Raw genomic sequence first — 144,179 nt, 5'->3', positions numbered from 1 at the left:
GACCAGGTGGCAAAGCAAGGACCTTCTCCGAGGTCTGATCAGAAAATGTCCGGCTTTAAAGGCAAACTCAGGCAGTTTCCCACCAGTACTTTTGATTGGCTCCTCTTGATACAGGGGAGGAGAGAAGGCAGGGAAAGGCTGCAGGTAAGCATAGGCATGCCTGGGCATGTTCTGGGCCACAGGTATGACTCATATGCTTAATTAGTTGGCCACTTCAGGTCTTGCATTTCTGGGCAGCGCCTCCCACACCGAGCCCGGGTCTGAACAAAGGAACCAAACAAAGAAGCAAGAAGCCCCCTCCCTAGGCAGAGCAATGGCTCCAGTTAGTCTGTTCAAGCCATTCCTATGAATAGGGCTGTGACTTTAGTTAGCACCATGGCCGGGACGGGCGGCCACACAGGACAAACAGAAAGGAGAGGGGGAAAAGGAATGCAGCAGGGGGACAGCTGTAACAGACAGGAAGGATTTGAAGTCTGGAGCCCACAGACCTGACACATTGGGAGGATCGAAAGACAATAAAAAGAAACTACAGTACCATCTCTCTTCTTGTTCAGGGGATGAACCCTGATGGTCCCATGGAATGAACCCCGACCACGCAATGAGGATGGTTCTGGAATCCTGGACAGAACCGATGAAACCGGAACACTGGAACACAGGACGTGATGATCAACAGGTAAGTGGCTTGTCCTCTTCTTTCTTCCATCTCCTATGCGTTGTCCTGAGTGGTAGTACGCGGACTTGCTGATGGAAATGGAAATGGGTGCATGCAGTGTATGACACAGAGGTAACCTGGTATCATACACTACAATCCTGGCCTAGCTAGGATTCCTTTCAAAGGCTGGCAATGAGGGAGACACTGACTGTCACTAGGTTGGACAGCCCTGAGCAGGACTGAGGCTGCCACCTAAATAGTCTGCAGTTGGTAGGCAGATTATTAGGTCACATGATCCTAACTGCCTTTTCCTGCTCTAATTTGAAAAAGGCAGGGGATGAGGGGTGGGAAGCTCTCCGTGAAGGAGGGGGCCTAAAATGGAGTCCTAGTTGTTGTTTTGTAAAACAAGATGGAGAACCATGCCAATTAAGATTTTCCCTCAACAGTGCCTCCTCAGGAACTGCATTTCAGCTCTGTTAAATGAATGTATATTCAATATATGTGGCTTATAATCTAAAGCCAAAGGGCCTGGTTCCGCTCTCAATTATACCACTGAATTCAGGAGTAACTCCAGTCCATTAAGTCAATGGAGTTGCCAGTATAAAACAAGTGAAAGTGGGAGAAGAATCAGGCGCAAAATTTGGAGGTTTTTGCTAAGTAATACAGCAACTACATTTATCATCTTCATCATCATTAATTATCAGCTGTCCTAGTTATGCAGATCTAAGATCACGTAAGAGTCACTCTAACTGCTACCCAGGTAGCTGGATGAGTGAGTTTTCTGCTGCTCTTCTAAGACAGTAGGGCAAACCAACCATTGAGTTTCATATTCACTGTGGTCCCTCTAATAATTTCATCAGTTTTCTAGTGTCAATCTGAGCTCATCTTCCATCCACTGCAAATGCAGCAATTAAATCAGTTGCTTTTAGTTTATTTGTGCAATACTGTTAAATCAGTTTGCGTGACAATTTTAAAAAAGGGAATCGATGTGCCTGGTGCTACACGGGTGTCGAGTCTTTCAAAGCTTTTCCCCCTCACTCGCCTTGTTCCATGCTCACAAAGATAATTGATTTGGAAGTATAAGGGGTAACAGATTTACTGAGTCACCCCTCAGGACTGAAGAGATGGCTGGGAGACCTCTCCCAGGACAGAAAGGAACTGTCCGCCTGCGCTCACTTCAGGATATTTGAAGGTGTAAAAGAGACAAAGGGATTTTCTACAGAACTTTCTGCAACTTAGAGTGCTCCTCTCAGCTTTTGAATTTTACTTCTGCAGGTTTCAGATCTCACAGCCCACAATGTGGCAGATACAGGCCACAACTACCTGGTTATATTTCAAACTGGCATGCAGAAGTTCATTGACTCACCACCAAGAAATGGTTCTGAAACTTGAATAGACAGACCCACGTTTTGTAAAACTTGAGATGTTCCAAGTTCACTATCAAAGCCAGTCTCCCTCCTTTTCCTCTAAGGATATCCCCCAGGCAGACAGGGTTGCTGGAACTATGGGTGTTGGGGTGTGCGACAGCACCCCTTGCTTGAAGCAGTTTCCATCATGTACAGGGTTTACAGTTTTGTTCAATGGCTTTTAGCACTTCCACTATAAAAATTGTTCCAACACCACTGCAGGCAGTTTTCAAAAGAAGATCTATACTATTGCCATATATATGGGAAAATGCATAAAAGGATCTGGAAAGCACTATAAGAAGAATTCATGTTCTTTATTTTGCCCAAATGATATAAAATCAAAAAAGTGCTCTCTAGCCACCATATCATGGAGAAGACAGATATGCAGCCATGGGCAGCCCTCATGAAACACTATCCCTACAGAGGCCCTATTTTAGGCTGAAGGAAGTTTGGCTGACCTGGAGTCATTTTCTAAAGATAGATTCCACTACATCATGAGCTATAAAGTCCCTACTCCACAAGAAGGAAATGTTTCCTACAAAGGAATGTTCATCTGCTCAATTCAGGGCTCAGTTATTAAACCTGTAGGCTATCATATTTTAGTTCACAATCAGGAATGAATTTAATTCTTTCTGTGAATTAGGAGGCAGCTCCTTAGCTGACGTAAATTGTCACAACTCCATTGAAATCAGAGATATGACAATATACATCAACTGAGGATCTGCCTCTAGGTTTCAGTGTCTTGTGTCCATGATTCTGCTCAGCTTAATAAGATTAGAATTTGACTGGAAGACTATGGAGAGAGTCCTTGGATGAGTGGAACTCTAGATTTTATTTCTTTTAGGCAAAAAAATTAGGGGGGAGAAGGGAAGAGGGTCAAGATGGAAGTGGCATGAAAATTTCTGAAATTTCATTTTTGCCAATCTTCTTGAATGTTAGAAGAAAGCAGCAGAGACGCTTATCTGGGCACCTTCTTTATATCCAAGATTTAGCCACCATCTCTTGGAAGTCAGAATGTAATATTGAGGCCACTGAAAGCAAGTCAAATGATTTGTATTATTGGATTACAAGTCACTGTGAAATGGAAAAAAAAAATCTTAAACCACAGGATAATTTATGCAGTAATTGCCACGTAATGAGCGAGTTCAACAGCAGATAATTACATGGAAAGTACTTAAATGATAACTATGTACTTTAAAAAATTGTTGCAAAATTGGGTTCATAATTAAATTATAATTATAGCAAACTCTAGACATTGATCATTCGCAGAGAAATTTGTATGTTTTCTTTTCAGTGTTTTGTAGCTTATTCTTTCGGTGTGATTCATCTTCTTTTTCATATTCACTGTGTTCCTTTTTTATTGCATGAAGGATGTTACCCTTTTACATTAGCTTGCATATTACTAATTATAGAAAATATTTTCAATTAAATACTAAAGTTCCTGTTGAAATAAGGTTCATGAACATGTAAATTCTTAACCATGTATATTTTGTAGGCACTGGGGAGGAAATCTGATAATTTAAAGTATGTGAAACAGCAATAATAAGCTATGATTGGTAAAGCTTGGGACTAGCGCCTCAGCTGATGTAAATTGGCATAGGTCTGTTGGTGTGACACTGATTTTTACATCAGCTCAGTTACAGTAGGTACAGTGCATAGATTAATTAATCAATCATTCAGTGATGGTCTGCATAATAATGGTAACCAATGTATACAATGTACCTGATTTTTCTTTGCCGCCAAATCTCAGTGTTTTTAAACCTGTACAGGCAGTTGAACTTTGGCTGAAGGACTGAAGTCACATTTGGTGTCAGCAAGATGATTTCAGCAGTTGAAAAGAGGTTAATCTTTATAGATAAATCTTTGTAAAAAACAATCAGGGTTCTACTATTCTTTACACGTCAGTTGTATCTTTATATGAAATAAGGTTCTTTAAGGAATGGCATCAAGCCAAGCTGCCTCAGGAGAAGATCAGGGAGAGATTGTGCCTCAGGGAGAAAGATAGGATGCAGTGTTCACTATCCCATGGGGAAGTATATTCCCCCACAGGCACACAGAGGGAGCAGTCCTGGACTCCCTCAGGCACAAGGAGTGTAATTGTGGCTGACCCCTGCCTGGGGTGAGCAACAAAGCAGTCTTCTTGTGTTCTCCAAAACTCCTGCAAAAGGACCATTCAAGATCTGGTGCTAATTAAGTTATTCAGCTAGACCTGTAAATAAACATACTTTCCAATGAGCCTGTTCACTAATTTTTGAGTGCCTGACTTAAGATGTCTGATTTTCAGAGTTGCTGAGCACCTGCAGTGACTTCAGTTGGATCTGTGAGTGCTCAACAATCCTGCTATCATACCCTAGATTTCTCAGGTTTGGCCACCCAAAGTCAAGGCACCAAAAGTGAGTAGACCCCTTTTGAAAATGTTGGCCTCATCATTTTACAGGTAAGTAAAATAGGGAAAAGTGACAGACTAGGTCACACGATGATTCAATGATACAGCATGGAATGGATCCCAGATGTTCTGGTCACTAGGCCACATTCTGTTTCCCTCTTACAAGGAAATTTATGTTTTGGATATAGAAGAACTATGGGGATCTTCCCATCTTGGATTAATTCACTGATGAAATAGTGAATAGACGAGAGCTATGGGATCTGCTGGCTACTCGTATGGCATTTATCCCTCTTTTGACTGAGCCTGTTACTACTATTGTTAAACGGAAGCAAGTAAGGAACAGCCACTATTTTTTAAATTGATGCTGCTGTAAAAGAAAAGAGGTTAATGCTCTCACTTAAGTGAGAGAGCTTGATCTTTGCAGGTTTCAAGGAGGAAACACTTTTTAATTACCAGTGCAAAAGATCAAACTTGATTTCTTTGAGCTCTGTTCTGCTAATAAGAGATCCTTTTAAGGAGCTAGTATTTGGTCAGTTTGCATGGGTGGTGAGGAATTTTGAAAAGGAATCTGTAGACCCACCAGTAGCAAAGAAGAAATTAAAAGTCCACAAAGCAGAGTTAGGGCCAAATCCTCATCTGGTACAAATAAATGTAACTCTGCTGGAATAGATCAATTAATACCATTTGAGGGTCTGGCCTTCAGAATTTAAGCAACAAGAGATGAAGCACAATACATTGCAAGACTCAGAAGGTCTGATTTGGTTTCACTTACAGCAATTGTATATAGGTGTGGCTCACTTGGCTTTTGTGAGGTTACTCTTGGCCTTCACCAGTATAAATGAGAGAAGAGGAAAACAAACCCAAGGCAAAGATTTTTTTCAAGAAATGCCATCTCTTAGTGAGTCACTCCCCATTACTTTAAATATATATCTACACAGAGATGTCTGGTAAACTGCAGTTCTCACAAAAATTAACTGTCCTTAACTTCTCCAGCAAAAGCTCAAATAAAGATGCAGTAAAGATACACATCTCCTGCTCAGTAACACATCCACAAACCCTCTCCCACTGACAAAGGAGGACCTTTATCCAGGGTTGCAGAGACCCCCCCCAGGCATTTGCTTATGACAATATTCACTTCCCACTCACAGGGATTCCATCCTCTCCTCTTAAATATGAACCCTGGACCAAATCTCCCTGTGATGTTTCACCCGATATTCTTTATGAAAATATACTTATGATGTACTTTATGCAAGATGGGTCTTGTAAGATATCATTGGAAAGGTTATAATTTACTGAATGCGATTATCCAGTTTGTATGCCTGTATCATTTCTGTATCTGAAGTTAGGAATATTGACTATGTATCTGGATTTCAACTATGCTACTTTGGGTGACGCCCACTGCTAACACTTCAGGTACAACAATGGAAAAGCCAGACAGGGCTGATGGCCCATCAGCAAGAACAATGGACTGTGAAAAGGCTTGGCCTTCCTGCAGTCACTCCATACTACAACTGACTCATGGACCCTGTGATATTACAGAGTCAGATGGTCTTGTCACCTGATACTAAACATTACCTGCGACTTCTTGTAACTTTCTACTGTAAGGGTCAGGGGGTCAAGTTTGGGAAACAAAGGATTCCCACCTTATGTAAATCCTATTTAAGGGTGGGGATGAAGGCAAATTGGACTCCTCATCTCCAAGACCTATCTGCCCAAGAAAAAAAGACTGCTAAAGCCACCTGAAGGGAAGGCAAGGGGGGAGTTCAGACTGAGACAGGGGTCCAGTCTGAAAAGGAATATAACTGGAACTCTGAACCACAGAAACTTTGCAACCTGCCTAAAATTAAATTTAGGGTGAGAATTTATATTTTGTAACCTGTTTCTTACATATATTGAGCTTAGCTTGCATATTTGGCTTTATTTGGTCAGTAATCTGCTTTGTTCTGTCTGTTATCTCTTATATTCACTTAAAATCCACCTTTGGTAGTTAATAAACTTATTTCTTGTTTATAATAAAACTCAGTTTATGCAATTTCTAACTGGGGGGCAAGAAGTGTGCATATCTCTCTTCACATTGAGGAAGAGGGTGGATTTTTATGAGCTTGCACTGTGCAGATTTTTCTATACAGCGCAAGACAATATTATTTTGGATTATCTCCCTAAAAGAGGTGTGCACGTGAGTGCTGGGGGAGGCCTCTCACACAGAGCTGACTTCAGTCTGTGTCTGCAGCGGGGTGTGGCCCTACCTGTGAGTGTGTGTTGCAAGAGGCCAGAGAGCCTAATTCAGCAAAGCAGGGAGAGGGAGCCCAGGCTGATTGAGCAGGGGCATCCCAGAAGGGGGGTCCAAATTGTCATACTCCCACTGAGGACAAGGACATTGATCCACCTCCAACTAATTGGTCCTCAATCACAGGCACATCCATGCCTTACTACATGACATTTCGTTCTACCCACAGATACACTACATGTGGGATAGAGAACTTGTCTGAGACTCCTCCCCATATATAACCCAAAGCAGTTCAATAGGCAAGCCCAAATCCTAGGGCTAGCCCTACATTTATATTTGCTTGTGTTTCCTTATGGAGAAGTTTTGTAGATATTTAAATGAGTGGGAAATTTAGTACAGTCTTTTACCGTATTTTTAAACATGTCGTCATGATGGTGACACACCAAACAAATCTGCCAACCAAAGAGATAAAGAGCCTGTTTAGTTAAAGGCATTTTTTCTTACATTTTCACATTCACATATATTCCTGCATTTACATGTAGTTATGATGATTCTATACACAACTGTTTTTTTTCTGCACCAGTGTGGCAATTGCATGCACAACATTCAGTGCTTATTTTAACACACAAGCGTTCATATAAATCTCAGGTCTCTGTCAATTTGTAGCTGGCTCAGATGCCATCATGTCTGCTTTAAAAAGTATACAAGAGCAAGACTTGTGCTAAACTTAAAACATCTCTCTCAAATTACATTCCTTCTATAGTCCTCACCACTTTTATTTAGGGTGAATGAGCCCCAACCCTAGAGCTATACTCAACATAAATCAAATCCATCACATTAATGTCAATGGGAGTTATTTATGCCCATAGAGAGAAGAATACCCCTTCAGAGGTCTTCTCATGCACAGAGAAATCTTAAATTATTATTTTTAATGCTTTGATTGAATGACACATCTCATTTGTGTCATCAGAACCCTTTCCTCTTGCCTCTTCTTTCAAACTATACGAATCTGTCAATATTTGCTTTAGGAAAAGTCACGTGGAAAGCAGTGTGGCTTTGGGAGTATATGTGGGTTTTCTGACCAAGTACAATGCTTCAGCAATGTCACAAGGGAAAACAGCTTCTTGCTGTGAAAATAACACAACACAAAAACGTCTCCTGTTACAGGTATTATTTTGGCATGGGCCATAATTCTGCTACTGGCTGGGGTTATGAGCAAAATGGCGACACTTCCATTCTTCACTGAGTTGATTCAGAAAAAGATTTGCTTTTTCATAAAAAGAGTGGACAATATGGTCCCTTGGTTAGAGGATGAGGAGGAGAATGGCAGTCAGGCTCTCACAATGACTTGCTGCTTGACATTAGACAACTCATTCAATCTGTGTTTGTCTTCTCATCTGAAGAAAGGGGATGAACCCACCTGAAAATGTTGAGGCCCTTTCTTGCTCATTCAGTGCTACTGGTAGTTCTTGTAGCTCCTGACACAGTGTTCAGGGAATGCAAGGAGCTATGTTATTGGTACAGAAAAAATAAGTTCCTTATGCTCTTTCCAACCTGCCTACTATGTATCTAGCCAAGGGCATAATTTAACTTTAAACAGGTATTTGTACAGATTACTACAGGCCTAATCCGTTCCTGCATTGTATGGGGTTATTGGAGGGAAAGAGGTTTGCTTTGAGTCATTCTGCCCCAAACCAGTGAAATAGCTCGAAGAGCCAGATTTAAACATTAGATGCAGATAGGTGCTGTGGCAAAGTTCCTCCTCTACCTTGGTGGGTCCTGCGCTTATTGGCGGATTTGCTCACCTCAGTGATCTTCCCCTCTGGTGGAACCACAGTCTGGGTCAACTCTTCCTGTGTCTGATCAGGAGTTGGGAGGTTTGGGGGGAACCCAGGCCCACCCTCTACTCTGGGTTCCAGCCCAGGGCCCTGTGGATTGCAGCTGTCTATAGTGCCTCCTGTAACAGCTGCATGACAGCTACAACTCCCTGGGCTACTTCCCCATGGCCTCCTCCAAATACCTTCTTTAGCCTCACCACGAGACCTTCCTCCTGGTGTCTGATAATGCTTGCATTCCTCAGTCCTCCAGCAGCACACCCTCTCAGCTCCTTGCGCCTCTTATTCCCAGCTCCTCACACGCACACCTCACTGACTAACTGGGAGGCTTTTAACTAGTTCCAGCCAGCCTTTGATTGGCTTCAGGTGTCCCAATCAATGTAGCTATCTCCACTGCCTTCTAGAAGGATCTTAATTGGCCCCAGGTGTCTTGATTAACCTGGAGCAACTGCCATTTGGTTACCATGGTACCAAGGATTTGTTTAACCTGGGGCTAACATACCGGTTCCTCACTACTGTAGCCATCTGGCCTTGCCCCATCACAGTGCCTAGTAGGATTTAAGTGCCTGCGCAGGTTAGCACTAAATTCCCATTAATATCACGCTCACTCAATGCTAGCACTGTTCCAGTTCAAACTCTCTTCCTCATGCATCTTCATACATTTGGCCTACTACATGGAATATTGCTCCAAACTAAATATAATTATATAATAGACCTAATAAACTAATATAATTAATATTTGCCTTCCCCATCACATGTACGTGGTATCTTTATAGCAATGATGCTTAGTGATCCAAGAGTACAGTCAGCACTTTCTTCTACTTTGCGAAATCTAGGCAGTCCCGGTTCCTTTGTGCAAACCCCAACTAGCTGTTGGCATCCAGGTTCTTCTATCCAGCCTTGAAAGCGAATCATATTAGCTGCCACTCTGTGAAAATCCTAGTGACAGTACTATTTTCATTCTCTCAGATAAGAAAAATGTGACCCTGATGGATATTGTCCACTTCCTCCATACAAACAGGGTAGGGTAGCTCTGCTGTCGAGACCAAAACACGAGGTTTAGTTATCCATTATCCATGATTTTTAAACATAAACAGCTTTTGTTTCACAGTCTCTCATGAAAGAGAATAGACATAATGAAATAAATCAGTATGGCAGCAGAGCGGCCTTCCGTTAAACCTTTTATTTGCATCATTGTGATATGAATCTCTATCTCTTTGCTCTGATAAATATTTCACTCTCACCCTCCCTCCTACTCTCGTTTCCATTAGCACTATCCCAAATCCCTCACATTGTATTACAGGCTTGTTTTATTTATAATTAAGCAGTGGTGCAGACATATATATTGTTGCATTTGATAAATATTCTCAACTCCCTCAGTAAGTTGGGGATTCTAAACAGAGTGCATTAAGGTTAATTACCTAATAATTTACATCACAAAATGCATCCGCAGACACTTTGATTTTCACTAATTGTGGCATTGAACAAAGTAAACAAGAGTTTGCTCATATTCCAGTAGCGTGAATCTGTCAAAAGGAAGCTTTATAGGAATTTGTGATGTCCTTTCTTCGTCCTTGAGTGCAGTTGCACATGAACAGGCTTCTGTAGGGCATGCACTAAAGTACTGGAATCTCACCATATTGGTTTTATAATGATTTTTTTTCTTAATACAATTCAGATGTCAAATATAGACCAACCAAATGTTATTGCATTTTAGTATATCAAAAATGTTATGCTACAAAAGCAATACTAATGAGGTTTGAGGATAATTCCCAGGGTCTCAGATCTAAGTGGAAGGACATACAACAAAGGAGCTGAATGGAAAGCATTCTGAATGGCAGGATCTTGCTTACTGTTCTGTTAATCTGAGACATCATAACAGAGCATGAGACACATCTCCAGCTAGTGTAAATCATTGTAGCTCCATTGACTTCATCAAAATGTTCAATACACTAAAAGTTACAAGAGAAATGCTTAATGCTGGTAATATATATGCGTCACTCAACTGGTAACTCCACTCATCATAGTTTGGTTTATATAACTAATTCTTTCTATCAAATAGAGGCTGAAGAGCCCAAACCTGCAGCCTTTGCTTCCATGAGTCCCAGTGAAGGCAAAGTAATTTACTCAGAGGGCCAAAGGATTCAGGTCAAGCCCTAAGGATTCAATGTACTAGCAATCACAATGGTCTGAATTTTCCAAGGAAAGCAAAATGGGTGTGGCTTTTGCACCTGCAAAAGCATTAATTTGTAGGCATAAACATGCATTTGCACATGCACCCTGGATAACTGCACACACAACGCCTTTTTTTTTTTTTTACATCTATGTCTTGCATGGACAAATGCCTGTTTGATGGCACAACAGGTGCGTATGCAACTACAAAGGTGCACCCACTGCTTTTTTCCTTTAACATCCCAGCCTTTAATGTAGATGGGTCATATGTCTAGTAATCAGTCACTGGGAGATATGCTATTGACTTCAGTGGGGCCAGGATTTCATTTTTAGTTTCTAAGTCCAGCTCTAACACTGTCTTGTTGTGTGATCTTGGTGGAAGCATTTATCTTTTCATTGCCTCAGATTTCATATCTGTTAAAATGGGGCTGAGTCTTATCTTACCGACATATCAGGAAAGTTGTGAGGATTAAGCAAGCAATTGTTGTGAAACGCTTTGATGGACAGTGATAAAAAAAATTGTGCTATTAGGCTGAGATTTCTCAGATGCCTAAGGGATTTGGGTACCTGATTCCCTTTTAAATGGTATACAGTATTAAAAAGACATAGAAATTATAACTCATTTGCAACTGGAACTAAGAGCAGAATTAAGAAAAATCTTAAGTCCCTTTTATAGTTTTGCTTCTGTGTGTAAAAAATCCCATATTACAGTTTTCTCAATGTTCATATAAGCACAAAGGAGTTTTTCGCCGGAAATTATACATTGTTTGTTTTGAGATGCAATTAGGAAAAAAAAATTATGGGTTATAGAGGAAATGGCTCTGAAAATCCAGAATATCAGCTCTTTGTTTCTTTGGATGTCAAACTCAGAATGCACCATAATCATTAACTGTTAAAACCATTATATTACTGTACATCTTAAAAAAAACACCAAGTAAAATGGAATAGAAGATGAGAGTAGAGAAAAAGGTGAAAGTATTAGTAAGTATATATGCCATTAGATACGAAGAACAGCACAACTGTTCACTCTACTACAGAAAAAGTATTTTTCCACTGGCCAAGCTTTATCATAACGGAAACGAGATGATTTCAGGTAGGCTTCAATGGAATACTATGATAGAAGCCCACCCAAAACCACGCCCCATGGGCACAGCAGCAACTCACCAGCCAGTACCCAGGCACTTTTGAAAATCCCACTGTCTCTCAACTTCTTTAAGCGCTTAAATACCTTTAAATATTTAACCCAACGTGACTCATTGAAGGCCACAAGACAGTGAAGGTCACAAGAGAGTGTAAAGTAGGTCTCCAGACTACAACTGGGCAACGTTTTTTCAACCAAAATTTTTTTGGCAAAAAAAAGCAGATTATTTTTCAGAAGGAAAAAAAAAAAAACTTTTTAAAAATTCTGAAAAAATCAAAACATTTTGCAAACAAAACATTTCAATGTTTCCATTCAAAATTGTACTTTATTTTGACATTTCTTTTAATAATAATATTTAAAAAAAAAAATCTTTAACAGTGCTTGAAATCACAATGAAATGTTTTGTGTTGGGTTTAAGAAAATGTTTCCTTCAACTCAAAATGATTTTTTTCAACTTTTTCTTTTGCTGAAAATTTGCTGAAGAATATTTTCAGGATGACACAAAATTAAATTTTGATTAACTTTTTTTTAATTACCAGTGAACCAAAAAAGCTGTTCAATCAGGGCTGTTCCTGATTCCTATACCATATCCTCTTTACCATATGGCTGCCATTTAAACAATCTCAGTATATATTAACTGTCTTACATATAAATTAAACAGCCTTATTTCAAAGACACAGATTGCATTCAGGCCCTGACATAAAGCCTCAAGACCCCTCTATGAGTTACAAATGGAAAAATATTAATCTTTCCTCATTGGATAAGTGGGGACTTTAAGTTTACCCTCTAGATATGGTATTATCAAATGCATGCTAGAGATATAGAGAATACATTACATTAAAGGAAAACTCTTTGTACCAAGGAAGCCGCTATAATCTAAAAACTAGGAAATTTAGTTGTACTGAATATGGAACTGTTTTACAATAACGTTAATAAATATATTAATGTATAAATTATTTTATAACCAAGGATGATAGTTGAAGAAAAGATTATGTGTTAAACAGATACACTTGTTTAGAGAGAGGGAGTGAAATTGATATGTTGAATAACACGGAAAGATGAAATTAAAATCATCCCCAAACCATGTAGGCTTTTCTTTAACTATGTATGTATGCCTGTTCTTCTCTTATACCCATATGATTAGCATTGAAAAAGAGAGATCTTTGTAGAAGAATTTATTTCCACCTCTATGAAGGCCTTTTGTTCACTTCTTTATTTAAACATATTGGACCGGATTCAGGTCAGGTATACATTGATTAACTGACCCATTAAGCCAGCATTCAAGGAAGTAGCAATTCACAGGTTCTGTTCTGCCTGGTATCATTTTTTGGAATACTACTGCTCATGACAGACTTCCTGCTGCTTCTTTACTTAACTTCTCTACTGAATGGCACAGTAAATAATTCATCTATATCAGAGGTGGGCAAACTACCATCCTGCCCGGCCCCTGAGCGCCTGCCCTGGGAGGCTAGCCCCCGGCCCCTCACCTGCTGTCTCCCCTCCCCCACAGCCTCAGATCGCTCACTCCGCCGCCAGTTCAATGCTGTGAGCAGTGGGGCTGTGAGCTCCTGGGGCAGTGCAGCTGCAGAGCCTGGCCTGACCCAGTGCTCTGAGCTGTGAGGTGGTGGCATCGGCGGCATGGTCCGGCTCCAGCAGGGCAGCGCCACTGTAGCACCGCTAGCCACCAGTGATCCAGACAGCGCAGTAAGGGGGCATGGAGCAGGGGGAGTTGGATAGAGGTCAGGGGAGTTTGGCGTGGTGGTCGGGGGCAAGGGTGTGGATAGGGGTCCAGAGGGGAACAGGGGGTTGAATGGGAGCAGAAGTCCGGGGGGATCAGTCAGAAAGGAGGGAGGGTTGGATGGGGCAGCAGGGGACAGTCAGGGGCAAGGTTCCGGGGGCAGTCAGGGGACAGGGAGAAGGGGTGGTTGGATGAGGCAGGGGTCCCGGGGGGGCTGTCAGGGATGAGAGGAGGGGTTGGATGGGGTGGCGGGGTCCAGGGGCGGTCAGGGAACAGGGAGCGAGGGTGTATGGATGGGGCAGGAGTCCCAGGGGGACCGTCAGGGAACAGGGTGAGTTGGATGGGACAGCAGTCCCGGGGAGGGGGGCAGATAGGAGGTGGGGGTCGGGCCTCGACCCCCTCCCCTAACCGGACCTCCATACAATTTACGAAACCCGATGCAGCCCTCGGGCCAAAAAGTTTGCCCGCCCCTGATCTATATTGATATGTATCTATAGATGACGTGAGTTTCCCAACATTCATCAGTGACACAATACATAGGAGTGATGTATATTATTTACAGACTCCTGTGAACATACTACATTAGTTTTTGGAGTAACTGTGGGCTATCTATATTGGAAACAATGGTAACCCACTGACTGTGCACTACTTACTACCCAGGCCACACTATCTCCAACAGAAATATTCAATAATTCATGTCACCATGGTAAATATCTATACCTTATCCTTCAGAAAGTTGATATTCTGGCTTCACCATTTGACTACTATTATTTTTGATTTAGATCTTCTCTGGCATTTTCCAAAATAGTTTTTCTTTACTAAATTCATTGCTTTATATTCCCTCTATGTATATTCTTAATTCTCCTTGGAGGAAAATCACCCCTCCACAGATTGCTGCATTTGCCTTGTACTAGCACTTAAATTCCTTTTAATCCTTTCCTCTGAATAGGGATGAATTTCACTCAGTTACCAGATGTTTTATATCTAACTTTTTGTGACATTGACTATAATAACAGTCTGACAATCCATTAAAATACAAGAAGTTAAGGGAAATGTAGGTTATTATTCTCTAGGGTTAGATAAAACAATTCACACATTTTTGATAAACCTACAGATTTGAAATCAGTTATTTGAGGTGTAAATTGAAAGTGAAAGCATTAATGGCATTGAAGAATTCCTCTCCAGCTTCCCAGAGTTCTTTGACAATGGTTATATAGGACATAGGCAGTGAAAGATCTACCCTGCACCAGGTATGCCACCCTGTGTCTAAACGAAAGACAAAAACACAGGCACCTGCTTGTAAAAGGATGCTACAACCAGAGATGAGTGAACAGTCTTTCCTTTTTCCCATGAGAAAATTTTTTCATTCCACGTTCATTTTGAAATTTTTCATGAAAAAATTTGAATGAAAATTTTTCACTTTCACAGCAAATTTAAAAAAAACCCATGAAACAGTAATTTTAGTTTCAATTTTTGTTTGTTTCAACTTTAATAAAAAATTTGATTTCATTACAATTTTTGAAATCTAAAAAAATTAGTTTTGCCTTCAAATTTTGGATTTTTGCAGGGGACAGAGGTACCTCCTGTCTATCCCTGTTTTACTTTTTCGGGGGGGGGGAAGAATATAAACAAGTAAAATAAAATGGGAAAACCCCACTTTTTCAGACTTTTTTACCACCGGAAAAAGTTAGGGGAAAAGAAAAAATTTTCATATACTTTCCAGTTAAAAAAAGTAGAGGAGGCTGTAAATCATCAAGAAAGTGTTTCCCCCTACTTTATCAGACTTCCCCTCCCCCCCAACTTTTTCCAAAATGTTGAGAAGAGAAAGTGTATTTTTCACATTTCTCAACTTTCCCAAACCACCTTCTTCCAGTAGAAAAAGGGAGGTAAAGTGAAAAAAGGAGAAAATAAGCGGGAACAAACCCAGAACAAAAAATTGAAAACGAGATTTAGAAATAAAAGAAAATAGTGCAATTTGAAACGAAACAAAAAAAGTTATTTCATTTCAAAATTTTCTGTTGAATAATTGAAAATTTTCATTTAAAATGACATTTCAATCAAAATGACATTTTTTGTCAAACCCTCATTTTTCAGTAGAAAAAAAATCAGCCAGCTGTAGTCACTACTCACTTCCCCCTACAAGCAAGAGTAGAAAATGTGAGGACTTGTGTTCTCTGAGTCATGAGATGTCCCTTCCTTGGACAATGGTGCTTTATGCTAACCTTACAGTTCAATCTCTCCCATAGTAAGTTAGTGGAAAAGCTGGTTATAGCATTCATGAGTGGGTGCCGGGCATTTCTGAGTTCTCATACCAGCTCCGATATTAACTTTTTGTGGCTAAACTTACCACTTTACCTTTTGTATCTCATTTTTCTCCATCTTTAAAATGGAGATAGTGCTTATGTAGCTACTTCCTTCAGAGGGGTGTTATGAATATGAATTAATCAAAGCATATACAGCATTTCGCAGATAAAACTCATAGATGTGCTAAGTAGTAGTATTACGGGTTAGTTTTCCAGTACTGAGCACTAAGCATTAGACCACACTCTTCCCACCATACATATGCAGACACGCAACATGAGCCGGATTCCATAACCCTACTCAATTGAGCAATACTTCTTTACCAACTAAACTCAGTATTACTACTTTCATAAAAGTTCCTCAAAGGTGTGAGAATCAGGTCCTAAATATGTACATACAATATTGGACCTGTACAATTATGCTTTAATTAAAAGAAAGATCATTACAAAAAAATAATCTAGAATATGTATACATTTGACATTGCAAACTGATTAACCCTTTCTTTTAACACATACTAGAGTTTTCACTATTAAAAAGCAAAAAGCATTTAATTTATGAAGAGACACAAGGTGGGTGAGGTAATATCTTTCATGGGAACAAATTCTGTTCATGGAAAGGACATGCTTTCGAGCTTCACAGAGTTCTTCAGGACTGGAGAAGAAAGCCAGTGTAACCAAGCTAAATACAAGGTGGGACAGATTATTAAGCAGAAGGGGTTCACATATGTTGTCGGCGATTACTTGAAGTGAAATAGAACAGTATTGTTAAACCAAGGGTGATTTATTAAAGAAGAGACCTTAACAAACCAGGCAGCGTGGAGTTGAACTGTGCAGTCTTTATATTTAAAGGGAAATCAATGTAATTGATTAAACAAAATAAAAGCTGCTCCCAAAGAACCTATTACTAAATCTGGCCGTTGAAATAACACTGTTTTTAAATCAAACTGATAAAAATCAGTAAGAGTTTCATATGGCTAAACATGATAACTAAAATGTACAATGGAAAACAGAATTATGCATTTTATGAAGAAAACATATGCCACTAGTTTGAAAGAGCTTCTTATGCTCCTGCTTTTTTCTCATGTAAACATCATCTCTGCAGTGAGCAATTTGCTGGGGGCCTTTATTTAACTGTAACATTTTAATGGATTTTTTTTTCTTTTTCCGGAGGATACATGCAGCAGTCAATCAAATTATCATCAAAGCCCTATGCACAATAAAAATATCTGGCTTAGAATGGTTTTTGATGGCACAGCACACATATTTAGTTTTGTACACCTTTATAGTGCAGTCCTGAGCTTCCATCCCTTAATACTTCAACCTAACACCTTGTATATTGGAAAAAATTTAGTAATGCCAGGAAAGAGCTAAAAGGCTATTTTTCAATTTTAGTAGCACCATTCTAGCCTGGCACTGAATTTCAGTTTTAATAGTTTTATCAGTCTTACAAAGGCTGACATTAGATAATTAAACTGGCATCCAGATCTCTAATGTAAATGTACAATAGAATACTTGAAGGCATGGAATGAAATAAATTATGCCCTAGCCTGATGTAAAACAATTTTTTTTTTATAACACGCAGAGTTTCTGCTGCATAGATTTGTTTCAGGAGATTGTCTTTTTAAGAATACCATCATTTAAAAAAAAATCAAAGTAATTGTCAAAGACACTATTAATTTTACATTTTTTTTCTCTGGTAGTCATGATAAACAAGCTGTTTTTAATGTTTTCATACCTGCTAATAAACTCTTTGGGATTTTCAAGCAGAATTAATTGTGGAATTTAAAGAAAGGATTTTAAAATTGAAAATATGGGTTTTGCCACTTGTTGTTATAGCTAAACTCTATGTGGCTTATGTCATAATTAAACTCAGGGGTAACATTTTCAATACATTATTAAGATTTTCATTAAACCTCATGTAGGGAAATATGTACAACAAAAGCTAACACTTCAATAAAAATTATTACGTATTTCATGATTATGCTACAGTAAAACTCAGATAGCTATCTCAGTATGTTTCCTTTACATTTGCCAAAAGAGCTGATTAAATGAAATTTTAAATGAAATGTAAGGGCTCTACACTTTGTGAAAGAATAACAAAAGATACCTGCATTTATTAGACAGTCAAAGCAATGTATTTTTGCTCCTGATTTATAAAACAATTAAATGAAATTAGACAGTTGCAAGGCCAGAGTTGGTTCTGGCCCGATATACAACACTGAATGGGGGGCTGGGGAGATATTCCTCAAGTTGTCATAGGAGACTTTGCTTGTTAATGAATCACTCCTAAGAATCTCAAAGAAGAGTGAAATAGCATAATGTGAAGAAGTTGTTACATTATATTGACCTGTCTCTGCTTCGACAGATGTGAATGCTGCTGCCGCTTCTGCTCCGCAACATACAATAAGATGCATTTTACTAAAGTCTGGAAAAGCTGCTCACTGATAATAGAGGACTAGATCCTGAAGTTCTTACTCAATTATTTATTCTGTTTCTTACTCAGGCAACACTCCCATTGACTTCAGTAATCACTGAGTCAAAGTGAAGTAAGGACTTTGAGATTTGGTCCAGTATGTGGAGGCGTTCTTAAGTAGATAATTAGACTGTCACCAGTCAGTGCTTTTTGATCCATGACTTGGAGATGTCTACTGATTTTGATTCCAATAAGCTTTTCAGCCACATTCCTAGGCTGGTCTTATTAATAAAAAGTTCTCAGCTACTGATCCTGCATATTTCTTCTTTCAGTTTTAATTCATTATTTCTATCCCTTTAAGTCAGTGTTCACATAGTTTTTGTATTAGTATAACTATGTCTGTTAACGGTGTGTTATTTTTATTGTATAATTATATCAGTACATCCCCTAGTGAGGCCACAGTTATATGATAGTATAATGGTGCCTTATGGTAGTTGAATTTAGTACCCTTCCCAGATGGGAGAAGTTATACCACTATAAAGCACTTTTATACCTGTATAACTGTAGCCCCATCAGGAAGGTTGTACAACTTGTGTATGTAGCACTATCTAAGTGCTAAGACGTAGCACTTAGATAGCTGGGAATTGGCTAGCTTCTATCTGCTTGGTACAGGCTCGTTATTAGGGCCCAGGTCCTCAAAGGCATCTAATTCCCATTGAAATAAATTCAATGAAATCATTTCAGTGGGAGTTGCATACCTAAATACCTTTAAAGAGTTAGGCCGAGAGCCCCATTAACTAGGGCTCCGTTGCTTAAAGTTAAGCCTATGCTTAAAGTGCTTTCCTGAATCAGGGTCTATTTTTTGGCCACTGAAGCCACTATCACAGGGAGCAAAGAAGGAGGAATGACTAAATTGGACTATTGCCTGGAGTGAGTCACCAATATCTCACTTCTTCTTGCCAGGACCTCACCTGACTTGCCTTCCCACGTGTCTTGCCTAATCTCTCTGTTAGTCCCAGCCCATCCCTCAGGCTGAGAACCAGCAGGTGGGAGGCCTTAGTGTTTGTGGTTTATACGGTATAGTTTGATGTCTTATTCAGTTACCCGTTTGGGACACTGACTGTATTTTCAGTAGCACACTGAGCATGGAGGAAAGTGGAAATTATAAATACAATTATTGGGACAAAATTTCTAGATGCGGTGCACACACAACTCAGTTTGGCTTTTTATTTTGATACTTATCATTTCAGGAAACTCACTGAACAACACTCTGTTCTCAAGAGCCATCAAACTATCTCAACTTTATGTTCCTATTAGTTAGCACTGTGGATTTCCTATGCCCGGAACCCCATCCAGGGTGTGTAGAGTGTGGTTTCTGATCCCTATAAGGCAATCACTGTGAGAATAATAGAGCTTTCTTTGCTATCATCTCATACGGACCATAAGTGTCTTCCCCAATACCCACTGTAGAGGTGGCCTTTTACTAGCAAACAGGTTGCATAAGCCAAACTTTCTTCTCTGTATCCTTGTTTGCAAAACCCATGCATTTGATTTTCACTGGCACTGCCAGTAGTGAACCATTGGTTCTACAGGCCTTACCCATGCAGAAATGATATTTACCCAAATAGCAGAAATGGCGTGGGAAAATATCCATATTTTAGAGGTGGACCAAGGAGGAAGGGTTCAGATCCAGATAAGGTATAGGCTGGGGGTCAAGAATAAAACAGAGATAAAGTTCAGGTATAGATCTGATTGCACTAAATTCTCACATCCTTGTGAAATTTCAGGTCCATATCGTGGAAGATTTGGGGCTGAAATCTACTGAGAATAACGCATAAGATTTCAGCCACAACAAAAAGAAATCCAAAATCCAAAAAATCAGCAATTTAGGACTTTGTGAATCAGTCTCATTATTTGCAAATATAGCTTGTGTTTGAAAGTGATCAAAAACTATCACATACAAATAATTGCTGGTCTCTGGAGCACAGGCAAAATATCTGACTTTAATATCCAGGTGCTTTGAAATTGCTCACCCAAGCTACATGCTTTTCTTTCTGTTCCCTGATTACTGCTGCTTAAAATAACAATCGCTCAGATAGGCACAGAATAAACAATGTCCAGGGCAATAAGTGATAGATGAACATTGGAACATGCAAAACACACTAAGCTTTCTCCATGTGTCACTAACTAGGATAGCTAAAGGATTGTCTAAAGCTCCAGGATGAAGACTGTGGTTGACAAGTACACTCCTCTGGCACAGTGGAGTAAAGCTCATCTGTGCGGGAGACAGAACTTTCCCTGGGGATGGTCCGAGCCTGAGGAATGAACTCCCCCAAGAACAGCCTATCACAAACCTCACCATTTTCAGCTCTAAGTGCAAGGCACATTTCTTTGACCTAGCTCTCTGTAACATAACATTACAACAGGTATATTTATATATATTTTTTAAAATAAGCCATGCTACCAAAACAAGTCACTCCACTGTCCATGCTTCTCCCTCTCGGGAAAGGATGAGAGCTCAGATAATACATGACAGATATGTAGTCATATTGCTTAATGCATTATTGGGAGACACTCAAACATTACAATGTGAGTTGGTGTTAGACCCTAAATAGAACAGAATAGAATATTTTCCTAAGGGCTTGACTACATAAACATTTAGTTTGCAGCAAGCGGGGGTATGAATCTACCCGACACTAGCCATGTTTCAAAGAAGACTAGATCAAAACTTGTTAACGAACTGTTAATGAATGTCAGCAGGGTCCACATGGACATTTAGTCTATGGCAGGCTAGTGCGGGGTAGGGTCATACCCCAGCTTGCTGCAAACTAATTGTCTGTGTAGACAAGCCTTAAGTCTCCTACTCCTGCATTAATATGTGACAAAGAGAGGCCTAGTACATTTAGGGCAGGAAGTGGGGGCTATGTATTAGTGGCTCAAATACATATATTTGTTGTCAAATACCCTATTCAACTGAAGTCTCTCAGAGCTTTGCAAAGTTGCAAATACTAACAGGTTTGAATGCGTCCCAGTATTTATGAAATGCCCATGATTTTTTTCCCAGTAGCTGACCATCTTTAAAAATAATCCCATTCTAATTTTGATATCACTTGTATCAAAGCCACAGGGATGAATTTGGATACTGTGAATTGAATCCAACTCTTCCATCACCTGAAATGGGAAATTCAAAATTCTTTCTCTCATCACTGTAACACAGAATGCTTTCAAGTGGAAGTTTTCTATTTTGAGAGAGAATATTGTATTTTAAGAATCTGCATGTCATTTAGATCATCTTTTGAGTGGATCTGTTCTGGACAGACTATTATAATAAAGCATAAGGTTTCTTGTTAGTGCATCTCTAGGTCACTGCAGAAAAAGGTTAGCAAAGGCACATTTTCCCTTATTCATACATTTATTTGTCTTTATTTCAGCGCTCAGCCCTGTAACTCAGCATGATCAGCCAGTCCAGCTCCTCTGATACACAAAAACCCTGAGGTCTGCAAATTCAGTAACCAAGGTGATGCTGAGACCACCTCCTTATTGTAGTCCCAACTAAGCAACTGTTGGTTTTCCATAGTCCCCCTCACACTGCCGGTTTTTGAAGCCAACAGTTATTCAGCATTGTGCTGACGGGGATGCTTTTGTAGTGAAGTAGAATATTGCACACTGATTCTAAAGTATATAATCTCAGGACCTCAGTATATACAGAATGCATTCAAATATATTTATTTATTGGCATTTCTATAGCCGATGGCACCAAAATAATGAGAATAGGATGAGGGTAAAATATGCATAACTCTACGGTAGAAGGCTCTCATATTTTTATAAAGATAGTGGAAAGACAGCAAGACTGGGAGCTAGGAATTTCTCCAGCCTAATCCTGGCTTTGATACTGAATCATTCTGTGACCTTAGGTGAGGCGTTTAACCTCTGTTCCTCAATTTCTCCAACTTCCAGAAGAAGCATAATACTTACCTGTCTCATAGGGCTGCTGTGGGACTTAACATTTTTACACTTCTGTTGAATACATAAAGCAATATAGAAATGGTTAAGTATTATTATTATTACTACCACTGTTACACAGTGGAGATTTGGATTCAAAGTCTGGTTTAGGTCATAAATTAAAATTACTCAAGATGTCTCACTCTGGTCTTGATTTTTCATATCATAAAATAATAAGAATACACTAATGATCACAGAATTTCTAAAATCTGAATAATAATCCAAACCTCCCATGCCAAATTCCACAAATGACACTGATGCTTTGATCTGGACACACAGGTGAATGAACAGACAGCGGGATGGATTTAAGTAGCAGACCACAATTTTATTAATTTAACACTGAAGAAGGGCACTATATGCTCATACACACACACACACACACACACACGACCAATGTGAGGAATAACTCAAGTTAGGTCCTCCCTGGCCTATCCCTAGGACTCAGATCATTTCTGAGTCCTCACCCCTTTGGGGAGATCTCAGTCCATAAAGATTTCAGGTCTCACTTTCTCCTATAGACACAAAGTCCACCAACAAAATCCCAGATCTCTTTTAACTGTGGGAGTTGACCCTTTTAGTCTTTTTCTCCACTGGACACTGGCTGCAGGTTATGACAAGCTAAACAGTCTTACTGTTCCTAATATATATATTACACTTTCATATCCAATTCCATTCAACCTGACTGTGCCTCCATGATGCTAATCCCAAACAGGTGATCAATCAGAAAAACATAGCTCCTACACTACAATGAAGGAGAGAGTGGGCAGGGCACCTAAAGTGGGTAAGAGGCTTTTGAAAAGCTGGGGCAAAGTTTAAATAGACTAGGGGGGAAGGAGGGCAAGGGAGAGAACCAATCAGCCCATCTGCTCCCCCCCAGCCCAACCGAAGGCGGTAGAAGACCCAAGAAGGAGGATAGGCCAGGTCCTGCCTCATCAAGCATGTGCTTTTGCCTTCTCATTCCCTTCCCAGCACGGTCTCTCATCCACACTGGTCTGATCACAACACCTCTCATTGATGGCGAGATACGAGGTAGAAGCTCCTTTCTTTTCTCCCTCCCTCAGCTGCATTCAGTGAATACTGGGCACTTTGGATTGAGCCCATCGACTTTACTTGAATTATTCCTTATTTACAATGGGGAAGCGAAAGGAAAGTCGGGCTGTGTCAGATAAAGGCCATGTTGCAGGAGAAAGATCTGCTGAAATTTGTTTCTATAAATGTAATAGCCTGACCTAAATGAAAAGTCATCCTTAATTGTCTCTATTGTACTACTCTAACTATATTTTGTTCATTATAATACATTGAGGCCAATGCTCTAGCAACTCCTCACAACATACCGTAAATTAATTATTATTTTACAGAACAGTTCTTGGCATCATTGCAAACAGCCGTTCTATAACAGCATCTAGCATTGCATTTAGAAAGCTAAACTGGTTCTCCTTATCTGGTAGGAAAGAATTAGCATCTAGTCACCAAGATGCATAAATACATGAATAATCCAGCTCCTAAATATTTCAAAGCTAAATACCAGCCACTAACCTCAATTCGTGGAGACCACATCAAATAGAATGCCAACGGGAAGTTGTATATTCCAAGTGCCAGTATGCATTTTGACAAAACATCCTTAATATACTGAAGTACAGGATATTTTGTAACTCATTCACTGCCAATATTCCTCTATCAGCCACTACCTTGATTGTTCAAAGGAGAATTAAATCCTATGGACTACATGGATAGCAGAAAACAGTTATACTCTTCCCTGCCACCCCTTCCCCACACCCCAAAGGGCAATAAGACCCTATAAAAGTAGTGTCAAGATGTGCTTTTATCTGCATTATAATAACACTATGCCCATTCCATATGTAATAAGACATCATCTTCATGGGGGAACATAAATGTAGGGACCAGTTTCTGGTGAATATCATGTTCATGAACATATGCATTTCCCTTATCCTCAAAGCCATACCCCTTTACATTCCCAGAGGATCTGTAGCATGCTCTCCCTCCCTGCCCCCAATATCTTTTTTTGCAGGAGGTTGAATTCAAATGCCCAACTTGCATCCTGCATGCCTGTTCATGGCTTCTGGTTTTCTGCCATGCACATATGCCATGATGACTTTGTTCCTCTTGCTATATATGACAAATCCAGGAATGTACTAACTTGGCCAACATACCACGGACCTGGTTCTGCTTTTAGTTACTTTTTTTACACCTGTGAAGTTCTGTAGATGCCAGTCAATTTATTCCTGCAACACACTGGGTTTTGTGGGACTGGAGTCAAGCTCACAGTGCACAATGTAGCTATGTTTTCATAAGTATTAGCTATAAAGGCAATGGTTGCAGCAGGGAAGTAGATGTCACGCAACCTAGATTCTGTGCCCATTTCTGATACTGACTCACTGTGTGACTTGGGGCAAATCAATTCGCTTTTCTATGGCTCAATTTCCTCTTCTTTAAAACAGAGATCACTCCTTCTGCCTTCTGCACAGTGTTTTGAGATGTTTCAGCTGGGAAGAGCATTAAGCATAGTGCTGTTATTGTCATGTCTCAATTAGGGAGATTCTCGTTTCTTTAGAACCTGTTCACACGTTTGAACTATTTATGCAGGAAGAAATCAGAGGGTCAAAACACCCACTTTCCTTCTGCTAAAAGGAATCCTTTCTTTTCCATGTTTTTTTCTGACCAAGTGTATGTAAAATGCTACTTTTGCTCTGAAACACTAGTTACTTTGCTTTAACAGTCCATTTCCCAGTGCTTTGTCAGAGCAACACTTTTATTCCTGGCCTCAAGTACACTACATAAATAAAGCAGGTAAGATTTTCTTTTAGGGAGTGGCACATCTGGTGGTGGTGTCCTATGGCATGGCAACACATTGCTTAGCTCAGCGAAGGCGCATGTGTTGGTGCTGCGGCAGGGTTGCGGGGTCTCTGTAGGGTGACCAGACAGCAAGTATGAAAAATCGGGACAGGGTGTGGGGGGTAATAGGAGCCTATATAAGAAAAAGACCCCAAAATCAGGACTGTCCCTATAAAATCGGGACATCTGGTCACCCTAGGTCTCTGTGTGAGGAGCATGTTAGAAAATCTGGCAAGAACTAATGTTAAGGAAATTCCCCATTTGTGTAGGGAGTATCTAATGCAGAGCTAGCGATGTTGCTACATCCAATCAAACAAAAAAACCCACCCACACGAGCACAGACATAGTCCTGGAGAGAATATTCTAAAGGCTAGTTTCTAGACAGGCTTGTGGTGGGATTTTCAGAAACGCTTCAGTGATTTAGCACCCACTGAAAGTCAATTGGACATGTGCTTTTGATAATCCCACTTTTGGTCTTCCCTAAGTGTGGGTCTTTGAACAGAGGAAGAAGGAATAATTGTCTTCACAGAATTCCTGCTGGGGATTCCACTACTTCAACACCTCCCTTTTCACAATCCCTAGAACAGGGAAGTGACTGGAGATGGGAAAGGGAATGGCCAAAGGGCAATACTCTCCTCGGGAACCATCCCCCAACTAACACATATGGTAGGCTGCCATTGCACAGAATTAAAGTTGAAAAGCAGACACAAAGGGACAAGTTCTGTCTTACAACAGGATCACGTTTACTTCAAAAAATGTATTGCATTGTAGCTAAAGCAGTGTAAATGTGCATACAGATTTTGGATTAAAGCAGGCTGAATGTATTCTGCACATCGTGTTTCCTGGAAAGAAGGTGTGGTTTGAATACCTACTCCCTGACCATATGTGCACCTTCAGTACAGAGCTGTGGAGCTGGTACAATGAATAACATAGCCTATGCTCATATATAAAGGTTTCAGTTGGTCATCAGTAGGGTCAGGAAGGGATTGCCCCCACCCAGTGAATTCTAAGAGGGTTTTTAATCTCCTTCCTTTGAAGCATCAGCGTTGGCCACAGGTGGAGCTGGGACATTGGGTGGGGTGAGCCAGGGCACCAATCATTCTCTCTCTTCATTTCAGGTGCTTGAGTGGCTGGTTCTTGGTCACATGCTCAGGCTCTAACTGATCACCTTGTGTGGGGTTGGGAAGGTCTGATTGGCAGGTTCTTCTTCTGCAGCATGTGGGTGCAGGTCACTTGCCAGGATTATCTGTATATATCTCATTTAATTATTTCCCTGCCATTGTGGGGCCTCGGGGACCGGTGCACCTCCGTTCCTCTTATTCACTGCCTGTGGCCCATAATTGTCTAGTGTCCTCCGGGTCTCGTTTACTTTGATCTCATTTCAATTGTTGGGTGTAGTGTGTGGGTGCTGGGTGGCAGTGGTGACCTGGAACAGGCGACAAACTAGATGATTGAATGGTCCCTTCTGGCCTCAAACTCCATGACACTGTTGGGAACAGTGCATTGCTAAAAAGGAAATGTGAGGCGTGCTGCTGTGCTCACACCTGCTCACTCATGTTGTGAATTTTGGTCCAAGGTGGAAGAAGTAGAGCAAGTGAAATGACATTACCCAGTCAATTGAATATACATAGCTGCATTTTCAGAATTAGCACAACTCCTTTAAACGTGGCCACACACAGTTCATGAGCTAGGGAACTCCATGTATTTCGAAGAAGCAAGGACTGGGGTACAAATATTTCTACAGATCTTTTTGCACAAGTTTTTCTTCTGTTTCTTCTGTATACGCAAGCGTGTGCAGTGAGCCAGGAGTCTGCCTGACTTACAAAGGCTCCTACAATCTGGGAGAAGCCATTCATCTTCAAGGAATGCTCTCAATTTACCACAGCGAGTGATATGATGCTTATTGAAATTAAAATACCAAATTAATTTCAAAGGCTATGGCCAAGTCCTGCAAGGCCTTGCTTATGGGGGTAGTCCCATTTAAATCAATAACAGTCTATAGCACCACAGCCCCAGTCCAGCAAAACAAGTAAGCACATGCCTGGCTTTAAAGCAAGAAATCAGCCCCCATTAAAGTCAGTGGAACTATTCCAGGGGTGGGCAAACTTTTTGGCCTCAGGGCCACATTGGGGTTGTGAAACGGTATGGAGGACAGGGTAGGGAAGGCTGTGCCTCCCCAAACAACGTGCCCCCCCACCCCCATCTGCCCTCTCCCACTTCCCGCCTCCTGACAACCCCCCTCAGCACCCCCGACCCATCCAACCCTCCTGCTCCTTGTCCCCGACCACCCCCTCCTGGGACCACACCCCCCCAGGACCCTACCCCCTATCCAACCTCCCTGTTCCTTGTCCCCTGACTGCCCCGACCCCTATCCACAGCCCTGTCCCTTGACATGCCCCCCAGGACTCCCACTCCTATCCAACCACCCCCTGCTCCCTGTCCCCTGACTGGCCCCTGGGACCCCCTGCCCCTAATCCAACCCCCCAACTCCTCATCCCCTTACCATGCCACTCAGAGCACCAGGACTGGCAGCCACACCACCCGGCCAGAGCCAGACACACCGCCGCGCAGTCTAGAGCACCGGGGCAGGCCGGTTGCGCTTGCAGCTGCGCTGCCCGGCAGGAGCTCGCAGCCCCGCCACCCAGAGCGCTGGCGGCATGGCAAGCTGAGGCTGCGAGGGAGGGGGGATACTAGGGGAGGGGCTGGGGGATAGTCTCCCCGGCCAGGAGCTCAATGGCCAGGCAGGACGGTCCCGTGGGCCGGATGTGGCCCGCAGGCTGTAGTTTGCCTACCTCTGAACTATTCCTAAATTCAAAGATCTACAGATATACAAAGTGTTTCTGCTGGATCTGGGCCTACTTACGTGTGCAAGGCTTACTTGTGTACGATACTGCAAGATCTGACCCATAATTTTAACTAGTTATGAGTTTTTACATTTCTTTACTTTCTTCCACTCATACTCAAGAGATTATCATACACATAGGAATTCCTCCAGTAGGCTTGTTTGCCTTGCAGAACCCAAATACCATAAATAATGTTTATTCTTTTCAAGTTAATTTAAGTTGGAGTTGGTATACCATCAGTTCAAATCTCTCTCTCAAACTGAATTAATCTTTATTCAGCTTTAAAGTGTGCTAAATTGTTAAGATATTCTAAAACGCCTCTTCCCTAACCTTCTGAGTGAAATACTACATTTATTCAATAAAGCAGTCTGGATTTACTAGACCAGTAGTGGTAAGCACTTTTTACTTTCCTCAAGATAAATTAGAGTTGACTGTATACTTTTTTTTTGCTACAACTGCACAAGTTTACAAGTCACAATTGAATTACCAAACCGAGGAAAAGAAAGATTATTCCTGGGGGTTCTGGGCAGGTTGCAGACTTGTTTTCTTTTTTAAGAAGGGTTTAAAGAATTAGCAATAAATGTTATCAACTGCAGCTAGAAAATGATGCTGACTTATTACTTTGTGTGGGCCCTAAGGGAGGGTCATGAAAAGCAAATTCTTTTGCTGAGCTTTCCAAAAGAAAGCAGAAAAAAATATAACAATGACTGTGAACATCTTAAACTCAGATTTATTATATAGTGAAAAAGATCAAGCTTATAGAAGTCTGTGGCTTGACCCAAGAATTACATAACTCTCCAATGCTTAAATGGTTAGTGATTTTTTTTAAGCATCATGCTTTCATTTTCACTAACAACAAGGTGAGGACTTTTCTATTGACAATCCTTCATAACACTTGAAAGCACCAGCTCTTCCTCCTTCCACTGGAACCATTGTAATTAAAATATACTAGGACGGTGCCCAACTTTATTTTAAACACATTGGGTTAAGTTCTCCACTGATCTGGGATTTTCTGAGGAGAAATACCTTAAAGATTGTGACACTCTGGTGAGGGAATATTGGATTTACACACACGTATATTTTCTGTGCTCTAGTGGCAGGCCTACAACGGGGAAATAACTTCTCAATGGCAATTTTCCTTTAGCTCAAGTGGTAGAAACCTGTGCTTCATGAAATAAAGATCTTGAGTTTTATCCCCTAATTCAAATACGTGTGGTAAAACTTGAGACTGTAGCTCATAAAAACAAATCAATTAACATTCCCACTGCCAAGCTTAACCTTTTTTCCTCTTGTCTGGTTCCTTGATTCTAGCCAGGCTGTCTAAGACTCCACCCAACCTCTAATGCCCTTATACTTATTGCCTGGCCTTTTATGATTCATGATCACTCCCTTGTGCCCTCCCAAAGTTCTTGACCTTTTTATTTTTCCCTAAAAGCTAATAATCTAATAATCAGAAAACAGAGCACAAATACTTGTTTGAGTTGTTTACTTAAGAATTAGAAGTAAATAGTAGAGCTGGTCAAAAACATTTTGATGAAGCTTTATTGCATCAAAGCCTAAATGTTTCATAGAAATGTATAAGTTTCTATTACAATGTTGTCAGCAAGGTTTCTCAGGTCCAGGATGAAATCTGAAAGACTGAGACCTAGCCCAGGACAGGCAATAGCGTGGTGGTTAGGAGACTCACTTAGATTCAGGAAACGGAGATTGACGACCCTGCTCCAAATCAGGGGCTTGAATCTGAGTCTCCTACATCCTAAGTGAGCAACCCAAACTCTACCGTATTGCATATTATATGGTTATACTCTCTCATGTTTTTTCATGAACATTTTTCAAAAGGTGTCTTTTTCATTCAGCATCAGAATGAAAACAAAATTTCAAAATCTCTCCGCCCAAAAAATATTGTAAACCAGAATTGTTTTCTGGACAGGCCTAGTAAACAGGTTCTGCTCACTTTGAGTCTCTTAGAATATGTACATGATAAAATTCCTTATATCAGGCTGGGTATTTTTAACAAAACACCCAACCTCTGAACTAGGTCGGGTTGCTATCTTGAATGATATCACTACAAGAAACCCCATTTTACAAAAGCTGGGGGGGGTTCAGTCAAACGGACACTGACATCACTACTAGAAGTGCACAGCCTTTTGCACATAGTTGTTCTAGTAGATGCAAATGCACGATAATGAGTGGTGTTCAGTATAACCTGGATAAATCAGGGACTTGGATCACAGATGGCCGGGAAGTCGGACATCTTAATCGCAACACACACACTGTTTCTAAGATTATCACTCAATCAAAGTTATATGGCTTCAACTATCTCTCGGTGACCTAAAGGAAAACATCTTCCATACTCATTCAGTTAAGTAATTCTTTTACAAAAAATACATGACAGCTGAATCATGCCCAATGAATCACTTTTTACAACAATCTAAACCTAGACTATCTTACATAAGCTATATTGAAGTTGAGACAACTAAGATACATGATCTTGGAGTTATCTTCTTCAGGAGCCTTTATTATTTTTGTCCACAAAAACAGAAATGCATGATGCCATTATAGAGTTTATTTCTCTTATACAAATCTTCCTGTTTTCTAGGTAATCATTCTTCCAGTCTTTTAGTTATTTGGGTCACAGTTTTGCTTTCTAGAAATGAACCAGAGCTTCTTTCCCCCAAGGAAATATACTGTAAATTAGGGGGTGTTCCTGAAGCCGTGAAATAAGGTTTTTAAAAAGGTGTTTTCTTTTGCATCATTGACTATAAATCTCTGTCACATCAATAGCTGACAATCTTTGGCACTGACAATAAAGACTGGAATACCCACTCTGTGTTACTAAATTTATGTCTATCGCCAACAGAAGATCCGACCTTCATGGTTCTGAGTAGCCTCAAAGTCCAGTTATTTATGAAATGTTCAGCACTGGAGCAGTTTTGTGGGCACTTCCAATATTTAAAACAAACAACTGTGGAACAACATAACATCAGCTAAGTGAACTGCCTATAGAATAATAATGCACATGGCGGTAATTGCTGCACTAAACCCAGCCTATCGGTCAGTATTTCAAACCAGCTCCACTCCTCAACCCACCTGCTCCCCAGATGTCTGAGAAAATGATTTAAGATAATGCTTCCTATTATAGCAGAAAATGCTCTGTGCGACTGTATATACTGCAAAAATAATGAAGTCCCAGTAATGTGAGCCCTTATTACCGCACTCTGCTTCTAGTTCCAGAAACTCACTCCATCTAAATCAGCGCAGCTCCATTGACTGGGACACAGCCAGAACAGTGAACCCTTGCTGAGATTTGTCCCTTTGTTCTTTGCTAAAAAGTGTGGAGAGATCATTTGAAATTATTATTTATTTGTGTAACATTAGCATCTAGAGACCCCGAATCCTGGCCCCTGTGCTGGGCACTGTATAAACACTTAGTAAGATACAGTCCCGTCTGAAAGTACTTACAGTCTAATAGACAAGATAGATAAAAGGTGGGAGGGGAAATATAGGCACTAAGAGTTGAAGTCTTTCCCGAGGGTACACATCACACTGTTCGTTCACCCTATATTTCATTTTCCATATAGTCTGTATGTAGTGTTGATATCAAGTACACTTTGCTACAAAGAACTGGAGTATTTAAAGGAAGTAAATAATGGTTCTTGACCCTAAACTCAACACCATGTAAAGCTATAGTTTATGTAAGTAGACGCCCATGACTTTCCCATTTAAATTATATGAATTCAATATTCAGCCAGTGAACGGTCTGGGGAAGACATGGAATATCAAAAGAAATAAAGGCTTCCAGTCTGCAACTTCTCACTCATGCCTAGTCCTTACTCACATGAGTGTCAATGGGACTAATCATATCAGTATGAAATATTCATGTGAGCAAGGGGATTTGCAGTACAAAACACTTATTAAGAATGCCCTGTAAGAACTAGTGAAATGTTTTATGCATTTCAGTTCCAACAGCCAAGTGGATTTATGTTTACAACTGTAAGGGATAGAGATTGGTTTTCTTAATTGAAAGCTTACATTCTGAAGAATCTGAATCGATCATGGGACCTGGATAAATACATAAAGTGGGCTGGTTGTTTAATGTTAGGTGATTTGTAATAAACAAAAAAAGATTAAGTTAAAGGCCACAGTTTTTTATGCCAAATACAAGCATGGATGCCTTTCTGTTATACCTCCTGAACTGAAAATTCCGCCTGTTTCTGGGGTGGTTTTGTGATTCTGTGCCCCAATAACCAGTAAAGTCTTGGAAGAAATGGGCAAACTCATTTTCATTTATTAACTATATGAGAATCAAATTCAGGTCCCAAGAGAGAAACAGTCGCAGTATTGAAATTTTTGCACTGCTAAACCCTCCATTAGCAAACATTTCTGTTTCTATACTCCATAAACTTAATGGGTGCCTAGATAGTAAGGTCAAAAATATAGAAAAATCTCAAACACATGATGTAAATTGCTGAAGTATAAATAATATTTCATAAATATGCAAGATGTGGATTATGAACCAATCTGTAATTGTAATGTTTATTACTTTCCTGGTGATATGTAGCAATGTTTCAGGAATAAAACAAATACTGACCAATTTTTGTGCAAACAAAACAATTGTCCCTTAAACCTTTCTCACTAGAGTTTGTTCTTCTGATCCTATTTTAATTCCAAATTCCCACTGAGATCAATAATCCACACAACATATAATACAGTATATGTGTGGGCAGAGAGAGGGGAAGGAGAAAGCAATTAGGCTGCTGGGGTACCCAGAATGAGAAAACATGCACTAAAAGGGATGGGCAAACTCATTCTTTCTAACTTTGCACCCGCAGGAACATCAATTCTCATAATGACAAGCAGTTGAAGTAACTGCATGCACAAAGTGCACAACTAGGCGTACATTTTTGCATGTATCATTTTTCTGAATATTTAGGCCACACTTCATGGAGCCATGTGTCTCCACGTGGGTACAGAGATTACCTCATTTCAGGAAGGGAGGCTTATACCATATTGAAATATCTTCACCACTGCAATGTCCTCCCAAGCCCAATGCTCAAACGTTCCAACACTCAGCTCTCCTCCACAGCAGGACGCCCCAAAGGGATATATGTTAATTTGGGGTTTGCAGTGTCTTGTGGGAGTAAATCCAGGCACACACACTGGTAAAAGGTTAATGCTCTTTTATTTTCAGAGCTCCAGCAATGTGCTTTACACTCTTAAAGCTGCTTTCTTCCAGCACCACTGGGGTTATCTGATTACAATATGGTGGCCATGTAGGAACCATCATATCATTCACTGTAGAAAAATATTAAGCATATGTAGTACTATATATCTAGTCAATCTATTGAATTTGACAATAGGTCAAGAATGTAGCGGGTCAACTCGAGTTGCATGGTATAAAGCTTTTATACTTGTTTTTCTTTTTGCCCCCCTCCTTTTATTTCCCTCATCAAACACAAGTAAAAAGATTCACTCTGCACCCCCACTTCAGAACTGAACATTTTCTGAAGATTTAGCTCTGTTTATGATCACATATTTTTATAGCTAAGCTGAACCGTGAGGCAAAAGACAAGAAAGAATCTAAAAAAAAAAAAAAGCAGCCAGTTTTTCCCTCCCCCAGACTGTGAAGATTAAAATAGTGATTGCTTCCATCAAACGCCTTAGATCACAGCTTTCACTAAACAGACTATTCAAGCCAGATTTCCATTATTCTCATCATCACTTATATAACAGTGGCTGATTTTATCACCACTCTTTGTATGCTTTTCCCTTAGTGCTTTAGAGTAGGAAGGATATTTTCCCCCCCATACTAACCAGCAACCGATAAATAACTTCTCAGCCCAGTGTCTAAGTCAATATGTTTTCTCAAAGGAACTCATTCAGTCTGGACAAGAATAGTGCAAAATACATGCTGTTGTAGCCTGTGACAAACCATAAATTCTGTGATTGGGGATCTTCATTTATGCATACGGCACCTTCTGTTTAATACTGTCTTTAGAAGACAAAGAGTTTGAATATTATAAAGACGTGTTTCTATATGCAGAGTAACTATGGAGAGAACTGCTAAGGTAAAGTATTAGCTCTCGGATCCTCACAGATATTTAGATACCTAACTCCCACTAATATCAGAGTAAGTTAGGCATCTAAATACTTTTGATGATTTTGCCTACAGAAACCACTATAAAGAGGGTAGATCATATCTCATTTTCTTGCTGCAGACTATATTTCATGTTAATGGGTCAGCTATTTGTTGTAATTATGACATACTGCTTCTTGCATTTATCTTCTCTATCCTTAATCCTGTGTGCAAAGAGCACTGTCTGCACCATATATGTATCATTGTTGAAAGAAAAGAGTTGATAACTAATTTTTAATTTCTCTGGGTACTCATAGGGTCTTTGAGGAGGCAGCATAACCTAGAGCACTTAACTAGGAATTATGAGACTTGGGTTCTATTCCTGCCTCAATCGCTGGTCTGTTGGATGATCATGGCAAGTCACTTCAACTCTATTTTCCCACCTCTAAAATGGGGATAATGATACTGGCCTCCTTTGTAAAGTGCTTTGAGATCTACGGATGAAAACCACACTATAAGAAGGAGGTATTATTATAACTAATCTGTTTCAGCTGATTTAGCTTTCTAGACATGGAAGTATACATGATATAAAGATGAAATACCACTATGTACCATTCATTCTGACATTGTCCTTTCATTCAAAATGCATTAACTCAGCAAGTTGTTTAAACTTTGCTACCTCCATTTCCCAGCTATAAAATGAGGATATCTACACTTACCTATCCAGCTTCTAGGGGTTCCTGGGAGTTAATTGGCACTTGGAAAATACTTTGACAATGCTAGGGTACAATATGAATATAAAACATTGAGCAATACAGAAGTGAATACAAAGAATTACACTTTCATCAAGTTTGCATTTTTCTTTTTTATACCTTAAAGTTAGTTCAACAATTTTTCTCTGTGAAAAGGACAATAGGTAATTTTTTCAAAAATCCACCTAAGTGATTTAGGAGCCTACATCCCATTTTCAAAAGTGATTTAAATAACAGGTGCTTTGAAATTTTTATCCTTAAACTCATAAATCATGTAGGCATTAGCCCAGCCACTCCTCCATCATAATGGAGGGGCGGTTGGACCAAACCTGAGCGGCACTAAGACCCCATGCACCATGTCACAATGCCATTTGCTCAAATTTAGCTCACCCACCCCTTTGTCATGATGGAGGGGATGGAAGGGCCAAATTTGAGTGGCTTGGGGGGGCGCCAAACCGAAGTGTTGTCTAGGGCAGCAGATTGTGTTGAGTGGCCTCTGCTTGGAACCGGGGGATAGCTACATTAATCACATATTTCTCAGTGTTTACTACAGATGGGCCAGAAAGCTCTCCTGGACCCTAACATGCTCACCCTTTCTATATAAGCAATCTGACTATAAAATGCATATTTGTTTAGAGAGGGAAGATAGGGAATACCAAGCCTAAATTCCTACAACACATTGCAGCTTGGTTGCATATCTGGGTGAAATTCCAAGGTATGTCTACACTGCAGTTACAAACCCACTTCTGACCCATGCTAGCTGACTCTGATTTTCAGGGCTCAGGCTAAGGGGCTGTTTAATTGCAGTGTAGACATTTGGGCTTGGGCTGGAGCCCAGGCTCAAGGACCCTGCAAGGTGGGAAGGTCCCAGAGCTCGGGCTACAGCCCAAGCCAAAATGTCTACACTGCAATTAAACAGCCCCTTAACCTGAGCCAAAGTTAGCTGACATGGGCCAACCACGAGTGCCCACTTGCAGTGTAGACATACCCCAGTCTCAGTGAAACCAATGAGAGTTTTGCCATTGATTTCAATGGGGGCCAGAATCTCACCCCTAATCTTTAGTAGACAGCGCAGTAATCATACACAATTGGACAGATTCATATTTTCTTCCAAAACCAATTTTTGCCTTTATTAAAATGCAATATTTCAAAGCTTTAAAAAAAATACTGACCTTAGATACCAGATGACCAGAGACAGTCTGTCTCTTTATCTGTTTTTTCTCCACAATATAAACATTAAGATTCATGTGAATGAAAAAAGAAAACAATAGATGCTAAACTCTACTTTTCATAGACTAGACCACTATTCTGAATGCCTTTTTCAGTCAAAGCTCCCATTGATGGGCAACTCCCACCTTTTCATGTTCTCTGTATGTATATATATCTCCTCACTATATGTTCCATTCTATGCATCCGATGAAGTGGGCTGTAGCCCACGAAAGCTTATGCTCAAATAAATGTGTTAGTCTTTAAGATGCCACAAGTACTCCTGTTCTTTTTGCGGATACAGACTAACATGGCTGCTACTCTGAAACCTACCATTGATATCACTGAGAGCTTTGTGAAAGAGCTGAGTAAGGCCATCAAGACTGGGACAATACTAAGAAAACTTGATAACGTTACCCTATACCAGTTTTTAGACCCAGGACCTTAGTTATTTCCAGTTGATAAAGATGTACCAGGGTGCTATGTCCTAAGAGTTTTTTCACAATTGGCCATTTTTTATTGCCACTTTGGCTATGCTTCCAAAGTTTCATTGCTATTGTTAAATTGTGAAATATGTTCAATGGTCCCATATACACCCTTGTTCCATCAGTTCAGAAGCCACCTTTGAGTTCCTCAGATTATAGATCATATAAAGATACATGGGTCTACACTGGACAGGTTCTAAATAAGAATATAGCAGTCAAAGTAGGTTTTTTGTGTGCACTATTTGGAGCTCGGAGAAGAGAGCACAGGAACATCTCATCAATATATACCTCCATATTTTAATAACTGCTTGGACTTCCTAATTAAATTTTAAATGACTGTTAATGACTGATGCAGTTGGAAATGCTTTGCCAAGAGGAATTATTTGTATATTAAGGTATTTTGGTATCATTGCTGAATGCTAAAGGCAGCCTTAAGAAATCATCTGTTCATAAGTTAAAGCAGTTATATTTATACAGGGTCCTTCTCAAATAAGGTATTGGATGGGGCCTAAACACCAGACTCACTTTACAGCACATTTAAATGCATACTGCCAGTTTTATCCTTATTCCTTCCATAAATCTGAATGCAGTGTTTTCCTTTATATTATTTATATAATGATGAGTAAGGTGAACTTTCAGATTTTGCAGATTTTATTCAAATTTTTATGTACCTTTCTGGAAACTCCTGTGGCAACGAGACAAATTACCTTTCCCATAGTCCATACAAATTAGGCACTGCAGTCCCACTTTTTAATGAATATATATACTCATTTTATGTGGTGATATATTTTGATTAATTGTAATGACAAATATGTTCATATTTTTACCAAATGTAAATTAGATACCTCCAGGCCATATCTTCCTGTTACCTACCACTTTGCAGTACTAAAATGTTCTATTTGGAAACACTTTACCAGCCCTAAAAAGTGGTACTCCACACACACACACACACTCTTGAATTGTGTATATGTTCGCATCACTTCCGAAAGTATTTTACATTTATGCACAATCTTGTCCCACTAAAGACAATGGAAGTTTTATCAGGGATGTTAATGGGCTTTGGATTAGGCCCCAAAATGAGTGGAATTTCTGAAATGCCAGTCAATGATAGTAGGTAAAATGTGACATTCTGTACAAGGTGGCAAAAGATTACTCTAAGGAAGAGCCCCATTTAAGTCAATGGAGCTCTTTCCCTCAACTTCAATGAGCTTTAGATCATGACCTCAATGCCTGGACACTCATGAATACTCTCATTTTCATAGAGTTTCTGCATTCTCTCTCATTTTGGGTCAGATGCTGCATTCCATGCAAACTCAATATTCCCATTGAGATCAGTGGGGTATTTTAGGTGCACAAGGAATGCAGGACTGGGAGCTTTACTGACAGTCTGTGTATAAGCACTTCCACTAAGAAGACCATACACTCTCTTATTCATTAGATTTTCTGTGTGACTGCATTGGCTTTTAATTCACAATGGTAAAATCCCACTATCAAAGCCTCAATTCAAAGCCCACTGAAGTCAACAGGATCCATTGACTTCAATGGGTTTTAGATTAGACTCTAGGGGTGAAGTCAGTGGGACTTTTGCCATTGACTTCAATGGGGCCAGGATTTCACCCTAACTGTTTTATTAGTAAAATGCATAGGTTATTTCTAGCTAATGCAGACTACCTTTAGGATTCTGCCAGGCAAAGCTTACCCGCCTCATGGAACAGTTTCTGTGACTCCAAAAATCTTAACTTTGCATATAATAATTAAAACTAATCAAAGACAGCATGTGAGCGTCATAGTTTGAAAACCCAATGGTCAAATAAATCCAGCTAATATATTAACTTTTATTATGTAATGCAACATAATAAATAAATCTATGAATTCATACGACCTGTACAAAAAGACAAAAAAGTTAGGTACCGGCTATTTGGATTGAATATTTGCTAAACAGATGATTTATAATTATATACACATTTGTGGAGTTAAGGCAAAAACAGATGATGCCTTTGACACAACAGAAGACTTGAAAAATAGACATAATTAAAAACAAGGGGTCTCATCTCCAGCTAATAAAGTGGTTATGTCTAAGGAAGGCATCCCTTCGGTTTTTAATAAAGTGGATATTATCAATCATGTTAATTAAAGTTGAAGAACAAATGTGAGCTTTCCTGCAGGGCAAAGCTGTTTTGCAGAGATATGCTGGACTGATCACTTTTAACCCTGATAAGCACTTTTTTAGTGTTATAATCTGCACTACATGTCCAATTAACAAACAACTTCTTAGCTTTCAGTAGGGGAGTCTTCGTTATGATCATTGACTGGGAGTAAATATATTGATGAACCATCCAACCCACTACATGTAGAGGAGAAATAAAGTCAATCACTTATCAATAATAATCTTTCTCAAAAAAATTGAATAAATTATGTCTATAGTGTCCAAAAGAACAAAAATATGTATAACCAAATATATCAATATACAGTTCTTTGGCAGCAACACGCTAACTCTTGATTGAAGTCTGAAATCAAAATCTCCTAAATTATAGACCCAGTTGCCAGTCTTTTAAAAAGAAAAGAAAATCCACTTCTCCCATGAATCCAATAAGTCCAGTAAATGAAATCTGAATAAATCTTGCAGGCAGCTTTAGACTGTAACATTAAGCATAGATATTTATGGTCTGCTTTAAGTCTTAATCCAAATATACTGTATTTAAACACACAAAATTCTGTGAAACTTCGTAGTAGTTCAGATAGGGCCAAAATCCATAAATAGAATCCATATTCACCCATGAGAAACCAATAAAGAAACATCAATCCCAATGATGATAAAATGATCTTCAAATAACAGAGGCAATGACTAGTCCACACCTGGATGGATGTCACAGGGAAGTTGACTTTTACAGAGGGAAGACCAGAAACCCAGAAAATGTAGAGTACTGCCATCCACCAACTAGATTACCTTTCTCTAGTTTCAGGTAAACCTTATCCTCCTTGTCTAGATAGAGCAGGACTCCATTAGTTGCAGCTTCACGAGTGACATCTTTGTCCCCAGCAAAGGCAGAAATTACTGGTTTTCCATTTAGCATTAGATTAACCTACAAGAAAAAAACCCACTGAAAAGTTGTAGTTAACAGAGAAACATCTGACAATATCAAGTATCTAAAGAGTGGTGAGGCCTGGTTCAAATCCCATTGTACAGCATGTATACATTATTTCCTTTCAAATGAGTAATTAAGGTTAATATGACTGTTTGAGCTGTTGTCAAGTGTATTATTGTTTATGTGCCTATTGCAAGCTCATTGGTGTCAATGGGATGCTGTCAATGGGCTTTGGCTCAGATAATATGCTAGTTCCTCTAAGTAATATGGACTTTCCATTCATGATTATATACAAGCTTTAATATTTTAAAGGTATATAGGAGCTCCCCATCCACGGATAATGATCTGGCAAGATGAAGCTGTAAGACACTTGCATCACCTTAGCTCTCTTTGCATAGGTCATTTAGATATCTAACTGCATGTACATATCAGTAGAGGAGGCAGATTTTCAAAATATTTAGGTACACAAAGATGCAGATAGGGGCCTAATGGGATTTTTCAAAAGCCCCTAAGCAGGTTAGGCACCTCACTCCCACTGTAATCTCAATATATTGCTCTTCGGTTTTTTACTGCAATTTGGTTTTAAAATCTAGAACAAATCATCATCTTTATAAGCCACTCCACTGTATTTCAGTAATGATTCTATTCAAACCTTTGTCATGCACAAATGCCTAGGCTTCTGAACCCACTTGGATGCAAAGAGACTCACAAAGCTGGTCAGAAAATGGAGGAGAAAACACAAATATTTTCTAACTTTTAAATAAATTGGTGAAATTTATTTTTTGCCAAAAATTAGTTACCAAACATTTCTTAGAAGCCTTAACTGTAATGCAGTCACAGAGGGATAGACTGTGAAATGGTTGTTCATAGTAAGTATTCCCAACTGGTGAGTACTCCCATTAATTTTAATAGGAGCACCTGTAGAGTAAGGCAGCAGAATCTGGCCCTTAATTGGGATTTCCTTATCTTGGAAATCCACTTAATCAGACGTCTCCAGGGAACCAATTTCACTCTAATGACACTAACAGATGTTTCAGGGACATGGTAATTCCAGTTATGTGGGAAGTGATTTAGTGGTGCTCAAGTCTGTGTGGGTCTGAGACTCAAGCTGGTTTAGTCTGTTAGCACAACTGCAATAGCTTCCAGTCCCTCCTTATCTGTGATACATGCAAAAAGTGCATGAAGGGTTTGAACACTGCCTGTTCCCTGCTATTATCTTACTCCCTGTGCACCAGCTCCCATGTTGGGCATCTCACAGGTGTCCTTGGCACAGTACTGGAGAAATAGCAGGCTTGGTCCCTATCCCATTGGAGAGAATACCTTTTTCCAATTATTTGGACTTTTAACATGAAGGGCTTACTGAAGTTCAACAGTTGACTTAGATGCCAGCATTATTACTGGCTTAAGAATGAAAGGCCATTTACCAGTACAACCTGATTGAGAGAGTCTATTGTATTTAATTAAATAGAGCTAAAAAGGCAGCTATGCAAAAGATGCAAACTTTGGACCTGTACTACTCATACTTACATTGGTATATGTCCACCGGATTTAATGGAACAATTCCTGATCTAAACCCGTAGAAGTGAGAGACGAATCAGGCCCTATCCATGTAAACATCATGACATTATTTTAAAGTGATAAAACAGATATTTTCAAATGTGACTAGTGATTTGGGGTGCCTTCGCTTTGGGATGTGCTGTTTGAGACACTTCAAAGGGATCTAATTTTCAGAGAGTGGAAGAGTTTCAAGGAGTCTCAGGTTAGGCATCCAAAAATTGAGGCACTCAAAATCTTTGGGCACTTTTGAAAATTTTGGCTTCAGAAATTACTCCTAAATACATAATTCTGTTGTGTTTCACATTCAATTACAGGCCTGAAACCCACAGTTCTGAGCATTTTAGCCCATATACGTGAAAAAAACATGAAAGTATGAGCTGAAATTCCATGGGAAACCATGCTGTAATTGCATTGTCCCATAACAAAATTCACATCTTATCTCCTCCTTTGCCAACAGGTGTGTTAAACACATAGAAGATTAATGGCACAGTGTTTCTACAACACATTTAATCTTCCATCAAATACACATTTAATAGCGTAGAAAGAACAAAAGTCTGAGCTAAATATATATCCTTTAAATAGATTATGGATGAAATCCTGACCCCACTGATGTCAATGGGAGTTTTGCCATTGACTTCAGTGGAGGCCAAGGTTTCACTTCATATCTTTAGGATGAAATTCACCTATGATGCAGAGGATTCTTGCACCAATCTGATCCATTGAATCCTGCACAGGGGGTGTACAGGCATCCTACATGCAGAGCAACCACCCACAGGTGCCTGTGCATCATATACCTGTGGCAGAAAAGGTCTCCCCACTCTCACATAGGCCAGTACAAAAGGCCCTGTTCAGGGAAGACTAGAGTTAGAAAAGAGGCAGATCAAAGAGAAACCACAGATCATGTTTTCCATGGATCCAGTGGTCTCAATGGAAGCTTCAGCCACTATTCCAGCATACCAGCTCTGTGATGAGGGACTGCACGGTAGCCCCACAGTCTGACCATGGGGTGAATTTCACCCTTTGGGAGTTAAGCTCTTGGCTTAATGGGAGGAGTTTCAGGATCCTAGAGGTTGGTTCTCAGGGCAGGTGTGTATGTCAGACTATGAGCTCAACATTGCTATTGAACTGCAAAGTAAAGTATAGTTTTCTGTGTTTTTCCAACGTAACACAGTAAAATAATAGCAAACCCCTCTAAGACAGCCACCCCCACCACCATCATCACTGAAGATTTATAATATTATAGTAATGGCCCAGTAAAATCAAGTTAAATAGTCCTGGCCCACAGTAAGGCCATTTTTTAAACAGCTACTTGATGTCATCATGTGGTTTCTAGAGGTTCATGTTAGAAAAAATTACCAATAATGAAGATGATTTATTTAGACAGAATGTGTCCCCAGAAACCTAGAGATCATTACAATGGATTTCACCTAGTTTCTAACTAGCTATATAAGATTGTTATGAGGGATTCACTCAATTGAGTTAAATTAAAAAGTGTATTTTAGTCATGGGTGACCTTTATATTTATTATTTTAAACAGTCTAGCCCAGATCTTCATCTGGTGTGAATGAACAGAGCAATGAAGCTATGAAGATTTACATCAGCTGAAGATCTGGCCCTACATTTGTTGTATCCATTCATTTCAAATGTATACTCTATACTGTACAATTAAGGAACGTAATACAATAAAGTCATTGGGCTTCTAAATGAACCAAAAAATGCTCTTTTTATGTGAACCATGTGTAATGATATTTTGTTTAGTCACCATTTTATTCTCATTCTAGAATGTAAACAATTTACATATACACTTCTCACGTTAAATCAACATACCTGGATTGTTTGACTCTGATAGACTTTAATTACATGAAAACTGAAACTGTAAATTCCTTTTCTTGGTGCTACAAAGACAGACTCCAATGTGAAAAAATTGCCCACATTTACTAGGATCTACAAATAAAAATACATAATGGGAATTAATACAATTATTCAATATAAAAGAGCAAGACATCCAATCACATTTTTCTCCATCTAACTGCATGACATACAGAATTCTGTTTTTATTCTTATATTCACTGACATTAAAATATGGAATATAAAATTATGGTTTGGTTTCATTTGTAAGTCATATTTATCAGTATAACTTTAGTAAAAATCAACTAGCATAGAAATACCTGTCCAACTTGGCTGCCTGTAGATATCTCCAAATATTAGACCTATCTGTGGGTATAGTAGGTATTAGATAATTAGGGGGATAGCATATCTTCCCATTAGTCCCACAATACCTACTCAAAACACCAATAATTGCAGAAGTAACGTATTAGCGTTGGCCAATCAGTACTGGTCAAGGCAATGTCATCATCCCTGAAAGTATCAAGCTATGAGGCAGTACATATATGAATGACATCATTCATGACACTGGGTTGAAGGTGGATTGAGTTGCCAAAATACCTGACCTACCTATTTTAAACAACCCTGGATTTACAAATATTTGCTATTTCTCTTTTCTGCTCTATCTCTAACTGTAAACACTTTTCTAACAACTTAGACTTTCTTAAATGACTAAAGGCAAGTAACCAAGGAGAAGACATTAAACAACTATAACCTTCACATGTTAAATATCTTCTATAATGAAGTGTCTTCTTTCTTCTGAATTATTTATCTTTTATTTTAATTCATATTTTCAAGTTCTCTTAAAGAAACACACTTCCCAAAAGTCAGTGGGAATAACCAGGAAGTTTGCTTAATTCTAGCATTCTAAATTACCCTATGTGAGGTATCTTGATATGATATAGTAAGGAAAATAACTCTCAGTCTCAATTATTTTGGATCTGCTCTAGCACCAGGCTGGTAGATGAAACAGGAGTGCAGGTGTGTGTGTATTCATAGGTACGACTGAGATGAAAATAGTAGTATTACAAGTTATGGATTTTAGAGGGAAAAAATCATTTGAAATTTTGTGAACTAATTCCCAGGAATTAATGAAACAATGTTGAAACTTTGGGTGCATCAGCTGCATCTGAGAAAACAGCTTTTAAACCTCTCCCTGTCTTTCCTTTCACATAAAAAGGGCTAACTCTTGGTTGCTTTGCACATTTCCAAGTCTCCTACACATCCCCATAGGTCTTCTTGCATCCTGAAAAGATTATTGACAATGTGATGAATAAATTCAAGAATTCTAAGCACATTTTGTCTTTACTTTAGTGCAGAAAAGCCTAGTGACTGCCCTTCTCTAGGCTGAGTATAAGAGTCTCTGAACCTTAAAAAGAGTAATTTAGTAGGATCAATTAACAAGCAGTTAATCATTCCAAGTAGCTAGCTAGGCTTCATTAGCTATCTTATATAATATCCAAGGGCTGAAATTAGTCTTTCTGGTTACAGAGTGGGTAAGGCAGCTCACAAGACTTAATGTAAATTTCAGAGTGGAGTTGACTTCACATAATGACTATGTCTATCTCAGCTATATTTACCATTTATCCTAAGACACTTATTTATTTCTGTGAAAGAGACCTCCCTTCTCATTTATAACTGACATAAAGGTCCTAGAAGAAGAGCATGATCTCTTTTAAATCAAAACCCCCACAGTGTTTTGGGGTTTGGGGATTTTTAATTTAAGAGGAATTTTTTGCAAAGATGATTTTATTTTGTCTGCAAAGACTGTTCATCCACTGAGGTTATGTGGGAGGCGGTTACATTAGGGTTTTAAACTATTTAAAAATTCAGACAAATGATTTTAAATATTGTACTGATACAACTAAGATGTGATGGGTATTTTGGAAAACTATATGTGTGCCCTGTGTTTTCAGGATTAACTAAATGTAATCCGTACAAATGATAAATTAGTGGCACTGCTTTTCCTTTCCACCTTCTATACTGCACATGTGTATTCTGATATAAGGGGACCAAAAAGCTACTCTGGTAGGGGTGTTATTGAAGCTGTAGGTAGGCTGCAAACCTCAAGGTAGCTCACAGTCTCCTTGAATACTCCCTTCTGGCTTTACAGTACTAAATGAAACGATGTTTCATAAACTTAACTGAAATACCACAGGATCATAACATTTGAAGAGTGTCCACATAAACAATGGGAGCTGAAGGCTTTTTTAAAATGTAAATAAAGTCTCTGTTCCCCCCTCAACTATCTGAAAACCTGCTGCTTGTCTAAATTGCCCTTAGTCGAGCCTTTAGATGCGTGCAACTTTTTTAAAGTACTTGAAGACTCAATGCGAATTAGACTTGGCTGCTGTTCTGGACTTCAGAGCGAAGCGAGAATTCTCCTGCCTGGTCTGTGCCGTGTTGGCATTTCAATGAAGACGATCTCGATCGGGTGAACTGAATAAAATACCAGACTCCCGTGAGTGCTGGAGACCCAGAAAGTGCGGCTCTAAAATACCCAGCAATGGCCAAGCCTGCCTCTGAGTAACTTTCCAGCCGCTCACTTTCAGCGGGGACCCTGGATTTTAACAAGCTCGCAGCTTTGCTCACACCTGTTGATGAGCTCCGTTATCGAAGCCGGAGCTAGTCCCGGCTCCCCGGCTGGATGGCAAGTCCCCTGGCCGGGGAAGTGGAAATGTCTCCTTAACACTTGGGCAAACACGGGTTCCCTAACGCCTCTCCTCCCCTCGCCTGCTTGTGTTGGATCGATTCAAATCACGCACGCCCCAAAAACACAGTGCGGGGAGCATGTTCTTTACCTGATCGAAGTAGATGATCCGGGTTTTGTTGCTCATTTCCGAGGGCTCGTGGTTGGTGCTCCTCACGGCCGAGAAGGCGACCTTCGAGTTCGCAGCCCGCACCGAGATCCCCAAGGGGGAGGAGGACGAGCCCTTGGCATCGGTGGCCGGGTTGGAATCACAAACCACCAGGCATTTCCCTTCCAGGACGATGGGCTCCGTGTCGTTCTGCGCCCAGACCGGGAGGCTGGGGAGAGCCAGGGCGAGAATCACGGTAGGGACCATGGACAGCGCCCTGGTTGAAGCGCCCATGTTCAGCACCGTCGGCAGGCAGCGTGTAGCGCCCCAGCCTCTCCTTCCACCTCTCCACAAACCCAGCAGCAGCAGCAGGGAAAACAACCAGCCGCAGCTTCGCACGCACGCTTCCAGCAATTCGGGGGGGAAAGTCAAAGTCTTCCCAGCTGCCTTTAAAAAAAAAAAAAAAAAAAAACCCTTTGTCCTTTAACGATCTCCTGAAAATACCCCACAAAAGCAAACAAACATCCACGCTTCCCAGCGCCCCCCGGATTGGCTTCCCCCCCCGCACATTAAAAAAAAAAAAAAAAAAAAAAAAAAAAAGCCCTAAGGTGAATTATTGATGAGCGAGAGAAGCGCGAGAGATCAGGAAGAAATAAAAACATTTGCCGTGGCCATGATTCCCTCTGTCCGATCCTGCTCGCCCCCTCTTGTCCTGCTGGAGGCTGGGGGCGGAACTGGGCTGTTGATTCCAGAGGTGGGCGCTTGCCCCCACAGCTGGCCAAGATTCGGTGTCTGATATCACTGCCGGAGCGCTTGCAAAGCGGAGTTCTCTCTCTCTTGGCCACAATTCCCAGAAGAGTTATGTCATAATAAACCTGCCCAGCTATCCCCTATCGGAACAGAGAAAGCCTGAGACTACAGTCACACACACACACACACACACACACACACACACTTGTCGTCCCAGACGTAACTTCTTTCAAGAGCCTAGGAAAAAAAACAATAAACATTTTACACCCCTTGAATACGTGCAACGTTTTGTTGTTGTTGATTTATTGCTTTCAAAGGGAGAAAGGGAAAATATTGACCTAAAAAAAAAAAAAGCTTCCTGGAATACAACTTCCAGAGAAGGGGGGATCTGCCAGGACAATGGTCTAACGCTGCTGTGAATGTGCAATGGGTCAGGGATTTATAGCACAATGGCATGACTTGATTTTGACTGGAACATCCTGCAGTGCACACTTCTGCCGGCTACACCGGGCAGATAGATGTACACACACACACACACACACACACACACACACACACACACACACACACACACACACCTTTTCATCGCAGCATGTGAAGGAATGCAGCCCTACTCAAAAACAAACGCTGACCAATGATTGGCTAGAAAATGAACCTATTCGTTTGGACTTCCCATCGCTGAAGATGAACGTCCCTGGATTTTATTTGATGGCGCTACCAAGTGGCTCCTTTTGGTAACGTTTTTGTAAGAGACTGCATATGAGTTGAAGGGTGTTTCTTTTTAGTGTATCCTGAAAGGATGAACATAGGATGTTAGAGGAGTAGGCAAGTGGCATTGCCTCGGATTCCCTGTTTTAAGGTTGTTTTAAACCTGGATGGGGTTTGTTTTCTGGAGCACATATTTCCTTGCTGTTTCCTCCAGCCAATGGCAATGGTCCATTGATATTCTAGTTGCAGGACCCTCTACGTATTCTGGCCATTGGTTAAAAAAAAGGTGCAGTCCTTCTAAAAGCTGAACACTATACAATAGATTTTCTTCCCTAACAACAGCAAACAGTGGCCTATTTTGAGAATATAGGTACAGCATATTTCTATGAACTTACCATTATGGTAGCACACCAGTCTTTGATCAAATTGTTAAATAACAATAGCATTCATTCCTTTCTTGTTCAATAATAATATTTTGTCTGGTTCCATCTTTCCTGGCTCCTAAATGCAGGGGACTCCTGGATTGGATTTTGATTCACATGTGGAAGATTTGATGCCATTGTGTTGAGCAGGATGGTTGGGAAACTGACAGTTTTTTTGTCTCAGCTCAGTTTGCAAGCAGAAGCTGGCTACCGTCTTGTGACAAAAAGACAAAATAAAAGGGTTCAAGAAGCAAGAAGCCTTTCAGGAGTCTTAAAAAGGATTTGCTGAGAAACCTTCCTAAGTCTGAAAAACTCGCCATCTGCTGAACCGTGTTTTCAGGGCAAACACGGTGGAGCAGTGTTTTAGGAAAACATGCTGGTGTATTGAAGTCAATGGGACATTAAGTCCACGATTGTTTGCAAAGTCTTTGAAAAGCCATGAGCATATAAAATGCTTAGATTTTAGACTCCTGAACTTTAATAACCATCCAGGAATAAATGTCATTCTTCATAAACTACAGAAAGCAGGACTCAGATTTAAAGAAGCCTTAGTGTTGTTTTCAGACTGCATGTGGATACCTTCTCCTTAACCGGACACTGACAGAGATGAATAGGACATTCAAATTGAGAAGAGCCAGAAGCAGTAAGAGACAAGAACAAAAAGAGATGAAGAAGACTCATACCAAAATATTGCTCTTTATGTAGAAAGTCTGCAGCTAAAAGGTTCTTACCACATGGCAACATCTGTGTAGTGGATTCTTTTGCCAAATACTAATGCTGTGTGAAAACAGTAAAAAAAAAAAAAAATCTGTGAAATTATGCACATGCAAAAAAAATTTACAATTTTATTCCATATCATTTCACCAGTCCCGCGAAAAGGTTATCTACTTCATGCCAAAAACAATGTTGTAGTTCAGATGCACACAGAACTAGTCAAAAATGCAGTGAAAAAGTTGTGATTTTTTTCAGAAAGAATACTATTTTTACATTCTGAAATTTCAAAATTTTGAAAAGTTTGAAAATTCCATCGAATATTTCCAAATATTGAAAAAAATATGAAAATGTCTTCATTTTTCCATTCAAAATAAAACAATGTCAACAATAATTTCCATTGAAAAAAATCAAATTGAAAAAATTTTGACCAGCTCAAGTGGAGAGATCAGAAATAGGAAAAAGGGAGGACAGAAATGAAACCTTGTTTATTGTACTGGTCAACATAAGTAAAGCCCTCATGAGAAATAAGAGAGTGAGGAAGATAAAATATGATCCAACTTGCAGGCACAAATATTTGGAGGCTCAATTTTGCAACCACAATTTTCAGATTTAGCATATCTCACCTTAGATGTCTAAATACCTAATCAGATAGAGACATGCAGGCACAAAAAGGGAAGCTGGGTTAAGGTTAGTCTGAAAAGCATAGACATAATTTACCTTCTATATTGGGGGGGGACAGCTCCAGCCAGGCCAATGGGGAGTGCATCCGGGGGGGAGGGGTGCGAATTCCATGCCTACCCAAGGCTTGCAGAGCTGGGCCTGCCATGGGGTCGCCACTGGTCTGTGGGGCCAGGCACCTGCCCCAATGTTTGTTCAGGTCTCGCACATGGACCCGGGGGGGATTTAAGCAGTACTATGGTGTGGTTAATGCACAGGTGCCCCCAGCTGGGGGGCAGGGCTTCAAAAGGCCTGGCTGGAAACCATGCAGCCTCCAGGGGCTCGGGGAGTGAGGCTGCCTCACTACTGTGTATGCTTTTCCTTGCTGATTTAGAGCTTGCCCCATGCTCGGTCACATGGTGCCACCAGGCCCCCTCCCTGCACAGCAGCTGGCACAGCCAAGCCAGTCAAGGGACCATGGAGACCGGACAAGCTATGCTACAAGCCACTGCCACAGCCAGCCCCCACTGACACCCTTCACCTCAGCAGCCCGCTGAGTGCCTTGAGCTCATCACCTGGCAGCCCTGCCCCAGTCACCCACCCAGCACCTGGGGTGCCTCACAGGCACCCCTTGCCCAGGAATGAGGGAAGGGCCCGGGGGCCCTGGCTGCCAGTGCCAGGCAGAGGCCAGGCCCAGCCATTACCTGATCACGGCATTGTCCAGGCAGAAACAGAGCAGCACCGCCGAGCCCCGGTCCAGGGGGCCCAATAGCCACAGATCACGAGGTGTGGCAGCTCGGAGCAGGAATGGCCATGAACCCTCCAACCTCCTCCAGCTGCGCTGGGAGCTGCCACCTCTTGGGGCCAGCCTCTTCTCCTCACCCTCCACCCGGTGGCTCTGCTTCACCTTCTGGCACCTGACACCACTCCGCCTGTGGGGGGGGCTGCTGGCTGGCTCCTGGCATGGGACTCCTCATCGCTGACCACTTCCCAGTCAGACATGGCAGCACCACATGCCCTGAGGGTGGGAGGGGGCCTGCTTGTGGGGGAGAGGACTGACTCAAGCTGTACAGGGAGCAGCTGAACCTTTAAATTATGCCTCCCACACTAACAGTATATATATATAGTTGCAGGGGGGCTATGCCCTCCCATGCCCCCCGAAATTCCACCCATGCTGAAAAGTAGGCCTTACTGGTCTAATTATTTTTTTAATTGTGCACATGTTTTGTGCATGCAGGTATCTTGATTGTACATGCAAATCAGTAGCTGATCATGCAGATAACTAATTATGGCCATTTGTGTGTGCAGTTATCTAATTTCACTACTTAATTGTAGTAAATATGAATGCAAATTAGGAACATAATTGGATATACTTTTCGCATGCACAGCTATATGCCTAACTTGTTTAAAAATCAAACTTTTCATAAACAAAGTGCTTCCGCTCACAATCTATTCTGGAAGAATCATCCAAAAATGTAACAAAATATGGCTAAAACTGTCTCTCAATTTGCACAGTAAATTCCAAATAAGAAAAATACTAATAATTGACTTTAAAGCCCTTATCAGTTGCTGTCATTCTGTGAACAAATAGTGAGACATCTAACTTCAGTTTCATATTTCACTTGAAAGATGACAACTCTGGCATCATCAGGGCTGTTACAGACACTGGAGGTGGTGTGGTCTAGTGGCTATGCTGTTAAAGCCCTGGGTTCAATTCCTGGCTCTGACAACTTGTGTGCGTGTGACCTTAGACATGTCCCCTCAGTTTCCTCATCTGTAAAATGGTTCTGATAGAACTTACCTGGCTATATGAAGCACTTAGAGATCTCTGGTTATAATGTGCTATTGACTTCAATGGCCATTGGATCAGGCCCTGTAACAGCTCATTATTATGAGTGGTATTTCATATCATTGATAGTATATTGACTCAGAGTAAAAAGTATCAACCACCACTTCCTTCAATACCTGGGTTTTCCTTCAGAGTTTTCAGCCCAGTACAGAAGAACCTCAGGATTATTTATCTTATAAAATCTGATAAAATCACAGTGAGGAGTTTTATTTCCAGTTAAAAATAGAAACACACTAATAAGGTTTCAATAAAGTACTCTGCTAATAAAAGGAAAAGTGAGATATTGATGACCCAAGTAACATTATTGAATAAGACAAATTCAAGAGCTCTGGAACAGAACTAAAATCTTGTTTTTAATAATATCCCACCTGCAGGGTGGAAAAAGGGGAAAGAGGAGAAAGCAGCAGAATAGAGGACCAAAAAAAATTCCCACATGGCAGCAAAGCTCAATAATTGAAGGGAAAACGGTACCTCTAACGTTTCCCCGGCCCCAGGCAAAACAGTGGAGAGGTCATCCAGAAAACTCTAGTGCAGAACAGTAATGTGAAGTAAAAGTCAAAATGCAACATGATGCTTTCTGATTTTTTTAATGTTTCCCTCCAGGAAAAAATACTAATCAGGTTAAGAAAACGTTGATACTAGTGCACTTGGCAGTGCAAAAGCAGATATAATATCAATATCATCAACAAAACAAGGCAAACGCTTTATTATTTAAATATTTGCTCATGGCACCAAGACCCACCAATCTGGCACTCCTGGTGGCAGTTAAAATAGATATTTGGGTGCCTAAGAACTAATCAGCCCATCTAAATGTGGAAGTGGGCACACTAATTTAGATTCCCAAGTTTCAGAATTGGGCCTTTGTTACCTTTGACCTTCATCCTGGAAGTAGTTCTATGCAAGCAGACTCCTACACTCATACTCAGGGCCGGCTCCAGGCATCAACACAGCAAGCAGGTGCCTGGGGCAGCCAACGGAAAGGGGCAACATGTCTGGCTCTTCAGAGGCAATTCGGCGGTGGGTCCCTCAGTCCCTCTCGGAGGATAGGACCTGCCGCCGAATTGCCACCGAAGAATGAAGCGGCTTTTTTTTTTTTTTTTTGCCGCTGGAGCCGGCCCTGCTCATACGAAGCCTTACTGACTGCAAAGGGACTCCATGTCAGCACGAGGGGCCTATTTGTGCAGAGCTGCTAGCTGGGTCACAGCCTTTGATATTCTAGAACATTGAACGTATTCCCATAATGATCTATTTAGTTAACAAACAGCTATTAGCATAATCCATCCTCCTATACCTATCTATGAAAGTGCTTATTTGAGCACCTATCACCATGGTATTGCAATCACTGCTACAAGAAGCAAAAGACAAAGATACTCTCTTGCTTCCAGCCCAGCCGGTAGGGAGCAAGCTTAAAAGTTATCGGTAATTGTAGGTTGCTGGTTTGGGGGGGTGGAGGGGGTTTAGTAACTGTATGAAATGTGGTATCTCTGATGGAGATGCCATGGGAAGACTAAATTGAAAAGATGGGGTTTGCTTTTAGTTTTGAAGCAATAAAGTTAGTGGTCATTCTTATTTCATCTGGCAGGGAGTTGCTTAATCTCATAGCTCCCTCTAGCAGGGAGTTTTTTCTCCCTTAAAAAAAAGGAAATTAATAGCAACAATATTACAGTAATGGAAAGTCAGTGAGACTAAGCAAATTTTTTATATAGAGAGAGAAAGGCCATCACCCATCTTTAATTAAAACCAATGGTACTTTAGAGCCCTTTGCACAATGATTTTTCTCTGCCAGATAGGGCATGCTTCAATACGCAGATGGAAAGGAATGAGCTAAGGATGGAATGCCAGACTTAACTTTAAAATCTTTCTCACAAGTTGGCTTGTAACCTTACATTAAATATAGCTTGTGTCAATACTCCACACAGTCTATTCCAGATCACTAGGGAAATACATGTAACTTTGAATAATGACTTTCTTTGGCTTACAACAGGGACAAGGAATCCACCCCAAATTTCTTCTCTGTATTCTGAGTGCTAATTTATTCCCAGAGGTCCTAAGAATCCTGCTTATCTCTGGATAACTGAAGCCTTACTTCCTTTTACCTTTTTCTAACTACACTTACTTTATCTTTATAACACTTTTTCTTCTATCAATCTGCAGCTTTCTGGAGTTGCTGAATTTTTAACTTCATTTTTTACATAGCTGGTTGCTTGTCTACTTAGCCACCTTATAGGCTTAATGGTCTCTCTTTTGTTCTAGCTATCCATCAGAATATGTTGATTTTAAGATAATGGGCAGCCATATAAAATTAGATTTTTTTGGTGGTGAACAGAGGGCTATAGATATAAGAATGGAAGGTGGAGATGTAAGAATGTAGATGGTGGCTCTAAAATACAATGTGATGGCGCCTTTTCTAAATGGCTCATTGCTTTACTGGCTGACAGACTCTCAAGCTAACTAGACTACTGACAGATTTGGCTTTTTCCCTATCTGTCTGTTGGCTCTTGTACAAACTAACTTGTCTTTTAGACAGCTGGCCCTGTGGTTCTTAGCTAGATAAACATTTTGTTGGCGGAATCCAAAACTAATTCAACTGACTAATTATGAGCTTAATGGTTCTTTTAAAAAGTCCATAAATACACAAGCAACTTCCTCCAGAAATTCTGCAATATTAACAACCTCCCTCAGAATACCATCCTTGCCACCATACAGGTTACTTCCCTATAAGCCAACATCACTCATGATGATGGCATCACTGCCTCAAATATCTACAAGACAATGGATAACAACACTCAGATATCTGCCCCAAACACATCTCCAAACTCATCCATTTCATCCTCACCCATAACAATTTTACATTCAACAACAAACACTTTGTCCAAACCATAGGAACAGCCCTGGGTACTAGGATGGCTTCTCAGTATGCCAACATCTTCATGGGCCACATTGAAGAAGGGTTTCTGGACAAATGCACCAGAAAAATTAATGATATACCTGAGATACACCAATGATATTTTCATCCTCTGGACAAATGACCTAAACTCCCTCACAGATTTCCACCACAATTTCAACAACCACCACCCATCCATTAAACTCTCTCTCTCGAACACTCCCACACCAGCATCAACTTCCAGGACACCACAATCAGCTTCAGCAATGGAACCCTACAGAAAACTATATACAATAAATCCACAGATCACCACAGCTATCTTCACAGATCCAGTAACCACCTCAAACACACCAAGGAGTGCTGAACATATCTTAATACTTTGGGCCAAATTCTGCTATCACGTATGCCACTGTCAATCTGGAGTTACTCCACTGGTGTCACTGGAAGTACTCCAGATTTATACTGGTTATAGTGACACCAATAGAATTATTTTGGATTTACATTCATGTAACTGAGAGCAGTTTGTGACTTATTTCCTCCTGGCTTTAAGACCTGAGTGAACAACAAATAACAAATGCAACAAATAAATGAAGTCATTCATCATTGAAAGAAGACTTTCATCATTTTTTCCTGTTTGTGGAAAGTTCATAAATAATTTGAGATATTTTTAAATTTAAATTTGAGATATTCAAAATATTTCAGCTAAATTTCTCTCTAATTTACATAGTTCACTATTTGTAAGGTCAAGAACTATAGACTATGAAATGGTTGTTCATATTAAGTATGTGCTTCTAGTGTAGACTAGCCCATAATCTGGTGGTCCCTTCTGGCCTTAAACTTTGTGACTCAATCTATTTTTTAAAGCATTGAGGCTAGTAATGCACTATATGATAATGTGTCATTTGTATTTATAGGCGCTCCATCATGGACTAGGATTCTGTTGTGCTAGGTGCTGTACAATACAGAGCAAGAAGATGGCCTCCACCCCGAAGTGCTCACAACCTAAGTAGTGTGTTAGAGTGATTTTTTCTAGCAAATATTAACTTGCTTTAGCAATTGGTAAGTTATGGAGCGGGTGTCTTTCGTATTCACAACTGATCACTCTCCTTTTTTACATCTTCTTATTTACAGTAATCATTTTCAGCCAATATGTTAGCAACATTTTTGGACTAAAATAATAAATAATAAGAAGTAGCCGAAACTTTGTAGCAAATAGAAAGTGAGAGTCATCTGGTCAAATATTGTAATGACTTTTTATGAAAGCAAAACAATGTGAGATTTTTTTTTCATGGTTTTTTAGCCTCTGGTAGGCCTCAACACTGGCAGCCCTGCATATCGCTAGGACAGAATACTAATAGAAAAGAATACCTTTCATTTAGTGCCGAGGCAAATATTATGCATATTTGAGCTTTTCATCCATAGGCTCCCCCTACAAACTTTCAAAATTCCTCTACTGATATAAGGACTTTGGCAAGAAGAGCAGTGTGGATCACTTACAATTTTTGCTTTTTTCATAGAAAGCAGCAGTTTAAAATTAGAATATAAGACAGCATTTTGATTTATCCCTGTTAAAGTATGCATCATGGATGAAAAAAAGGGTACACAGATTCTGAGGATTGAATTAAATATTAAGAAGATCATGCTAGGAACGTCCATATTATTTAGCAGCTGCGCACTATTTTACCACACTGAATAAGGCACAATGCCATGTGTGCTGCTTTTCCCCTGTACGGTGCATATATCATTTCCTTGGTAAAAGATTATAAAAGGTATTTTTCTATCTTTGTTCCTAAATCATTTTAGCATTTAAATAGTGCATCGGCAATACATTAGATAAACCGTGTTCCTAACATGTCTTGCTATTCCAGTCTATAAACTCAATAAATAAATTCCAATCATTTTTCATTATTACTCTTTTTCATTATTATTTATAGACTACTGTAAGTATTTGTAGCACTTTACAAACAGACCAGCGGTAAATGTCCTTGGAGCAAAGAATTTACAATCAAATTCAGACCACCACAATACAAACAACGATCAGCCACTCTAATGGAGACATACTGTACTGGAGAGAACAGCAGTGAAAGGCTTTGAAGAAGTGAGTTTGGAGGAGGAATTTCAAGGAGGACAGATTCATCTCAGAGGTCCCTCAAACACTACCAAATTAACTATATATAGCGTAGGATGCTTCCCCTATTACTTAACTACAGCCCCTGCTGAGATGAAAAAAAGAATAGCAATTTAACAGCAATTTTCCATAACCTTTGGATAATTTTACCAAATCTTCCATTCTGTAATTTTCATGCAAACCTTTCTAGTTCAAAGAAAAAGCTGTCAAGTACAACAAATATCTGTTATTTAAACTGTGAAAATAAATGCTTTTAAAAGGGGAAAGGAGGAAAACAATAAATTCATCTAGCAATTAAGTAGTGTAATGTTTCCATTCATTCAAATACTGTCCATCAAAATCACTAATTTCTATCATTCAGAGAATAGACATCTTTGTCTACTGATATACCCTTGTCATTTTTCTTCTCTTAAAACGTCTGTCATAAGATTTATTGAAATACAGATGATACAATAATTACTGGTGTATTTTATGGGGATACCCAAATAGTAAAGACAAACTACTCAAGAAAGAAAGGAGTAGAGGACCAAATCCAAATTGTGAGTGTTTTTGAGGATACCTGCATTGGATTTACAGGAGGAAATCCTGGCTCTGTTAAAAGGCAATCGAAAACGTCCCATTGACTTCAGCTTGGCTATTTAACTATTTAACTCCGATGGTGCTTAGAGGGTTTGTATAGGACATGCCCAGCATGTCTGATGCTGCTAAGGAATTATCTGAACCCCAGTGGCCTAAATAAGATTTAAAAATTTCAGAGAACAGAGTTTCTTGCATGATTTCAACGCGTCTTGTAAATCATTCAGAAACAGACTTTCTGGTGATAATATAATATTTCTATGCTTGGTCCTACTCTAAATCAGGAAGGCTAAAGCATATACAAGCATCCAGAGGAAGACAGCACTAGATCCCTCCCACCTTTTTGCTCTCTGCAGGCCTTCAGACAAGTCACAGCTACCTTCTGTGTGAGTATGCCGGGGGTATTCTCTCTCGTCCTTTTTGCAAATGCACTGAAGTGGCCACAATTAGGCCCTCTATGACCGTTATATGTCCAAAGATGGCAGAAAAGAGGCAGTTAGCTCAACACATTGAAGATTCTACATGGTTACGCCATCAAATGCAATAACAATTGTACTTTAATACCGAGTTTATTCTTGTCCTTTTGGTACGGCGAGATCATGACATCCATAATAAAAAAGGGGTTGTTTGTTTTTAATATTCTTAATCAGCTTAATTCCTGACAACAAAGTAAGACGTCGGGTTGTTTTAAATGGCAAGGCTCCAAATAACAAAGTTCAATTTCAGCATTAATGACAGACTGTTACTAGATGACTGGAGTTAATGCTTTGAAGAACCATTGAAGAGTCAAACAAATTTCTATTTTAAATCACTTTTGTGTTTTCTGAAGTCATTTCTCAGGCAAAATTTAAATTAGCTACACAGAGAGTTTTGCCTGAGTAAACACTGCAATATTTAATCATAGAATCATAGAAGATTAGGGTTGGAAGAAACCTCACGAGGTTATCTAGTCCAACCCCCTGCTCAAAGCAGGACCAACCCAACTAAATCATCTTAGCCAGGGCTTTGTCAAGCCAGGCCTTATATTTTATCCTATGTGTTTTTTATTTTATTTTAAGTGAGTTTTTTAAGCAGTGTGTTAAGGCACTGTGTGATATAAAGATGGAAAACAACTGAACTAACCGATAAACCCAAACATCTATAGGGGGTGATCATAGAGGAGTCAATGCTTGGAATTGGAAATCAGAATTCCTAGATTCTTTTCCCAGCTCCGCTACTTGCTAGCTGTATATCCCTAAGCAAGTCACTTAGTCTCAGACTTTCATATACCTATACGCATACAGAGAGCCCATATTGCATGCACAAATTTGGAAATCTGGACATTAGTCTGTGTGTGTCTCATTTGCCCCAGTTGTAAAAAAGCTTGTAAAACCAGGTTTACTATCTTGTGGGAGTTTTTCATAACTTAATTGTTGCTGACTGTCCTTGACTGAAATCAAATTCATGGGTGAAATTCACCCCTGGGCATGCAGCCAGCACAAGGCCTGCTTACACCCCTGCAGAGGCAGGCATTTCACCCTGTAAGTGTAAGGTATAAATGAAAAACAGCAGCAGAGGTATTTTCAATTACAGTATAGTTATTCAGAGTACAACTCCAGTCATTTCATTTTATTTTCCTTCAAAAAGAGGTGCAGTAATGTTCCTAGAGCATATTTATGTAGTGTCAGCTACATTAATGTAACTATTTTCAAAGTACACTGCCCGGGCTCAGTGCTGCAAACTGTTTCACATACATTGGCCGCACATATGTGAGTAAGAGCTAAGGTGCAGGAGTAGGAGGAAGGGATTTCCAAGAAGAGGCTTCTTGTTTGTTAGAAGTTCCTTGAACGAAATAGACTATTCAGCTTCATAGTATCATGGCTGGTTCTAATTACAGTATACAGCAACCAGTAATATTGAAAGAATGGACGTTTGAATTTATGTGATCAGCAGAACTTTTGGCAATAGAGCTTCTTATTACCGGTAAGCATTCTGGCAGTTAGGAAATTAACTTACGGTCAATCTTGGTCCCATTGAAGTCAATGGCAAAACTTCCATTGACTTCAGTGGGGTAGGATTTCACCCAGAATTTCACCATTTGAATTTATGCCACTCAGCACGATGCAGAATCAGCGCTTGGATTGGATTTTTTGCTGACGTATTCTTTTTTTAAGTGAGCAGCTTGAAGTTGGTTTGTGGTTCTGCTGAGGCATCAGCAGCCGTGACTTTTTGCATAAGGAAGTAAGCATTTTCTAGGAATACTCGCCAGCCTCTTTATGCTCTACAGCAAGGGCACAGTATGGTCTCTTTTAGAGGTCCCAGGGTTTGATTCTTTTTGATATAATTTCCCTTCTGCCACAATTTGCATTTATATTTGAATTGTAGTAAGTCAAACTAAAAGGCTAGCATACATTTCTGACTAGTAAGGTGTTACGCTCAGAACAATCTAAGAACGTTCATAACCCATATCGTATTTGTGTTGACACTATATATTTGCAGGGCAACATTTCTAGTTTTGTTAGCAAGAAGCAGTCTGCATTTCCTGCCATTGGTGACATGTTTGTATAAAAGGGGTCACATGAAGGAGGACTACTTTCACGAAGAAGGATTGGCAGGAATGGACTCTCAGAATCATATGGAAGTCATCTTCTATGATCTGAAAGATTAGGAGTCCTTACGACTTAGAAATGCTCAAAATAGCCAGGAATGCCTAACCACGATCAGTATGTCATCAGAAGAGCAAATGAGGGCAAGGATGTGGCAGTTCTTTACCTTTACAAGTAAGTCTTAAATTATTGCAATACTTTTGACTTCAGCAGACATTAAAAAACGGCAGATGCAAAGTCAATAAAGAAGGCAGTGGAGGAGGAAGGGATTTCTGAAGTTAAATCAGGGAGAGCTCTGAAACTCCTGGCCACTGATGTAGTAGCCTGTTAGAGAAAATTGAAACATGTCTTCATATCAAATTCCACTCAGGAAAAAAAGCTTCATTCCCTCTAGGGGGGCTAGAACACCCTGCCAATGAAGTACTTGGATATTATTTTTTTTTAATTAATGCTCTAGGATATTCACACAAAGATGTAGATATTGACTACAGAGTATGATTTTTTTTAATTGGAAGAGACCATGCCAACTGAGCCACAAAACAAGTGAAAGCTGTTATTATTTCTAACAAAAACGGCTATTTCGGGGGTGGGGGGGGTGGAGCATCTCTCAAAAAGAAAACTATTTGCTAACTTAATGGAAAAAAAACATGAAAATTATCATGACCATCACGGATGCTGTTCAGGTACGCGGGGATCTGGATACCATGGAAATGGCAATTGTATTCAGGGTTATTTTACCTGATTCACATATAAATGAAGACAATTCAGATTTGGGAATTTAATGCTCCACAGCAAACCATGTGGCTGTAATAACTGCATATTGTTGATTATAGAATCTGTGGACAATATTATTGGAGATGCATAAAAATGACAAGGGGTTGCCTTATGTAGAGGAAACAGATCTAGCCCCAATTCAGCAACGCATTTAAGCAACATGCTTAAGTCCCACTGACTCCAACATCAACCTAACTGCAGTGCCCTAATGCTGATCTGAGTAAAATGTAGCGCATATGTTTGTAGATTTTTTTTCCCCTAGGATCATGTTCCTATTCCTTGCGGGGGATGGAGTGTTTCAAACCTTCGCTGTTAATCCCCATCTCCTGAAAATCCTTTTACCTGTTCTTAACTTTAAGCATGAGTAGTCCCAGACAATAGGTCTTCAAAAGGACAAATGACATGCCAAAAGCTAAGCAAGTGTATGTTTGCAGGCTGTAAGTGCCTTAAGGTATGTCTACACTACGAAATTAGGTTGAATTTATAGAAGCCGGTTTTATAGAAATCGGTTGTATACAGCCGATTGTGTGTGTCCCCACATAAAATGCTCTAAGTGCATTAAGTCGGCGGACCGCATCCACAGTACCGAGGCTAACGTCGACTTCCGGAGCGTTGCACTATGGGTAGCTATCCCACAGTTCCCGCAGTCTCCGCCGCCCATTGGAATTGTGGGTTGAGATCCCAATGCCTGAATGATGCAAAACAGTGTCGCGGCGGGTTCTGGGTACATGTCGTCAGGCACCTCCTCCTCCGTCAGAGCAACGGCAGACAATCGATTTGCGCCTTTTTACCTGGGTCACCTGTTCAGACAACATACCACGCCAAGCATGGAGCCCGCTCAGCTCAGCTCAGCTCACTGTCACCATATGTCATCTGGGTGCCGGCAGGCATGGTACTGCATTGCTACACAGCAGTAGCTAATTGCCTTTTGGCAGTAGACGGTGCAGTATGACTGGTAACCTTTATCGGCGATCTGGGTGCTGGCAGACGTGGGGCTGGCAGACGTGGGGCTGCATTGCTACACAGCAGCAGCCCCTTGCCTTTTGGTAGAAGATGGTGTATTACGACTGGTATCCATCGTCGTTGTACTGCAGTGGCTGAAACTCCGTATGTCCCCCAGTCGCTGCCTTCCCAATGACGATGATGGCTATCAGTCATAATATGCTATTTTCTGCCAAGCGCCCAGTATTTTCTGCCAAGCACCCAGAAGATGCCGAGGGCTATCAGTCATGCTGCACCGTCGTCTGCCAGCTTAAGATGTAAAAAATAGATTTGTTCTGTATTTATTTGCTTCCCCCTCCTTCTGTGAAATCAACGGCCTGCTAAACCCAGGGTTTTGAGTTCAATCTTTGGGGGGGCATTCTGTGTGACAGTTGTTTGTGTTTCTCCCTGATGCACAGCCACCTTTGTTGATTTTAATTCTCTGTACCTGTATGCCATGTCATCACTCACCCCTCCTTTCCTCCCTCCATCCATCAGATACTAGTTTCGTGCCTTTTTTCAGACCAGACGCCATAGCACTGGGATCATGGAGCCCGCTCAGATCACCGCGGCAATTATGAGCACTATGAACACCACACGCATTGTCCTGGAGTATATGCAGAGCCAGGACATGCCAAAGCAAAACCAGGACCAGCCGAGGAGGCGATTGCAGCACGGCGACAAGAGTGATGAGGAAATTGACATGGACATAGACCTCTCACAAGGCACAGGCCCCAGCAATGTGCAAATCATGGTGTTACTGGGGCAGGTTCATGCCATGGAATGCCGATTCTGGGCCCGGGAAACAAGCACAGACTGGTGGGACCGCACCATGTTGCAGGTGTGGGACGATTCCCAGTGGCTGCGAAACTTTCGCATGTGTAAGGGCACTTTCATGGAACTTTGTGACTTGCTTTCCCCTGCCCTGAAGCGCCAGAATACCAGGATGAGAGCAGCCCTCACAGTTGAGAAGCGAGTGGCGATGGCCCTGTGGAAGCTTGCAACGCCAGACAGCTACCGGTCAGTCGGGAATCAATTTGGAGTGGGCAAATCTACTGTGGGGGCTGCTGTGATCCAAGTTGCCAGGAAAATGAAAGACCTGCTGATATCATGGGTAGTGACTCTGGGAAATGTGCAGGCCATAGTGGATGGCTTTGCTGCAATGGGATTCCCAAACTGTGGTGGGGCGATAGACGGAACCCATATCCCTATCTTATCACTGGAGCACCAAGCCACCAAGTACATAAACCGCAAGGGGTATTTTTCAATGCTGCTGCTAGCCCTGGTGGATCACAAGGGATGTTTCACCAACATCAACGTGGGATGGCCGGGAAAGGTACATGATGTTCACGTCTTCAGGCACTCTGCTCTGTTTCGAAAGCTGGAGGAAGGGACTTTCTTCCCAGACCAGAAGGTAACCGTTGGGGATATTGAAATGCCTATCGTGATCCTTGGGGACCCAGCCTACCCCTTAATGCCATGGCTCATGAAGCCGTACACAGGCAGCCTGGACAGTAGTCAGGACCTGTTCAACTTCAGGCTGAGCAAGTGCCAAATGGTGGTGGAATGTGCATTTGGACGTTTAAAAGCGCGCTGGCACAGCTTACTGACTCGCTCAGACCTCAGCGAAAAGAATATCCCCATTGTTATTGCTGCTTGCTGTGCACTCCACAATATCTGTGAGAGTAAGGGGGAGACATTTATGGCGGGGTGGGAGGTTGAGGCAAATCGCCTGGCCGCTGATTATGCGCAGCCAGACACCAAGGCAGTTAGAAGAGCACAGCAGGGCACGGTGCGCATCAAAGAAGCTTTGAAAACGAGTTTTGTGACTGGCCAGGCTACAATGTGAAACTTCTGTTTGTTTCTCCTTGATGAACCCTCCGCCCCCCCACCCGGTTCACTCTACTTCCCTGTAAACAAACCACCCCACCATCCCCTCCCCCCCTCGAGCACCACTTGCAGAGGCAATAAAGTCATTGTTACTTCACATTCATGCATTCTTTATTAATTCATCACACAACTAGGGGGACAATTGCCAAGGTAGCCCGGGATGGGTGGGGGAGGAGGGAAGGAAAAGGACACACCGCAGTTTAAAACTAACTTTTATTGAAGGCCAGGCTTCTGATGCTCGGGCAATCATCTGGGGTGGAGTGACTGGGTGGCCGGAGGCCCCCCCCCCCCCACCGTGTTCTTGGGCGTCTGGGTGAGGAGGCTATGGAACTTGGGGAGGAGGGCTGTTGGTTACACAGGGGCGGTAGCGGCGGTCTCTGCTCTTGCTGCCTTTCCTGCAGCTCAACCATACGCTGGAGCATATCAGTTTGATGCTCCAGCAGCCAGAGCATTGACTCTTGCCTTCTGACTGCAAGCTGATACCACCTATCATCTTCAGCCCGCCACTTGCTCTGTTCATCCCTCGATTCAGCCCGCCACCTCTCCTCTCATTCATATTGTGCTTTTCTGCAGTCTGACATTGACTGCCTCCATGCATTCTGCTGTGCTCTGTCAGCCTGGGAGGACATCTGGAGCTCCGAGAACATATCATCCCGAGTCTGCCATTTTCTCCTTCTAATCTTTGCTAGCCTCTGTGAAGGAGAAACATTTGCAGCTGGTGGAGGAGAAGGGAGAGGTGGTTAAAAAATACTTATTTTAGAGAACAATGGGTACACTCTTTCACGTTAAATTTTGCTGTTCACATTACACAGCACATGTGCTTTCGTTACAAGGTCGCATTTTTCCTCTTATATGGAGGGCCTGCCGGTTTGGTGTGAGAGATCACTCACGCAGTGCCAGGCAACAGATTTCGGCTTGCAGGCAGCCATGGTAAGCCACAGTCTTTTGGCTTTTTTAACCTTCTTAACATGTGGGAATGGTTTCAAACAGTAGTGCCCTCATTTCCCATACCAAGCACCCGTTGGGTTGGCCATTTAAAATGGGTTTGCAATGTAAAAGGAGGGGCTGCAGTTTCCGGGTTAACATGCAGCACAAACCCAACTAACCCCCCTCCCCCCCCACCCAATTCTCAGGGATGATCTTCACCCCTCCCCCCCACCGCGTGGCTAACAGCGGGAAACATTTCTGTTCAGCAGAGCAGGAACGGGCACCTCTGAATGTCCCCTTAATAAAATCGCCCCATTTCAACCAGGTGACCGTGAATGATATCACTCTCCTGAGGATAACAAAGAGCGATAAGGAACGGATGTTGTCTGCATGCCAGCAAACACCGGGACCATATGCTGCCATACTTTGTTATGCAATGATTCCAGACTATGTGCTACTGGCCTGGCGTGGTAAAATGTCCTACCACGGCAGATGGGATAAGGCAGCCCTCCCCAGAAACCTTTTGCAAAGGCTTTGGGAGTACCTGAAGGAGAGCTTTCTGGAGATGTCCCTGGAGGATTTCCACTCCATCCCCATACACGTTAACAGACTTTTTCGGTAGCTGTACTTGCTGATTGCCAGGGCAAATTAATCATTAATCATTAAACATGCTTGCTTTTAAACCATGTGTAATATTTACAAAGGTACACTCACCAGAGGTTCCCTGTGTGCCCTCAGGGTCTGGGAGCAAGCCTTGGGTGAGTTCAGGGGTTACTGGTTCCAGGTCCAGGGTGATAAACATATCCTGGCTGTTGGGGAAACCGGTTTCTCCGCTTCCTTGCTGTGCTGTGAGCTATCTACATTATCTTCATCCTCATCTTCCTCGTACCCCGAACCCTCTTCCCTGTGTGTTTCTCCATTGAAGGAGTCAAAGCACACAGTTGGGGTAGTGGTGGCTGTACCCCCTAGCATGGCATGCAGCTCTGCATAGAAGCGGCATGTTTGCGGCTCTGTCCCGGACCTTCCGTTTGCCTCTCTGGCTTTGTGGTAGGCTTGCCTTAGCTCCTTAATTTTCACGCGGCACTGCTGTGCATCCCTGTTATGGCCTCTGTCCTTCATGGCCTTGGAGACCTTTTCTAATATTTTGCCATTTCGTTTACTGCTACGGAGTTCAGCTAGCACTGATTCATCTCCCCATATGGTGAGCAGATCCCGTACCTCCCGTGCGGTCCATGATGGAGCTCTTTTGCAATCTTTTGCAATCCATCACCGTTTCCTGTGCTGATGAGCTCTGCGTGGTCACCTGTGCTCTCCATGCTGGGCAAACAGGAAATGAAATTCAAACGTTCGCGGGGCTTTTCCTGTCTACCTAGTTAGTGCATCTGAGTTGAGAGTGCTGTCCAGAGTGGTCACAATGAAGCACTGTGGGATAGCTCCCGGAGGCCAATAACGTCAAATTCCATTCACACTACCCCAATTCCGACCCGCTAAGGCCGATTTTATCGTTAATCCCCTCGTTGGAGGTGGAGTAAAAAAACCGGTTTAAAGGGCCCTTTAAGCCAAAAAAAGGGACTTAGCCATGTGAACGTGTCCAGGCTTAATTCAATTTAACGCTGCTAAATTCGACCTAAACTCATAGTGTAGACCAGGCCTTAGATGCTGAAGTCAAATTCAGCACTTCACTAGAGGTGAGTAGCATCTTCCAGGACTGGGCCTTTAGATCTAAAATAAGTTGAGAAACATAGTCCTCTCAATCAACATTGCTTTCAGCACCAGTAGACAAAATGGCTAATCAATAAAGGGCTTGTACCACTTTTCTCCTTTCAAGGTTACAACATGCAAGACAAAGATTTTTGGGGGGTTTTTTTTGTTTTGTTTTATAGTTGTAGGCTTTTTTCCCCTTCTGTAAATTGTTGGGCTTCTGCTAATTATTCAAATTCAAAACCATAGTTTTCCCAACTAATGCACCCAAAGTGCTTTTCATGTTGAAAATCATGGATGATCTTTCCCAGGATCCATTACTTAGATGCCTCATGACAAGTTTTCATTCTGCTTTTCTGATGTTATACCCTGCCTGCCAACCCAACTAAAATCTAAGCTCTTCTGTCACTCCAATAGCATGTCACCTCAATCTACAACATTAGTCATGAAAGAAAGCACAATTTTATTGTACTGCTTTGTAAAAAAAAAAAAATAAATTATGCAGCCTTACATTCTTCTCATTATTCATTCTTAGTTGCCAGGCTGTAATAGATGCAGATGAACATGAATTTTTGCTAAACGTTTTCCTCTGTGGGTAAAGAGTCCACATTTCATTACAAAGCAGATGATACATTATTTAGTAAAATTACAGTAAGAAGAATAAAAAATTAGAACACCACACAGTTATTCTTTCCTCAGGAGGGCTCCATAAAATTCACTCAAAAGACTGGGTATCAAAGAAAAGTATTAAAAAGAGAATTTATAATATGCTGAGATTTTCTCCCCTCACGGTGTACAGACATTTCAGTGGATAAAATATTTTTGGCCCCCAAAATTGATGCATTGGTAAGAAAGTTAGAAACAAAACCAGGAAGATGCACATAGATAATCTGGGATTTTGAAGGGCCAATTTTAAAACCTTGTAAGTGTATAGTATCTACTTTAACTATACCACACAGGGCAAAATTCACCCCTGCTCAGAGAGCAAGTACAATTTCTATATGCCATCTAAGTACCCCCAAAAGCCCCCAGGCAACAAAGTTCCATGACACAAAATTTAAGAAAAAGTTCTTTTCCTTTAACATTATATTGGTGACTTTATGACAATGTCTGCAGAGACCTTCCTGAATTCCTTAATAAATGCAGAAATCCAGCCAAATAGCTCTTGAGAGTCTTGATCTGGTGATTCCCCAAATTTTACCTGTGAATTTGAAAGAGAAAAAATACTAAATATTTAACATTATCCAAGTTTAGCTTGAACAGCATCCAAGATTTTCATGATCAGTGCCCAAGATTAAATGCATTCATTATTATTGGTATTACGATTACAGGAACATCTAAAGGCCACAGTTGAGACCGGGTCTCCACCAGACATCATGCAAACATACAATAACAGGTGGTCCCTGCCACAAAGAGCTTAAAATCTAACATGACAAGTCAAAGAATGGAAGTATAATTACCCCAGTTTTACAGATGGGTAATACAGAACAAAGGACTTCATCCTAAAAACTTCCATTGACATTAATGGTGTAGGATCAAGCCCAGAAAGATTAAATGACTTGCCCAAGGTGATACAAGAATCTTTGGCAGAGCTGGTAACTGAATCCAGATCTCCCACATCTCAGTACATTGCAGTTAGCTCAAGATTATCCTTCCCCTCAATTTAGTATTATTCTGTGGTTTCAATTCATACATCACCAAAATTCCAAGTCCATCCACAAATCATCAGAACTGATCACTGGACCATAGTGACAACTGAGAAAAAAGAGATTAAATAACTGCAAAAACTGAGTTATCACTCCCGCTGATTTTTTCATGTCCCAACTGAGACATACAGAGGGGGCAGTGTAGCTAAAATTATATAGCTGTTACCTATGATTTGGCTAAATGTAGAACTTTGTGTTCCAGGGATAGCAATTTAACAGATTACACAATAACCACATTAAATGTTAAGACTATTTTTAATTCTATGTTTTAATTAAATCAATCAGTCAACCCACAAAAAATAGAGCTGTTCATAAAAAGAGGGGAGAAATCAGGAAAAAAAAGTAAATCTTATCTTCCTTTTTATTTGAAATTTTGAAAAAATCATTTTTTTAAAATTGACTAGCTCTAGATTTGGTAAAAATAAACAGAAGAATAACTGAAAGTCTTATCTACAGTTTTATTGATTATTTTTTCAAATTATGGAATTTCATCATAAATTTCAAAATTCAAATCACTTCAACCAGCTCAAATAAAAACAGCAAAATTCGCAGTGACTCTTGCTGAAACTGTTCTACTTTGTGTAAAATGCTTGAATAATCACTGTGAGGGACAATGAGGCAGAGAATGATTCTATAGCAGTGGTGGGCAACCTGTGGACCACAGGCCACATGCGGCCCATGAGGGTAAGCTGATTGTGGGCCACGAGACATGTTGCTGATATTGACCGTCCACAGGCCCAGCCCGCCTCAACTCCCATTGGCCAGGAACAGCGAACCACGGTCATTGGGAGCTGCTGGGGGCCATTCCTGCGGATCGTCAATGTCAGCAAAATGTCTCACAGCCCACAATCAGCTTACCCTCAAGGGCCTGCAGGATACAGGTTGCCCACCACTGCTCTAAAGCCATGTGGTTAGGGCACTCACCTGGGTGGGTGGCAGAACTGGATTTCAGTCCCTGCTCCAATTAATATGTAACTATTTGCAATAAATGGAACAGCTTCAGCAAGAGAGGTTGATGGACACAAACCCTACAGTCTGGTGGTGAGGGTACTCTCCTGGGAGAAAGGGTTCAACTCCCTGCTCCAGATGCAAATTCAAACCTGGGTCTCCCACATCAGTTCCCTAACCACTAGTGTACTGAGTAGAAGCAGGGGTGTCATTACCTCGTCCTTTGTTTTCTTTCTTTAGCCCTTAATTTCCTTTCCTTATGTTAAAACAAAAACACTAGTTTGAACTAGTTTGACACAGCTAGTTCAACCTGATTTTTTTTTTATTTTGAGTCACCAGAAATTCTGAAAAAATTCAGTTTCAGTTAGACCAGAACCAAAATTTTTCTTCATTTTTTTTAGCTGCTAGCAAACTTTTAAAAAAAACCATCTTCACATAGCTCTTCTCATGCTCCCATTATGTTCTATAGCCCCAGCACCCTGGTCAAACTGCATCTCCTGCAATTCATCATTTTCTCCCCTCTAGCAGCACATCCTGGGAGCTGCTGGACCTGGTTCATCACAGGAGGCGTAATCCTGGTGCATAGAAGAAAATGGGGACATTTCTGCTTTGACCCAAATATTTCTGTTTTCAGGCATTTGGTTTTCTAATGAAAAAAAAATAAAAAAAAATTCTGTGGAAAGCAGACACTCTGAGGCCTGGTCTAGGCTAGAAGGGGATCAATCTAAGTTACGCAACTTCAACTATGTGAATAACATAGCTGAAGGCGACGTACTTAGACCTACTCACCGCAGTGTCTTCACTGTGATGAGTCGACTGCTGCCACTCCCCCATCGACTCTGCCTGCGCCTCTCACGGAGGTAGAGTACACGAGTCGACGGGAGAGCACTCGGGGGTCGATTTATGGCATCTAGACTAGACGCAATAAATCGACCCCTACTGGATCGATTGCTACCCACCGATCCGGCGGGTAGTGTAGACATACCCTTAGAAGAATTTAATTTAATTAAAAACACAAATTCCACCCCCAAAAAAAACAGTTTTGGGGGGAAGAATTTTGACCATCTCTAAAAATAATCCACACAATGTGCAATCTATTAGAAAACAACAAGTTAAAGCAGCCAGACTATAAAATCTAGAGCTAGGGATGGGATTCAAGGCTCAGATCAACTGCAGCCCTCGTATCAGTTCTCCAGCCTTAAGGCTTATGACGGTTCTTAACTTTAAATCATTTACTGGGGTTTAATTAAGGAGGTTTGTCATCATTTTCAAGGGCAGTTCCTTGATGTCATCAAATAAGTTAAGACCCTATAATGTTAGAAATGGCTTTTCTAACAGATCAGGAGAAATCCAGAGAACTGGCTCAAAAGATTCATAATAAGAGAAGTTTAAAAAGGCATTGTGTGATTCTTCAAGGCTTTATCTTGGGAGGTCTGTTGCTCTCAGTTATAGACAAGACTGAATAGCATTCTAGTAGTATTACAAGCTGCAACAGAAACAGAATGAATGATCTGAATAAGGAGATATTACTTGTCCAATTAACAATTTCCTGTCTCTCTCGCTCTACTTTATCATTCCAATAATCAGATTCCTATTTGCAACCATGGGTCTAGCATCTACCATGGACCACCCAAAACATTATCAGTTGGTATCAGCTCAGTAGTTTTGACACTGTGCTCCTAACTGCAACTCTTGGGTGCTGGAAGCCTTTGGTCTTTGGCAGGCCTTTCTCAACACACCAGGCGTGTACCGTTATTTAAGCAATAATGAATGAGGCATTTCCTAGGGCGAAGAGCCACCTGGGAGGAGTTGACAGCCCACAGCTACACCATGGGCAATTATCCCCAGTTTATCATAATACTACAGAAATGCCATGTGCTTAAGGTCATTACTGCTTTCATAAGTAGAAATGAAATAATAAAGATAGACCTATGGGGGTCTAATTTTATAGGCAGTGTAGTTTCTATTGGCACCTTCAAGATATTTCCAGAACATGTATCCCCTGTACTATTGCTGTTCAGTTGATAGGATAGGATTCATGGAAACACACACAGTTGTCTGCTTGCTTCAGACACTGTCCTGTAAACCCATGTTCCGGAATAGGACCCTCTAGAAAAGAGCACTCCTTTCCTTCTGTTTGAGGGAGTTAAGCCAAACTCACAATATTGAAATATAATTATAAAACCAAATCCTGAGGCACCTTCTGTCCACAAGATAGCTTGAAACCTGTGGGTCTCCTGTGAAAGGGGGACAAAGAGGTCCTATAGGGGATGATTCCACACTCCACCTTAGCATGGCTTGTTGGTGCATGTGTATAGTGTAAATCCAGATGGTGGGGCCACAGAGCAGCAGTCCACACCCAGCAGCAGCTGGACTGGGTGACATGGTGCAGCTTCATGAGTAGACTGGCTGCAGGACAACAATTCTGTTTTGCGGCAACTTGTAAGGTTTCAAAATTTGTTTTCCTTCGGCACTGGAACAAAACCAAATTCTTTTGAATGTTTTTGCGAAAATAGAATTGTGTCAAAATGTCTGTTTTCCAACCAAAACTTGGTTTTTTCAATTCAGGGCGGTGCATGCTAGGCTGGGTAAGGCATGGACCTGGAAGACCTAGGTGCAAGTCCTTGCTCTTCCTGATCCAGAGCAGTATTCCATCCCAGATCACTTTGAAGCAAGCAGAGCAAGGACTTGAATCTGGCTTTTTCACATCCCAAGCCACTGGCCCTAACCACCAGGCTATAGCCTCAGAGTTGCTGTTGCTGCAATTTCACTGAAAATGCTCGGACCAGCTCTATTCATGAGTGATCCAAGCCCTAGTTCTGAGTTGAGGATAAGGATCCTTGCCTACTTTTCCCACTTCTCTACTGTTTTCTTTTTACACAGTCTTTGGCTGCAGGCTCAGGATAGGATCCTTAGTGTATATCTTGTAGTTCACATTTGACTTGTTACACTATGTTGAGGCTGTTCTGTTTTTAAAAAGAAACAAGAGATACCGAGGAACCTTTGTACTCTGTTATAATGTTACTGCTAGTAAAACATTACTAATTACATTTTCCTGGTCAAACATCTCTTTAATCTTCTGCTGATGCTCAGACAGGGTCCCCCAAGGTCACCCAGACGTCGTCATATTTTGTAGTATTTTGCCTACCACCACGTTGAACAGCAGGAAGAAACATACTTTTAACTATTTTTATACAACCATTTTTTTAAAAACAAAAAAGATTTAGAGGTGTTGGCCTGGTTCTCTGAGCACAGGACTGGGAACAAGATCTTATTGTTCCCACTGTTAATACTGACCTGTCTGTGGTCACGTGCAATTCATTTAGGCTGGCACTTTAAAAAAAAAACAAACACATCTTCTAATGTTATCACTCAATCAGTGTTAGCAAATGGTGCGAGTGCTACTGTAGGTTGGCTGCAGGTGTTTCTACCATTGTCCTCTAACCGTGCTTGGAGCAAGTCTAGCAGTCATGGTGGTAAAAATGTTAGCATGTAGTCACCAGTGTTCCTACCACTGCTTCTTTGGCCTGAGTGGTTAGCCAATATTCAGGGACTCACTTGGCTGTTTCCATTAGGAGGCGAAATTGGTAAGAGTCGGATATTTCTTTGGGGCAAGCCTGTTTATTTACAAATGAATGCACACAAAGTGTTGGTTCCCTGACAGAGTAGGAACAATCAGGAGGCAGTTTCCTTGTTCAGAAATCCAAGCTTGATTTCCAGCCAGTCCTGTGCCCAAGAAGCTCCATCTCTATTCCCTCTCAGGACACATTGTCTGCTTCTCTCATGGTCTCCTGGCTTTTCTCTCTCTCTCTCTCTCTCTCTCTCTCTCACACACACACACACACACACACACACACACACACACACACCTGAAATTATCAGTCCCAGGGAACCCTCTGGGCCCACACAGTCCTGCCTCTGTCCTGGGCTTGCATGCAGTCTAGTGCCTTGGACTGTGGCTTCTATTGTTTCAGCTATCACTAAGAAAAGGGCATTTAATTGCTTCCTCTTTTCACCTAAATGAAAGGCAGCTGGTATGCTCAGCTTGTGAGGTCTGTGATAGCTTACAGATCAAAGATGGCAGGCAGCCACTGAAATAACCTCCAGCATAACACCACTATTGCTACAGCCAGCGGAGCTGAGCCAGTGATACTACGATGCCAGGAGATTTTTTTTTAATGTCATTGTGGACAAAGCTTTAGAGTTTCTCCCTCAGTTTCCTCTCCTGGACAACTGGGATAACAGCTTGATGTACTTCATGTGGGTGTTATGACTTACGTTTTGGAAAGACCTTGAAAACATTAGGAAGTTTAGACTTGAAATTAGACGAAGGTTTCTAAGGAGTGAAGTTCTGGAACAGCCTTCCAAGGGGAGCAGTGGGGGCAAAAGACATATCTGACTTCAAGACTAAGCTTGATAAGTTTATGGAGGGGATGCTATGATGGGATTAATTGATCTTTGATTATTAGCAGGTAAATATGCCCAATGGTCTGTGATGGGATGTTAGATGGGGTGGGATCTGAGTTACTACAGAGAATTCTTTCCTGGGTGCTGGCTGGTGAGTCTTGCCCACATGCTCAGGGTTTAGCTGATCGCCATATTTGGGGTCGGGAAGGAATTTTCCTCCAGGGCAGATTGGCAGAGGCCCTGGAGGTTTTTCGCCTTCCTCTGCAGTGTGGGGCATGGGTCACTTGCTGGAGGATTCTCTGCACCTTGAGGTCTTTAAACCATGATTTGAGGACTTCAGTAACTCAGGCATAGGTTAGAGGTTTGTTACAGGAGTGGGTGGGTGAGATTCTGAGGCCTGCATTGTGCAGGAGGTCAGACTAGATGATCATAATGGTCCCTTCTGACCTTAAAGTCTAAGATGAAAAGTCTATGCAAGTGCTAAATATTTATTCATTTTGTTTACCATGAGCCCTGTTTGTTATATAATAATGGTTTGAATTTTGAAGGTGAGCACCTTGTCATCAACAGTAGCTGGAGGTACACAGCACCAGTGAAACTCAGGCAATAAACCCTCAGAAAAAAGAAATGGCGTATGCTTATTCAAATCATTCTGCCACTGATCTATACACAATGTGGGATATGGTATTTCTTACCAGAGTTACACCTAAATCTATATGTACTGAGGGAAGTGTATCTAAAACGTGTGAGCTCCATTTATGGACATTTGTACATTTTTAGAAAACAGCTTTTTAAAAATGTAGATTTCTTTCAATTATGTTTTAATATAATATGTACCAGTGTATCATTGTAGAGCTTCTTCATTTCATCACATCTTTTTGACAATTGGGAAAGGTGTCCTTCATACTTCTGAATTAGATCCTGTAATAAATTTTAAAACACCCACAATGTTGAGTAGCTACAAGGATGCAGTATGAAAGCAATACTCGACAGCAGTCAGACGATTCATTGATAGCAAAAAAGAGAATGCAGGTCAAATTTTCCATGTGCCACCAAGACTGTGAGATGTGCAAAATATAAGCCTACTCACAATCTTCTGCATTTCCATACAAATATCAGATTAATGAAGCCAATGAGAGAGTTTCAGAATTTGAGAGCTCTCAGGAGTTTGTCCACTGAGATGACTTAAATCTATTAAAAAATTAAAGTAAAAAATGCAAGTTAAAAATTGTAGGGTCCTGATTTTTAGGGGATTTGTGCTTGAGTTTTATTAGCCACTGTGCGTGTGCACCTGCATGCACTGTTGCTGCATTCTAACACTTGTGCATACAGGATTTAGTGCATCAAAAACGCATGGCTTAAGTTGCACGTACTTATATCCAAGTTACCTGCTGGAAATAAGGCTACAGAAATCTAAATTTTGAAACTGAGGATGTTTCTTAACAGCTGTCCTCTTCTAATTAGTCTTATTAAAACAATGTATATTATTACAATAGCTTAGTATTCATCAATGGCTAAAAGATGACACTTCAATCTGCCCAGTCTAAGGGATAGCATGTGGTTGCATTGCTTCTGGAGAAGCCAGTGACGTGGGAAATCAGTCTCTCTGCCAGTCTCCCTGCTGTTTGGGGATGGAGTAAACTCTAACCAGGTCTATTCCTGGGGTAGTGTACTCACAGCTCTGACACCATGTGCATTGTGAGGGAGGAGGAGGGCTCTGCCACCATACCCTACCCAACTGCATGGGGAAGGGAAGTAACAGCTCTGTGGAGCCTTTTCATCAAAACCAAAATGTCTTGGGAAGGTTTCTCAGGCCCAGGATGGAATTTCTAGTCAGAAAAGAGAGCCCTCTGTGAGCATAATCAATAGTCAGGGGGTTACCACACTCACCAGCAATTTGGGAGACCCCGGGTCAAACTCCTGCCCTGCTGGATTAGAAGTAGAGTCTTGAATCTGGGTTTCACACATCCCAGGTGAGTGTCCTGGGCACCAACCTATCAGCTATTCTGGGGCAGCCTCCATTCCCCTTCCTTCTCTCATGATAGGACAAGAAGCAATGGGTTTAAATTGCAGCAAGGGAGGTTTAGGTTGGACATTAGGAAAAACTTCCTAACTGTCAGGGTGGTTAAGCACTGGAATAAATTGCCTAAGGAGGTTGTGGAATCTCCATCATTGGAGATTTTTAAGAGCAGGTTAGACAAATACCTGTCAGGGATGGTCTAGCTAATATTTAATCCTGCCATGAGTGCAGGGGACTGGACTAGATGACTTCTCGAGGTCCCTTCCAATCCTATGATTCTATGGTTTTTTTGCAAAAAGTTTTCACAAGGTCTCATTTTTGTTCTGCATCAGAACAAAACTAGATTCTGAAATCTCAAGAATTTTTGTGGAACAGAAATGTTGGTTTCCAGCCAGCCCTAGTAAGTAGCCATCACAGAGACATAACCGTCAGTTTGTATCCTATTACACCCTGCGTCAGCTGGAAAACCAGGTTATATTGAGCTCTAACCAAGTAGAATACATTACGCATCAGCTATCTCCAGTCTAAAATAAAGTTCTGGTAAATGTTACCTTTAGTTCCTTGTAGAACTGAGACTCTTGGGTTGTTGCCTTGATAGTCTTGGACTTGACCAACTTTCTGTACTGAATAACATTTTCCAATTCTTTCTTTAACACTAATCACAAAACAGAGAGGAAGTGAAATATTTCAAGAACTTCAGTAACAAACACTCATTAAGTTGTGTAAAGGCCTGCTATGCCTCACAGAAAATCATACAACCTTGAACCTCCAGCTCCATAGCACTGGCTGCTACCATTTGAGCTATAGGACTAACTGCAGTAGATGGCAGCAAGAGAAGGCTATTATCCCAGAGGTGGGGTGGACTACTAGATTCTGATGCTGAGTTCCAGAGGGCTGATTGAGAGTGCAGTCCAGCCCTCTTTCTCCTCTACTCCAGGAGTTGGGGGAGCTTCTGCCTTATGTGGTGCCCCCAGGAGGTAGGACTGGCCCCTGGGGCTGCATGCTGGGTATGGGATTGGTTGAGTGGGGAGTTTGACCCATCTCTCTTTCTCCTCCCTCCACCTTGGGAATTGGGGGAGCTACATCTGGTGCCCCCAGAGGGAAGGGGAATGCATCATGTGATGGATCCAGGTTGATGGGTGAGCCCAGTCCAATTCTCTTTCCCCCATCCCCCAACACTACAGATAATCTGGCAGCTCCTAGTAGTTCCAAGTACACAGTGTCTGTTGTTACAGATTTGGCCATGGCAACATGAGTCTGGCCTTACAATGGCCAGTGATTTGGGCAGGCTGCCAAAATGGTCCCAAGAAACACAAGTGACAGAAGGGAAATAGTGATTTTTAATAGTTTATAGCTCAGCAAAATCTGAGTGAAATTTCATGGGATGAGCTAAAAAGGCACTTCAATAGCCCAGGGGGTGTACACCCAATCAAACGCTTGCTGCAAACAGAAGCATAGAGCTTCTCTGAGAAAAGCATAGAGTTTCTCTGTCCTTCATAAAAATGGCAATCTAAATATAGGGGTCACTACCAGCTCCTCCTATAGTTAGTGCTTCTGTCATTTTGCCTAGCGTAGAAGGTGGACTTCTTGGTCAACAGTTCCAATTTTCATCCATAGCACACTTTTTTAAAAGTAGATTAAACATTTGTAAGCCTCCTGCTTCTGATAAAATTGAAATATATTTGTATTTGTTTTTTGTGCCTCTGTTGCTCTGCAAAGGCCAAATCCAAAGCCCATTCACTTCAATGGTCCTCACACCGATGAATTCAGTCACCCTTTACATCTAGCCCCAAATTCCTTCAAAACCATCCCAATTGCTAGCTTATACTTGATCTCCCAATTTTGCTCCTTTCTACTGGCTTCACTAGTGGTGCATTTCCACTTACTGAAGATACTGGTTTAGTTCAAATGGCTTCTTGAACTTCATTACTTAACTATATTGAGTTTTCCCTTGCTTTTCTGCATGCCTTCTGTGACTCTCCTCGAAGTAATTTTGATAGAGCACCTGTATCGCTTAACATCTGAGTGTAAGGCAAACTTAATGGATTTTGCTATTATCAGACAGTATATTTTGATAGATCGTTTCTAAATCATATGGACACACAAATATTTCTTTTTAAAATTCCACATGATAACATGACGTTTATATATAGCCATGGCAACCTCTTACCTCAATATTTTGAACCTCTTTACAAACTACAAAATAAGTGCAATGAAAACCTGTTTCGAGTGACTGCACAATGTATGAAAGTCTTTCTGTGAATTTAGAAAACGTATTTACATACCATCAACTTCAGCACGGAGACCTTTGATGGAAGCTGGAAAGGAACAGAGTGGGAGATTGGAGGAAGGAAAAAAAATGTTAATAAAAATTATGCACATAATGTGAAGATGGGGACTTTTGCAAAAGGTTTTTTTTATCCTCTTACCACCAGGAACAGCTTCAAATTCTGTCAACTCCTGAGAAAATTTAGCCAAATCAGGCTCATGTAAGAAGATCTGTTCCACAAGGGCATGAAGCAAGGTGATCCTCTCCTTACCCCGCAGCAGCGATAACTACAAATAGAATACAGCAATAAATTGACAGTCTAGGTTATTAGACATTTTTTAAAAATTGGAACAGCAGGGATGTTGATAGCTCCTAGATAAATTTGACAGGAATAGAAAACACAATGGAATTAAACCTTTCTCTTTTCAATCTGCCATCCCACATACATTTCTGCTTAAAATTAACTTTGCATTTTCTCAGATCCTTTCTTGTTCCCTTGTAATGTCTCATTTTTCTTTTTTAAAACTTAAGATATCTTAATTGACTGCAATTGATTCTGCATCTCCAAATATGCTCTTGCCCCGGGTCCCATTTAAAAGCACTATGTGGTGTTCATGTAGACAGTAAGGTTCCTTAATAGAATCTGGGGAGATGCTTTGTGGCAGAAAATGATTTTGAACATATTTTTCATTATAATAGATGTGGCATTACAGTACTGTCTCAGAACTGTCACTTGCATTATAAATTATACACACCCATATTAAAGTCTCCTGTGGGAAAAGAAATCTGAATAATTAAAAAAAACCCTCTCTTCTATTTACAGACCAGGCATAATCTGATAATATTCTTAAAAGGTTCAAAGCATCCTACAGAATATGCATTCAATTCTTAGTTCTGGGATCAGATCAGATTCCGTTATTGCTGAGTGGCGTGAAGAAGCAGGTGCATGGACGGGAACTGTGCTCAGTGGCAACGTTTTCTGCTGGCAAATCTTGATGAGGCAGGGAAAGATGTGATAGAAAAGTTAGTTAAGAGATTGTTTGAGAACTAAAGGCCAAATGATGGTTGTCCCAGAGCAAGTGTGGCCAGTGCATAGGATTGATATGGCTGTATATGGTCAATGTGCCTAGTGGAGCCAGTTGGGCACTAAATTGGCCAGCAGCTTTGAGCAGCCCAGAATGGATATATCAGAATGGAGAGATACCAACTCGAGCCTGGTGAGCTGTGCTGGGGGACTGAATCCTTTGCCTTTGAAAAGGCATAGCAGGTACCACTAGTGAGCACAGTGCTTCCTCAAGCAGCTCTGAGGCTTTTCTGCCTACTTCTGGACTCTGCAGGCGTAATGTTTCCAGTCACCAGTGCTCTTCCCCCCACCCCTAGCCCCCACACAGCTCTGCCACACCTGGCAGCTTTCCCACAGCCCTTAGTTTAAAAAATCCTCTAGAACCTTTATACTGTTACATGCCAGCAGTCTGGGGCATTTTGGTTTAGGTGGAGCCCATCCTTCCTGCATAGGTTCCTTCTTTCCCAAAAGGTTCAAGGTTCCCCAGTTCTTGATGAACCTAAAACCCTCCTCCCTGCACCATTGTCTCATCCACGCACTGAAACCCTGCAGTTCTCTCTCTCTTCCTGCCTCCGCATGTGGGCCATTTCAGAGAATGCAACCATGGAGGCTGCGAAAGAGGTTCAGACTAAAGGGACGGTAAGGCCGCATGGCCTCCCCTGTGCAGGAAGAGTCAGACCCTTGGAGGTCTGGCACACTGAAGGGGTTCCTCCTAGAGACTATCACAAAGCTATGGGCATAGCACTGATCCTGTGGAACTTTGACAGGCTGTCTGACTGCAGGTAGTGACACTTTATTGTGTCCCTGAAAGTCTCCTCCATGTACGCGTCTGTCTCCCTTAGCTCCTCCAGTGCAGCCACTCTGGCTTCAAGAGCCCGTACTGCCTCTCTGAGGGCCATGAGCAGTTTGTACCGTATACTCACCTATGCCACCCGCCCCTGAGGAAGGTAATTGTACATGCTGAATTCAGGGCAATAAACCTGATAGCCCCCACTCTGCTGCTGGGCTTCTGTCTGCATTATTTTTACTCTTGCAGGTTTTTTTGTTGGGGAGGGTTATTGGCCTAAGTTTAGAGTATGTTTGTTAGATGTATGGGGAGGGAGGAGTTCTCTCTCTCCCCCTTTCCCCCCTTTCCTCCTTCCTGTGATTCTTTTCTGGGAGGCTTTTCTGACACCCGTCTAGTACATAGGTTATAGTCCCTTAGCCTCCTCTCCTGTGGCTGAGCACTCAGCAGCCAAACTTTCCTTACCTTGTTAGCTCACTCTGTCTTATGCACTCTCACTCTGTCATGGGGCTCCCACTGCTCAAGAACGGGACCTGGAAGGAATGCCTCTTGCACTAGCGTTCTAATCTCCCTGGCTAGTTAAACCACTGTTCTCCCTGAGTTGGCCCTGCTCTCTTGTCAAGGGATCCTAAAGGGGTTATGGATCAAGGGAAGGCAGGCTACAGCCTTGTTAATAAACTCTCAGAGGTTAATGACAATTAGTTACCCCATTTTTAAACCCAACTCTGCTTGCCGACGCTAAAGGAAAATCATGTTTAACATTATGTTAGTTAATATGCACTGTAACACAGTGTTTTCAATGCTAGGAAAAAGTGTTAATTCACTTTGGTCAAAGAAGACAATCGAAATCCTTTAGCCATCTCTCTTCCAGCCTTTTCATTTAAGTAGTTCCCAATGGCTAAGATGTACTCCAACACAGCAACAAATTTCTGGCTGGCTTGCAGCTCTTTGCATGCTCGGATCTTCTGGTTTATTAGCTGAAACACAAAAGCCTGACTTCAGTTCAACTGGAAGATGTGAGTAAAATGAGGTCTTCACCTCTCTCTCTTTGTTAGGTCTATCTGTTCCTAGCTGAAGTACACAAGCTATATTTTAGCTGTTGTAGGCCTGTCTTTACATTAATTTCTCTTGGAGAACAGGCCAGAGGTTTTCATGAACCCCTTGTTAAAATTCTGCCATCAAGATAAAAGGAGTGTTGGCACGATTTCCCTGTTTCTGATGAGGACATGCCCTTCCTGAATTCTGCCAAATTATCCATGCCAGAAAGGATTTATCCCTCGTCTCATAAAAATGCCATGAAGAGCAAATATTTTGCTATTGGAATATACCAGATTGCACCAACTATCAGGGGAAATGGATAGCCAAGAGCCCAGCAGAATGTCTCTATCCTTCACCCCACTCCTGCCTATTTCTAAGTATACCAGCTGAGCACCGTGCTATCTTATCAAAATACGCCAGACATTTTTTTTCCAGGAACAAACTTAATCATTTCCAGCAATCAAACTTAATATCACTGTTTGCCCAGTGAGGCTGCCTTCTTTCTGTGGTTAGGGATAAGAGATCCTTTTTAAAAATAGGAAAAACAAGTGAATAAATTCTCCAGTGCCTCACACTTTGTGTGTGCAAGATACAAAGCATACCAAGTTTGTGGGAAGGGAGGAAAACCCTTGTTAAAATATTGGCTGTACATCAGAGTCAGGCACTGTAGTAAATTATATTGATAATACATTACTACTTTATGTAGAAATTCTACACATTACATACCTATGTTATTCAGCCCAAGTAATAAGATACCTAGGGAACTAATATACTGTGCAGTGAGTAATAAATCGCCCTTGATTGTATTATAACTTCAAAGCAATCATTATACCATATTCCCCAATTATTCACAGTAATTTGGTTTCAGTGTGGGATGGCAGGAGTGTAACACTGAGCTAGACAGGGTCAGATATGCGTGTATCACCAGTGTTCTCTCTCTATTCTTGTTCTGAATTGTGCTCAGTGTGACTATGGTTTTAATTAGAGCTAGGGTTGCCAACCCTCCAGGATTGTCCTAGAGTCCCCAGGAATTAAAGATTATGTCATGTTGCTGGAACCTCCAGTAATACGTGCAACCAAACTTGGCAACCCTAATTAGAGTTGACGGGGGACAACAATTCCATTTTGTGGCAACTTCCATTTGTTTTCACTGCAATGCAGCATGAAAACAAAATCTTTTAAACATTTTTGCAAAAAACAAGTTTATCAAAATGTCCATTTTCAGCTCAAAATGTGTTGCCAGCCTGGTGGTTAGGGCTCAGGCCCGGAACAGGGAAGATGCAGGTTCCAGCATCTGCTGTAGCATGGAGGTTTTTTTCCTCAGCTTACTCTGAATCAGAAAGAGCAAGGACTTGAACTTGCGTATCCCACCTCTTTCGCCAGTACTCTAACTAGGCCAGGGGTTCTCAAATTTCATTGCACCGCAACCCCCTTCTGACAACAAAAATGACTACACAACCCCAGGAGGGGGACCAAAGCCCGAGCCCGCCCGAGCCCTGCCGCCATTTTGCGGGGAGGCTTTGACTTGGGCTTTGGCCCTCGGTGTTAGGGCTCAAGCTTTGGCTTCAGCCCCAGGCGGTAGGGCTCAACTTTCAGCTTCAACCCGGACCCCAGCAAGTCTAACACCAGCCCCGGTGACCCCATTGAAACAGGGTCGCGACCCACTTTGGGTTCCTGACCCACAGTTTGAGAATCACTGAATTAGGCTATAGAGTCAGCGACACACCTAGCTCTGAGTGTGTGTGTCTCTCTCTCTCGTCAAAACCAATACATCTCTGTGAAACATTTTGACTTCACCAAAATTGTTCCAATAGCTGTCATTCCTGCAGCTATAGGGGCAAGGGGCCCTGGAACTCAGGAATGGATTTAAATTAACAAGGGAGCACTTCTCCTGTTTGCTGACAAATGGGAGATGGAGAACCCGAAGAGGCATGCGAGGAGGGGCCCAACCCAACCATCACAGGCATGTACTCTCCCCTTGCCACTCTTCTCTGGGCTGTCCTTCCCACTGCCAGTCCAATCAACACCAGGGTGAGACGGAGGAGGTAGCATTTAAAAAAAAATACTTCAGTATTTTACCATAGCAGTTCCCCAAACACTGCAATGTCACTAATAGATGCTGTTCTAGTTTGGGCTTTTTTGGAGGGGGGGGGGGACTATTTTTGTAGACTGCTGTGGCTTTTTTAAAAAAATAAATAAATAAAGGATTCACCCATCTAGTGCCTTAAAAATGTATTCCAGGCAACATCCACAAAATGTCAGATGTGCTGATTGGTTTGAACTGTGTCTCATGTCATTCCTGAGGTCCTGCATTCTGCAGGTGGCATTGTGTTAATAAATGACCTCAAGTTTTGGCTTATCCAAGGGTATTTTAAACACACCAGCAGGTAGTACATATTGTATTTCAAATCTAGCCCATCTGTAATTTTGTTTCATACTAGTTTCGACTCCCTTGGCTATAAAAGCCATGAGCCATATAGATCAAAACCTTTTTGCACATTGCTTTTGAATAATGCAGTGAAATGACATCTTATACATCAGGCTGCCTGCATTATTACAATATGAGCTGTCAACATTATGGCTGGTGAACTGTTTTCCCATTGAAAAGCTCACCTCACATACACTGACTTTTAAAATTTGCATCAAAGACATCTGGTGCTTTAATATGTAACTGGTGGATTTGAATTAAACGCAAACCATAAGCAAGTCATGTCACTTACAGGCTCCAGATCACCCATGCACACGGGAAGTTCTCGTATCGTAAGCAAGAGATCCAATCTTTGGCCTAAATGAGGAATTTTACACATCTGTACAGAACAAGATGGAATCTGAATCAGTTGTGAAATGATCATCCAGCAAATATTGTGTTCATCAAACATGTACTTTTAATAATGGGTTTGCCAATTCAGACATAGGCGCAGACTTTTATAGTGCTATTCTTATGTATTAATTTTACACTACCCCTTAAAAATTTAGTCATGCAATTGCACACATAAGGAGCATGTGCAAATTAAGCACAGAGATACACATACATTTGGGGCCAGATGGCATTAAAAGCAATAACACCGACCTCTTGGGAATAAGAATGGGCTCTTTCTACACACAATTCTGTGTCTAAAGTTTCTGGAAATCTGGCCCAAAACAATACAATCCCTCCTTATTTTTAGTGGGAGCAGGGAGGATCATAAGATTTGCTTAACTTTTCTCCATATGCTCTCCCTCCTGAGTGCCTCTCCATATCCTGACTCTGACTGGGATTAGAAATATAAATGCCAATATCATAGGAAGGGCAGTTTCTTGAAGTGTTTTATCCCAGGCTGGAAAAGGGAATCCCAGAAATCTCACGTGACACGTTTTTAATGACTGCTACATTTGCTTACCTCTAGCATAAACTGATCAACCACATGCAGCTCTGAAGGAGATCCCTTGACGGACTGATACATTTCTAAATCTTTTGGAGTTGGCAGATATCTGAAAAATAATGAATGAAAATAAGATGTTCTCTTTCCCAGAAAAATATGAGACAGTTTGACCATTCCATATATTGCACCTTTGGTATTGTGTATTATATTCTACTTGTTCTGTTTCGGATTATTTAGTAAGGATACTTCCCAGGAGTTCAATCTAACTGCAGGGGAAGCTAACAATAAGTGACCACAGTAATGATTACAGTAATCAGTATCTGGTGATCATAGTAATCAGTTAAACACATACATGTGGCCTGGGAAATAATAATAATATGCAGTACTTAAGCAGTGGCTTTTCATTTGTAGATCTGAAAGCACTTTACAAAGGTGGGTACGTAGAATTATCCCTGTTTTACAAATGGGGAAATTGAGGCACAAAGATATTAATATCAACATTTTTTTTAAAAGTGACCACTAATTTTTGGCATCTCCTTTTGGTGGCACCCAGTTTGAGATACCCAGGGTCTGATTTTCAGAGGTGCTAAGCATCTGCAGAAACTAGTGAAGTTGTGGGTGCACAGCAGTTATGAAAAATCATGCCTCGGATGTCTCAAGCTGGACACTAAAATAATAGTGTATACTTCTGAAAATTCTGGTCCATGGGACTTCCCAAAGGTCTCCCTCATAATACTGCTTGGAACAATCAAACTCGCGATGGAGATGGGGGCAAATCCTTGTGTTTTGCTACTGATTTCAAAATATGAATAGAGAATTCACTCACAGAAATAAGGAATGGTTTCTGAATCAAAATAAGGCCTATGTTTGTCCAATAATATTCAGCCTGTTCCCTTAATGCAATTGGTTGCAATTAACTTATTTCACATTTACAGCAGAGTAAAAACAGAATTTTGCCCACCGGCCATGACCTTCACATTTTAATGTTGCATTTAGCTGTAAAATTTTGTTCATTTTCCTTTGGATAGTAGGATTTGGATTTCCCATTGATGTTTATATACTGAAACAGGTTCATTTTACACAGAAGAGGAATGCTTCAGAAAAAGTTTCCTGACTCATTGTAAACGTGTACAGTATTTAGGCTCCTGTTTTCCTAAATAATTGGGGCCAAATTTTCAAAAGTTCCCATTTCAGCACCCAGATGTAGTGGGCAGATTCTCAGAAATGATCATTTTCCTGCAGTTTCTGTTGTTCTGAGTCCAGTGTTCTGAAGAGAAACTGCTAGGTACCGAACACTTTTGAAAATCTGCCCCCTTCATTTAGGTATCTAAACAAGAACTGAAGGACACTGAGCTCTTTTGAAAATCGGCCCTTGATTCTGAAATATATATGTATTGTCTATTCAGTAACATTTTGAAATCTGTTTCATATACGGAGAAAAAAGCTCTCAAACTCTTGCTGAAATTTATAAAAAGAACAGGAGTACTTGTGGCACTTCTTCGGAAGTGGGCTGTAGTCCACGAAAGCTTCTGCTCTAATAAATTTGTTAGTCTCTAAGGTGCCACAAGTACTCCTGTTATACAGACTAACACGGCTGCTACTCTGAAACTTGCTGAAATTTGTAACTCTATTAGACTCTGACAATACATTAGCACAGAACAGAATACCTGCCCTCTTATAGAATCTAACATTACATGCAGCTGCATCTGTTAATGCTTCCCTCAACATCATCACTATATAAAAGAGCACTTTGAAATCTTGAAAAAAATCCTTTTCCATTTTATATCATTGCTTAATGGGCTGGAACCCCAGCTAGTGTAAATCAGTGTAGCACCTCTAACTTCAATGGGGCTGAACTGATTTAAATCAGCTGAAGACACTGGTGTAAATACAGAGTGGTGTCTTGAGGTCTGAACACTGGGTATATATCCGGGGACCATATGTGTTGCACATACAGGGTAGGTCTACGGCAAGGGCATTGTTTAATATCGGGGGTCATGGGGATTGTTTAATATCTGAGTTATTCCTGATAAAAATACTCCCTGAAAACCAGTGTTTCTCAAACTGGGGCTGCTGCTTGTGTAGGGAAAGTCCCTGGCGGGCCGGGCCGGTTTGTTTACCTGCCCCATCCGCAGGTCCGGCCGATCGTGGCTCCCACTGGTCGCAGTTCACGGCTCCAGGCCAATGGGAGCTGCTGGAAGTGGCGCGGGCTGAGGGACGTACTTCCCCCCCTCGTCGGCCCTGTTTAGCCGGTCCACCCTTGCTGGGGGGCCCGAAAAAAAATTTTCACTAGGCGGCCCTGAGGGCAGGTAAACAAACCAGGGGCTTTCCCTACACAAGCGGCGGCCCCAGTTTGAGAAACGCTGCTGAAAACCCTCCTTTAATTTCAACGAGAGTTCCCATAACTAGTGCTTTCACTCCTAAGAGAGAGTTTACATTAGTTGCCACTGGGAAATCCCACTGACCCAATGCATTACCATTTCACTAACTTTCCACTACACATAACCACTACACCCAAAATTATGTCTGATTTGCTGTCACTTCCCAAACTCCTGCCTTCCTGAAGCTTGCACTAGCAATAGCACGGTGGCTGATGGTTTCTTTGGGGAACAATGGATAGCAGACAATGACATTTATACATGCTCCTCTAATTTTCAATGCAGCAGTCAGGGTACATCAGATGCCTGGGTAAACACTTTCCCTGAATTTCCTTTTATTTGCAGAAAATGAATCTGGTAATAGATATCATAAAGAATTGAATCCAAAAGGTTACCTTCTTAGGGCTGTAATCTGCTCATCGGTAAGTCCGCCACCGTCTTCATGTAGAATGTATAATTTTTCTTTCAGCTGGTTTGGTTTTATATGAAAACTTTTCAGAAAAATGTCTAGAGGGAAAATGATTCTTTGATTACTTGGAGATAAATGTACAAGGGAGGGAAACCATGGGAACATTTCACATTCACTTCCCCGATAAAATTAGTTTTCACTTAGCAGCCACTAAGTTCAGGTGAAAACCCCTGTCTTTATATTCTCTGCAAGTACAAATAGCGGTAGAACATCAAAAATCCATATTATTTTTTGTTAGAATGCAGTCGTTGCACTAGACAGAACTATCAAGATACTGTCAGCTGAAGGCACACAGGTGCTTACTATTAAATATTCCTGTTGAACTCAGCCTAGTAGTCAGAGTACACTTTCATTTGTTTGGAATAAAAACCAGCATACAATTACACACTGATCTTTATTTTATTTCTTCGGGTGCTTTGAACATCAAAGATATTAAACCTTCCATTTATTGTTGGTTTTTTTAAAGCTCGTGAAAGGTACCAATTGACAGCCTTGCAGACTAGTCATCTGTTTATCCACAAAATAAAGGGAGCAGCAATGCAATCTTCCCCTACACTGCACTTCAACCCTCCCCTGGAAGGGCCACCCCTAAAAGTATGTCTACACTGCAAAAAGTGTGCTCTTAAGTCAGGTTAGCTAACTCATCTGCAAATAGCATTGAAGACATGGCAACTCAGCTTTGCAGCTAAAGTTCAACCCCAGCCTCTACTATAGGCTTTAACTCAAGCTGCTAACCTGAGTTGTCACATCTTCACTGCTATTTTAACTTGGGTTAACTAACTTGAGTTAAGAACACACCTTTTAGCAATGTAGACATACTCTAAGGGACATGGTTTCCTGGGGTTACATGCTCTGAGTATGGTAGTTTGGGGGCTTTTTATAATGTGCTAGAGACAGCCTGGCTCATATTAGAAGCCACAAAAGGGAAATGGGAATAGTCAAACAGGCTTATTTGTCTGTTCCCAAAAATGGTGGGTTAAGATCCCTCATTCTAAGCTACCTGAAAAAAATGGCTGCCAATCTCTCTGTGAATATCAAAGTTCAGCCCCTAAAGGCACAGCCCATAATACCATAACCTGTTTGGTATTGTGTTCTCAGCCTTCAGCATCATCACCACAGAGCAAAGGGGAAAATATATATAGAAACAGAAGGAAAAGTGAGAAGCTTAAACATGCTTCTAAATGTTGCTATGGACTTTGGCTCAGATTCTCTGCTGGACTGGAGCTCAACAGAAGAAGGGGGTTGTCAGGAACCACACTTACGGTTCACTGATTCTCTGCCTGGTCCCACCCCAGGTTACAGTAGCTTTGGGGGGTTGCACCAGCTGGCAATGGACCCCAAGGGACTGTCTGCCAATTGGCAAGAGATGGAGTATAGCATGTTCAATCTGTGCCTACTCCCACACTCTTTTCCACCCACTGCACTGGTGTCACGGCAGCCTACGAAGGATGAATCAGGATTAGAATATATTCCTGTTGCAACTCTCTCTTAAGTAATACTGTTGGTGTAAGACCTGGATCAGAACTGTGACATTTCATACACATGCTTGGCCCAAAGTGAATCTGTGGAGACAGGAGAGCAGATGGGAAGAAGAGATGAAACTCTATGCACTGAATGATTTATTCAACAAATTTAGCCTCTTCCTGATCACAAACTGTCCTCAAACAGTTCATAATTTTCTTGAGTGTATTCAGACTTTGAAATTAGTCACTAACTAATTTTTGGTCTGCAGACAGGTGAAATTTTTCAACTCAAACTTTTTTTTCTGGTGAAAAATGCAGATTCACCAAACACCATAATATTTTGTGAATTTACTTCACCAAATTGTTTTGGTCAAAAAGAAAAATTTTTAATTCTTAAAAAAAAGTTAAACATTTTTGTTTGGACATTTTCACAATAAAACATTTCAGTTCAAAATGACTTTGTTTAGAAATTTCTTTTAACTTTAAAATTTTTAAAACAAAAAAATCTCAAAACTGAAACAATGATTTTTTTCAGTTGCCAACAAACCAAAAAAATCCATTATTTGCCTAACTCTAGACAGGAGCAGTCCAATGTAAGTATTTAGCAGCTAAAATTCAAGCTGTTGTATGTTGGTTAGTCACATAGGTCACATGGTCTTGCTTCAGTTTCTAGAACTCTTAGAATCAGATTGCTGGTGCAAATATTTGTGGTCTGAGTTCAGATTTGGCTTCCCACTAATATTCTCTAATAGGTGCTTAAAAGTCATTGTGTCCATAAACATTGGTGCCACTGAACTGATTTTCTAGAATAATCAGAGAAATCTGACACAAAAAGGATGTACACAAAGGTGAACTTAATTGAGTTGTTTACTCAAGGGAATGTCCACTATTTTTTTTAGGTGTCCCCCTAACTTTCATAGTATTTGAGCCCAAATCTCCACTCTACTTCTCCTTCCTTAACTCTAAGTCACCATCAGTAATTTTTACAGTTCCTTCAAAATTAAATTTATTACCAACAGCTCCTTGGAATAACATTTTGCTCTCCTTACAGAGCTTTCCATTTACAGCTCTCAAAGCATTTCCAAAGTCAGTTAAAGGATCATCCCTCATTTGCACAAGGGAAAATTGAGGCTCGGGAAGGTGAAGTGGCAAGCCCAAGGTCACACAGCAGAGTCTGGTTTTCCAACTCAAACACCAGTAATTTATCCATTAGATTAGACCACACATCTTCCCATTAGCATAAACTTTTCATTGTGGCCCTACATCAGTGGTTCTCATCCTTTCCAGACTACTGTACCCCTTTCAGCAGTCTGATTTGTCTTGCGTAACCCAAGTTTCACCTCACTTAAAAACTTGGGCTTTGGCATCAGCCCCTTGCAGCAGGGCTCAGGCTTCAGCTTTCTGATCTAGGCTCCAGAGAGTCTAACACTGGCCCTGGTGACCCCATTAAAATGAACTTGCCCTCGGTTTGAGAACTGCTGATATAGTACATCAAACAGTATAAGCCAGTGGCTCTCAAACTTTTTTACTGGTGACCCCTTTCACATAGCAAGCCTCTGAGTGTGACCCCCCCTTATAAATTAAAAACACTTTTTCATATATTTAACCCATTATACATGCTAGAGGCAAAGCAGGGTTTGGGGTGGAGGTTGACAGCTCGCGACCCCCATGTAATAACCTCGTGACCTCCTGAGGGCTCCTGACTCTCAGTTTGAGAACCCCTGATATAAGCAAATCATTGTCTATATGAAATTTTGGTTGGACTGAGTTCACTAGTGCTTTCTTTGTAGCCTGATGTAAAACCAGGCAAATTGATGTACCCCCTGGAAGACCTCTGCGTACCCCCAGGGATACATATACCCTTTGTGGAGAACCACTGCCCTAGATGTCCACTTCCCTGGCTGACTGACAGTACTGCTCTTGTCTCTGTCACACTGACACACACGGTTCTAGAGCAGTTTATTTCTTGTACAGAAACCACGAAATAGCTAAAAATAAATTAAATAATAATGTAAACTCTATTGGGCTATAATTCTAGCTAAATTTTAAGCTATATTGTGTGCTTTATTATTCGGTTTTCTCTTCCAATTCCTTTCCAACTCTCTTTGCTTTGAAAAACACACACATTTTTAAGAAATTATAACCTAACGTCTTTTTGAGACTCATCTTGTTATTCATTAATTTAAGAACCGTGGTTGCCAGCACTTACTGTGGGATTAATCTAGCTTCCTTTTTAAAATTAATTTAACTTGTGATCAAAGTTTGATCAGCTTGTAAGAGAAATCAAAATAGTCTCTGAAAAACAATTATTCTTGATCTTTTTACAACTATCACTCCTCATTAGAGTAATTGAAAGTTTCCCATCATCTTACTAGTAAGGTCAAGTTAACCCATTGATCTGTTTCATTAGCTGTGAGAGTTCATTCCAGTTTAGGTCTTCTGCAGAGACAATGAGTTGTACCCCAGATACAAGGAAGAAGGCTCCAATTGATGATCTGTCATTCAGACCGGTAACTTACATTAGTAGTTTGAACTACCTGTGCCTGCCTAGAAAAAAAAGCCAGTGCTCTCCCTGCAGGGGTCTGTAAATAATCCAAAGCAGTGGTAGGCAACTTGCAGCCCATCAGGGTAATCCGCTGGCGGGCCGCCAGACCATTTGTTTACGTTTACATATTTGCCCGCAGTTCCCAGTGGCCGCAGTTCACTGTTCCCGGCCAACGGGAGCTGCGGGAAGTGGTGGCCAGGCCCATGCCACTTCCTGCAGTTCCCACTGGCCGGGAACGATGAACCACGGCCACTGGGAGCTGTGGGCAGCTGTGCAAATGTAAACAAATGGTCTGGCGGCCCACTAGTGGATTACCCTGATGGGCCGCTGCAGGTTGCCCACTACTGACCCAAAGGGTGGATGAACTACATTACTCCAGCTCTTCGTGTGTCAGTGTTTTAAATTCAACAAAAGAAAGACATTGTACATTTAGTGCACTTGGCACATCTGAACAGCATGAGTGTATTTTATTAGAAATGTAGAGGAAGTTATGAACAATTTCTGCTTCTTTGAGGCTAGGTATGGAGGCAGCTCCACAAATTGGCACCTGTGCAACCTTGACTATGAGTTGCATTCTCACATTTCCAAAGCACTCAGAATATTAACTGTAGCACTGTTTTCCAGATAGAGTGAGTACAGTGTATCCCCACCGCCCCGTACCACTGACAGGTGCCATTAGCCTCATGCAAAGCTCTTCAAAGTCAATGGAAGTCCCGCCACTGACTCCACTGGGCTTTGCATCAGGCCCATATGCCCATCTTCTGTGACATCATGGGACTAGGTGCAATATATCCACCAAGCACAAAAGAGGAGTACAGCTCTACCATACAGAAATATGTATTCACCTCTTAGAGAAAGCCAGGTTCTAAAAGTAAAAGGTCAGTAAACAGCAACTGACCTTGCTTTGTCACTTTTAAAGCTAGTTTTTGTGGCCATGAAGGACCCTCCTGAAATAAGGCCAAACCCTCAGCAAGCAGGGAGACTCCTGGCATAGGAGCATAGAAAAGAGAGCGGGAAAAGCCTTGGATCATCCAGTCCATCTCCCTGTCAAAGTAGGACCATGCTCCGCTGGACCTGGTCACATGTTTTGTCTAGTCTAGAATTCAGTGTCCAAAGCATGAGCCTTAAAGCTGCTTCCCTTGGGAAAATAATCTACAGCCTCATAGATCTCACTGTCAGGAAGCTTTTCCTGATATTCAGCCTACATTTCCCCTTTTTTCAGTTTCATCCCACTGCTGCTAATTATACCTCTGCACCCTAAATAATTCTCCTCTCATTTTGGTGCTTCTGCCCTTCAAATATTTGTAAACTGTGCCCTTGTCCTTCTTCCCAAAGCATCTTTTAGGGGAGGGGGTAGGAGGAGGGGCGCATGCACACACACAATCTTTAAGAGTCAAATTTAGAGAAATTGGGCCATGCGGTCCTAAAATCGCTATTTAGACATTTACATATGAACCTACCTGATTTACACATGATATTGAGGTAACCATAAATACAAGCTGCAGGCAGGCTTTGCCTTATGCATTCAGAATATGTGCACACAGTTCATATTATTACACTTACTGAAGGTATGTGCAATTTTTTGATTTAACATAATATGCCGATTCACTGAAGGTTCGTTGCCTGAAAATACCGCCATGTCCTGGATATGAAACTGGTTGTAGATTCTAGATTCATCTATTTTTTTCTTATGTTGGCTACATGATGCCCAGATTGATTTCTGAATCTAAAAATACAGGAGCAACAAGATAAATTTAAGTCACGGTAACATTACCACAAAGTTTCCATGCAAACAGCTTCTTTAAATTACTGTTGTTCTTACAGTGGCAGACCCATCATTTGAAAAGACAAAACCAGAAAACAACAGGAGTACCAGCTACATGGAAATATGAAATCACTCTTTGTGCGCCAGGGTATAGCTGCAAACAATCTGCACGTGTGGCAAGTGCCCATAATGATCCTCCTATGGGAAGGTATGCATTGAACCTTGCAGAGTTTCTGACACATCCTCCCTTTCGCAGGAGACAGGCTCCAAACCTCCCTGAAGGTGATGCGGGTATGCAGCTGAAGTTAGATGCTACCTAGACAACCACAAGGTTCCCAGAGCAGTGTTCTACAGAGAACAGCTGTTCCCAATTTCCACCTTTCACCCAAGGTATGTTACACCCAACTGCATGGTAAGTGCTGTACTCTCTCACTCCCCCCCCTCCCCCCGCCCCACAGATCTGTTTTAGCTCACCTCTGACTATGTTGCTGGAAAGCACAGCACGAGACTCCAAGTTGGGAGGCTGTAGGTCAAAAGTCATACATGTTTCCAGGGTTTGGGGGGGGCCACTAAAACCAAAGGAGCTAGCTCAGAATGGATGAGTTGTCACAGATAAGGGCAAGGCCCGGCTTTTCAGCTTGAAGTGGAACTACAGTGCCAACAATACTGCAGGAGCATTCTCTGTGTATCTGCTGGCTTCCTGGAAGCAGGAAATTCTGGGCATCTCACAGGAAAGCCGGTTCTCATCTTGTGAGCTTCAGGACATTGGCTCCAAGCCAAACAGGCAGAGTCAGATAAAGAAAATGGACAGAGTAACCGGGCTTGATCTGCCCAATGCTGCGTACATAGTTTTCCTCAAGGAGGAAATAGGACTAGCAAGTGGAAGGAAAGCCTTCATGTATTATCAGGTGCAGCCTTAGGCATAGGCTATATGGAAGCGTAGGGCGTCACATCTAAGGAAGTGTCTGACGAGTACTAATACAGCAGACTAGTCCTAAACTGCTTTTCTCCAGATATGAAGTTTAATTCCCACCAATAACTCCCTCCTTTCATTTCTGGAATAGGTGGCTTGATAGGTCTCTTCCCATCTGTTATTTCTAGGTGCAGCTGGTGCTCTGAACATTGAGTGCAGCACTGCTTTTTCTGAAGCACCTGTGTCACTCAGGCAAAGGATTCTGGAGCATACTGAGGAATTCAAGGCAACCACCAGTTGTGACTGAGTAAACACTGGCTCTGGCTGGAGGAAGTGACAGAGACAGCAGAGCAGGCGGGCTGAAAGATGCCATTAAGGATGTGCATGGGATGGGCAAATCCCATCTTTGACAGATATGGCAATCACCTGCCATATCCTTGGGAGACCTTCTTGAATTCACTTTAAGTATATCTAAGGTCCATTATATTAAATGAATGGTTTATTTATTATTGTGGGACAGGACTGTGTGTAACCTCGAGAGAGGGGAGGCATGACAGATGTGAGACCTGGGGGCTCAAGGGACTATATTAACCAATGTGCCAGACAAGAATGGACTTTTGGAACAGAAAGTGTTAAGAGATTTTGCAGGGGAATATCTGGAGGGAGGTGAATGCAAATTCCCCCTCTATAGTTATGCAAAAACCCAGCCTTTTGAAACTATGCCCTGAGGAGTGCATAGTCATTGTCTGCTGATCTCCTGTTATGTGAGGCCAAGATCAAAAACCCAAGCTGTATAACAGAAAAGCATAATTGTTCTGCTTCTGAACCTGAGATAGCTATGAACTTGAAACCACAGGGAAAACCCAGTTGTGGGTTTTAAAGGACTGACACTTACCACAGCCCAAGGTTGGAGTTGGGGTGACCTCTGGTATGCTTTTTAGCATGCATGTTGGTTATTTTGTTGTTTTTAATATGTTCTCTCTGTAATGCAGGCAATTACGCTGTTCTTAACTCTGAAGAGAAACCAAATCACAGAGGCTGGCTGAGAATATCACAATATAGGCAGGGAACTGGGCAGCCTTTATAAAAAGCCAGTCAAGAGGGGAAGAGATGCAGGTCTCGACCCAAAAAAGGTGATGGCTGAGGAGCTGGGAGCCTAGAGTGGGTGCTCTTGAGGGACCGTGAAGAAGTAATACAGGTGCAGTTGCCCTGAACTGTGACAACATCTTCAGCTAATGTGCCTGTGGATTTTGCCTATTCTCAACATTTAAGAACAAAAACTGGCATGAGAACATTGTCAAGTTCATTCCTTGGTAACTGTTAAATACATTAACATATAGATTTTCAACCAAGTGTACAACTGCCTGTGCAAAATGTGCGTGTCCAACTTCACAACCTATGTGAATGAATATTTACTGCAATCCCACTTGCAAACTGGGTAATTGCACATGCAGTTAGGTGACCAGGTTCTTTCATGGAACAATTACTCCACTTGCATGGATAATTACTGCAGTAGTACATGCAACATAGTTGCACGTCCTGTCATTTTTTTTAAAAATGTTTCCCCTCCCCGCTCCAGCTACTTGATCATGATGAAGAGCAGTTACTTTTATCCTGACCTTCTCTTGAGGAACAACATCCCAGTGAAAAGCTTTTGTTCTTTTCCATGCTGGCGAGAGGCGGGCGGGCGGAGGGAAAGCAGGTGGTGGTGGCACCACTGCCTGAATTCTGGAAAGTGGAAATGATGATGCTGGGGTTGCCTCCTCTGTGAGGGGGGTTGATCGGGGTGGTGCTTCGTAACCCACAGCAAGGCAATGGGCTCCTTCTGCCTGCTTATTTGGAGCGATGATGAGTTTTTCATATACAGCCTCTGAGGTGCCTTCTCCAAAGCCTTCCTGAGGTTCTGAGCGATTCTTCCACAGCAGGCAATACCTGTCTATAAGTGATATCCATTCATTCTGGAGCTTGCTAATGTCCTCTGCCCTGTTATTCTGGACAGTAAAGGGTATTCGAAACCTAAAATTTAAGAATGTCATTATATAAACCCAAGATAGTGTAAATAACATGCTGACTAACACAACCACAAGTATTTCTGATTTAAGCAGAATGGTGCTAGACAGCTTTACTTGTCAAAGGAGACTAGCGCTGCTGACTCTGACCTTTTCAGTCAGAGTTAATTGCTTAGGTTTCTAAAGTTAGAGAGCTGAAGCTTTGCCATATATTGACTCTATGGTACAGTTTCCTCATAATTTTTCTTCTCCTCATGGGGGAAGATGAACAATCCCCTCAGTTTTGCCTTTGTGCTTAGTGTACAAACTAGTCAGAAACTATTTACAACAACTAAGGGCTGGTCCACACTAAGCCCCCAGTTCGAACTAAGATACGCAACTTCAGCTACGTGAATAACGTAGCTGAAGTCGAAGTAACTTAGTTTGAACTTAAAGGTACTTACCGCGGGTCCACACGCGGCAGGCAGGCTCCCCCGTCGAGTCCGCCTACTCCTCTCGTGGAGCAGGATTACCGTCGTCGACGGCGAGCACTTCCGAGATCGATTTATCGCATCTAGACAAGACGCAATAAATCGATCCCAGAAGATCGATTGCTTGCCGCTGAACCAGCGGGTAAGTATAGACGTACCCTAAGATAGCCATTGAAGGATAAATCCCTCCATGGCCCTTAAGTGATGACTAGACAGTCTTTGTTACCCAGGTTTAAATGTAGGCATTTGACTTCATCCTGTGGTACTTTGAGATCCACTTATACAGCTCAGTTACCCAATCATTTATCCACATGATTTTGACAGCCTGATTTTTCCTGTTGCTGTATTCTACTTTTGGGCATCTAGAGACATGGTTATTCAACCTTATTTTTAATTGCCCTTTTTATCAAATTATTAATTACTAGCTATACTTACAAGTAATTGTGTTCCTTGGTCTGGACGGAGAAAGTATCATATCCATTCTCTTTAATGACACTCACATTTCCATTTGACAAATTAATTGTCTTTGCTACAGGGTCTGCATTCTTGTTCTCTCCATTGTTGTCGATGCAAGATAAACTCAGTTCTCCTTCACTTAGCTGCACCAAATATCTCAAGGACAAAGGAATAGAGATATCAGCACATTCCTCGCTTAACCGCTATCACCATTAGCCTTGCCTTCTGCTTTAAACAGCAGAAGATACGTTCTTTTATCAAGAAGTCTTCATACTTCCATTTCACCTTTCATCCAAGGATCACAAAGCATCTCACCAATGTTAAAGAATTAAGCCTAACATCACACCCATAAGGTAGGCTTTATTACCCCCATCTAATACATGGGCAAACTGAGACAAGGGAGGTGAATGCCTTGCATGATATTACAGTGAACCAATGACAGATCCAGGAACAAAACCCAGCAGGCTTGACTAAAGGGCTAAGAACTGTACACATCCTATTATTTGTGTTACCCCATCTTCCCTCCACCCAGCCCCAACTGCTGATTTCTCTCATCTGCCTACTGTCTCTAATCTTTTAGATTGTAAACTCTGTGTGTCAAGGACTGTCATTTACTATACATTAGTACAGCACCTAGCACAATGGGGTTTTGAGATGCTTGGCCTCTAAGTTCTACTGTAACATAAGTGTTAAATAATAACATAAGGCTCAAATTCCTCTACTCTAAATACTGGCCACGTTTCTGATCCACCTCCCCTTTCGCTGACTTAAGAACTATCTCCTCTGCAATGTGGAAGAAGAGAGAATGCATGAGTGAATGCAAGTTAAACTATATAGAAGAAGGACAACACTTCACTGAAATTAAAGTTAGAGAAGGCAGTGTAGTCTTGTGGTTAGGGCATTGAACTGGGAGTCAGGAGACCTGGGTTGTAAACCTAGCTCCACTACTGACCTGCTGTGTGACCTTGGGCACATTTCTTCACCTCGGTGGGTGTTTCCCCTTTCTCTTGTCTATTTAGATTGTAAGCTCCCAAGGACTGTCACACTACGTACAGCCTCTACCACGAAAAGGCCACAATCTTGGTTGGGTCTTCTAGCCCCTACTTTAATAAAGGTCCTTCTCTTGGGGGTTATTTTGCTTCTTTATCACTCTGACGCTAGTTTCATCGCTGCTCCCAAAGGTGAAAGTAAGCCGGTACACCCCGGTAGGGCATACTGGCAAGAGCGGATAGGCTTCCCCTGGTGGCAGTTTAAAGGGCCTGGGGCTCCCAGCAGCGACTGGAGCCCCGGGCCCTTTAAATTGCCACCAAAGCCCTGCTGCCGGAGCCCTGGGGTAGCAGCGGCGGGGCTCCAGTGGCGATTTAAAGGGCCCGGGGCTCGGCCACCGCTACAGCCCCGGGCCCTTTAACTTACCGCCGGAGCACCGCCGCCGCTACCCCAGGGCTCCAGCAGCAGGGCTCCAGGGATGATTTACACTCATAGACTTTAAGGTCAGAAGGGACCATCATGATCATCTAGTCTGATCTCCTGCACATCACAGGCCACAGAACCTCACCCACCCACTCCTGTAATAGACCCACAACCTCTGGCTGAGTTACTGAAGTCCTCAAACCATGATTTAAAGACTTCAATTTATAGAGAATCCACCATTTTAATCTGCTAGTGACCCGGGCCCCATGCTGCAGAGTAAGGTGAAAAAAACCCAGGGTCTCTGTCAATCTGACCCAAGGGAAAATCCTTTCCAAACCCCAAATATGGTGATCAGTTAGACCTTGAGCATGTGGGCAAGACCCACCAGCCAGACACCTGGGAAAGAATTCTCTGTAGTAACTCAGAGCCCTCCCCAGCTACTGTCCCATCACTGGCCATCGAGTATAATTTAAACAAGTTTAGTTACTATGGAAGAAGAAAACATAAAACATAAAATGTAAGTTACAGCTATGCCTACATGCTGAGTCAAAGTGATAAGAATTGTTTAATGGAGCTGGCAATTATATTGATCGCTCCTTCATTTAGAACGGGGACTTATGGCTTAATAGGATCGCCGGATGTCTCCGCCATTATTTACTTTTCCAAAAAAAGAAAGAAGATTAATATTATGTCGGAAGCAACCAGGGCTTTGCTTTGCAAGATAAATAAAAATCAATTTTTGTTTGTTAGCAAACCTGTTAAATGTAGCAGGGTAGCAAATCCTAAGATGCTCTTGAGGAACCTGTTTACAAGACATACAGTGGTAGCCTTTTAAAAATAATTAAAATAATTTCCTGGGAACTCTGAATTCTTTTGAGGTAATTGCTATGTGCAGATAATTACCATGTTAAATGTTTTCTTTCTTTCTTTCTTGCATTATGAGGGTCCCCAGAGGCCTCTTTCCCCCCTCCCCCCAAAAAAATCTTTTGACAGGATGATCTGGCATAACAACAACAAACTGAAGAGGCATTTTAAAGCCTTCACTGAGAGGTTCCTAGTTCCATAATGGCTCAAGGGGTAACAAAAAATCATTGTTACCAGCGGATGGCTATTTAGTGGCCTGTGTAAAATAGTTGGAGGTTCAGTCTAAATTCTAGCACATCATTATTCATAGCTCTAAAGTTACCTCCCTTTAGGGCAGTGGCTGGTCATCTCTACAGGAAGGCCAAGAGGAGAACAGAGAATGACTTATTGGCTGCAGAACAGCCATTTGTCCAGTGAGAGAAAATTGTCCTCTAGCAGAGAACCTATGGTGTATACTTACCTTCTTTAGCTGCTTTGACACAAGTTTTACTTCTTTTCATTAGTGGTTGAAAATGGGGTGGTTAGGAAGGTAAAAAGAAAAAAAGGTGAAGATGAAGGAGAAGGAAATTCTCCAGGCTCACCCATTAAAATCACTTTATTATTTATTTGTATTGCAGTAGCATCTAGAAGCCTCTTGTCATGCACCCGGACTCCACTGTGCTAGGTGCTATTGCAAGCCTACTAATAATACTTACCTTATATGGTCTTCATTTCAGATAGACTGATTCACTAAATTTGAATCCAAAAAGTGAACCAAAACAACATTTCTTGATCCACAAGTTAAAATCCTAGTATTAGATAATTATCAGAGCCTGTGAAAGATCTACCCCCTTACTGCAACTAGGAGATAGAAATTACTGCTACGAAAAGAAAAAGATATTTCATACTTCACCCATTTAATAGATACAAAATTGTCTTGCTGCAAATCCAGTAGTCCTTCATGTATCACATCACATTTGGCAGGTCTTCCAGAGCAGGACTCTGCAGGTCTCCTGTATGAATTACTCTGGGTAACTTTGTTCACCAGGTGTGATATCTGTATAATAAGTGACAGTAGCTAGTGTATGTTTTACATACCAGCACCCTTGCAGCCTATGTTAATGGGTTGTTTTTTTAAAACGTATCCATGAATAAAATGGACATCTAAAGAGGGAGATTAATCTCATTTTACATAAACTAAGTAAGTGATGTTGCTCAATGCAAATTTGCTGGTATGCCTAAACACGTAGATGTGTGAGCCTCCTCCTAAAAAGGCTTATTGTCAAACACAGATCTCTCTGTTATTGTTCTCATATTGTTTCCTTACTTAATGTACAATTAGAGTTTCTGCAAATCTCCAAGCACTCAGTTAAAACACAGGTAACATTTGTCTGGTTTGAGGTCTCATCCCAAACTCTAGACTCGGAGTGGCTTCATTGACAGCTTTGTGACCCATTTCAGTTGAACCCATGCCTAGTGTCAAATGAACCTGGACAGAAAATTGTACCTACTAATTAGTTCTCACCATGAGGGACTCTCTCTTCAGAGTTAAAGGGTTCCCCTTTCCAATGGGCCACTTTACAGGTCTGTCTGAAAATAAAACCATTTGATGCTGAATTCTGCCCTACACTTATATTCCTATGTCCCATGTAAACCTAGTGCAATCACTAAGGTGTAAATCAGGTGAAAGTCTGTTAAAAAAATATATTAAGGATATATCAACCTCTCCATTTGCACAACACATAGCACATCCTAATATTAAATTGATGATAATAAATAAGTTATTACAGCAGATTAACCTACTTTTCTTTTATCTTCAGGAGACATTGCTTCCAGCTCATAATCTGCACGCCCATGAAATGCGATGCTGAAGCGCCTCCCTTCACTGTCTTCATAGGATTTAACTTGTGAAAATGGGAACTGTTTCTTGATGATCCCTTTCTCAATGTTAAAAATGGTCTGTGTGTTAAAATCAATCTGGAAGAGAAAGATCTTTCTCATTTGATTTCACCTCTTCCCTTCGTTAACAAGGAAGAGCCCATCACCAATATTAACGTGAAATATTTTGGTTCCTGGCTAAAGGGCCAACTGAGAAAATGCATCTGTTCTGTTGACAATTAGAATCAAGAACAAACTTTTTATTATCCAACAACTGTCCTGTATTTACTGTAGTTACCAAAGAAATATATATTTATTGCATCTGTGTTTTCCTTATCTCTTTGATAAATATACATCAATTCATCATTCTGAAGCATTGTTTTCTTTGAAATTTTCCGCATATCTTGTATAAGCCAGTGCAAGAGCTTGTTCTACAGCAGCAGCACAGGCTAGTGGAATAATCTTCTCACTGGAGCATTAATTACTGGGCAAAGAACAGACTGATGCCTCTAGCCAGGTATCAAAGTTGATTGGCAATCACCAGTCAAGTGGCCATTCTTTAGCAATGGAGGGGAGCAAAACCAGATTGATCTGCATTTTAACAAACAAGATGGAACTTCTTTCACCATGAGGCTCCATGTCTCTTTCCTCAGCGTGGGAACGAACTTTATTTAAGAATAATCCTCAGGAAAATATATTTCAAAGGGTGACTGGTCTATAAAAGTGAGGGGCAAAAAACACCCAGATATGCTCTCTCTCTCTTTCTTTCTTTCACCTAAGAAGACAAAGGAACCGGCCCTTTGGCCTTTGAGGGCAGATCCTAACTTGAGAATTTGGTCAGCTATATTGCTGAGAATATGTGGCAATAATTTTACCTTGATCCAAGTCTTGTTTATTAAGCTTTAGTTACTAGAAAGCATTTTCATCTTATTTCTCTTGTAACCATTTCTTACTTTAATATCTTATATGTGTACTCATGTAAAACCCACCTCTTTGTAGTTAAATACATTTGTTTTATTCTTTAATCAGAACTAATCCAGTGTTGTGTTTAAAGTGCATTGTTTGGAAACTCCAATTACAGTAGCAAAGTGTTGTACATTGACCCCTTACAGGGACAACAGACTTCTAATATCGGAACCGCCCAGAAGAGGGCTGCACAGTACAGAACACACCTTTTGGGGAAAACTCAGGACTGGACATATGTTGGGGTTGCCTGGCAAGCAGTAACCAAGGCTGCTGGAAGCCAGAGTGTTGCTGGTGTGTTGCTGACAGGCTGCTGGATTCAGTGTCGCTGGACCAGAACTGCAGCTATACACAGACTTTCAGGGGGTGACCAGCATGCTGTCTAGCTGTTTGTGAACAGCTCAGTGTGGGAGCTACAACAGCAAAGTATTGTGAGGCACTCAAGGTTGCAGGGCAGGTGGTGACAACCCTTCACTTGTTTGGATTGCACCCTGGCATGCGATACTATGTCTACACTTAAAACACCAGCACTTCAGTGAAGACGCTACCTACCCGATGGGAGTACTTCCAGGTGGCAGCTAGCTCGATGTGAGAATTCTCTGGGGCTAGGCCAATTTAACTGTGTCACTCAGTGGTGTGGATTTTTCATACCCCTGAGCAATGTCATTACAATTGATCTAATTTCCTAGTATAGACCAGGCCTCACACTAGCAACGGGTGTGTTTCGCCCTTCACTGTAGTTAATCCACCTCCCCCAGAGACAGTAGCTAGGTTGACAGAAGAATTCTCCCGCTGCTGTAGTGTTTTAACGTAGACATAGCCTAGGTTATTATCCTTCCTGCACAGGAATAGAGACTAGTTAAAGTAGAATATTTTGTGTGCAGACAAGCCCTTACTCTGACTGGGTTCACCTCATCCCAGAACATATTGTGTAATCCAGGGGTCAGCAACCTTTCAGAAGTGGTGTGCCAAGTCTTCATTTATTCATTCTAATTTCAGGTTTCGCGTGCCAGTAATACATTTTAATGTTTTTAGAAGGTCTCTTTCTATAAGTCTATAATATAGAACTAAACTATTGTTGTATGTAAAGTAAATAAGGTTTTTAAAATGTTTAAGAAGCTTCATTTAAAATTAAATTAAAATGCAGAGCCCCCCGGACCGGTGGCCAGGACCCGGGCAGTGTTGAGTGCCACTGAAAATCAGCTCACGTGCCGCCTTTGGCACGCGTGCCATAGGTTGCCTACCCCTGGTGTAATCCCTTCTGAGCACACAGGGCTTTGCTGCTTAAATGAGGTCTGAATTAGAGCTATGTCAATTTACATCAGATGAGGGCTTGGCCCAGTCAAGGGCAGGGGCAGGAGGGAAGAGCGGTATAGTTTGCTGTGTTACTGGGTTTGTGAAGCTGTTGTAAACTTTCTAAGATAATCAGGAAATCAGGTTTATGATTTGAAAAATATCTGAATATTTTAAAAACTAAGTAGCTACATCTTAACCTAATGGTGTGTAGATTAGAACTTTGAGCAGAGATTTTCAATAATGCATAAAGGATTTAGGAGCAACTAGTCCCACTGACTTTCAATAGGACTTGTGTACCTAAGTCCCCCAGGCATATTTGAAAATCTCTTCCTTAGTTCTAAAGTGCACAGGTAGGATTTATAGATCATGACTAGAGAGACATGCTGTCAAAAGAAATTTTAAAAGAAAATAATCACTTTTATAAGTGCCAACTTGTAATGAAGAACAGTGTGCAAAGGGAAACCATCACAATCAAATATCTTTGTCACGGAGCACAATAGCTAGAGATGAAAGATGTCTTAGATCTTCAAGTCCATCCTACAGCCTACAGGTTATAATTCCCCAACAGAGGAGGTATCAAATATTAATTGCATAGAACTTTTAGTCTAAAAGGCAGAGAATTAGTTTAATATTTCAAACATTTCCACTGGATTTTAATTCAGGCAATATATTGGACTACGGAGTATATTAAAACCACATTCACGTTAATGCAAAAAATACAGTATGTGCCATATTTCTGCAAAGGCAGGGGTTTGTATTCATGAAGTTACCTGCAAAATTCGTTTCTGCCACCTATATCGTTTGTATTTGTAGACACTGAAGTTGAACTGTGAACCAGTCAGCAAATCCTGCAAATCCTGGAAAACATTATTGAAATCAACTAAAATCTTATGTTCTTTCAATACATGTTAATATGAAATTCATTAAGACTCTTCAGTGAAGTCCCCCTCTGTGCAATATGTCAGAGGCTTTGTCAGGATGTCTGCACTGGGAAGAATTGTACCACCATAATGGCTTGATTTTTACACGTGCCAAGCATCCACAAATCCTACTGAAGTAACTGAAGCGAAAGGCGATATCATGAGAGGGAGAAGGAATGAGCAAGGGAGAGAAAGGAAGAAACAGAATTGAGAACGGGTAGTAAGGTGGAAAGGGAGACCTCAGAATTCTACTAAATGCATTTAAAACAACATGAATGCATTTAGTACAATGCAATAGCCAGTCTATTAATCAAACTAGCAAACTAAAAGGGCATCAACCTTTGTAGAAAGGCACTTTCATCATCAGATTACTGAACAGGATGAAGTAGAACTAGAGATATAGGATTTGCCCATGCTCATAAATGCTGGGGTGCACAATTTACCACCTGGCTTCTAAAATTGGCTATTGCACTTACATGTACTGATTTTACAAGCTATAGGATAATGTGCTCTGTATTTGTGCACCAAAGGTGAGGATATAACTGTGTTCAAGTTTGATTTAGCTCTCAGTTTAATTATCACAGACTATAGTACTGTGGGCAGTAGCGAAGAAACCACTTATAATGTGTTATTTCTAGAACACATCATCCATATAAATGTCCTGTTGGTGATAATATACTATAGGAGAGGGGATTTCCACTGCAATGAAGACTTATTCTGTGTATTAACTCACATCAACACAGCCTCTTTAGTGTTGTAAAATTAAAGAGAGACATTCATACAACCTGAAATTTTTGATACAATCATCCTTATAGCTCTCCTATCTCATATCACAGAGCTATAAAGTCTAAACCACCAGGAGCCAAATTCTGAATTACTTACACAGAGAGCAACCATCTCCTTACAGTATGAACTGCTTTTACTTTAGATTTAGGGAATGCAGAAAGACTCACAAAATGGCAGCTGCCTCTGCTGACAACTGTCCAAAAATGTTAAGCTGCAGTACGCAGAAAACAAAATGATAATATCACATAACTACAAGCAACACAAACCAGTTCTCAGTCACTCATTGCTTTTACCCAAGTAAAAAACTTAATAAAAAGGTGAGTAAGAACCATCAAGATCTGGATCCATAATTGCTACTTCTAACTTCTCTTTGTTTCATCACTTGAAGAAAATGATGTCTATGCAGCCCTCTATGTTCCTGCTAATCCCCAGCTGATAGACGGTTCAGTTCTGTGTTGCAAGAGGACACCAAACTGCTGCTTACTTTTTTTCCTCCTTCTAGATGAACCTTATGCAAGCAGAGCACTTATTAAGCAACAGAGGGTCCTTATTAAGCAGTGTAGGAACTTATTAAAAAGCAAACCCAAAAGGAATTTAGAAGAGGCCTGATGACTCCCATCTCTCAAAAATCACTAACAGCTTCTCTGGAGTGAAACATTTTCAAATTGTGCTATTATCATTGTGTGAAGATTTCTCACAGACATTCCCATAGGGAGGCCACTTTTCAAAATCCAGCCCTAAGGGGCTTGCAGAGGTTGAAATATTAATGAAAGCTGATGAATTCTGATGGTGACTGGAGGGAGATCATGGGATAAAGATTGGAGAGCAGAAGGAGGAGTTGGAGATACTCTCCTTCAGTTCTTCCAGGTAAGAAGGGAAAGGACCAGATTGAGAAGTAGGAGCAAGGAAATGCCCATTAGAGGAAGAGGATGAGAACTGGGGGATGAGGGAGGAGTGTCTGGACTCAAACCCACACTTTACATGAAACCAACGTAGAGCTTGTGCTTTTGCTCCATTTCAACTCACTTCTACTCCTGCCTGAGCTGCGTGGTGTCAGCTTATTCCATGTGTCATAAACAAAAGAGGAAGTTGTTAATCAGTTATTTATTGCTTTTCAATGAACCTAGTGGAGGTTTTAGTGGCAAATAAATCCGGTCTTTGTGCCAAGTCAAATGGAGCGTGCCACGTCATGTGCTCAGGCCTGGTCTATACTAAAAACTTATGTTGCCATAGCTACTGTGCTCAGGGGTGTGGAAAAGCCACACACCTGAGTGCCAGAGCTAGACAATCTAACCCCCAGCATGGACGCAGCTGGGTCAATGAAAGAATGCTTCCCTCAACTTAGTACTGTTGTTCAGGGAAGGGACGTTCCTATAGCAATCGAAAAACCCCTTCTGCCAGTGTAGTCTGTATCTACACTACAGGGTTATAGTGACATAGCTACAGTGCCCTTGCTATGCCTCTCTAGCACCCATATAGTGTAGAAATGGCTCCAGACACCTCCCTAAGAACTCTACTAAAGTCAATTGAAGTTAGGAACCTAAATACCTTGGTCTGGGGCTAGATTCCCTTGGCTCAGCTGACCTGTGTTCAGTACAAAATCCAGGTAGGGGAAAAGGCACCTTTAAGCCACTGTTATGCTCCCCTTATCCTTGGTGGGCCAGAGACCAAGCCAATCCCAGGCATAAGTAAAAGTTGCTCTAACTTACACCAGACTACCCTCGGAGGCTGGGGACCTGACCCTTTACTCCCAACCATGTCTCCTCCACTAGGTGTCATACAGACTGGCATCACAGGAGTGCCTATGGTTGCCATACCTCTCTTGAGTACTCTTATACTGAAGGAATCCCCAGAAACTAGATCCATTGCATTTGCAGTTGCTGTGCACTGCCAGAATGACACAAAGCAGCTGGAGTGGGACCCAGATCTGTCCCAGCATATATGACTGTTAGACACACAAACAGTTTGAAATTATTGTAGAATATATTTTAAAAGTGAGCAATCTTACCATCGGGAATGCCATATTCATTGCTTCCTTTTCTGCATGCGTCTCTTTCTGTGCCAAATCCAAAGCTCCTTCGATGCTCAGTTCTTTATTTTTCACCATGTTCATAATTTTCAGGATTTTTTCCTGGCTTAGCTAGAGCACAAACCAATCAGAAGTGCTTTTAAGAAGTGTGTCACTAAGCTAGTGAGGCTACAGCAGAACCTGTGACCGTTACAGCTACAATATCTGCCATAAAATTTCCATTTCATTCATATTTTATTTTATTGACAACCTGGCTGGTGAATATAAGCTCCCATTGAAACAAAGTGTGAGCCAGTAAGATATCAAATATACAAGCGCTTGTACAATTTCAGAATACAGGGTTGGTCAAATTTGGAGCTGAAATTGCTGGGAAGAATTTTTTTTTAAACTTAGAAAATTTAGCAAGAGGTGAGAATATCAGTTTTATGTGCATGTCTGTGTCTTAGCCATGGTTCGGAGTATTGCATTCTAACAGTGTGAAAGCAAATCAGTATCATCAGAAATTTGCGGGGGGAGGATGGAAAAAAAGAGTTTGAGGTGTGTATCACCAGGTCTAACTGTCATCAAAACTTGTCAAAATATGTTAACAGAAAAGAACTGTGCTTATTTCAGTGGTACATAAACAAAAGGTAACATTGTTCATAAGTCTAAACATAAATAAAATTGTTTTTAAATGAAGCTAGTGGAGGCTTTACTATCAGATAAAACTGAAGCAATGCAAAAAAGGAAATTGGAGTAAACAGACACCTTAAACTACAATAGCTTATGTTGTTAGCAAAGCACTTTCACGGACTTGGTTTCTCTTTGTAGCAGCATGTACAATTGCCATGTCAGATCAGACCAGTGGTTGACCTAGTCCAGTATCCTCTCCCCAGGAGAAAGTATATGTAACAGCACATACATGGGGAGAAATTGCTTTCTAATTCCAGACAATTAGGCCCGGATTTGTAAAGATATTTAGGCATTGCTCTCCTCAGCATTACAAGGCCTAACTGACTAGCCGCAGTCTCATTTTCAAAACCGATTAGGCTCCTAAATTAGGCCTTGCAACACTGAGCAATGCCTAATTACCTTTAAAAATCTGGGCTTCAGTGATTAGTCTAATGGTCAAACTAACAAGTACAAGGAAGTCCCAGGAGAGATCCATTTAGATTTGAGCTGCACTATTGAGTAGTTCACCCCAACCTCCCTCCCACACACACACACACACACACACACACTCACTTAATATGAACAGAAACATTTTCAAAGAAAACCTGTTTTTTCCTCTTCAATTAAAGCATTTTCCTGACATGCTGGAAACTCAGGCATAATGACATGGTGCTACAGCAAGTACCCCAGGAGTTAAAACTGATTGGGTCATTATCCTGAATGAACTGAATGAAATGCAAAAGGCAAACAAACAACTTAAGTGAATTTGCTATTTAAAATTCTAGGGGATTATTAATAGCTCAGGTAAGGATTTTGTTTCTGAATGCAACTTTTATCTTGACAGTGTTCCTTTAAAGGGCAACAAATACTAGAAGTCTCTGTGACGGGTTGGATCACAGAAACCCCCTTGGGAACTGCCAACTGATGTGCCAGGACTACTTCTGCCCCTGCTTTCCCTGCCAGCCTGGGAATCCAGCACCCTATCTTGTTGAGCCAGACACGCCAGCCTGCTCCAACACAGACCCAGGGTCTGAACCATGTGCAGACTTAACTGAAAGCAACTTACAGAAGTGTTCCTGTCTTTAACACCCAGATGTGCAACTCCCAATGGGGTCTAAACCCCAAATAAATCCATTTTACCCTGTATAAAGCTTATACTGGGCAAACTCATAAATTGTTCACCCTCTATAACACTGATAGAGTAAAAAGTGATTTTATTAAATACAGAAAATAGGATTTAAGTGGTCCCAAGTAGTAACAGACAGAACAAAGTGAATTACCAAGTAAAATAAAATAAAACACACAAGTCTATGCCTAAGAAAACTGAATACAAATAAAACCTCACCAGTTCCAGTAAGCTTCCTTTTACAAACTAGTCTCATGCTAGTCTGGGTCCAGCAATCACTCACACCCCCTGTAGTTACTGTCCTTTGTTCCAGTCTCTTTCAGGTATCCTTGGGGTTGGAGAGACTGTCTCTTTAGCCAGCTGAAGACAAAAATGGAGGGACCTTCCAGGAGTTTAAGTAGACTTTCTCATGAGTGTGGAGACCCCCTCCTTTCTCCTATGCAAAGTCCAGCTCCAAGATGGAGTTTTGGAGTCACATGGGCAAGTCACATGTCCATACATGACTGAGTTTCTTACCAGCCAAGCCACATTCCTGGGAAAGCTCCGATGTGGATTGGCATCTTCAAGTTCATTGTTGGCTTAAGTGGTTCTTGATTTGGTACTTAATTTGCACATTCTTTTCTCAAGAAGCTGACCAAATGCTTTACTAAAGCTATCAAGCAAGTATACAGCCAATATTCCTAACTTCAAGTACAAAAATGATACATGCATACAAATAGGAGGAATGTATTCAGTAGATCATAACCTTTACATAGATATGTTACCTGGCATATGTGGCATAAAACATATTCCAGTTATATTATATATACATTCATAAGCATATTACCATGAAGCCTTATGGGGTATACCGTCACAGTCTCATTAGAGTTGCTAGAGAAAGAGAAAGAAATAGGGGAGTAAAGTTGATAATTCCATCTGCAGTTTGCTGTCTCCTTCATACTCCCATTGGAGCATACTGTACGTCTCCAGGAGGTCTGAGTCTGCCACACGCAGCAGTATGGAGGGTTTCACTCTCCAATTTCTCTCCCAAATATCGCTTGCTTTCAGGAAGAGTTGAGAACACAGCAATCACTTCTTCCTCTTCCCTGCCAGGATCCCTCCCAAGGATTCCTTTGTTCCAGTTTTTGGGATTCTGTGTGAGGCCTCCAGGTGCTGTCCAGAAGGCACAGCCCAAGGCAGGGGCACTTCCAATTCAGGCTGCTCTTGGGGCCAAAGCAGCATAAGCCAAAAGGCCATTGTGCTATAAACTAAAGCACCAACCCTGAGTCTTGTGAGGGTCCAGTATATACAGTCCAACACAACATCTGCAGTGGGGAAGTTCTCCCCCAGGCCCTTATAGCTAAGTATAGGGGCAGAGAGGGCAGTAAGAATCCCCCCCTCAGTTTTCTTCTGACACTGTGTAAGGCAGTGGTGGGCAACCTGCGGCCCATGGGCTGCATGCAGCCCATCAAAGTAATTCGCTGTCGGGCTGCGAGACAGTTTGTTTACATTGATTGTCCACAGGCACGGCCACCCGCAGCTCCCAGTGGCCGCGGTTCATTGTTCCCGGCCAATGGGAGCTGCGGGAAGCAGCAGCCAGCGCATCCCTGCAGCCCACGCTGCTTCCCGCAGCTCCCATTGTCTGGGAACGGTGAACTGCGGCCACTGGGAGCTGCAGGCGGCCATGCCTGCAGACGGTCAATGTAAACAACCTGTCTCGCAGCCCACCAGCGGATCATCCTGATGGGCTGTGCGCAGCCAGTGGGCCGCAGGTTGCCCACCACTGGTGTTAGGTGTTGAGGTTTTGTTTTTATTTCCCAGCCCTAATCACCTGACACGGGCCTAGGTTATAATAGGTCCATACCCTGGCACGTGACAGATGTCCATCTCTGCTCCTGTTATGCATAGGCTGCCACACTCTGACTATTTCATAATGATGGTGATGTGCAGTGTATGTGTAGCTTCATGCTGCAGTGAAAAGCAGGCCTTGTCCACACTGTGGTGTGTAACAACATGTGTCAGAGAAACCCCCTTCAAGAGCTTTCTCCCATTGATAGAGTCTCTCTCTGTTGTTGGAAAAGGCTCCAGCTGCCTGAGGCTTTCCTGACCAGAGCCTTTTCTTACAGTGGAGAAAGACTCCAGCAGTGGGGAGACAGCCGGACACGACACTGTTAAAAAGAGCCATGTAGACAGGGAGGCATATCTTGGATGAGTAGAGAGTCATGTAAGGTATGTATTCGCATATATACCCACTCTCTTCAGGCGTGTCTTTACCTGCCTAAGCTGCACCTCACAAGCTACAATGCTATTTATATCCATGCTGGGAAGCTACGTGCATAGGTAGGCTACATGCCACTGAAAAAATGTAGACACACCTTATGTTAATCATCCTCAGCAGGTAAATCAGCTTTTGCATCAACAGGTATTGTATAGAGAAACTAAATAAAACTAATACATATTTTTTTCTTCTAAAACCTTGGCATTTTTCATGATAAATGCAAAGGTAATTTATGGCACAGTTCCAAATAGTAATACAAACTGTGAGGAGTGAATAAAAGCATGATAATGCTTTCATATCTGCTGAGGCACATACAGTTCTTACAATAACCTCCCCATTCTATATTTGAATTTTAAATGGCACATGTACTTACCACACACATATACAATTATCTCTTAACACTATGATCCTCCCACTGAACAGTTTCAATGTAAACAAACAGGAATTTGAATATATTTGAATTTTAAAAAATGGTTTCCTTAAGGCTAAATTCTGCCAACTTTTAACTACCATATTCCATTTGCAGAGCAAACCATTTCCCTATAAGGAGTTGCTTAGTGTAACCAAAATTGTTATGTGAAAAAGGTGCAAAAATTTTGCACAGGAATGAAATGTATAGTCCAAAGGTAATAGCTTGGCCTTATTCTAGTCAATGGCACAACTCTCATTGACTTCAACAGGGCCAGAATTTCACCTCACTTGTTCGAATCCCAGTTTAAGTGGACAAAATAATGTATTTCCAATGGTCTGGATTTGTGCATATAACCATGTTGTATGCCTGTACAATGCATGTGTGTAAATCCTAATCTGTGTGCATGCATTGGGGTATTTTCTCACTTAAACAGGGTATACAGAAAAGAGTAACATTTGTGCATACAAAAATCCAGCTCTGCATTTTGTCTCACCAGTTACATTTCGTTGACGAAACTCTTCTTTAAATTAGGGAAACTGAGCCCCTTAGACATGAGAACAACATAGTACTTCTTTTCTTAATAATGCATAAAGACTAATGGTTGCAATAGAGAAGCAAGCAGTTTAGCGAGTCAGAAGTTTCAAATTATTAATTGCTAAGTTAGGCTGCTGCCATTTCACAAATTCCCCAGAAAGCCCAAAATATAATGCTTGTTATAGTTCTTTTTAATACCATGATAGTTTCTAATGCCATTACTTTTCTCCCATTGTAACTGTCAATAGGGGGAAATGTTTTAAAGACAAAAGAGGAAACAAGATAGCTTTTCAGTTGGTGAGATCTCTCAAAATTATTTGTCAGAAATCTGTCTGGGTTGTTGAGGTTTTGACAGCCACATGGTAGCATGCTATTTCACTTGCAAACAAGACCTGAGTAGCAGATCCTGACCTTTATGGTTTAGTATTGAAAGAGACTTTTCTCTCATCATGTCACAACTTCTGTAATGCTCATGCTTTTATTTGTTTGGGAGGGGGGTTGTTTTCTTAAAAAGAAAACAGCTTTTCTCAAATTAACCACTAAATGTCACCAAGTCAGATTATTTTATATTATCTAACAGAATGTGACTGGTGCAACCAGATGTAACATTCTAATACAACATTGGGCAACAAAGCAGCTTGAAAAGAAAAATTAAACTGTATTTCTGATAGAAAATACACATTATGGAAATAAATAATAATTCCATTAATAACATATGCCTGCTACTGCCAGGTCAAGGTTGCTTGTTCACTACATCGTCTACCTGAAGGATGATCCGGTGGTTAGAGCCATAGCATAGGACTTGGGACACCTGCATTCAATTCCCTTGCTCTGCAACAGACTTCCTGCGTGACTTTGGGCAAGTCACTTAACCACCCTGTTCCTCATCTATAAAAATGGGGGTGATGATCATTCTTCTGTACCTCACAGGAGTTTTGTGAGGGTAACTACATTAAAAGTTTGTGAACTGCTTTGAGATGTACTACTGAAAAGTGCTATATAAAAGCTAGATATTTATTATTAATGTGTCTAAAGACTTTGGGTGATTTTAAAGTAAAATCCAGTCTCACAATTGAGGAAAGGGTGCAGGAACTCATTATGTATCCAGTACTTCTGCCTACAGGTTGGAATGGTGGATAATGTGCTTATATACTACTTGGGTATGGTGATAAAGGATCTTTGTAATGGTGGGTTGTGTGATCCCTTGCTTTCTCTGGGCAGCTGGCATGGATAGCCCTAGATGACCTCTTGCAGGATTTTCCGTCATTCTCCCCTCACCCTAGTGCAGCCCCACACAGGGCCTTAAGTGTTATGGAAAGCTTTGAGCCAGCTATCCACATCAGGATAAGTTTTACTTGAATCTTTCCAGACCTTATATGGATACGCTGAAGAGAAGTTTAGTCCTTTTACTTGAAGTGATGTAAAATTAGATTGAACAAAGCAATAGAAAATATAGACAGCTATGAAACAATCTGGGAATAAAATGGACTAAGTGACCTATAACTTTTTTCATCTCTAATCTGTAACATTCATTTAGTTATAAACAATGGGCATTTGCTATGTACCCACAGGCAAAATGCAAAGGGTAACCGACTCTAGTTCCCCTTAGGGACATTCCATGCAAGGTCTGGTGTTCAGGTTATTTCCCATCTCACCAGAACAGTATTTGGATCATAACAAAAGTGGGGCAATCTGACTCAGAAAATATCCAGAACTTGAGATTATTTGCCATACCAACACCAATGCAAAACACAGTGGGTTGTGCAGCAATGAACCTGTCCAGCTAATTAATGAGTTTAGTCAAATGTGTGTGATCTCAATTAATTTACTACAATCGATGGGGATACCCACAGTAAAATACCCTTTCAAGTTTATTAGCTGAAAATCACAGCCAGCCAGCAATGCACTGAGCAACGTCATTGTCAATGTGAAACCAAATCCTATTCTCTATAAAATCAGGCCTTTAATTCTAAGGCAGGGAATGTGTGGATTGTTATCAATGAGAGATTTTGCTGCCTTGATTATAGGCTGAGAGCAACATTCTCCTCTTCATTTACACAAAGGAAGAGGACCAAAACAAGTGACCCCTGGCTGCAGGGTCCTCCAGAAAAGGGCAGCACTGATGCTGAGAACTTGTTCCCTCTCTTTCTGGTGCTCAATAGAATCAATGCTTTAGGAATGACTGCCTTCCATATTGTCCCTTACACACACAGGTGCTGGAACTAGGTCTGCTGGGGGTGCTGCCAGAGCCCCTGGCTTGAAGTGGTTTCCATCATATACAGGGTTTACAGTTTGGTTCAATGACTCTCGGCACTCCCACTATACAAATTGTTCCATCCCATGAATTTCTGAGTGCAAGTTTGATTGAGTGTCAGTGCTGCCTGAGACAAGGTGGTGAGGGAATATCTTGTATTGGACCAACTTCTGCAAGAGGTACTAATACCTAAGGAGGATGTCCTGCAATTGCATCTGTACAGCAACCGGGGATGCTGCCACCACTTGGTAAAAGGAGAGGGAATAGCAAGATGGGTAACATTTCTAATTTTACTAATAAGAATTTAAAGTGGAGCCTTACGTCTGGATTATTTCTTGGATTCTCAAAATTTGCCATTACAAGAGAAAAGAAAATCCCAATCTTGGAAAAAGAAATAAATACAGGAAGGAAAATTATTTGAGCACATCAGCCTGATTCTTTATATCCAGCATCTGGTTGCACTTTCATTCGTTTTAAGGTCTGGTGCTTCAAAACTGAATCTTAAAGAAACAATAAAAGGGTCTGCTCTTGTCTGGCAAAGCAGGATAAAGTGACTTTGAGGTAAAGCCTTTAGGGCATTTCCTGTTGACTCAGTGCCTTCCAGCTACAGGGCCTTCTGCAAAACAAGTTTAGTGGGCGAACTTAAAAATAAATGCCAAGATGTAGTGCAGTTATTGACTTGTGATGAAATTTATCGTAGCAGCTTCTATGTTCCAGCCTATGCCTTTAACAAAAAAGAAGAGCTTGTTTCAGTATGTTTTTTAAAGGAGCTGGCTTAGTTTGTGGCAAAGAAGCCTAGACATTTCCAGAGATGGTATTTAAGTGAATTTATGGACATATGGCCAAATTCAGAGCGGGTGCATAGGGGTTCAATTCCATTGTTATCAGTTAAATAGCACTCACTTACTCCAGGTCTCCATCTGGTGCAGAGCATCCATCCCTTTGCCCCTACACATTCATTTCTGGCTTTTATGAGTAGGGGATATCTGAAACCCATCCATTTCTGAGCTAGCTTAATTGACAATGAATATCAGTACAGATGATTGATGTGACATTCCTCACTGGCACCACTGTCTTCTGTAAACATTTGAGGAGCTGGTCAAATAATGCAAAATATTATTAGACAATTTATTTGAGGAATAGAAGCATTGTTCCAAAAATAGCAAAATGCTTCTATTCCTCAAATAAATTGTCTAATAATATTTTGCATTATTTGACCATCTCTGCAACTGGCTGAATAATATCTGTCAACATTTATTCATAGAAGATATTGATCAAAATATATTTCACTCCCACTGGAGTCCCTGGAAGCTTTGCCATTGGCCTCAATAGGAGCAAGAAGAGGCCCAAGGATATATTATTATTTTTTCCTTTTGTGGCATAAAGGCGCATGGTACTTAAAAGACAGCAATACACAGGGCCAGATTTTCAAAGGAATTTAGACACCTTAAGATGAAAATAGGTGCCTAGTGTGATCAATGGGAGATAGCCACATAACCTGCTTAGGCACTTTAGTAAATGCGTATGCATCTTTAGGCACATCGATTCCATTGTAAATCCATCCCACAGTCCCTACTCTGAGAAGCTTACATTCTAAAGCCCCAATCATGCAAATACTTAAGCATGTGAACAGCTTTACTTTTGCAATCAGTCCCATTCAAGTGAACTTTATGCATGTGACTAGTCACATTAAGTAACTGCATAAGCATTTGCAGGATCAGACCCTAAAGTAGCCCTTATACTAGGAAAAGGGCCCCTTTGCCCGACATCATCTAAGGTTGATTACAATTGGCCGCTTCGATAGACAGGATCAAACCATTTTCAACTCCCAAAAAACACGGTGGACTCCTGCTGAAACAACAATTCAACAAGGGCCAGGAAATAACATCCTGGATTCCTTTTGTCACCACTGGGTCACTTTCTTGGTATAAACAGACCCTTATAAATCTGCACTGGGAAATCCCAGTGGAAGCCTTAGGATGACAGATCCCTTACTGATTTTGCTCTGTGCCTGCACCTATTGTTACCTCTGCTTGCCATACTTATTTGCACATGTGCATGTTACACACACACAAACACACCCCACAATTTACTTGTTATAGCTTTTGCATATTTATTTTGCATATTAAGGCCAAAAACTGAACATGCGGGACAGACAGTCTCATTACTTTTTCCAACGAGGAGCTTCTAGGAAAACTGCCTGGCAGATAATCAGATAAACAAAGATAACACAGTCTTTGACTGCAGCAAGCTCTCAAGGCCCAGAAAGAAGGATGTTCTTTAAAAATCCCTTGTTGCAAGGGAGCATATGCTACTCCCTCAGAACTGACAGTGCTTGGTTGATTATTACGCAGCCCCGACATTACTGTTATGATCAAGTGCAAGAGAGAGAAGCCCTTTGCAGCAAAGGAGGAATATGCTGAAGTTTCACAGACCCTAACTTCACACAATCTGGATCATGTTTGAGATGGCATAAAAAATGGCCTGGGCACGGTGAGCCAGGGGAGGGACCCCAAAGCTCTTGGGAAAAAATTGCATTTTGATATGCAGAACCCCAGACAACCCCGCTCTGCACTCTGATTAAATTGGCTTCCCTCAAAAATTCTTCCACTTCCTGGAGGGTGAGAAAGAGGGTAGTGAGAAGGCTCAGGTGCACTCTCCCAAGTGCTCATTAGATATCACCACATTAATTACTTTTCTGCTCATGTCCATTAAGTGTCAGTCATCTATTAGCTCTTGAGCGATTAGGCCAACACAGAGGTTTTATGATGTGCTCTCCAGGAGCACTGAGGAGTAATTTTTACATGTATTTCTTCAAATAGAAACTTACCGTGGCCTCTGAATGGAGTAACTCCTCTCTGTTGCCATTCCCTCCCCAACCCCCATATCAGTTCAATTGTTTCCAAAAAGAAAGAGAGATGAGCCGTCTGCAAATTCAAACACTGGCATCAGCAACTGAAAATCCATGGGTTTGACTGGAGTCGCACTAGCTTACATCAAGCTTAAAATTAGATAGGATATATCAATTGCCTTTGATTTTGCCTTGATTAATTACGCTCCAGTTGTTTCTCACGTGTCTGCCATTAGAGACAGAGTTTATTTCTAAATGGCCTGTAGTTGTAACCCTTTGTGGTAAGCTTCCATAGAATTTTTAGTGCTGAACTATTCATTCATGGCATGTTCATGCTGGTGCACCACAGTACTCACAGTGTCAGTCTGCTGTGGGATCGGCTACAATCTCTTTGTTCTGTAGCCAGTGCCATGACTTAAAAGACAACTGTGTCCCCTTGGCTCAAACCACCAAAATGTCTGGTCAGAAGGCCACTGTGAATGGGTTGTGAAAGCACTTGTTTAAAGTTTTTAATTGCAATTGACATTACCAAGCCAAGCGCTGAAGGCTGCCATCTTGACAACAATGGATATCATGGCAGTATGGTTTCCAGTGTGAACCAATTCCCAGCCCGCTTTAATAGCGGTTTCTATCACACACACACACACAAAGTTGGAACATTCAGCCAAGAAATCTGGGCTAACTCAGTTTTGTTTCACATTCCACCTGTAAACCATTATTAAAACAGGTTGGAAAGGGGCTTACATTCTCTTTGCTTTTCTTCAGAATCACAAACTATCGGTAAAAGCTTAAATCAAACAAAACCCAAACATTTGAAAGTTTGTTCAAGGTGAAAAGAGCTTCTTACTTTGCTGTACGTTTCCAGGCTGTTGGGATGTGCTGCATGCATGACGTCTGGTTTAACCAAATGGTAATAGATTGTCTTTAAACTAGACACTAAAGTGGAATTTTCAAAAAACACTCGACAATAGCCTAACTGCTCCCACTGGATCTATAGTATAGGATTCCAGGATTGTCAGTCTGGCTTTGTGTGTTTTACTGTTGAAGCCTGGAATGTCTGAATCAGTGTCAAGCAATGAAAGCAGTTACAAGTATGGTTCAGAGCTCTTTTTGTTCAGAATATCAACAGGTTCAATCATCACTGGAATTCATGGTCTGTTACCATCCAATATTTATGTTCTCAGCCATTTTGGGCTTTTTTTTTTTTTTTTTTTACCCTTTACAAATTACACCCAAACAACATCATGGGCTTTTAACTAGTTTAAAGGTAAAACTCCCATTGATTTCAGTGGGAGTGGAGTTAAGCCAATGCTAAGCACTTTTGAAAGTCCCACCATACAGTGTCCTCAGTTTGTGTCTGTGTTGTTTGTTTGTATAGCACCTAGTACAATGGGGCTTAAATCAAAGTTGGGTCCTTAAGCACTACCACAATAGAAATAATAAGAAAAAGATGTATGTGTCCTGCATATTTTAAAGGGTATTGTATGGGCTTGTCTTCACTACGGGCTAAATCGGCGCTGCTGCAATCGATGCAGCGGGCATCGATTTAGCTGGTCTGGTGAAGACGCTATAAGTCAATGGAAGAGCGCTCTCCCAATTTCAGTACTCCACCTCCCCGAAAGGTGGAAGCTATATTGACAGGAGAGTGTCTCCCATCCACACAGCGCGATGTAGACACCACTGTAAATCGATCTAAGCTACGTTGACTTAAGTTACATATTTTACGTAACCTAACTAGCATAACTTAGATCGACTTACCTCGTTAGTGTAGACCAGCCCTATGATTTCAAAACAGCGCATAGGAGGTATGAACAAACTCACTTTTAATTTTCTCTATATAGTTGCATAGACCAGGTGCAACTTTCAATTTTTACTACTTAATGGACTGAAAAAAATATTGTAGAAAGTGGTTGATATTTCACTACATCAGTTCATTACAAAAGTAATAATGCCCTGTGTCTTTTAATTACAGTAATTAAAATAATCCACAGTGATAAGAACTATAAAGATTATCATATTTGCTTATTAACATGATAGTTAACTTATTTCTGTGATGAAACAATGATGACCAGGCTGTTATGCAGTGACATCTAATTATTCTGGAGAAATGTATGAGTATTTCTGTTTCTAAGTTTGTGTGCAATCACATCTCATTCTATCTTATCTTGTTAAAGCAAGGATATACATCAGGGAAGAATCTGGTTGCCAGGTGCCAGATCTCTGAAAAGCTGGTCAAACCATACCAGGGGTTTTCCTTAACTGGAATTTAAGGGTGTGTTATTGGAGCATATTAGTTAACACATTCTAACTAACATGATCCCATACTCTAACATATAAAAGGCAATGGAGACTTTCGTATGTGTTAAGCTGGTCAATTGAAGTCTAGGCTTTAACTCAACTAGTTTAGCATATTTTAAAGTCAATACTCCCTTGTCTTCATGAGTTTTAGAGCCTGTTAGAATATGCTACCCATATGTTCTAATAACTCGATCATAAGCTGATTCATTTATAAGCCGCCCCCCCCCCCCAAGATGGATAAGTAAAAATGGCAAATTTTTATGACCCATTCATAAGTCAACCCTATAATTCAGGTGTCGGCAAACTTTGTCTCCCAGCCCATCAGGATAAGCCGCTGGCGGGCCGAGACGGTTTGTTTACCTCGAGCGTCCGCAGGCACGGAGGTAAACCTAAATAAACAAAATGTCCCGGCCTGCCAGTGGCTTATCCTGACGGGCCAGGACAGCAACCGGTGGGTAAATTTGGGGGGAGGGAGAGGCTGGGGTCAGGGGAGTAACCCCTGTGACCACCCCCTACATGACCCCACACCTAACCCGGGACCTCCCCACATGACCCCTCCCCATATAACCCCTCCCTGCCCCACCCCTAGCCCGGGACCCCCACACTCTTCCCCATCCCATCCCTTCCCACCTTACCTGTGGCGGGCCAGGGAGGATGTCTCTGGCCCGGCCAGAGCTGCTCCAGCAGGCCGGGCGGCATGGCCAAAGCCTGCCAGCCCCGGAGCTGCAGCTGCTTCGGAGGCTGGGGGGAGAGCAGCATGGCCAGAAGCGGAGAGACTCTGGCTCTGCCTCTTCCCTTCTGGCTCTGCTGGCTGTTCTGCCTCTCCTTGCCCCCTCTGTTGTGGGGAGGGGCTGTGCCCCACCTCTCCCTCTCTATACCCGTTCATAAGCCGACCCCCTTCTCTGGTGCTTCCCTTTTTTACTAAAAAAATTCGGCTTATGAACGAGTATATATGGTACCTTTAAATTCTAGTCAAGACAAGGCCCAAGGAGTTAAGATTATCAACTGACCTGTGGCTGTTGACAAATTTGGGGACTAATTCTTAGTTCTGTCCTTGTCAGTTTCTCCTCTCAAATGCCTCATTTTACTGGCATAAGACTAGATTGTAACTCCACAACATGCCTGCACAGTGCTATCTCTTTACTCTCAGTCAAGTGTTTTGACAAAGTTATGTCACTGATTATTCAGAGTCAATATAATTCCAATCATGGGGTGGTCTCTCTTCAAATATCTTCTATTATTTTACCAATATTCCCTTTCCATGCACCAAACTATGGGTGAGAAGAAAGATGGGAAAGAATTTCTGGCCAACCCGTTCATTCTGAATGATACATTGACAGGATTTGGTTTATTAATTGATAATTGTCTTAAATAAAATGTTTCTCTCATTTATTATTTCAGAAAAGGAGAAGAGATTTTTCTCTTTGCTATTTTGCTTTTGCATTTCAATCACATTATCACAAATTATGCATATTAGTTATGCTTTTACTGCTTCCCTGCAAGTAAACTAGAAATAGCCATACAGTGCAGTAGTATGAGCTTTCTCAGGGTCATTTCACTAGGGTTTTCTAGTTTCTTGCTATTTGATTTGGCCCTTTCCTAGTTTTAGACCACCTGCATTTCCCTTCTAAGACACCTGTGCAATGCTCATTGGGATCCACATTTCAGGGTCTTGTACAGTGCTGTGGACAAAACACAGTCCATTAACAACAAATCTCTCGAGAAGGCTCCAAAGGCCTCAGTGACAGGAGGCTTCAGGAATTCCAGCAAATATGAATCTGTACTTTCATCTCTAGCTTGCCCAGAGGCTTTCTTCACTACCTTATCCTTCATTTGGATAGCAGGTGCATGGAAATGCAACACTCACAATTATTTTTCTTTTAATCATGCTCAAGGAATCCAACATCACTATCTTGAGGTTGAGGGTGGACCATATGACAAACCATTTGCAAGTAGATTTGTTATCATGTCTGCAGGTGGTTTCGTGTTTAAATGCAGATGGAAACCCAAAACATTTCACACTGAAACAGCAACTTTCATCCAACAATCTCAAAGTGCCTTGCAAACATTAATGAATCTGAACAACACCAGTGGGAGCAGAAAAATTGTTCTACCCTGTGCTCTGTTTGACATTCGGTAGCAGTTAACTGTAAGGAGTTGGCGGTGCTGCATCACCATCTCTGGTCATGTACTAGGTCATTAGAAGTCCCAGTTGAGCAGGATGACAACAGAATGCTGAATGGGATTCTAATGAAAATAGTCCATCTTTCGAGCTACCAGAATTACTCCAGAGGCTAGGTACATGTGCATGAATATGCATATCCTAAGATATGGATTCATTTGGCCTTATTTAAATGAAATTGATCCCTTGATAAGTATACAGTAAAAACCCACCTTAAGCAATCTTGCAAAGGACCAGCAAAAAAACCCACACACCCCCAACAATCACGTAAGAGAAATGGCCTTTAACTAAAGATCTAACAAAAATTGTGTGGGGAAGCCTTGGGCATATGGTACTTTAAAGTGGTAAATTAAAGCAAAACAGGGTGTGAAGGCAGTAGGGGAATATTTGACCTACAACCATACCACCTAGCAATGTGATCCTATCAGCTCTCACAAGACAGGTAGAGTTAACACTTACATGTGAGGCCTTAAGGGAGGTTTAGGGCCAAATTTTCAAAGAGGTGTACAAAAAAGGCTTGTGCATTTTTGCAGGCTTGTTTTATGCATGCACATACCTCAGTGCACAAGTGGGATTTATGCACTTGCATAGCTATGTGTGCATGCAAACCCCGACTTGTATTAAGCATCAGGGTATTTGCAGATCAACTCTCTGCCCCCCCTCCCACTCCACTCTTCCCATATTAGATGCTGAAAGAAATGCTGTTAATGATTCACAAGATTCTACTCTGGCCTCTGAGGGAATGCCTGCACAGCACCAGAGCAACCTCTCAGTCCAGATTCAGGCAGGGGCGCTGGAACAATTTTTATAGTGGGTCAGTGAGGGTGCTGAGAGCCATTTAACAAAACTGCAAACCCTGTATATAATGAAAACCACTTCAAGCCAGGGAATGTTGCAGCACCCTTGGCATCCCTAGTTCCAGCACCTATGTTCACAGGGCTCAGGCAAGTGCTCTAAAAAACAGCTATCCTGACAGCTCTTTGAAGTTGCCGCTCAGGCAGGAGCCCACCCCTCTCCTTGGACTTCGGAGCCCAAACTCCAGCCCTAGCTGCAACTTCGAAGTGCTCTATACACAGCTATCTTTAGAGTGTTAGTAACGAGCCCTGCTAGCCCGGATCAATAGATCCGGGCTGGCAGGCTGGCTCCCACTGCTCCATAATGCTGCATAGATATACTGTGCTGAGCAACACCACACAGACGGCAAACAGTGAAAACAGAGAACGTTGCTAAGATTCGATTTGCGCCTTCTTGACATCATTGTCAAAGCTTTTCTAGATGACGCCTGATGAAGCTTCAGCAGGTTGTTACACTAAGCAGTGCAAGATGGGACATGCAATATAACCAAAGATGAGGTGTTATTTCTTAGGGCTCATCTACACTTAAAACACTACAGTGGCACAGCTCTGCTGCAGTAGCGCTTCTGTGTAGCCACTACCTACATCGACAGGAGGTACGTTGATCAGTGAAGGTAAGCCACCTCCTGGGGGGGGCAGTAGCTAGGTTGATGGAAGAATTCTTCCATCAACCTAGTGCTGTCGACACAGGGACTTAGCTACACTCAAGAGTGTGGATTTTTTACACCCCTGACCGACATAGTTAAAGTGACCTAATGTTCTATTGTAGATCAGGCCTCAGTGTGCAACAACTGAGACCTGCAAAGCTGAATAGCTCAGCCTTTGGTTGACGAAGTACACGTCCCTCTGCAAAAGCTTTGAGGACCAGACTCTGCCCTCAATGACACTTATGATATTGTGTGGGTGTAACTGAGGGCAGAATTTAGTCGTCTGCCTCTCGTTCTCTCCCATGGGCCAAATGAGCAACAAAGGGAGTCTTCACTCCATTCTGTGTAATGTGGTTTGTTTTTTAGTAAGCCTATCCAAGGAACTTCTCAAGTTTCCTAGTGAAAGATAAACTAGCCTCACAAGTAGGATTCAATTGTCCCCAGCATCGAAGCTCTGCTTGGTGCAAGGGGGCTGGGGAGGGATTCAGGGCCATCAGGGAGCTGTTTACAGATTTCTGATTCTGTGCTGGCCCTGACTCAACCTAGCAAACTACGGCACGCGGGCCGGATCCGGCCCCTCAGAGCTTTGGATCTGGCTCACGGGATTGCGCCCCAGGGCACCGTGGGCTCTGCGCCACTCTCAGAAGCAACCAGCACCACGACTCTGTGGCCCCCGCGTTGCCCTTGCATTGCCCTTGCCTCCAGGCACCACCCCCCGCAGCTCCCATTGGCCAGGAATGGGGAACCGTGGCCAATGGGAGCATCAGGGGAGGTACCTGGAGGCTCGGCAAGGGCAGAGCATGCGGAGCCCTCCGCCCGCGCTCCCCCAGGGGCCACAGTGCTTCCTGGAGCGGTGCGCAGCTGGGAACAGGGCAGGCATGCAGGGAGCCTGCCCTGGCCCCGGTGCATGCCGCCGCCACACCGGAGTTGCTTTAAGTAAGCGGCGCTGGGCCGGAGCCCAAACCTCTCCTGCACACGCCCCCCAACTCCCTGCCCTAAGCCCCTTGCCTGCACCTCGCACCCCTCCTGCACCCCAATTCCCTGCCGAGCCCCCTCGTACACCCCGCACCCCTCTTACACCCCACCCCCTGAGCTCCCTGCTGCACCCCAACCCCCTGCCCTGAGCCCCCTGCCACACCCCACGCCCCTCCTGCACCCCAACTCCCTGCCCTGAGCCCCCTCCCGCAGTTCGCACCTCTCCTGAACCCCTGCCCTGAGCCCCCTCCTGCACTCCACACCCCTCCTGCACCTCAACCCTCTTCCCTGAGCCCCTTCATACACCCCGCACCTCTCCTCTGCCCCAATCCCTTGCCCTGAGCCCCTTCCTGCACACCGCACCCCCTCACACACTCCACACTCTTTCCCGCACCCCAACCCCCCTGCCCTGCATACAATTTCCTCACCCAGATGTGGTCCTCGGCCCAAAAAGTTTGCTACCCCGAGCCTAGGGGCTACTTCCTCTAACTTATGCCAGTGGAGGGCTGGTATAGCTCCACTCCACACCAACTGCTACTGATACACCCATCCCCTCCCCCAGCAGGCTCTTTAAACCAGGAAACCCCCATAAGGATACACCATCCCCATCCCTCTCCACAAGGGGAATTCTCCATTGGCCATTTATGGCCTGGATCTGAATCTGGGCCCAGTCCAATTAAGCATGCAAGTTCTTGTAACTATAATATCACTTTCTGAACCCAATGTTATGCTACAAAGATATATATCTGGCAGGCACTATGGGATAATTCAAACCTGGTGTCAGTGGTGAAATCTCTTTGCCTTTGGTGGAGTTGCAGCCGCTTACATGAGGTATGAATCTGGTACTGAGGGAGCTTATCTGCTTTCAACAGAAACCACTTTGATTCATATGTTCCACTTCCTCTGTATATGGTCTTCAGTGAAAATATCCTACAGGTTCTATATTAACAAGGAATCCTCCAAAGAAATGATTTGGTAGAGAATCTCTCTCTGTTTGCACAATGTTCATTACATTTAACAGCTATTTTTATAGCAATAGAAAGTGGCTTATTTAGCTCTTTTAAGATTAAAGAAGCAGAAGTCCTGTGACAGGTGTTACATACTTACTACCCCTAGTGCATACAGTCTCTACCCCAATATAATGTGACCCGATATAACATGAATTCGGATATAACGCGATAAAGCAGAGGGGAGCCCCGGGCCCTTTAAATCGCTGCCTGAGCCCCGCTGCTGGAGCTCCGGTGGTGATTTAAAGGACTCCCCGCAGTGGCTGGAGCAGCGGGCGCTTTAAATCACTGCCGGGGAAGCCTGACCGTACCCACTTACTTTAACCTTTGGATATAACACAGTTTCACCTATAACACGGTGAGATTTTTTGGCTCCAGAGGACCGCGTTATATCGGGGTAGAGGTGTATTACATATTAAGCAGTGAAGGCTCGTATCACATACTAATCAATGAAGCTAAACAGTCCTACTGCAAATTCCCTGCCAACACAATGCAAAATTGTTCTCAGATTTTGCAAAGCTGTCTCTTCAATTATGCACAACTAATGCAACTTTTGCATAAGCAATAACAATTTCTGTTTTTACCTGAGGAATAGTGTCTTGAGTCCTTGTATTATCCATGGCTGTGAAACTTCTATTTGTTTCATCAGTACCCAGAGGGTTACACACAATATGAAGCACACCTGCTTTTCAGCAGCACAGCTCTCTCTCGATCTTGCAGCGAGTGTTGATTATTAACAGTTACTTCCTTGTACATTGAGACCTCACAGAAACTAGAATGGTGCAGTGCTTCCTTATGGCAAGCCTGCTCTGTGAGAAAAGAAAAAGTAGAAGTTGATTGTTTGCTTTCTCTTGAATTGATACTTATCTTTTAGTTACTTCCTGAAATCAGTGAATTATACTCTATTATTAGACGTTGATTCCATGTGAACTCAAAGCACGTATGTTGCTAAAACAATGTTAAAAACTAAATATAATAAAATCTTCCAAAGAAATTGTAAAGAAATTGCCACCGGTACTGGACTTTCATAAGTATGGTTCAGTGCACACCCAGTGCATGTGTTCAAACTGCAACTTGAGCATGTGCATAATAGGCAAGGGCACAAAGGCACCTACATTGAAGTTCTGATTTCCAGCTCGGGTAGATGTACATGCACTACCTTTGATCAAGTATAGAAGCCCTACAGTCCCTCACTCTGAGGTGGGTGGCTGTGGACCCTAGAAGCTCTGGCATCCCCAACCCCAGAGCCACAGACCCTGAAAACCTAATTTCCCCAGCAGCCCACCGGGCAGGCTGTCTTCCTAGATCCCAGATCCTCCACATGCTTCCAGAACCTGTGTTGAATCTGAGGGAAGTTCATCAAAATCATACTCCGTAAACATTTCAATGTTGACAAATTGGCAATTTCTGACAAAAAAGTGTTTCATCAATTTTTTTCTGAGCAGCTCTAATAATAAAAACCTTTCTTGTTGCAGTGAGGCTTGATGGCTGTACAACACTTGGAGATCCTTGGAGGAAAGGCATAATAGAGGTGCAAATAAATGTTGCTAAACACAAATTTCCTAATTTGAATAGACAAAGCATAGGGCCTTGTTTTAGTAAGGATGTTAACTTGGACACAGACTGTTGACTCAGTAGCTCTGGCAAGCACTGCTCTGTTGAAAGTTTAATAAAAGATTTTCTTTCTTCACAAATACTTTTGACCCATGTTGCTCTGATATCCAAAGTGATGGGGTGGAAGCGGTCTATTATTTTAAAAAGTGACAGTTTAGACAATATATTTACCCATTTTTATGGAATTTGTTGGATCATTCTGATACAATCATTCAATTAAAAACATACATTATTCATAAAATTAAATATTTAGACATCTGATTTCCCTTTAGAATCTTTCCAGTTCCTGAAGAACTTGTATTTTCTTTTTGAATGAAGGAATCCCATGGAAGTTTGTCGATAATCTGATTATGGCACTGCAGAACATTTTAGTAATGCACAATTATGGGTTTATTTTATAAAAAGTCAGTGGAATCATTAGACATGTTCCCTCTACAGTCTGCAGAACAGCACTTTTTGCAACGTTCATAATATGTGAGAAAGCAATTAATCAGAGTGGAGCTCAATTGCTACTTTTAGAGCAAACATTTTCAATTAATCTGAAGTCGATAATTACACCTTCCTTTAATAACTGCTTGTGTGATTTTTTTCCCCAAGGCCTTATGTTAATTGACTCAAACATATGCCAGGATCGTGGGTTGCAGCAAACACTTGGGAACACTCTCTATTTAAATAAACGCGTCTTCCAATCGCGCATATGAGCAAGAGCTTCTTGAAGAGGTGGGACTTGAACCTCCATGCAAAGACAACACCACGTTTGGAGTTCAGAGTACAGTGGCTGACTGGAGGAATGACAGGTCGATGGGGCAAATTGATTCTGTAAGAAGTCAACACTACAGTGCTACAGGGGCACAGCTGTATTGGTGCAGCTGCGCCGCTGTAGCGCATCTGGTGAAGACACGCTATGCCAATAGGAGGGCACTCCTCACCTCAGCGAGCAGCAGAAACTATGTTGGTGGGAGAACATCTCCTGCCAACATAGCACCAGTGTGGACAATGTAAAACTTGCATTGTTCGGGGCGGGGGATGACTTTTTCACACCCCTGAGCGACGTAAGTTAGATCGGCTTAAGTGCTCGTGTAGCCCTGCCCTAACACTTCTTCACTCTTCATAGTGGGACTCCAGAGAGTCACCTCAAGGACGATGCATCACTAAACACAGCTTAGTTTGGACTTAACTGATGCTTAGGACTTGTGCTGACTTTGAGGAAGCAAAGGAAAGGGAAATTTTACCTGATATCATAGAATCATATGCTGCATCACTTCCCCCTCCCTCAAAAGATTCTACAGTTTCATTGAGATTGTTCTTTTGTTAAAGAACAGCCTTTCTACCGGGCTTATCCACAGGGTCCCTACTCCATCCACCTTTAAGTCCATCTTAAAACCCATTTCTGCCATTCTGCTTACAGTATACTTAGCTGAGTTGTATATAAATGGCTTATTGCTGTTCCCTAATTTCTGTCCAGGCTTAGCCTCTGAGCTCCTCAAACTAAGAAGCATCTTCATATGTGTTTGGAAAGCATCTCATGCATAGTGCTGCTACCATTAACAAAATATTCTTACCGATATTAACTGGCAGGGTCAAAAAAAGGTAAGAGGATAAATTGATGCTGGAGATAAGTATCTTTGATGAAAACTTGCTATTTACCAAGAATGTATAGAGTCCTATTTTCCTGAGCACAGGAGCACTAACAGCAGGAAACCATAGCATAGAGTTATCAGATCTCAATCCGAGCCTCCTCCCCTGAAGTCAATGGCAAAAAAACTCTCCTTGATTTCAATTATGCAGGTTGAGGCCCTGAGACAATACAAGTAGCAGTAACTATACATATAGAATGTCAGGGTTAGAAGGGACCTCAGGAGATCATCTAGTCCAACCCCCTGCTCAAAGCAGGACCAATCCCCAGACAGATTTTTGCCCCAGGTCCCTAAATGGCCCCCTCAAGGATTGAACTCACAACCCTGGGTTTAGCAGGGCAATGCTCAAACCACTGAGCTATCCCTCCCCCCATGAGTGGGGCTAATGGCACCTAAAGCCTTCAATTCATGACAATGGGAGACCTGAGTTCAAATCTCCCCTCTCTGCCTGAGAGACACAAGGACTTGAACCCAGGTCTTCTATTTTCCCTGTAAGTGTTCTAACCACTGGACTAGCAGGAATCCTGGGACAGTGTGAGCACCCTCTGCTGTTGAAGCTCTTCCACTTAGTATAAAATAATTCAATATTAAGGGGGCTCGAGACTGAGCAACTGTATGGCCCAGTGGTAGAGACACTCCTGTGGGATGTAGAGGCATTAGGTTCTAGTCCCTATGCCAATCAAAGTAAAACAGTTTAGACCTGCAATTATGGACCTAACTTCCTTTGAGAGGTGGGACTTAAACATTGCAATGCTGGGTGTAACTTAAGTCCCTTTGTGAATCTGGCCCAAGGTATGCAGTGTATTTATCGAGTTCTTGCTTGGTGTTTTCTCATTTATTCTTTGCATTACAATAGCACCTATCAACCCTACTGTGCATGGCCTTACTACAAATTCCAGGAACAAGAGTCATACACTTGCGGTAGCATTCTTTCGTGCTTGTTTTAATCCCCCATCAACTTTTCTATAAGTATATCTTACACCTTGGGTGTATTCCTCTTTAGAGCAGCCTCTGAAAAGAGAAGACCAAAATTCCTAATGATGCTATGTGCACTATTATTGTTTTTAACCGAGTACAATGGAAACTGTACCAGGTCTATCAGTGGGAAGAAAGATGTAGGGAGACAAAATCATAGTAAACTAAGAAAAAAAAGAGCTAGGAAGAAATGGAGTGTAATGGAAAAGAAGGCTGGTCAATTTTTTGAGGGAAAGAGAGAAAAGAAAAGTTCACTGAGCTCCCCTGAAAGGATCAGAAGAGGTGGCATATGTATTCCAAAGGAAATATATTGCAATTGAAAATACCATTCTTCAGCCTTAGCTAATGGGTGCATCAGGGAACTAACTAAGGATTGGAAAGGACAGTGTCACAGTGAAAGAGTGACATGTACAGTTCAGCTACCAAAGCAGAGATTTTGCATTGAACTGCAACATACAAAAGAGGAAAATGATACATTTAGCACAGATATGGATCTTTGGGGCAAGATGAGAAGGCAAGTTGAGAAACATTTATATAAAAAGAGACCAGTAAAAAAAATAATAATAAAGCCTACAACACTGGGACTGTATTGTATTTCAATTGGCTGCTTAAGTACTGTAGAACCCTAGCTTCCTACTCAAACTTCCACTCACTGAAATCTGTAAGCTTTGACCATTTATTGGTTTTATTTTTAGTTGCTATTTTAAAGCTGCCAGCTTGGCAGTGGGGGAGATCGATGTCCTTTATATACAGACTCAGAGCACTATGGGCCCTGTAAGCTTCTATACACACACTGCCCTGCCTGTGTGGCCTCAGTCCCCAACCTGGAGCCACCCTGGGTCAGATTCTGCATGGCTCCTTTGAGGTCAGTGGAGTTTTGCTGAGTAACACACCAGTCAAGGGTCAGGCCTGAAATTACCACTAGGGGGTGACAGTCGTACAGCCTGCAGGTCCATTCAGTCCCAGCCCCTTTGCTGAGAATGCTGACAAATTATATGTAACTCCTTTACTTTAATCGTTTGGATACAAAGATCAGGAGGGGCATGCATTTAATCATCCCACACACACACTGTCCCGCCAGTCAATATTATAATTACCAGTCCAGAGTCTGGATCAACCTAGTGGCCAGCTAGGTTGATCACCGATAGGGAGGAGCCGGGTTCCGTCGGTCACGACACGATGCTCTGGGGAAGTCTTGGCAGGATGAACCCAAAGTTTCATGGCAAGGCCCCCTGTTTATATAGTGATTTTTCTTCATTGGGACCAATGAGTTTTGCACCATCATGCTGTAATCAATTGTTGTTTGACGAGTGCTTGTTTTCTTAACTTGTCCTTCTCATTCTTTATCACAGCTATCTTGTCCCCAGTGATATATGCCTGTCTCATCTTTAGAGTCATCAATCTGCCCTCCTCTGACATTCCAGTAGGGGCGTCTGGCTCCGGCTCCGACCTCGTACATCTGGCTCAGCAATGGCCTTCACACTTCTCTCTTTACATATACATTCCTCATTTACACACAAAACAGAATTAATTTACACAGAACATTTTGAACAGGAACATCAAATTGCAATGCACAAGAAAACAATCATTGCATTCATTTACTTATTTTAAAATGCTAAACTACAACAAAATAGTGACCTTAAAACATCTGTTACTGCCTTGAAACCAGTCCCAACACAGATTCCGGCTGATGCATCTTTACCAAATGGCCCATTAGGCCATTCCTTTCTGCTATTCAAAAAGGATGGCTGGCAGGATATGATCAAATCATACACCAATAGAGATAATATAGCATGTATTAAATCATTATTCTTTATCCTTCATTCTAAATCATAGAAAATACAAACAAAATCTTACTACTACATATCCCCCTTTTGACCCATCAAGAACAATTCTTGAGTGGGTCATATTTTATACAATTATTTCATAGCATATACTGAGACAATTTGAGGTTGTGGTTGTAATTTAACAAACTTTCTTTTTGTCCAACAACACATACAACACATTTCTAGCAAGCAAACACAGGACAATATTAACACAACTAGTAATGGGTGAAACATAATAGACAATATGCCCTTAGAGGTCAGGAACCAGCCTGTAAAAATGTCATACCAATGATAGGCTGTCAGTTCTTTTTCAGACTTAGCAATTTCTAGCAGGTCTCCATTGGCATGCAATATTTGAATGACACACTTCCCTACATCCCTCTGTGTCTGTTGTAAAAACTGCGTCACCTTTTCTAGTTCGTCCCATACACATGTTCCCAATGATGTGTCCTTGTTGCATGGTTTTGTGGTGACAGGTTGGGACAAGAACACCCATTTTTGTACACCCTCGGATATCCGATCATTTCTCCTCTTTCCCAGCCTACTGACCTATAACCCAGGGTAGCCAAAAGGATCCCATGGTCAATTTTGGGAGCGGTGCCACCTACACAGATTTGCAGTTCAAGTAAATAAAGCCAAAGAGGCTCTTCACACCCAGACTTCACTGGGTATTATATTATCTACATTACACCATTTATCATGCATCCTATCCTGTAATACTATTTTATAAGTATAACAATTAGCAGCCAGAAGCTCCCAGCAGAACCTAGAATCCACTAACGGCCTTAACCCCACAAGAGGTTCCATTGACTTTGAAGGCACCACTCATGTAAGTGAGGCAACAAAGATCTGGCCTTATATGAAAACAAATAGGTAGCTTACACCCTTTCCTCAGCGAAGGGGTGATTCCCAGCACAGTCCAAACTGAGGTGGAGAGCAACTCACCTGAGCTTCCTCTTCTTGCAGTCCCTCCACAGTGAGTACTTCCCTCCAACCAGGACTGATTACATTCCTGTCATGACTAGGTTCACCTGACAATCCCCTCACTGAAGGCAGACAGCAGCCATACATTCTCTACTCTGGTGGGAGAGTTACTTTTATTCCTCTTCCTGCTAGCCTAAGGAGGGAGTCCACATATCCCAATGAGCAGACAATTCATAAAATCCCCTTGCCCTTACTACTATCACACATCATGATGAGACTTCATTGCAGCAGGTGACACCACTTAGTCACTGGCCCCTCTCAGGGCTACAGAAGCAGCACACAGAAGTTGTGTGCTTTCTCCACACAGAATGCCGGGGACTGTGAGATGATGAGCAGCTTTCAACTCCCACTAAAGGCAGCGAGAATGCTGTCTACAGCCACAAATTGTCTCTGGTCTTATATTTAGATTGCAAACTCTTTGAGGCAGGAACTGTCTTTTTGTTCTGTGCTTTTACAGTGACTCCCTGGTCCCTAACAGGGGGCTCAAGTACTATTGCTACACAAACAACAACAACAACGATTATTCAGCATCTGACAGGGGTGGGCCCAGTGGGAAGAAGGTGCTCAGTACCTGCTAGGAGGTACACACCGCTTATAGGATTGTCTCAGAGCCAGTAAATATTTCAGTAGAGTTGGTGGTACGGCTTGGCTCACTGGTGGAGGTAACATTCAAGGCCGGCATTCACAAATGAACAGGAAACAAAGTAATTCAGCCACATCCTTCTCCTTTGTCAGCCCTGGGCTTCGGGGCTCCAGCCCAAAGCTCCCTCCCACATCCTGAACTCCTCATTTCTAACCCCACCCTGGAGCCTGCACCACCAACCAGAGCCCTCACCTCCTCCTGCACCCCAACCCCTATTTTGTGAGCATTCATGGCTCACCATACAATTTCTATTCCCAGATGTGGCCCTCGGGCCAAAATGTTTGCCCACCCCGATCTAGCCCAATATCCTGTCTTCTGACAGTGGCCAATGCCAGGTGCCCCAGAGGGAATGAACAGAACAGGTAATCATCAAGTGATCCATCCTCTCTCGCCCATTCCCAGCTTCTGGCAAACAGAGGCTAGGGACACCATCACTGCCCATACTGGTTAATAGCCATTGATGGACCTATCCTCCATGAACTTATCTACTCCTTTTTTTAACCCTGTTATAGTCTTGCTATAGTCAACATCAGCTATTTGTTTTGGGTTTTTTTGTATCTTCAAGACCTTCTGCATCCACTCAGGAAATTTTAGTCACAAGAAAAGAGTGGATCTCAGAGCAAGACAGAAGTCTTCTGACCTTTGGGTCTAGAACAAGAAGTTTGGTGCACCACAAAATCATGGACCATCGAAACACAAACACTGTGCATTTTAAAGAAAATGCAATGAAATAAAAACATCATATATTATAGGACAACCACTATAATCTTAAACTTATGCAAAAAATTTTCACTAGGCAGTAAAGCTAAAGGCATTGTGGACTGAGAGGGGCATTTTGTCGCTTTATTTCCTTAACATGTTACATTTCTGCCCTTATCTGCCTATATGTTATAACAGCTTCAATTGGTTTTGGAAGTTATGAGAATCTATCCAGATTTATTAAATGTGGACCGCCCCCGCCCCTTTAAAAAAAACAAAAAACAAAAACAGTGAACATCCCAGGCGTAGGACTGAAAGACTCAGATGCTTCTATTTGACCTGATTTTGATCCTGGATTTAATTAAGAAAAATATTTATGAAGAGATTAGATATTGGAGGGTCCCTTGTCCATTGCATACAACGAAAGAAAAAAGTCTGAGTTTATTCAAAATACAAACTTCTGACTGATCCATCAGTTTTGTACACACAAGTAGAGCAGGGCAACAGGGACATCTAGTGGACATCACGATTCAGTACAAAATTCTCTCACAAACAGCATGTAGCATCCTGCATAAGAAAGCCTTAAGAGCGTGAAGGCAATTGGAATTTTCAATCTTTCCTGTCACAGTGTATCTGCAGTCATGGAATAGCAAACTTTTACATTGTGAGAGCTGGATTTTTATTAAGTGGCAGATGGGGTTTTACAGGAAGCTCTAGGGCAAAACCCTAGTTGGCAGAAGGCAGGTGTGAAGGTCAAAGGTGCATGATAAATAATGAAGAGGACAGGCAACTGATGCAGAGTGGTCTGGATCACATGGCAAGCTGGGTGCAAGCAAACAATATGTGTTTCAGTATGCCTAAATGTAAATGAACACATCTAGGAACAGAATGTATGCCCTCCTTACAATATGCAGGACTCTATCCTGTGGCTCTGGAAAAGACTTGGGGATTGTGGTGGATTATCAACTGAACATGAGCTCTGGGACCAAAAGTACTAATATGATCCTTGGATGCATAAACAGGGGAACCTCAGACAGGAACAGAGAGGTTATATTACCTCTGTTTTTAGCACTGATGCATCAGCTCCTGGAATATTGTTTCCAGTTCTGTGATCCACAATTCAAGAAGGATATTGATACATTGGAAAGGGTTCAGAGAGGAGCCACAAGACTGATTAAAAGGATTGGAAAACCTGCCGTAGAGTGATAGACTGAAAGAGCTCAATCTATTTAGCTTTACAAAGAGAGGGTTAAGGGGTGACTTGATTACAGTCAAGTACCTACATTGGGAACAAATATTTAATAATAGGGTCTTCACTCTAGCGGAGAATGACTGGTCTAAAATGAATGGGGGGAGGGATAGCTCAGTGGTTTGAGCATTGGCCTGATAAACCCAGGGTTGTGAGTTCAATCCTTGAGGGGGCCACTTAGGGATCCAGGGCAAAATCAGTACTTGGTCCTGCTAGTGAAGGCAGGGGGCTGGACTCAATGACCTTTCAAGGTCCCTTCCAGTTCTAGGAGATAGGATATCTCCATTAATTTATTTATTTATTTAATTTATCCAATGGCTGGACATTGAAGCTAAACAAATTCAGACTAGAAATAAGACAAAGTTTTTAACAGTGAGAGTAATTAACCATTGGAATAATTTACCAAGAGGCATTCTCCATCATAAAATCAAGATTGTATGTTTTCTAAAAGATCTGCTTTAGCAATTATTCTGGGGAAGTTTTCTGGCCTGTTTTATATAGGAGGTCAGACTAGATGATCAGTGGTCCCTTCTGGCATTGGAAGCTATGGATATATTGATTTTATACTATATGGCTCTACAATTTTTCCTACATTGATATTACCTCTATGGGTTTGTCTTCAGTGCAGAGTTAACTTGAGTGACACTGGCCCATCAGAGGGTAGAGAGATTCAAGTTAGCAAAACTCCTCAACTGATAATCCAGTCAACCTGTGCAGCTCAGTGTGGCCACTCTCACTCAACCTAGGTTAATTTAAAAGGATTTAATTGTGCAGTGAAGACAAAGCCTCGGTGTTTATGTATACATGCCAGATTCTTAAAGCTAGAATAACCCAAAAAATTAAAAGCTAAGAGAAGATGGATCATAAGCGCAATGGGCCACAGTTATAAGAGAAAATAGGGAGATGGTGCAGCAAACACATGCAGGGGTGAAAGTGAGCCGGTACAATGTACCGGTAAGAACCTGCACCAGCTGGTACCCAGCCCACATTAAAGCGCTTCCCTGTGGGCCTCCGATGGGGCAGAGGAGCAGCAACGTTAACGCGCTGCCGTGGCAAAGGACCCTGCAGCGTTTTAAGGTCCCTGCCCCTTTTGCCCCCCCTCGGCCGCCGACGGGGGGGGGGCCAAAGGGAGCAGCTGCCCTGGGGCCATTGATTTAAGAGGGCCTGGGGCTCTGGACACCGCTGCCATTACTACAGCAGTGGCGTCCAGAGCCCCGGGCCCTTGAAATCACCATGGGGGCCCCAGGTGGCGCGAGCCAGGCGGCCTGGAAGGACTGGCTGGGGGATGCTGACTCCCAGCCCCGCCAATTCCACCTGAGGCCCCACCCCTTGCGGGGGGGGCAGAGCCACCCCAGCCCCATACCGGGAAGTGTCCTGAGTTACTTTCACCCCGAGCACATGTGATGTCTATTCATTAAAATTTGACAGCTGGTATATAGTGCCTAAATTTTTTTATTTATGGCTTATTTTGTAAATACCGAATGTTCATCTCTTCTATGCCATTCTTCTACATTCTGCTAAATGTAGTTGCATTTGGTATAAATAAAGCAAATCAGTGATTAGCAGTGGGACTATTCGTTATCCTTTTTTGAATTGGTAATGCATAATAATGCTATTTAGTCATTAAACTCTGCAAAACAAAACTATTACCCAGTTTCCTGCCTTTGATAGTGGCTCTTTGTTGCTGTCAAGTAGGGAAGGAATCCACCTACATGTGTCTAAAATTAACAGCTCTTTGTACAGCTTGTGTAATTTCCATTCTATTGGGGAACTCAGTGTATTTACAAGCTTTAATGAATTAAGCCTCAAAATAAGCCTGTGCAGGTGTGTCACGACTGAGCCCAGATCCACACTGGACAGACACCAGTCTGTGGTGAGTGGAGCCAACTGCTGGATCCCAAGTGCTCTTAAGCCAACCAGGGCTGGGCAGGACTAGGTCACTAATGGTACATCTACACAGGAAAAAGAAAAAAAAAAAAAAAAAACACACACACACATCACGCCAGCAAGCCTTAAGGCTTGACTACGCTTTGAAATTAAGTCAACTTTATCTAATTTGACTTTGAGCCCCCAAATTAATGAAGTTGATTGTGCGTGGACACACTATACTCATTGTCTCGATGGAGTATGTCCTCACTAGCAGTGCCTGCATCAATGCACAAAGCAGTGCATTGTGGGTAGCTATCCCGAAGTGCAACTTGACGCAGTGTGTTTTGGGAATTTTGTGCAATGCCTCATGGGACCAAAACATTGTGGCAGGGGAGAATGGGAACATTGCATCAGCATCCCATGATGCACTGCGCTCCCTCCCTCATATCAATGGCAAACAACCCAGTGGTTTTCGCGCCTTAAAACTCTGCGCGTATGCCATAACCCCAGAAGCATGGAGAATGCTCAGTTATGCGCTCTTGCTGTGAGCATCTCAAACACCTCGCGCCTTCTCCTGCAGTATTTCCAAAGCCGAAGTAGAGCCTGCCGCGTGGAGCATACCAATTGCCTGCAAGCAGCCCTGCTACAAGCCATTGAAAAAAAAATTCAGTTACTGTTGGCAGTCACAGAGCAGTCGTAGTCTGTAGAGAGCCGTTTCTGGTCCCGTGAAACAAGCACTGACTGGTGGGACCGCATCGTTTTGCAGGTATGGGATGACGAGCAGTGGCTGCAGAATTTTCAAATGCGGAAGGCCACCTTCCAAGAATTTTGTGCAAAGCTTTCCCCTACAGGGCCATTAATTGACTTCTGCTATGAAGGGTAGCGAGTCTGGGAAATGTGCATGTGTATGGTTTTGCCGCGATGGGGTTCCCTAATTGCGGTGGGACGATAGATGGCAGCATATCCCCATCTTGGCACCAGACCACCTTGCTAAAGGAGTACATAAACTGAAAGGGATACTTTTCAAGGGTGTTGCAAGCACTGGTAGATCACAGGGGGCGTTTCACTGTCATCAGTGTAGGATGTTCATGAGGCGCGTATCTTTAGGAACTTGGGTCTGTTCAAAAAGCTGCAATCCGGGACTTTCTTTTCAGACCACAAAATTAACACTGATGACGTTGAAATACCTGTAGTTATCCTGGGGGACCCAGCCTATCCCTTGCTCCCATGGATCATGAAGCCATACACCGGCCATCAGGACAGTAGTAAGGAATGGTTCAACTATAGGCTCAGCAAGTGCAGAATGGTGGTTGAATGTGCCTTCGGTCATTTGAAAGGGCTCTGGAGAAGTCTACTAACAAGGTTGGACCTTAGTGAGGAGAACATCCACATGGTTATAGCTGCCTGGTGTCTGCTCCATAATATCTGTGAAAAAAGGGGGGAAAATTTTCTGCAGGGGTGGACAGTTGAGATGGATCGCATGGCAGCCATTTTTGAGCAGCCAGACTCCAGGGCAATAAGAAGAGCACAGCAAGGGACACTGCGTATCTGCGAGGCTTTGAAAAGCGTTTCAATAATGAGTCACAGTAATGTGAGCTGCTTGTCTCCACTGTGCTTTCCCAAACCTTCACCTGGCTTATATCAAAACCTTCCCCTCCCCTCCCCTCCCACCCCCCGCCCAAGCCCACTGTTTCTACTCAATAAAGAACATTTATTCCTTGAATCCATTTACTATATTTAACATACATAAGTAAAGAGGGAGAATAGAAAAAACTGTAACCTTGGGGAAAAGGGTTGTAAAGTTGGAAAGGGGGAGAAATATTTCCAGCTGTGTAACATAACAGTGCATTCCAGACCATCAAAGGTCTGTGAATGGGCGCCTTCTGTTCCTTGTATCCTTCCTCCTCTCCCCCCACTCCCAAGTTAAGTGAAAGGGATAATGGACTTTTCCCCCACACCTCATGGAACGCTTTGGGGAGGGTGATTCTGCATTAGGTGATACTGGCTGGCTGTCCACCAGGGTCTGCAGAGGGACTCTATCCTCCTGCTTCTGTTCCTGCAATTCAACCAGACACCTCAACATGTCTGCTTGGTTCCTCATAATCTGAAGTATCTCATCCTGCACCACATGCTCTCACTCATTGGAAGCTTTCCTGCTCTCCATGTCCATGTCTAACTTCTCGGACAGTGAAATCCTCCATGATCTCAGCTCGGTGTCAGCTGTCCTGGAGGAGTTCATTATCTCAGGGAATATGTCCTCGCACATTCTCTTTCTCATCACCGAAAGTCTGCTTTCAGGTGTTGATGACAGGCCGAAGGACACATTTCCAGCTGTCAGTGAGGGGAAAACATAAAGGAGACATTCTACATGAATAAAATGTTTCCATAGCAAGGCCATTTTCATTAAAAAAAAAAGTTATTACACTAGGCGCAAGCCATAACATAATCAGAATCCGTAACTGTTCACTGTGCTGTTTTGCTGCTCCAGCCATAGTGAGTATGCCCCCTCCCCCCAGGTCATGGGTGACCACGCTTTTAATGACGTTTATGGCAGGCTCATATCAGGAACAGAGGTAGCTAGTTGAACAATGGCCCTTCCCTGTAGCACCATGGGAAACTGTTTATGAATGGGGGGGGGGGAGAAGAGAGAAACGTTTTCACTCCCGAATTGTGAAATCTCTCTTGTGTGGCCCCAGTCCCCATCAGCCACTTTAAACTACTTACTGACCCATGCCGAGCACAGTAAAGGCACATTAGCTGTCGCATGGTTTGGCCATCTGGAATGTGGGGGGCGGGGTGGATTTACGTGACCTTTTGTTTCCCGTGTAAGAGCAAGTTTAATGAGAACTTTCCCCGTTTCCCCTAGGCGACCTTATGTGATCTCAGTCTCCTGAGGGTAACAGAAGTGGAAAGGAAAGAGATGTTGCAAGCATCTGGCTATAGACCTGGTCTTTATGCTGCTATGCTGTGTACCGCAATGATGCCAGCAGAATTACTTCAGGAGTTGTGTGGGAAAGTGTCCTACCATGGTGGAAGAAATAAGACTGCCCTGCTCAAAAACCTTCTGCAAAGGATTGCAGAGTACCTCTGTGACAGGGTCGGTAGCTCACCGCTGTGGCGCCTCCTCCTGGCCGCTTCGGGGAATTAGTTTTGCGCCAGTAGAGCGCCCTCTATGGGTGGCGTTCCGCCTGTCGTCCCGCCTCTGTGGGGTGCACGGGCTTGCGTTGCTCCCGACGTCGGCGTCTTCTTCCGGAGCACTGCCCTCCGACAGTGTCCCTTTGTCCAATCACACCCCCTTCCGGGGGGGGGGGGTGTAAACAACAGCCCCACACCTCCGAGTCCGATCCTCACCGTCTAGGATCTGGTGTGGTTCTGACCGGCCGCTCCCTGCGGCCCGTGGCTGTGCGTGGGGTAGCCCAGCAAACGAAGGGGGAAAAAGGGGGGGGACTCAGGCCCGCCCACTACTCTGAGTCCCGGTCCAGAGGCCCTCGGGTGACAGTCTCACTGTCCTCCTTCTCCTTACTCCTCTGACTATCCCTCTGGACCGCTTCCCCAACGGCCCTTCGCTACGCTAGGCCTCCTCCTCCCAGGCCTGCCGCCTAGCAGGCTATGGAGTAGGGCCTTCTCCCACTCTCAGGCTGGCCTGCACTGCGCTGTCCGAGGTGCTGGCCTCCCAGCTCTGGAGACAGACCTTCCCCTCTGAAGGCCTGGGACAGACTGACTGCTCCTGCTCTGGGCAGTCTCTTATATGGCTGAGGCGGGCCCTGATTGGCTGGCCCCAATCTGTCTTCTGATTGGCCCTCTGTAAGCCCTTCCCTGATTGGTTGGGCGGCTGCGCAGGCGCCTAGACCTGCTGCAGCCCACCCTCTCTGAGTGTGGGCAATCGCCCCACCACAACCTCCATGAAAGTTTCCTAGAGATAGCCATGGAGGATTCCTGGGCTCTCTCAGTCCACATAAACAGTCTTTTCTAGGGGCCACACTCTGCGTAGCTGGAGCGGCCTCTTCTAAGCAGAGAACCACAGCACATCACTTTTTCTTCACAGTAAATATGCAACAACACCAAATGTGTGTGCCCACTAAAGTTTAACTGGACTTTCATTGTATCTGTATACTCACCAGAGGTGCCTTCCCCAGCATCACGGTTGGCCACCGTGATAGCCTGCAACCCACAGGGCTCCAGCGTTAAAAATATTCCCTGGCTCTCAGGGAGAATGGATCCACCATTCGCCTGTCTCTCATTCTCCTCCTCTTCCTCATCACCATATCATCCTCCTTGTTGTCCCTAGACTCCCAATGCTGATCAAACAGGAAATCAAAACTTCCGGGGGCTTTAGCAAGGGAGGTGCTGTTTCCTGTGTACGTGGCTGCAGTGCAGCAGAATTGAGAATGATCTCCAGAGCGGTCACAGATGAGCATTGTGGGACACCACCTGGAGGCCAATTAAGTCGAATTACACAACGCTGCGTCTGCACTACCTCGCAGTCAGCCCATGAAAAATCAACTAAGTGCCACGCCTCTTGCAGAGGTGGATTACAGAAGTCGACATCACTGGTGACTTAGGACCTGGTATTGTAGACACATACATTAACAGGTCACCTTAAGGCGTCTTCCTTCGACCCAACTCTGTAGTCTAGACCAGGCCTTAGAGGCTGGATCAACTGATACAGATTCGTGGGGCTCACACTGCTGGGCTAAAATAGCAGTGTAGTGTATATTAGATAGACAAGGGGGGTGAAGTAATATCTTTTATTGGACCAACTTCTGTTGGTGAAAGACACAGAGCTCTTCTTCAGGTATGATAAAGGGCCTCTCAGTGTCACAGCAAAATGCAAGGTGGAACAGGTTGTCTAGCATAAGAAGTTAGCACATATTGTAAAGGACCATTCAAGGTAGAGTGGCCCGTTAACAGCTCTGCAGTCATAGTACTGAAAGAGGGGGTCAGTAAGTTACAGTTGGTTGTAATAAACCATAAATGTACTGTCGGTTTAGTCCATGGTTTTTAGCGTCTAGCATAGTGTGACAGGTCAGAGCGGCCCCGCACTGGTACAGTAGGGGTTAACCCTTCCTTCCTAGCAGAGGAATCCATGCCCCGGAAGCTCTGCTGGGCATGCTCCAACTGGAGAACAGATATAAAAGCGTGCAGATCAGATCAGTCGGGGCTGACCACCGGAGGAGGAGGACGCATGCCACTAGCTTCTGTGGAGGGAAGGCCTGCAAGCCAGAATCCGGGAGTCAGTCAAGCCGAGGCACTACCTGAGACGCCGACAGAGGATGTCCCAGGGGAGGAACAGACCAGAGGACCCCCCGCCACAGATGAACTGGTATTCACGGTAGGAAGTGACCCAGGGGAACTCTAGAGACAAACACCATTAGCGCTATATTGATGCTTGGCGTGTTGCGGGCGGATCCCCGCCGAGCGAGGGGCAAGGAGAGCTTGCCACTAATAGGGCCCTGGGTCAGGGCTCGGTGGAGAGGGCGGGCCCGAGTCCCCCAACCCCCTCACCCCTGAACTGTGAGGGATCTTATATGGACTCCGGCCGCTAGGCCATGCTACCCTGCTCGTAAAGGGGTTTATATGGACTCTGGCCATTGGGCCAGGCGACCCCGCTCATATGGGGCTCCGACCGCTAGGTCGCGCTACCACACCAGATAGGGGTGATAGTAGGGAGAAAGGCCAAGAGGCCGTCACTGACCGCCCGCAGAGAGGTGGACGTTAGAACTTGAGCGGTGAAGCGCCGGCACCCCATCCTACCCCTGCCACAAAGGGGCGCTGGGAACACTGTCTGCCACACATAGTAATAAGTTTAAACTCCCACTATAGTGTATATTGTCAGGGCCAGGCTGGCCTTACAAACACAGCACAAACTGGCACTCTGACAGTTAGCACACAAAATGGAAGACAACCAACATGGAGTTCACAATTCAATGCAGACATGCCTCTCATCGCTCTCCCCTCCCCCCCCCCAATCACCAGGTGTATGTACAATTAACCCATTTTTCCATATGGAGAAACTGAGGCACGGAAATGTTAACGTCCTGATTGAAGCCACTGGCAGTTGGATTGGACCTCAAGGGATCAATCCAGTGTGAAGCGCAGAACAACTCATGAAGTTGGTGAGCACGTTCAACTGCCATTGAAGTTAATAGGAGTCAAAAGTTCTAAGCATCTTTCAGGATAGAGTCCTAAATGACCTGCCCAGGCCATCTAGCAACCCAGTGGCAGAACAAGGAATAGAATCCAGATCTCCTAAAACATGGGGCTGAGAGTTATCTTCCCCCACACACACAATTTTATAATTATTTTTAGACTATTTAGAGATACATGAACATTCATGAAATAAAAAGGTCCAAAGTTTGAGGTCTCCTGTATTAAATTAACTTCAAAATAAAGCTCTTTAAAAGATTTTAGGTATGTTTTGCAAAACTGGATATTTTTGAGTGGAAGTGGGCCCACTTGCTCCCAGAGATGAATTTGTGTTGATACCCTGTGGAAAGACATTTAGTATAAAAATGAAGTTTGGGGAGATGTGGAATGTTATAGATGACAAACATTCTCCCTCAAAATTCTAAGAGGGGAAATGGAATTTTACACTACACAAATCATCTCTGGAGTTCACCTGCAGTAATTTAAAGCCCAGCTAGCCAGCACCAGCATCACTCATGTAAACAAAGTTTGACCACATCTTAGCTGGTGTAAATCAATGTAGCTTTACTGAAGTCAGTGAAGCTACATTGATTTACATCAGCTGAGGATCAGGCCCCAAGTAATTTTTCTGCTGCATACTGCACGTTTTATTCAGATTCTTGGTCCTTTATGGGTTGAAAGTGTGTCATGACTGGTCTGAGCAAGTTTAATGCAGAGGGCCTCAGCCAGTGGTATCTGAAGCAAGGCGAGCTGATGAAAAGAACTATTGACTGGGATAATTCTAGAAATACCCAGCCACGCCACAAGGTGGTGCCAGACCCTACCTTACCATCACTAAAGAGGTTTTAAAAAAATCCAGCTTGCAATGCGGAGTAAAACTAAAAGCCATACATGAGTGTTGTAACTAACACCTTAGGGATGCAGATCAGCCTGTGAACAAAGCCCATTACATAGCACTGCTTGTTAACCAGTAGAGTTTCAGAGCTTCCACATCTTCTAGTTACCCCAGAAAGGTTCTCCACATTGGTCCCACATGCACCTGTTTTAGGGGGTGCATTGAGGGCAGGCTGCGCATAGCACCATCCTAAACTGTGGTCCCGGTGTATGATGAAATAACTGTTGAGGGATAAGGCCGCTGTTCCAGCTTCACTAGTCACATCGCACTTAATTAAGGGCTGTAAAATTACAGCTTTGCCTCCTCTCCTGTTAACAGTGCACCTACACTGCAACTGCGGGGCGCGACTGCACCTCGCCTAGACTTACCTGGGCTAGCTCAGGTATTGATGCAGTGAAGCTGTGGCAGCAGGGGCTGTACTAGCCTGACCAGAACCCTGGGTAATTAATTACTCAGGCAGCTAGTCCATGCCAAAGACTGCTGCTGCTGCAGGTTCATTGCTATTGGTTAGCAGGGTTGTGGCATGACTCTGCCAGGCCAGAGACAATGGTGAGTGTTGCTGATCACTGACCAATCATCTATTCAAAGTAAAACACCTTGAGATGCTTGCTTTGCTCTACCTGGGAGAAGACACTTCCTCCTCTTGTCTGAAGGGAGGAGGAGTAATGGAAAATCACAAAAAGGCAGAACAAAATGAAGCAGGCGGCCCCAGCAGGAGTCTATAAAGGGTGTCCTCCTGGGAAGGGGAGGGGGGTGTACATTGAGGGAGAGCCATTTTGCACCATATGAAGAGAAGGGAGGCTGGTCAGGGATGGAGTAGGCAGTGGGGTGGAGGACCCTGCCTGACAGAACAAGTGATCCTCCAAGGGAAATGTGAGCTAGACATTGCGTTCGGGATATTTTATTGTTTTATATGATCTATGCTCTCCTGTGCTTTGCATAATTAAAATAAAAGAGCATAAAGATGTTAGAGTGGGCTGGGTTGAGTTGGAGTGGGGGTGGACTGCTTCAGAACTACTGTGTGCTCCTGCGAGAGAAACTGTAAATCAGAAACTTCTCACCTTTGGGAGGAGTTCTGTGTAGACCACGTTCAAGTACTGGCGAGTCTCAGGAGGGGCCTGTAGGGGCTCGGTAGCTGAACAGCTGGTTCCAACAATCAGAAGGGGGGTACCAGATAGGTCTGCTCCCTGAGTGTGTGTCTAGGGACCCCGAGATTGGGGCAGTGGCTAGACTTTGTTCAGGCTCCAGAAACTTAAAACACCACAGGATCCGGAGCAGAGAGGCTTGGATTCCCATTCATCAGTCCTCATGGGTGCCCAGGAAGGGGAGCTCACTAGAATCTGAAACACCTGTAGAATAGAAACCTTTTAAACAACTTTAAGGGAGTCACAAACTCCTTTTCCTGTGTTTTGACCCATTCTAGATTCCAGTTCCTTCTCACTCCATGGGTAAACCTTACAGAGGAAAATAGTGGAACTTGGCAAGAAATGGTTTTCCTGTCCTGTGAGACTGAGATTTTACCTTTTTTTCCCTGTCCTGAAAGGGGATGAGAGGTTGAAATTTTGAGTGTTCAGACTGACCAAAAAAAGTGAGATCAGATCAATAGACAGGTTTCATTTTGAGAATTTTGAAAAGTTTTGTTTTGATTTTTTTTTTAAACCAAGTAGAAATTAACTAAAATTTCAAAACAAAAAGTGGTTTTGATTCAAAAACCAAAAACCAATTTTTTTTCAAATCAGGAGATGTGTCAAAACCGACCCTCTCTCATGAACATTTTCAGTTTTGACAAATTGAGATTTTTCCAAGGAAAGCATTTGGTTAGAAAAGTCCTGACCAGCTCTAGAAAATTCTACTCCTAGGGAAACAAATTAACGCTCAATGCAAGTGTGGCAAAAGTGAGACCTTACTGGTCTACGTCTAGCTTCATTTCTAGAAGGTTCATTCACACACACTTTGTTTAAAAACCGAGACCCAGTCTACACTTAAAATTTAAGTCAACATAACTGCATTGTTCAGGGGAGTGAAAAATCCATACCTCTGAGCAA

General features: G+C 42.1%; 2 protein-coding genes across 3 annotated transcripts; both read right to left on the bottom strand.

The window, feature by feature from the left end:
• Positions 1–38,308: 38,308 nt before the first annotated feature.
• Positions 38,309–46,284, bottom strand: CBLN4 (cerebellin 4 precursor). Its single transcript, XM_034786597.1, has 3 exons — positions 45,816–46,284; positions 42,958–43,074; positions 38,309–39,570 (listed from the first exon to the last, which is right to left on the bottom strand). The coding sequence occupies exons 1-3, from the start codon at positions 46,104–46,106 to the stop codon at positions 39,373–39,375; spliced, it is 606 nt and encodes a 201-aa protein (XP_034642488.1). The 5' UTR covers positions 46,107–46,284; the 3' UTR covers positions 38,309–39,372.
• Positions 46,285–65,832: 19,548 nt separating this feature from the next.
• LOC117886293 (formin-I-like) lies at positions 65,833–124,388 on the bottom strand. Of its 2 annotated transcripts, XM_034787976.1 has the most exons (17): positions 124,181–124,387; positions 105,528–105,659; positions 102,584–102,670; positions 99,480–99,653; positions 98,585–98,733; positions 95,403–95,579; positions 94,108–94,504; positions 91,374–91,536; positions 85,729–85,840; positions 82,974–83,064; positions 82,314–82,400; positions 79,380–79,532; positions 76,869–76,995; positions 76,725–76,757; positions 74,991–75,094; positions 73,257–73,340; positions 65,833–66,559 (listed from the first exon to the last, which is right to left on the bottom strand). In XM_034787976.1, the coding sequence occupies exons 1-17, from the start codon at positions 124,214–124,216 to the stop codon at positions 66,443–66,445; spliced, it is 2,223 nt and encodes a 740-aa protein (XP_034643867.1). In that variant the 5' UTR covers positions 124,217–124,387; the 3' UTR covers positions 65,833–66,442. The 2 variants fall into 2 exon arrangements, with proteins under 2 accessions (XP_034643867.1, XP_034643868.1); XM_034787977.1 differs by lacking the exon at positions 73,257–73,340 and having other exon boundaries at positions 124,181–124,388.
• Between the last annotated feature and the right edge of the window lie 19,791 nt (positions 124,389–144,179).

This window comes from Trachemys scripta, chromosome 12 (assembly GCF_013100865.1).
Source record: "Trachemys scripta elegans isolate TJP31775 chromosome 12, CAS_Tse_1.0, whole genome shotgun sequence".
NCBI lineage: Eukaryota > Metazoa > Chordata > Testudines > Emydidae > Trachemys > Trachemys scripta.
This window is presented reverse-complemented; position numbering and strand designations above follow the sequence as displayed.

Bases quoted from the DNA above. Each gene is read 5' to 3' on its own strand.
- LOC117886293 (XM_034787976.1), bottom strand. From the start codon at position 124,216: ATGGATAATACAAGGACTCAAGACACTATTCCTCAG. The intron at 91,537-94,107 runs GTCAGGATAAAA...CTGTATTTTTAG, and splicing joins ATGTTGTTCCTCAAGAGAAG to ATTCAGAAATCAATCTGGGC. The intron at 82,401-82,973 runs GTAAGCAAATGT...TGTTCTGTACAG, and splicing joins TTGATCAGTTTATGCTAGAG to ATGTGTAAAATTCCTCATTT.
- CBLN4 (XM_034786597.1), bottom strand. From the start codon at position 46,106: ATGGGCGCTTCAACCAGGGCGCTGTCCATGGTCCCTACCGTGATTCTC. The intron at 43,075-45,815 runs GTAAAGAACATG...TTTTATTTGTAG, and splicing joins GGATCATCTACTTCGATCAG to ATCCTAGTAAATGTGGGCAA. The intron at 39,571-42,957 runs GTATGTTGATTT...TTTTTCTTGTAG, and splicing joins ATCAGAGTCAAACAATCCAG to GTTAATCTAATGCTAAATGG.